The 135,223-nt window shown below is 50.0% G+C and overlaps 1 protein-coding gene and 1 pseudogene across 6 annotated transcripts; both read left to right on the top strand.

Moving 5' to 3' along the window:
- Positions 1 to 22,014: 22,014 nt before the first annotated feature.
- ARRB1 (arrestin beta 1) lies at positions 22,015 to 119,130 on the top strand. Of its 5 annotated transcripts, none has more exons than XM_003910425.5 (16): positions 22,015 to 22,362; positions 88,467 to 88,497; positions 91,111 to 91,171; positions 94,962 to 95,006; positions 95,785 to 95,981; positions 97,223 to 97,282; positions 98,101 to 98,168; positions 100,486 to 100,621; positions 101,785 to 101,869; positions 102,321 to 102,393; positions 104,997 to 105,134; positions 106,219 to 106,302; positions 107,481 to 107,504; positions 110,097 to 110,167; positions 111,642 to 111,693; positions 113,070 to 119,130. In XM_003910425.5, the coding sequence occupies exons 1-16, from the start codon at positions 22,343 to 22,345 to the stop codon at positions 113,179 to 113,181; spliced, it is 1,257 nt and encodes a 418-aa protein (XP_003910474.1). In that variant the 5' UTR covers positions 22,015 to 22,342; the 3' UTR covers positions 113,182 to 119,130. The 5 variants fall into 5 exon arrangements, with proteins under 5 accessions (XP_003910474.1, XP_021782017.1, XP_009185207.1 ...); XM_021926325.2 differs by lacking the exon at positions 113,070 to 119,130 and adding an exon at positions 111,842 to 112,550; XM_009186944.4 differs by lacking the exon at positions 22,015 to 22,362 and adding an exon at positions 67,870 to 69,785.
- Positions 115,253 to 119,130, top strand: LOC101000681 (annotated as a pseudogene). Its single transcript, XR_162494.5, has one exon. The product of XR_162494.5 is annotated as an uncharacterized LOC101000681 (transcript).
- Positions 119,131 to 135,223: the final 16,093 nt, after the last annotated feature.

Raw genomic sequence — 135,223 nt, forward strand, 5'->3', positions numbered from 1 at the left:
GGCTAATTTTTTGTATTTTTAGTAGAGACAGGGTTTCACTATGGTCTCGATCTCCTGACCTCGTGATCCGCCCGCCTCAGCCTCCCAAAGTGCTGGGATTACAGGCGTGAGCCACCGCGCCCGGCCTCACCCACTTTCTTCTAATGTGAGCATCTTACATTGATGGGAGCCGAAAGCCTGAGGGTTGTGACCAACTCAGCATTCCACTGGAGTCTATATGATCAAACAGCAAACTGTTTATCATGAATACAGAATGTGGGCAAACTCACATGCACACCTGCCACCAGAAGGTATGCTGAAGGCAGTCACTCCCTGGTGCCATGCTCCTTGAGGTTATCTATGGGGACATCTGGAGCCTACTGTTCAAAGAATGCAGTCATGTAGGCTGTGCACTAAGTCAAGCAGCTGACCAACAAGCACCCCCTTCTCCTTTTCTCCTTTACTTAATAAATACGAACAGCTCTAGAAGCTCAGGGCCCTTGTTCACCAGAAGCAAGGAGCCCCTAACCCCTTCTTCCAAATACACTCTTTGGTGTATTTTTGTTTTTTTGTTTTTTTTTTGAGATGGAGTCTCGCTCTGTCGCCCAGGCTGGAGTGCAGTAGCCGGATCACAGCTCACTGCAAGCTCCGCCACCCGGGTTTACTTCATTCTCCTGCCTCAGCCTCCGGAGTAGCTGGGACTACAGACGCCTGCCACCTCGCCCGGCTAGTTTTTTGTATTTTTTTTAGTAGAGACGGGGTTTCACCATGTTAGCCAGGATGGTCTCGATCTCCTGACCTCGTGATCCGCCCTTCTCGGCCTCCCAAAGTGCTGGGATTACAGGCTTGAGCCACCGCGCCCGGCCCGTGGTCTTTGTTTTTATTCCTGCGTTCATCCTCCTTTGTTCAGTCCACCAGGGTCCGTGGAGTTACATTACTGTGGTCCATCAAAACTAAGAAGTTAACATTCATATATTACTATTAATGAAACTCCAGATTTTCACCAGTTTTCCTGCTAATGTCCTTTTCTGTTCCAGGACCCACTCCAGTATTTCCCACCGTATTTAGTCCTCATGTCTCCTTCGTCTCCTCTGTGACAATTTCTCAGTCTTTCCTTGTTTTTAAAATCACTTTCACAGTTTTAAGAGGGCTGGTCAGGTATTCTGCAGAATATTCCTCAATTTAGAATTTTTCTCATGATTAGGCTGGAGTTAGGTATTTTGGGGGAGAATATCACAACGGTGGAGTGTCTGACTCATCACATGATATCAGCAGGTGACGTAACCTTGATCACTTGATTAAAGCAGTGTTTGCCAGATTTCTCCACTTTAAAGTTACTATTTTTTTCCTATCCATACTCTGTTCTTTGGAAGTGAGTCACTAAGTCCAGCACACATTCAAGGCAGGAGGGCCAATTCAACTCCATCTGAAGGGGAGAGTATATCTATATATTATTTGGTATTCTTCTGTAAGGAAGATCTGTCCTTTCCTACCATGTATTTATTTATTCAACCATTTATTTAGATCACTACGGACTCATGTTTATTTATTTTATACTTTGGGTTACAATCCAATATGACATTATTTATTTTGTTGCTCATACTGTTCCGGTTTTGGCTGTTGAGAGCTCTTTCAGGTTCTTTTTTTGGTACTTCCTTATTTTCTGTCACTAGCCTCTAGACTTTTTATTTTTTTATTTTATTTTATTTATTTATTTATTTATTTGTTGGGGGCCAGTCTCCTATCGCCCAGGCCTAGGAGTGCAGTGGCGGATCTCAGCTCACTGCAAGCTCCATGCCTCCCAGGTTTCGCCATTCTCCTGCACCTCAGCCTCGAGGTAGCTGGGACTACAGAGGCGCCCACCACACCTCGCCCGGCTAGTTTTTTTTGCTGCTTTTTTAGTAGAGACAGGGTTTCACTGTAGCCAGGATGGTCTCGATCTCCTGACCTAAGTGATCCGCCCGTCTCGGCCTCAAAGTGCTGGGATTGCAGGCTTGAGTTTTGCGCCCGGCCTAGACAATTGTATTTTTTTTTTTTTTTTTGGGGCCAGGTCTAGAGTCATGGCCAAGGCTGGAGTGCAGTGGCGGATCTTGGCCTCACTGGCTCGCCTCCCAGCAGTTTTATGTCATTCTCCGCCTCAGCCTCCCGGGTAGCTGGGACCTCTGAGGCGCCCGCCCTCGCCTGGCTAGTTTTTTGTATTTTTTACCCAGTAGGGGTTTCACCGTGTTAGCCAGGATAGTCTTGATCTCTGGCCTTGTGATCCGCCATCTCGGCCTCCCCAAAGTGCTGGGATTACAGGCTTGAGCCACCGGGCCCGGCCTAATTGTATTTTTAATCTGGACAATCATGTTTTTTATTTCCCAGGACTCTTTCATGTTGTCTAATTGATCCCTTTATTAGCAGTTCTTTCTTGTTTAATGAGTCCAATATAATCTCAAATTAGAATTTGTTTCTAATTATAATATTGAAAATGCTATTTATTGGATTTCAATGAGCAGAATAACTCTCTAGATAAAGCATGGAAGACTTAATTATAGTTACAGAATATATGTAAATATTATAACTCTTGGCAATATAAGAGTGTAACTATCAGTGTCAGAAGGCTGAAGTAGAGGAGGAGAGATCAAACACTGCACAGATGCTAACTTTCTCATTTTACAAGTATAAATCAAGAGATACTATCTTGGCTAGGAACGCTGGCTAAAGCCTTAATCCCAGTACTTTGGGAGGTCAAGGCGGGAGGATCAGTTGAGCCCAGGAGTTTGAGACCAGCCTGGGCAATATGCTGAGACCTCATCACCATTACAAAAAAAAAAAAAAAAGACTAATACTATCTAAAGTTCATAGGAATGGAAATAAAGATTTTAAGCAATTATCAATCAATGGAAGAATAAACTAACACTAAAACACAACGTAGAAAGGATTGGGAGATGAGCATAAAGTAAATGAACAAAGGTCTTTCTTCACGAGAAGAGTCAATAAATGTTAATTCAAGAGGATAAATCAAGAAATTGAGGTATAGGCATATCAATCGGATTTGTGGTATAAACTACCATAGCTAAAAGCAGAAAAGGTAAAAATGAAGTTTTTTAAGAGGGCAGCGTGGGATGAGGTGGGGTGGGGCTTTGACTTCTCCCTTACTAACATTCTGTATTGAAACTTTTTAAAAATGTAATGCTTTTATACAAATAATTAAAATGTATATAAATATTGACTGCAGAAACATGCTGGTACTTGATAGAACATGCAGGGTGGGCAGGGATATGATGGGGCTGGATGGGGCAAGAAAGGCATTTCCCTGCTTAGGAGAGGTGCAAAATGTGCAGGAAGGAGAGGTTGGAGCTGTAGAAAACAGTCCACCTTGGATTCAGGGGGTCCCAGAGGGCAGGGCCCTTTCCTCTGCTCCTAAGCACGCTCGTCATCCAACAATTTACCTAGCGCGCTTCCTAAGCTTTAGACCCTGTTTTGGAGGTGAGGACATGGAGCACTTTGCTCTGGACATTTCAACCAATCATTACAAAAAGACTGCTGACCCTAGGGTTGGCAGTCCCCACCGTGGGAAAGGTATAGTCCATCCCTTTCTGATCAAAGAGACTGGAGGATTCCCAGGAGGTGTGGTGTAATCCCTGGTTTCCTTGGGACCGTCCTAGTTTAAAAACTCATAGTCCTATGGCCCAGGAAACCCCCGCATCTGGGAAACCTGTGCAATTGGTCACCCTTCTAAGGGGGCAATTCCAGCCCAGCCTCTCATTCTTCCTCCATCTTGGATCTGCTGGAGGAGAACCTCTAGAGCCCCTAGCATGATCTGCTTTCTGAATTTTGGAGGGTCCACAGTAGTCAAGGGGTTGGGGACAATGCAGATCAGGAAGCCAGTAGTGCTGATTTTCTGGATGGTTAAAGGAAAGGAAAGAGAGGACTCCAGCAAAGGGAACTAGGAGAAGTGGGAATACAGTAAGGTAGGGTGATCTCTCATCCTCCAGAATTAGCATGTCTAAAAGCATACAGTTTGGGCTGGGTGCAGTGGCTGATGTCTGTAATCCCAGCACTTTGGAGGCCAAAGTGGGTGGATCACTTGAGGTCAGGAGTTTGAGACCAGCCTGACCAACATGGTGAAACCCCTGTCTCTACTAAAAATCCAAAAATTAGCTGGGGGTGGTAGCGGGTGCCTATAATCCCAGCTACTTGGGAGATTGAGGCAGGAGAATTGCTTGAATGTGGAAGGCAGAGGTTGCAGTGAGTCAAGATTGCACCACTGCACATCAGCCTGGGGCAGAGTGAGACTCATTCTCAAAAATAAATAGAGGACCAGATTGTTATGCCCATCCCATTTCTTAAAATGCATTTATTCAATGAATATTTATTGAGCACCTACTGTGTACTAGGCTCTGATCAGTCAGTTACAATACACTCACTAAGTAATCAGCTCTGTTCTAGGCTCTGGGGGTGCAGCTGAAAGCCAGGCAAATACAGACACAGATATAAATCTTACAATCCAAAAGGGGATGCTGACAATTGATCACATTCTTTTTTTTTTTTTTTTTTTTTTGAGACAGAGTCTCGCTCTGTTGCCCAGGTTGGAGTGCAATGGCGTGATATTGGCTCACTGCAACCTCCGCCTCCGGGATTCAAGTGATTGTCCTGCCTCAGCCTCCCATGTAGCTGGGATTACAGGTGCCCACCACTACACCTGGCTAATTATTTTTGTATTTTTAGTAGAGACGGGGTTTCACCATGTTAGTCAGGCTGGTCTTGAACTCCTGACCTCAGGTGATCCACCCGCCTCTGCCTCCCAAAGTGCTGAGATTACAGGCTTGAGCCACCGCGCCCAACCGACAATTGACCATATTCTTATGGGGCTATTTCCATCCCATTAACCTATTTGCCTATCCTTAGACTAGTACTATTCAGTCTTTTTTTGTGTGTGTGTGACAGAGTCGTGTTCTGTCACCCAGGCTGTAGTGCATTAGTGCAATCTTGGCTCACTGCAACCTCCACCTCCTGGGTTCAAATGATTCTCATACCTCAGCCTCCCAAGTAGCTGGGATTACAGGCACATGCCACCACGCCCAGCTAATTTTTGTATTTTTAGTAGAGATAGGATTACACCATATTGGCCAGGCTGGTCTCGAACTCCTGGTCTCAAGTGATCTGCTTGCTTTGGCCTCCCAAAGTGCTGAGATTATAGGTGTGAGCCACTGTGCCCAGCCCCATTCAGTCTTCACAATGGTAGCTTCAGAATAAATTTTAAAATCAGGTAGTATGATCCTCCAACTTTGTCTGCCCCTCACCACCAAGATTACTTTTGTTATTTCCATATAAATGTCTACAACAAAGGCTTATTGTATTGGATTTATAGAACAATTTTGGGAAAATAACAGCTTAATAATGTTTTATGATTTTCAGTGTACAGATAGAGGTCTTGCATGTCTTTAGTTAAATTTATTCTTTTTTTTTTTTTTTTGATACAGAGTCTCACTCTCTTGCCCAAGCTAGAGTGCAGTGGTGCAATCTTGGTTCACTGCAATCTTCACTTCCTAGGTTCAAGGGATTCTCCTGACTCAGCCACCTGAGTAGCTGGGACTACAGGCATGCGCCACCACACCCGGCTAATTTTTGTTTTTTGTTTTTAGTAAAACAAAAGAGACACGGTTGCAACATGTTTGCCAGGCTGGTCTTGAACTCCTGACCTCAGATGATCCAGCTGCCTTGGCCTCCCAAACTGCTGGGATTACAGGTGTGAGCCACTGTGCCCGGTAAAATTTATTCTTACGTACTTTGTGTTTTTTGATGCTATTATAAATAGAAATTTAAATCTCAATTTCTTTTTTTCCTTTTAGAAACACAATAGATTTTCATATATTGTTTATTAATTCTAGCAGTTCTACATGTTCCTTAATATTTTCTATGTAAGTATTCATGTAATCTGCAAATATAGACAGTTCTACTTTTTTCTTCTCAATCTTTGTGCCTTTTATTTCATATATATTTAATTTAATTAATTACATTTTTAAAAAATATGGAGTCTCACTCATTGCCCAGGCTGGGGTGCAGTGGTGCAATCTTGGCTCACTGCAACTTCCACCTCCTGGGTTCAGGTGATTCTCCTGCTTCAACTTCCCAAGTGGCTGGGATTATAGGCATGTACTACCATGCCTGGGTAATTTTTGTATTTTTAGTAGAGACAGGGTTTCACCATGTTGGCCAGGCTGGTCTCGAACTCCTGACCTCACCTGATCTGCCCACCTCGGCCTCCCAAAGTGCTGGGATTACAGGTGTGAGCCACCTTACCTGGCCAAAATGTTCTTACTAAGAGAGGGATATTGAAATTTCCAACACAATTGTGAGCTGAGATCGCGCCATTACACTCCAGCCTGGGCAATAAGAGTGAAACTCTGTCTCAAAAAAAAAAAAAAGAAAAAAAGAAAATTGCATTAAGTACATATGGACTAAACATTCTAATTAAAAGAACAGAAAAGCAAGGCTCAACTTTATACTGCCTTCAAAAAATGTACTTTAGGCAGGGCGTGGTGGCTCACACCTGTAACCCCAGCACTTTGGGAGGCCCAGCTTGCAGTGAGCCGAGATTGCGCCACTGCACTCTAGCCTGGGCGACAGAGCAAGACTCCGTCTCAAAAAAAAGAAAACAACAAAAAACAAAGAAAAAAGACTCCACAATAAAATATTATTTTGATGTTCACCAGTCAATTAAAAGTAGAGCAAAAATATTTGTTCATGTATTTGTCCATATACTCGCTGTTTCTAGTGTTCTTTCATACCCTTCTAAAGATTTATCTTTTGGGGGACAGGCATGGTGACTCATGCCTGTAATCCCAGCGCTTTGGGAGGCTAATGCAGGAGGATCACTTGAGCCCAGGAGTTTGAGACCAGCCTGGGCAACATAATGAGACCCCTGTCTCCACACACATACAACATTAGCCGGGCACTGTGGCACATTTTGGACTCAAGCAATCCTCCTTCATTGGCCTCCCAAATTGCTGAGATGACTGGGAGTGAGCCACTGCACCCAGCAACATTTCTTATTCTGCAGGTCTGCTGGCAATTAATGCTCTATGCTTTCATTTATCTGAAAAGATCTTTATTTCACTGGACGGACAGGTTTTTGTTTATTTTTCAGCACTTTAAAGATGGTATTCCATTGTTTTCTGACTCCATGGTTTCTGATGAGAAGTCAGGCTTCATTTGCATTCTCTGTATGTAATCTGTTTGCAATTATGTCTTTTTCTATGGCTACTTTCAAGACTTTCTTTCTTGCCAGGTGCAGTGGCTCACGCCTGTAATCCCAGCACTTTGGGAGGCCGAGGTGGGCAGATCACCTGAGGTCAGGAGTTCGAGACCAGCCTGACCAACATGGAGAAACCCCGTCTGTACTAAAAATACAAAATTAGCCGAGCGTGGTGTTGCATGCCTGTAATCCCAGCTATTCGGGAGGCTGAGGCAGGAGAATCGCTTGAACCTGGGAGGCAGAGGTTGTGGTGAGTTGAGATTGCACCATTGCACTCCAGCCTGGGCAACAACAGCAAAACTCCATTTCAAAAAAAAAAAAAAAAAAAGACTTTCTCTTTCTTTTTTGTTTTTAACAGTTTGATTATCATGTGTTTAGGTATTGTTTTTGTTTCACGTGTCCGTGTGAAGAGACCACCAAACAGGCTTTGTGTGAGCAACGGGGCTATTTATTTCACCTGGGTGCAGGCGGGCTGAGTCCGAAAAAGGAGTCAGCAAAAGTGGTGGGATTATCATGAGTTCTTATAGGTTTTGGGATAGGCGGTGGAGTTAAGAGTAATGTTTTGGGGGCAGGGGATTGATCTCACAAAGTACATTCTCCAGGATGGGGAGAATTACAAAGAAACTTCTTGGCCGGGCGCGGTGGCTCAAGCCTGTAATCCCAGCACTTTGGGAGGCTGAGACGGGCGGATCACGAGGTCAGGAGATCGAGACCATCCTGGCTAACACGGTGAAACCCCGTCTCTATTAAGAAATACAAAAAACTAGCCGGGCGAGGTGGCGGGCACCTGTAGTCCCAGCTACTCGGGAGGCTGAGGCCGGAGAATGGCGTGAACCCGGGAGGCAGAGCTTGCAGTGAGCTGAGATCCGGCCACTGCACTCCAGCCTGGGCGACAGAGCGAGACTCCGTCTCAAAAAAAAAAAAAAAACACAATGATGGAATGTCATCAGTTAAGCTATTTTCACTTCTGTGGATCTTCAGTTGCTTCAGGCCATCTGGATGTATACGTGCAGGTCACTGGGGATATGATGGCTTAGCTTGGGCTCAGAGGCCTGACAGTTTTCTTCATATTTATCATACTTGGATTTTGCTAAACTTTTTGGATTTCTAATGAGGTTTTTCATCAAATATATGAAATTCAAATGCTTTTTCTGTCCCATTCTCTCTTCGTTTTCTGGGACTGAAATTACATGATTTAAGTTCCACAAGTCAGTAAGACAATCTTTTCTCTCTCTCTTTTTTTTTAAGACGGAGTCTGGCTCTGTCACCCAGGCTGGAGTGTAGTGGCACAATCTCGGCTCACTGCAATCTCTGCCTCCCGGGTTCAAGCAATTCTCCTGCCTCAGTCTCCTGAGTAGCAGGGACTACAGATGCCCGCCACCACACCCAGCTAATTTTTTTTGTATTTTTAGTAGACAGGGTTTCACCGTGTTAGTCAGAATGGTCTGGATATCCTGACCTCATGATCCGCCTGTCTCAGCCTCTCAAAGTGCTGGGATTACAGGCATGAGCCACCGCACCCAGCCTCTTTTCTCTCTCTTTATCCTTCAAATTGGATAATTTAGATCTATCTTCAAGGTCATTCACTCTTTCTTCTTCTGCCACCAAGCTGATAGTAAGCCCAATTAGTGAATCTTTCATTTCAAATATTGTATTTTGAATTATAAATGTTCTATCTGGTTCTTTTTAAATATGTATTTTTTGACTGGGCATGGTGGCTCATGACTGCAATCCCAGCACTTTGGGAAGCTGAGGTGGGCAGATCACTTGAGGTCAGGAGTTCAAGACCAGCCTCGTCAACATGGTGAAACCCCATCTCTAGTAAAAATACAAAAAATTAGCCAGGCATGATGGCACACACCTACTCAAGGAGGCTGAGGCAGGAGAATTGCTTGAACCTGGGAGGCAGAGGTTGCAGTGAGCCGAGATCATGCCATAGCACTCCAGCCTGGACGACAGAGTGAGGTTCTGTGTTTCTCTCTCTCTCTTTATATATATACATAAAATATATATAATATATAATATATGTATTCCATTTCTGTGCTGAAGTTTACCATCTGTTCACTAATTATGAATGTATTTTCCTTTAAGCCCTTGAACACATTTATAATAGCTGGATTCTTGTCTGATTGTTCCAACATCTGGATTATTTTGGAATCTGTTTCTATTGACTACACTTATGCTTGACTGTGGGTTACACTTTGTTCTTTTGTTTGTTTTTCACATATCTACTATTTTTTATTGTCATAATGAATGCTATAAATAATATGCTATGGCGACTCTGGATTTTGTCATCTTCCTGTGGAGACTGTGGACTTTTATTCTCTCAGGCAGTTAATTTACTGACTGATTATCTGGAAGTTGATGGAAGCTTGATTTCATACTTTGTTAGGGCAGTTTCATTTCAATTTTTTTTTTGAGACAGAGTCTCAATCTGTCACCCAGGCTGGAGTGCAGTGGTGCAATCTCGACTCACTGCAATCTCTGGCTCCTGGGTTCACTCCATTCTCCTGCCTCAGCCTCCCGGGTAACTGGGACTACAGGCGCCTGCCACAACATGGGCCCGGCTAATTTTTTCTGTTTTTGGTAGAGACGGGGTTTCACTATGTTAGCCAGGATGGTCTCGATCTCCCGACCTCGTGATCCACCCGCCTCGGCCTCCCAAAGTGCTGGAATTACAGGCATGAGCCACTGCACCAGGCCTCAATTTTTATTCATTTTTTATTACTAACAGTTTAGAAAAGTTTCTTTCAGCTTCCAAATCTGTTATTGATTTTGTCATATACAATTTTAAGGTTGTCAAATTTGGAACAAATCTTTAATAAGTTTCACATATGAGTGGTAAGAACATTTCAAGTTTGTTTGTTTATTGTATATGCTGACTACTCTTTTTTTTTTTTTTTTTTTTGAGACGGAGTCTCGCTCTGTCACCCAGGCTGGAGTGCAGTGGCCAGATCTCAGCTCACTGCAAGCTCCGCCTCCCGGGTTCACGCCATTCTCCTGCCTCAGCCTCCTGAGTAGCTGGGACTACAGGCGCCCGCCACCCCGCCCGGCATAGTTTGTATCTCTTAGTAGAGACGGGGTTTCACCGTGTTAGCCACGATGGTCTCGATCTCCTGACCTCGTGATCCGCCCATCTCGGCCTCTCAAAGTGCTGGGATTACAGGCTTAAGCCACTGTGCCCGGCCATGACTACTCTTAAATACTCTTTTATTCTTTAACTGGTTTGTAATCAGGACTGCACTGTAGTGTCCTATCATGAATTTTACATTATTTTAATCAATGTTGGTATTTTATGTAAAATCAGGAAACATCAAAATTTTTTCAATATCTTAGTTGTATTACTCTTATTCATTAATTGAGTTGTCAAGCAATCTAAGAGACTGTTCACCTCTGCTATTTGAAGTATGACTCTTCCTCTCAATTACTCCTTTTGGGATGATCTGAAAAAAATTGTCACAATTCATTCTTTGGGCCAGACATGGTGGCTCACACTTGTAATCCCAGCACTTTGGGAGGCCAGTGAGGGCAGATAACGAGGTCAAGAGATCAAGCCCATCCTGGCCAACATGGTGAAACTTCATCTCTACCAAAAGTACAGAACTCAGCTGGGCATGGTGACGTGTGTCTGTAATCCCAGCTATGTGGGAGGCTGAGGCAGGAGAATTGCCTGAACCCAGCAAGCAGAGGTTGCAGTGAGTCGAGATCACACCCCTGAACTCCAGCTTGGCGACAGGGCAAGACTTTGTTTCAAAAAAAAAATAAAACAAAAACAAACAAACAAAAAACGCAATTCACTGCTTGATGTCTACATAATTTCTATTGATTAACTGTTTATTTTTTTGCCGAGATGGGGTCTTGCTATCTTGCCCAGGCTAGTCTTGAACTCCAGGGCTCAACTAATCTTCCCACTTTGGCCTCCCAAAGTGTTGGGATTATAGGTGTGAGCCATTGTGCTCAGCCTCTACTGATATTTGTCACTTATTTTTAAAAAATATGACTTTACTGAGGCATAGTTTACATATGAGGCATGTCACATACATGATCCATAATTTCAAGTGTACAATTCAATAATTCTTTTTAGTAGATTTACCAAGTTTTAGAATATTTTCTTCACTCTCTAAGATGACTCATGACCATTAACTGTTAATCCCCATTTTTTCCCTCCTCACCCCTGCCCTAGGAAGCTGTTAACCTACTTTCTATCTCCCTATATTTGCCCTTTTTACACATTTCATGTAAATTGGATCATACAACATATATTTTGTTTCTATCCTTTTCCGGACCATCCATGTCATAGCATGTATCAGTATTCCATTTCTTTTTACTGCTGAGTTCCTGTTTATTCCATTGTATGGGCACAAAGGTTGAGCATCTCTTATCCAAATTATTTGACACCAGAAGTGTTTTGGATTTTGATTTTTTTGGATTTTGGATTGTTTGTATTATACTTATTGGCTGAACATCCTAAACACAAAAATCTGAAATCCAAAAGGCTCCAATGGGCATTCTTTTTGAACTGCATGTCAGTGCTTAAAAAGTTTTGGACTTCGGAGCATTTTGGGTTTTGGATTTTTGGATTTGGGATGGTCGACCTGTACTATGTTTTGTCCCGGCATTTTGTTCATCCACGATGATGGACATTTATGTTGTTTCCAATTGTTGGCTATTGGGTCTATTTTGTTTTGCCAATGAATCTTGGGCCAGACTTGAGAAACAGCCTTTATTGTTAAGGTATGACACTTCTGAGGTTTCAGTGGAAAGCCTGGTTTGTTTGTTTGTTTGTTTGTTTCCAGATGAAGTCTCACTCTTGTCCCCCATACTGGAGCGCAATGGGGTAATCTCGGCTCACTGCAACCTCCACCTCCTGGGTTCAAGCAATTCTCCTGCCTCAGCCTCCTGAGCAGCTGGGATTACAGGCGCCGGCCACCGCACCTGGCTAATTTTTGTGTTTTTAGTAGAGACGGGGTATCACCATGTTGGCCAGGCTGGTCTTGAACTCCTGACCTCAGGTGATCCGCCCGCCTCTGCCTCCCAAAGTGCTGGTGAAAGGAGCTGGGCACATTCCTCAGCCCCGGGCTCAAAACTCCCTGAGCCTAGCACAGACACATCCCATCCTCCCATCCCACCACCATATATCTCTCAAACTCCCTGGGCCCAGGAGCCAAAAGAATTTCTTTGTTCCCCTGCAACTTTCGGGCTATAAAAAGCAAATGCTCGCATTGTTCAGGGCCCTCTTGTATACTGTGTAAAGGAGGGACCAAGTTCGAACTTGTAGTAAAGATCCTTGCTGCTTGGCTTTGACTCTGGACTCTGGTGGTCTTCTTTGGGGAACAAACAGTCTGGGCATAACACTGGGATTACAGGCGTGAGCCACTGCCTGGCCTAAGCCTGGGGTGTTTACCAAATCCCTATAAGTTGGACTCAAACTTCTAATTCTATCCCCTTGTGATGGAAAACACCTGAAATCTCTGCTCAATTCTTTTGGCTTTCTATCTACTGCTTTCCACTGGGCTCCTTGGAGTCAACTCTGCTTATATGTTTTTTTTTTTTCTTTTGAGATGGAGTTTCGCTCTTGTTGCCTAGGCTGGGGTGCAATGGCATGATCTCGGCTCACCGCAACCTCTGCCTCCCAGGTTCAAGCGATTCTCCTGACTCAGCCTTCTGAGTACATTAAAGGGATTACGGGCATGAGCCACTACGCCTGGCTAACTTTGTATTTTTAGTAGAGACAGGGTTTCTCCCTATTGGTCAGGCTGGTCTGGAACTCCTGACCTCAGGTGATCCGCCTCGGCCTCCCAAAGTGCTGGGATTACAGGTGTGAGCTCACTGTGCCTGGCTGTGCTTATATGTTAAAGGGTCAGGCCAGACCTTTGGAAAGAAGAGGGGCATGGAGTGGGTAAGCCCCCAAATCTGTATATAGACTTACTTGGGGGCTTACCCCCTTTGTGCCCCTCTTCTTTCCAGGATTTCCCCTTCCATTTCTAGTCATTTTAGCAGCCCCTAATTCTACCCTTTAATATCTCAAGCAGCTTCCTGCTTCCTAGAGATTTCTGCCTGAGTCCTAGCTTCCATACACTGCTCAGACTGGGGAGTACCATCAGGAAGAAAGTATAGAAAAGGAGATTTCCCCAGTGTGGTTCCCATCTAGCTAAGGGAGGAGACCACCCCTCATATCGTCTTATGCCCAATTTCTGCCTCCAAAGAAAGAAGAAGTATAAACTAAAATGCAGAAATGAAATCCACAGGCAGACAGCCCGGCGCCACACCCTGGGCCTGATAGTTAAAGATCGACCCCTGACCTAATGGGTTCTGTTATCTATAGATTACAGACATTGTACAGAAATGCACTGTGAAAATCCCTATCTTGTTTTGTTCCGATCTAATTACCTGTGCTTGCAGCCCCCAGTCACATACTCCCTGCTTGCTCAATCAATCACGACCCTCTCATATGCACCCCTTTAGAGTTGTGAGCCCTTAAAAGGAACAGGAATTGCTCACCTGAGGAGCTGGGCTCTTGAGACAGAAGTCTTGCCAATGCCCCTGGCCGAATAAAGCCCTTCCTTCTTTAACTCGTGTCTGAGGAGTTTTGTCTGTGGCTTATCCTGCTACATAACAAGGGTGAATCCCCTCCAATTTCGGACTGTTTTTGTTTGCTCTGCAGTGATTTCAAATCCTTGTTTTTGTTTTTTATTTTTTTATTTTATTTTATTTTATTTTTATTTTTTGAGACTGAGTCTCGCTCTGTCGCCCAGGCTGCAGTGTAGTGGCCGGATCTCAGCTCACTGCAAGCTCCGCCTCCCGGGTTCACGCCATTCTCATGCCTCAGCCTCCCGAGTAGCTGGGACTACAGGCGCCCGCCACCTCGCCCGGCTAGTTTTTTGTAGTTTTTAGTAGAGACAGGGTTTCACCGTGTTAGCCAGGATGGTCTCGATCTCCTGACCTCGTGATCCGCCCGTCTCGGCCTCCCAAAGTGCTGGGATTATAGGCTTGAGCCACCGTGCCCGGCCTGTTTTTGTTGTTATTGGTTTTTTTTTTTTTGAGACGAAGTCTCACTTTGTCGCCCAGGCTGGAGTGCAGTGGCACCATCTCGGCTCACTGCAAGCTCCGCCTCCTGGGTTCACGCCATTCTCCTGCCTCAGCCTCCGAGTAGCTGGGACTACAGACGCGCACCACCACGCCCGGCTAATTTTTTGTGTTTTTAGTAGAGACGGGGTTTCACCGTGTTAGCCAGGATGGTCTCGATCTCCCGACCTCGTGATCCGCCCGCCTCGGCCTTCCAAAGTGCTGGGATTACAGGCGTGAGCCACCGCGCCCGGCCTGTTTTTGTTTTTTAATTCAAATACAGGGTTTCACTCTGTCACTCCGGCTGGAGTGCGGTGACACAATCTCAGCTCACTGCAGCCTCAAACTCCTTGGCTCAAGCCATCCTCCTGCCTCAGCCTCCCAAGTAGCTGGGACTATAGGTGCATGTTGCCACGCCTGGCTAATTAAAAACAAAACAAATTTTTTTTGGAGATGGAGTCTCACTCAGCCACCCAGGCTGCAGTGCAGTGGCATGATCTCAGGTCACTGCAACCACTGTCTCCTGGGTTCAAGCGATTCTCCTGTCTCAGCCTCCCGAGTAGCTGGGATTACAAGCACCCACCATCATGCCTGGCTAATTTTTATATTTTAGTAGAGACTGGGTTTCACCGTGTTGGCCCAGCTGGTCTTGAACTCCTGACCTCAATTGATCCAACCACCTTGGCCTTCCAAAGTGCTAGGATTACAGGCTTGAGCCACCGTACCCGGCAAAAAAAAAAAAAAATTTTTTTTCAGAGACAGGGTCTTGCTATGTCACCCAGGCTGGTCTTGAGCTCTTGGGCTCAAGTGATCCTCTTGCCTTGGCCTCCCAAAGTGCTGGGATTACAGACTTGAGCCACCATGCCCAGCCAAATCCTTGTTTTTATCTTTTGTCCAACATTTATATTGTTATCTGGAGGAGGGTGGAGGATAATACTCTACCATTAACAGAGTCAGAATCATTTTCTCCCTGTTTTAGAAAGCCAGGCATCCCGGCAAAGGCCTCTCTGTTAGCAAGGACATCTATCCCTTCATGTTGCCTCCCATTCTGAGCTATTCCTATAACTCACCCAGTTGCATTTCACAGTGAAGTGGATACTTGAATTTTTTTGGCTGCTCACCCTCTAAACTCTTTTCTTTTTTTGAGACAGAGTTTTGCTCTGTCACCCAGGCTACAGTGCAATGGCATTATCTTGGCTCACTGCAACCTCCGCCTCCCGAGTTCAAGCAATTCTCCTGTCTCAGGCTCCCGAGTAGCTGGGATTACAGGCATGCGCCACCACCCCCAGCTAATTTTGTATTTTTGGTAGTGACGGGGTTTCACCATGTTGGTCAGGCTGGTCTCAAACTCCTGATCTCAGGTGATCCACCCGCCTTGGCCTCCCAAAGTGCTGGGATTACAGGCATGAGCCACTGCACCCAGCCAACTCTTTTCTTATGTTTGGGGAATTCTCTATTTCATGAGTCTTACAGTAAGTCAAAGCCCACCTCCCAGAATGGAAATCTCAAATGCCATCTACACAGTTTCTTAGCATCCTTGAAGCAAGGTTGGGAGCACATAACCTAGACTTAGTCAATCAAATGCATGGGGGACTTTGACTCAAAGATGCAGAGCCAACAAAGAGTCCATCGTGATGACAGAGGCAGCAGTGACCATACCTAGTTTCTGGGGGCAGCAATAGGGCTGGGTTTGGTGCTGGAGATCATGGGGATGTGAACTGTGGTGTCCACTGTTCAGCAGTGGCAGCTACCTGAATATATGGCCAATAATTTTTTTGTATGTTTAAGTCTGTCAGAATTGGTTTTTGTTGATTACAAATGAGAATTTTGACGCCGGGCACGGTGGCTCACACCTGTAATCGCAGCACTTTGGGAGGCCGAGGCAGGCAGATCACGAGGTCAGGAGATTGAGACCATCCTGGCTAACACGTCTCTACTAAAAATACCAAAAATTAGCTGGCGTGGTGGCGGGTGCCTGTAGTCCCCGTGTAGCTGAATGAGCGGCAGACAAAACTCCTCAGACACCGAGTTAAAGAAGGAAGGGGTTTATTCGGCTGGGGGCATTGGCAAGACTTCTGTCTCAAGAGCCGAGCTCCCTGAGTGAACAATTCCTGTCCCTTTTAAGGGCTCACAACTCTAAGGGGGTGCGTGTGAGAGGGTCGTGATTGAGCAAGCAGCGGGTACGTGACTGGGGGCTGCATGCACTGGTAATTAGATCGGAACAAAACAAGATAGGGATTTTCACAGTGCATTCCTATACAATGTCTGTAATCTATAGATAACAGAACCAACTAGGTCAGGGGTCGATCTTTAACTACCAGTCCCAGAGTGCGGCGCCGGGCTGTCTGCCTGTGGATTTCATTTCTGCATTTTAGTTTTTACTTCTTCTTTCTTTGGAGGCAGAAATTGGGCATAAGATGATATGAGGGGTAGTCTCCTCCCTTACCAGCCACTCTGGAGGCTGAGGCAGGAGAATGGCGTGAACTTGGGAAGTGGAGCTTGCAGTGAGCCCAGATCGCAACACTGCACTCCAGCCCAGGTGACAGAGCGAGGCTCCATCTCAAAAAAAAAAAGAAAAAAAAGAGAGAACTTTGAAATGTCCACCTAGTGATAAATACAACAATCCCACCTTAGGAAAATGGGGACTGGAGATCTTGTTAGACAAACCTAAAACAGGCCCTGAGCCACACTGGGGAGCTGCCTTGTCTGAACCTGCTTCCTCAGGATACAGCCCCATCTTCCTTTCCAGTCCCTCCCCACTACTCTGCTTTCGCCGCAGATCCATCTGAATTTCCCCAAGCATTGTGCCCTTTCCTTCCTTCCTGGCTTTGCAGCTGTTGTGTGTCTTCTTCCTGGAATGCAGTTATCATTCCTCCCTCTGAATTGCTGACACCATGTCCTAATTGGTCTTCCTCTCTGCATCCCTTCTGGTGCATGTCCAATCCATTCTTCACACATCAGCCATAGCATCTTCTCCAAATGCATGTCTGAGCATGTGACCTCTCTGCTCAGCCTCTTCATTGATACTTGGATGAAGAACAAATTCCTTACATGACCCTCCGGGCCCAGCATGGTCTCGTTCCTGGTTACCCCTCCAACTTTACTGGGGGACACTTAGGAGGTAGTCTGGGACTAGGTAGCTATGGATTGAGGTGGACAAGGAAGGAGTCAAAGATCACACTCAGATTTCCGGTTGGGCAGAGGTAGGGAAGCTCCTTATTAGTTTCTCAATTTCTAACATCTTAAAAGGAGCACATCAGTCAGCCTCAAGTCCTTTTTTTTTGAGATGGAGTCTCACTCCATCGCCTCAGCTGGAGTGCAGTGGCATGATCTCGGCTCACTGCAACCTCCATCTCCCAGGTTCAAGCGATTCTCCTGCCTCAGCCTCCTCAGTACTTGGGACTACAGGTGTGTGCCACCACGCCTGGCTAATTTTTGTATTTTTAGTAGAGACAGGGTGTTGCCCAGGCTGGTCTGGAACTCCTGATCTCAGGTGATCTACCCACCTCAGCTTCCCAAATTGCTGGGATTACAGGCATGAGCCACCACACCCAGCTCAAGTCCTTTGTTGAACAAGGAGCTGAAAACTCATCCACCCGCTACACTTACACTTCAGTCTGACTTTAGTCTGACACTCAGCTATCTGACCAGCTATGCAGCAGCTTTGGGTTTGAGTCCTTGCTCTACCTTTCATTTGCTATGCCCTTGGTTTAGGCAATTTCCCTTGTAAAGTTTTGTGTTCTCATCTACAAAGCAGACAAATACTTCCTTTCTCTCTATCTCTCCTTTGCTGCTGCTTCTTTTTTTTTTTTTTTTTTTTTTTTTTAAAGAGACAGGGGTCTCTCTTTGTTGCACAGGCTGGAGTGCAGTGGTACAATCATAGCTCATGGCAGCCTCAAACTCTTGGTCTAAAGGGATCCTCCTTCCTAAGTCTCCCGAGTAGTTAAGACTACAGGCACACACCACCAAACCCAGCTAGTTTTTTTTATTATTATTATTTTTATTTTCTGTAGAGGTCTCACTATATTGCCCAGGCTGGTCTCAAACTCCTGGGCTCCAGCAATCCTCCTGCCTCAGCCTCCCAAAGTGCTGGGATTACAGGCATGAGTCACCACATCCAGAACCCCCCTTTCTCATTTTTTGATAAGAAATTATTGTGAGTGGTAAATTTCAAGCATGCGACTAGCCCTAGTTGGAATACAGTTGGAGATGACCATCTCCTATGAGCCTCAGCTGAGAAGCCATTTGCCTTTGAGCAAAAAATCACTCTGTTGCTTAGGTGGAGGATGTGAGACAAATGGGTTGACGGGAAGAATGGAGCCCACCAGTCCTCTTGATCATGACTTCCTTTGGAGAATTACATGGAGAGTTGGAACAGACAGACCCTGACCCAAACCTCTGAGTCATCCTGGATCCTCCATTATTCACAGCCAGTCCCTCAGTATGTGCTGGCGGCTCCCCTTCCAAATATATCCTGAACCTGGCCAGGCGCGGTGGCTCACGCCTGTAATCCCAGCACTCTGGGAGGCTGAGGCGGGTGGATTACCTGAGGTGAAACCCCATCTCCACTAAAAATACAAAATTAGCCGGGCAGGGTGGCATGCGCCTGTAGTCCCAGCTACCTTAGGAAGCTGAGTCACTAGAATCGCTTGAACCTGGGAGGAGGAGTTTGCAGTGAGCCAAGATCGTGCCACCGCACTCCAGCCTGGGCAACAGAGTGAGATTCTGTCTCCAAAAAAAAAAAAAAAAAAAAAAAAAATCTGCTTCCCAAATATATCCTGAACCCCTTTACTTCCTTCATTTCTGTGGCCACCTGTCTTGCCCAAAACCCCACCCTGACAACTGCAATAATGGGGTGCCTTGCCTCTGCTCTTGTCTGGTACCAAGTCACCTCTATCCAACAGCTAGAGTGACCTTTAAAAATGTAAAGCAGATACTGCTACTCAGCTGCTTAAACCTCCCACTGGCTCCCCAAATTCCTCATCCTCAACTACAAGTCCTATGTGACCCCAACCCTGCTGCCTCACCTGTACCACCTCTTGCCTGTTCACCAACACCAGGAGCACTGTCCTTGCTTCTGCGCCTCTGCAGTTGCTGCTCCTTCTGCTTGGGCAGCTCCTTCCCTGACTGTCCCCTCTCATTGCTGATTCTTTTCTGCAGGTCTCAGCCCAAAGCCCACCTCCTTGGAGGGCCTTTTTCTAAGTCTACTTGTCCCTATCATCCTGTTTCATTACTGTTTTATTTTCTTCATAACACTTATTACTGGCTGAGATTATATTGTAGATATACAAAGAGTTCTCCTCAACATTATCACTTTTACATTTCAATAAATTTTTTTTTTTTTTTTTTTTTTGAGATGGAGTCTGGCTCTGTCAACCAGGCTGTAGTGCAGTGGCGTGATCTCCGCTCACTGCATTCTCTGCTTCCCAAGTTCAAGTGATTCTCCTGCCTCAGTCTCCCAGGTTGCCAGGACTACAGGCGCCCGTCACCACGCCTGGCTAATTTTTTTTGTTGTTGTTGTATTTTTAGGAGAGACGGGGTTTCACCATGTTGGCCAGGCTGGTCTTGAACTCCTGACCTCAAGTGATCTGCCCGCCTTGGCCTCCCAAAATGCTAGGATTATAGGCGTGAGCCACCATGCCCGGCCATTTTATTAATACATAAATATATTTTTCATAGAGCCTGGCAGGTAAAGCAAAATTGTCCTCTTGACTTTAAATATGCAGTATTTGGACTCCTGCATGTTGACTCCACAGTCTACCAGTCTGTTCAGTGTCCCTAAATGTTGGAGCCCTGCTTTGCAAGCTGTGGGGAGAGGTTACCTGAAATCACCTGATGCATCTTTCTGGACTGTTTCTTTTACTCAGAAGTAATTAAAAACATTATTTTTACAGTAAAACAAATACAAAAACAAATACAGTAAAATAAATACACGAAGAATTTGCGTGAGTTTTAAAATTTAGGGCCAGGTGTGGTGGCTCATGCCTGTAATCCCAGCACTTTGGGAGGCCGAGGTGGGTGGACCACCTAAGGTCAGGAGTTCGAGACCAGCCTGGCCAACATGGTGAAACCCCCATCTCTACAAAAATACAAAAATTAGCTGGGCATGATGGCAGTGGCTGTAATTCCAGCTACTGGGGAGGCTGAGGTGGCAGAATTGCTTGAACCCAGGAGGCAGAGGTTGCAGTGAGCTAAGATCATTCCATTGCACTCCAGCCTGGGTGGCAGAGTGAGACTGCGTCTCCAAAAAAAAAAAAAAAAAAAAAACACACATTTAGATGTTTTGGGCATCAGCATGGAGAGATCCATTGGAGATCATATGGTTTGGTCAAACCTGTTTTATAGGTGGGGAAACTGATGTGGAGAGTGGCAGGACCTGGCCTCACCATCCTGGTTAGGGATCTCCTGTCATCAAAAAGATTCTAGTCTGCTCCTTTCCAGATCTCTGAGCCCTGCAGAAACAACAGGTGGCTTCCTCTTCTTCCCCTGTGGAGGGTGAAGCCCAGAGGCCAAGACTGGGAGGAGGGTTCTGGGCCTTCATCCATATTCTCTAGCTCCTAACATTGCCCAGAGGTGGGCCACCCTGCCTACCCATCAGCCTCCCCTTGCCCCTCTGCCAAATCTGGACATAATTATAGTAATGATACTGCATATAAACAGTATAGGTAACTGCTTCTGAGCATGATTACAGGAGATGTTTACACACTCACAACAGCATCAGAGTAAATGATAGCTTCCTCCCTTAATACTCAGACCTTTCAGGGATAGTTAGCCAAATCTCAGCAGTGAGGGTGTGGGAAAGACCTTACAATTTCCCACTACCTGCAAAGCAGGAAGGCACCTCAGACAAAGCAGGGTCCCAGCCAAGATTTCACAGGACATCAAGAAGCCTGCAGAGAAGTGGGCTAACATCTACTGGGCACCTACTGTATGCAGGCACTTGGGGAGGCCAGCAAACACAAGCAAGATCTTTCAACCTATTAATTCTGCAGGCCGATATTAGTGTATCCTCACTTTACAGGTCCGGACATGGGTTCTCAGAAGCTTGGTGTACAGGGTCACCCGCAGCAGGCCATGGAGCTAGGCATGGGCACTTTCCACGGTGCTACCCGGTCACATCAGCGGGCCAGCTCTGCCCTCTTCCTTTATCGCCTCTTCTCACTTCTCGCAGCTTCCCTTTCCTGGGCGGCTTCCTGCAGCCCTTGCTGGTCGCGGGTCTCCGCTCAGTTCCCCAGTGTCAAGGCCGTCTACTGCCCCCTCCACCCCTTCTTCCTGTCTCTGTTGGGTGACTGGGTGTTATCTCTCCAGTAGAAAGGGGTGGGGTGGGGTGGAATGGGGAAGGGTGGAGCACAGGGCGAAGGCCTTGCCAGGCATCCCGGGGTCTCCAGCTAGGCGAGCGGCCGCAGAGAGCGCGGCCTCGGGGTCGCCAGACCCTCGACTTCCGACCACACGCACACACAAAGGCTGCCCCGGCATGCGCGGGAGAGCGCGCTCGCACCCACGGCCGTGCGCACACACGCACAACTGCACAAAGACGTGCACACTCCTCCATCCACACCAATACACTCCCTAATAGGGCCCGCACACAGCCGTGCGCCCTCACGTACACCACACCACCACCACCATACACACACACACACACACACACTCATACGGACTCGCACGCGGGTGGACCCCTCCCCCACCACAAACGCCGACCTTGGGGCCTTGACGCGTCCTGCCGCGCTGCCCTGGCTCGCTGGGCGGCGCGCGCACACGCAGACGCGCGCGCGCACACACACACACACACACACACACGCACACACACACACCCCGCGCGGTTCCACGCCCCTGACCGCGGCCCGGGCGCTGCGCTGCTCGGCGCGGCGGGAGGCGGGCGGGGACCGGGGGCGGGGGCGGGGGCGGGGGCGGGGGCGGCGGCGGCGGCGGCGGCCGGGAGAGCGGAGAAGGCGGAGCAGGGAGCCGGGAGCGGGCTGGCCCGCGCTCCTCCTGCTGGCCGGGGATTTTCCAGCCTGGGTGCCGACGCCGCGGACCTCCCTGAGGCCGTCGCGGACCATGGGCGACAAAGGGACCCGGTGAGTGCAGGGCGGTCGCCCGGCGTGGGGCGTGTGGGGGCGACCTCGGCGAGGGCACGGGCGGGGGCTCCGATTGCGTCCTGGTTCTGTGTTCGGGGCCATCCCGGGATCTAGTACCAGCCCTCCTCCACCCGAGGTCTCCTGTGTGGTCTCCCCGGCAGGGCCGTGGGCGAGGGGGACCCAAAGGGCGAGGGTCGGGCCGCCCCATGTGGGCCGCGGCTCCTGGCCCGGACACTCTCACAGCTTGCTGATACCCAGCATTGGCCGGCAGCCGCAGAAACGCGCGGGGGCAGGTTGACACACAGTACACGCACGGGCACACTAACCCGTGGCACAGGCATGCTGGCGCACACACTGGCAGCCACTGGCACACGCTCATCACACACAGTGGCACGCCGTCATACACGCCTCGGTCAACACATTCTTGCTTACAGCCTTGTTGGCATGAACAGCTCACACTCCAACACACACCAATTCTAACACACCCTAGTGCTAGCACACACGTGTGGGCATACACTGATACGCAAACTGTCACCTGCACTCGCTGTAGCAAACACTCTTGCTGGTACACACATCACCCTCACTGGCACACACACTTGTGCTGGCATGTCTCACCAACACAGTGGAGCGCAAGGCCACACCAACACTGACCCCCACAGACACAATCAGACTAATGCTTGCAAAGACTGGCACCCCGCAGGCACGAGCTGCTAGCCGGAGGCCCGCTGACACACACGTTCCAGGCCCCACATGGCCAGAAGTGGAAACACACATCACACAGGGTAGAACGCTCCCCACTGCCCCCAGCCTGGGGAAAACAGATCCCTTCCCATCCGAATAGATCGCATCCATCTACTCTGTTCCCTTTCCCTCTGACCTCCTGAGGAGTGGCTGGCCAGGGGCTGTTTTGAACCTAGGGCTGGGAGAACCCCTCCCGTTCTAGAACCTGGCCTGAAATACTCAGAAAGAAACGGTCTATGCCTCTGAAAGGGGAAAGTGGGACAGAAGGAGGAGGGGGCTGGAGCAGGACAGCCCCTGGGGGCAGCCCTTCAGACAGGACCAGCCCTTCAGACAGGACCAGCCCTGGTCAAGGGCTCAGCATTGCCACCCTATTTTCCCCGTTGCCCTCCCCACCCAAGTGGGCACAGCAGCCTCTTCCTGGGCTCCCCCTCTTTCTCATTGTTTTCTGTCTTTCTCCTCTCCTATTCTTGTGCCTGACTTCTGCCTCCTCCCTTTCCTCCCCTCCCCTCTCCTCGGTTCCATTTATTATTAAGCTCTTGCTGTATACTAGGCATAGTGTGGGTGATCAAAGATGCGCAAGGCCCACTCCTCTGAAGGAGCTAACAGACTAGAGAGACACACCCCAGTGGGCACCACCTTTCAGGGCCACTGACAAAGCCATTTCTCACGTACTGCCATCTGAGACTCTCTCTCAACAGTGTGAGAAAGGGCTTCCAGAGATTATTTCCATTTTCTAGAGGAGGAAACTGAGGCTCAGAGGCAACTTAGGCTCTTAATGTTTAGAAACTACTTTCCAGCCATCCTCCTGACAGCTCTTCCAGGAGGTTAATTTTCCTCTTCCTGTTTTCTAGCAGAGGAACCAGAGAGCTGGAGAGGTCATGTGATTTGCCTAAGGTCAAAAGAGGCCAGAGGCAGGGCAGAGGCTGGAGTCCACTTGGTCATGTCTCTGTGGATGGCCCTAGGGCACTACCAGGCCCCACATGGGCCAGGGAGGGGTGCCCTGCTCTGTGCTGGAGGCCCAGGCTTTGGGGGAGACAGCAGAAGATCATGCTGTGTCTGCATGCATCTTGATGGCTAGTCCCCATTGCAGCTGGCTGGCCAGCACTGTGACCTAGGCCTCTGTCCTCAGTAGGAAGGTATGTGACTCCCTCCCCAGCCACATCCATCTTGACCCATGAGGTCAGGCTTTTCTTCCTGCAGGGTATAGCAGGGAGTTGGAGCCATTCTCCACTCCTCCTGTCCTTCCTAGGCTGCCTTGTGATTGGGGTAACTCAGCCTCTCTTGGGTCTCTCTGTACCTCTCTGTGACTTGGGGGATAAGTGTCATTGCTGTCCTGCTGACATGATTGTCAGGAAGATGTGGACACCATGGGCTTCCAGGCACCTGTTGGAGACCCTGTCTCTGAGGCCAAGATATTTTCCATGAATCCCCCTGCCCTGCCTTGAACTCACTGCTGGACCTTTGGGACATTGGGCAATTGCCTTTACTTTTCCGGACCTTAGTTTCCCATCTGTAAACTGGAGCTATCAATACTTAACATTTTAAGGCTTCCCTTGTACTTACTGACTTCACTGGGCAGGGGAAGAGGCACTGCCTGAAGCCTGGAGCCAAGGCCCAGCTAAATCCACCTGATAGTGGCCCTGACCTCCCACTCAGACTCTCCTGCAGCCCCATGAGGGCTTTCTGTCCCTTTCCAGACAGTTTGCTAAGTAATTTGGAAAAGAAGGGCAAAATCGGTAATGGGCTGTACCTTGTCTTTTTCCGTAAGCCATGAGATTCTACTTTATCTATGACTTAGAGGAGGAATCTGAAGATATCGAAAACTGAACATCAGGAATCATTGCATCCATCCCTCCATCTGGAATTGCACCCCCATATGAAAGTGACAATGAAAATTTATCAGAAACTGTCACTGCCTTCTAGGAATTCCCAGGGTCAAGGGGGAAAGTGGTGTTAAATACCTGGACAGGGCTGTGCGTGGTGGCTCACGCCTGCAATCCTAGCACTTTGGAAGGCTGAGATGGGCAGGTTGCTTGAGCTCAGGAGTTTGAGACCAGCCCGGGTAACATGGTGAAATACCATCTCTACAAAAAATACAAAAATTAGCTGAGTGTGGTGGCACATGCCTATAGTCCTAACTACTCAGGAGGCTGAAGTGGGAGGATCACTTGAGCCTTGGAGGTCAAGACTGTAGTGAGCCATGATCATGCCACTGCACTCCAGCCTGGGTGAGAGTGAGACCCGGTCTGAAAAGATAAAAACAAAATACCTGAACAGGACTAATCACAGGGCAGGAGTATGATGGTTGCTGTAAGATGCTCTGGGAACAATCATATATTCATTCAACAAATGTTGATGAGTGCCTTCTGAGTGCCCAGGGCCTGGGGATTCAGAGAGGAAGGAGTCTACTCTGTCCTCCAGGGATTTAGAGCAGAGCAGGTGGTCATAATGCAGGATGATGTGTGTTGTGGGAGGCTTAAGGAGAAGTCCCCAACCCAGGCCCAGGCAGGGAGCATGGCACAGGAAGCTCTCCTGGAAAGGAGGTGGCATTGGAACTGCTGAGCTTCATCTGGAAGGATGAGGAGGCCAAGGGGGCGGGATTGGGAATGATATTCCTGGCCGAGGGTGCAGAATTTGCAATGGCTTGGAGGCAGGAAGCAAGGCGTGCAGCCTGGGGCCTGGGCTGGGGATGACACTGAGCCTTAAGAGGTAAACACAGGCCGGTCACCAGCAGCCTGGGAATGTCAGGCTAAGGAGAGAGCATTTTCTCCTGAAGTGGATGGTGAATCAGAGAAGAGTGTGAGGCAGTTGAGGGCTGAAAGCAGATGTTTTCATTTCAGAGAGATGTCTTTGGCAGCGCCAAGGAGGGTGGATGGGAAGAGCAGGCCTAGAAGCAGGGAGACCAGTCAGGAGGTTGGGGAGAAACCTGAGAACTAAGGCTGCGAGCTCTGAACTTATGCTGCAGAGAGGATAGAGCTGAGAAACATGAATGTGAATGGGAGGTGGAGTCCATCAACCTTGCTGGTCCATGGAACCTTTGCCAGGTATCTGGTGTGTTAGAATTATACGCATAATCTCAATGAATTCAACTGTAATCTAGTAACGTAGTGATTGTTGTCCCCATTTTGCAGATGAGGAAACAGACTAGGAGAGATTAAGTATTTGTTCACTGCCATTCAGCCAGCAAGCGTAAGAATCCAGGCCTGGCCGGGCGCGGTGGCTCAAGCCTATAATCCCAGCACTTTGGGAGGCCGAGACGGGCGGATCACGAGGTCAGGAGATCGAGACCATCCTGGTTAACACGGTGAAACCCCGTCTCTACTAAAAAAATACAAAAAACTAGCCGGGCGAGGTGGCGGGCGCTTGTAGTCCCAGCTACTCGGGAGGCTGAGGCAGGAGAATGGCGTAAACCCGAGAGGAGTAGCTTGCAGTGAGCTGAGATCCGGCCACTGCACTCCAGCCTGGGTGACAGAGCAAGACTCCGTCTCAAAAAAAAAAAAAAAAAAAAAGAATCCAGGCCTATTGGCCCACAAAGCCCTCTCTGCTACTCGATGCTTTTGCCCAAGAGAGGGGGCCTTGTCTGGCTCACAGTTGGCCTCCCCAGCAGCTCCCAGCCTCAAGTTGTGCATCCTTTCTGGGCCTTGCTGTTTCCACTAACTCAACAGACAACATGAAGGATCAGATTTAGAAAACAGGAGGGACTTCCTGAGAGGCAATGGTAGGGAATGGAATTTCCTTTCCTGCAGATGAACTCTTTTTTCAGAGAAAGGAGGATGATGGGGACATGTAATCACCAGCTCTCTGTGAACTTTGGCTGTCATTTCTCTTGGTGGTTAAGCCCTGTGTGACCCATCTTGGCTGGAACATGGGGAAGTCCTGTGGCTTTGGCCACGGCTGCTTGTGGGCCCATCGAGTGGTAGCATCGAGCCTGGCCCGTTATCTCTGATCCCTGATTCCAGGCCGGCCTCTGGGCTTCAGACTTCTCCACTGCTCTCTTCCTTCCAAGTTTGGGCCTCCTTGCCTGAGGCTGACGCCTCCCGTTGGCATAGGTCCAGAGGTCCTGAGTTGTGGGCTTGCCACTTCCAGGGCTTCTGACACTTTGAGGTGGTGGCAGTAGAACAGCAGGCTGGGAGTCAGCATACCCCAAGTGAGGTCCTGGCCTCCACCCAGCCGTCCTCCGCTGCTGCCAGAGTGCTCGTGCCTACCATCTGGCTGAGGCCTGCAGGGCTGGGAGCAGCTTGGTGAGGGAGCCAGGGCAGTCTGTTATAGGCTGGATGTAGTGGGGCTTCTGCGTTAAGGGGTCTGGATCCTGGGGTAAGGATCAAGATGTGAGGCAGGGCTTTGGAAATGTGGATGAATGACGTCGCATAGGGAGGAGGTATAGAGTATGAAGAGAGGATGATTAGGGACAGCCAGGGCCTTGGAGAGCACCAGTGCCTGGGCGTGGAGAGAAGAGGGAGGAAACTGACGGAAGGCCATCTTCTTGGAGCCAAAGAAGCAGGGACAGACCCACAGAGGATGAGCTGGAGCAAGACCCCTCAGATTCAGCCAGAAGACAGTAGCTGGTGGCATGGGTTTTGGTGGAGTGGTGAGGGCAAAGCTAGGCTACAGCGGGCAGAGAGGAGTGGGAGAGGACCCTGCTTTTCTTATGCTTGGAGCAAGGCTTGAGCCTCTTGGAGGAAGGGCATGAGGCCCAGGGCTGGGAGCAAGCGGGCAGTGAAGACTGTGGGTATGGGAACCTAGGGGTTTTATCTCATCCACCCCCTCCTTCTGCCTTATGTCCAGAGGCAGAAGACCACTGCCCTGTGCTGTCCTTTCAGGCTTAGGCTGAGGGGTTGTGAAGTGTGAGCTGGTCCTGGGGAAGACATGCAATGTGCTGGCTCCAGAAAGGTGGGGCGTCTGACTGAGGTGGGGGACTTGGAAGAAGGCTTCTTCGAGGAGGTGACCCCGGAGCTGGGTGCTAGAATATGAGAAAGAGTTAGGCGGGAGTAAAGTGTTCTAGACAGAAAGAAGAGCCTAGGCCAAGGTGCAGATACTGGGTGCAGGTGTGGGAGTGTGAGGGGTGAGGCTGTGGAGGAAGGAGCAACCTTGGCCAGTAGGCCTTGGGTGGGTGGTTTCAAGGTACTTTCTTATTCATTCATACTTCAGGCTGAGTGAGCTCCCCATTTGGTGAGCAGCTTGTGGTTCAGGGCTATTTCTGTTCTCAGTTGATACTTCCTCACCCACACTGGGTCTGCTTCCCCAGGAGATGCCTGGCAGAGGTTTGCTGAACTGGACTGAACATTTTTTTCCCTTCTTGCCTCTGCTGTCGGCCCAGGGACTTCCTAAGTGCTGAAATTAGGCCTTTCCCATTAGTGAATCCTAAGACTGAAAGAAATACTTCCCACATTAGGCAAGTTCTCAAAAGAGAGGGGTGGGGTCCTGACCCCTGCATCAGCCTGGGAAGTCCTGAGGGACAGGAATATACCACCCCTATTAGCATGGGGCGCCTGAGCTGGAGGCCTGGGAGCTCCCTCATCTGATTGGCTTTTGCAGGTGGGAGCCATGTCTCCCTCCTCAGACTAGAGGCTTCTGAAGGAAGGATATCTCCCCCATCACACTGGGGGCTCCTGAGGTTGGGGCCTTGTCTCCTATGTGAGTCCTGGGATTAGAACAGGTATCATCTCAGATGGTCCCTGGGTGCTCTGCGTTCTTCCCTCCCATGTGGACAGGATGGGTCCTGTCCCAGGGGTGGCTTGAGTCCCAGTAGGGGGTTGGAGAACAGAGGGGGTTGGCAGGACAGGGTGGCTGCTTTTGAGAGGGTAACAAAGGACTCTGTTGTCCCAGCCCCCTCCCGCCTTCCCTAAGGGGCCCTGGCAGGGTCATCTCTCCGGAGACGCACCTCCTCCTTCCTGGGACTGGCCCCATCTTTAGTCCCACTTCAGAAGAACTGCTTGTTCCTTCCCAGGAGACCTGGTGCCAGATGAGGCCCCTGGGAGTTGGACCAGACAGGTCCCCAGAATTCTGTGTGACTAAGGTCACCGCAGGAACTGAACAGCTTTTCCTCTACCTGGGGCTGGGCAACACCTGGCTGAGGCCACAGTTGAGCTTCTGCCTCCCTGCACCTGGAGAGGGATCTGCTGGTGTAAAAGGCCTTTAGCACTGGGAGCACTGTGACTGATGTTGAGTCAGCAGGAGGCAGGATGCAATGTCTGAACCATTCAGTGGTTCAGCAGCCCATGTATGGGCCTGGATGAGGCAGGAGGTCCCTTTCATGCTGGCCCTGGACCTGTAGCCCACAACCAGCTCACTTGGTCCTTGTGCAGCCGTACCCTTCCCTCAGCCTTGCAGGGAGGCTTGTTGAACTGGACTGAACTCTTTCTTCCCTTCTTCCCCCATCACACTGGGGGCTCCTGAGGTTGGGGTTTTGTCTCCCACATGAGCCCTGGAACTAGAACAGGTATCATCTCAGATGGTTCCTGGGCACCTTGTCTTCTGCCTTCCCGTGTGCAGGATGGGTCCATCCCAGGGGTGGTTTGAGTCCTAGTAGGGGGTTGGAGAACAGAGGGTTGGACAGAGGGCGAGCAAACCTCTGCCAGGTTTGTTCCCTCTTCACCCTTGCCCCTGCCTTGTGCAATGGGCATGGACAAGTTTTGGCATAGGGCCAGGGGAGGGGTGGGGAGTAGACTGCTGGGGCTCACCGCCTCAGAAGGGTCCCAGAGATATGCTCTACTGCGTACTTATTGCTGTGTGACCTTGGGCATGACATGCACCCTCTCTGGGTCCTAGTGTCCCTATGAAGTCAAATCACGTGAGAGGCCCTTCTGCTAGCAGGTCCAGGAGTGACCTTTCTTCTGGGCAGCCAAAGTGGAAGATTGAGCAGCTCAGGCCTCTGCTACAGGCCAGTGGTACTGAGACCACCAGGGAGTGTGTCCTGGGTGGGAGATGGGTGTTGGGTGCTGAGGGCCAGGAAGGAATTGGCTATTGCTCCAAAGGGTGGTGCTGTCTCCCATGGTATCAGGAACAGCAGTCGTGATCACCTCCAGGGACATACAGCATCTGTAGCAGGTATGTGGCTCATGCCTGTAATCCCAGCACTTTGGGAGGCTGAGGTGGGTGGATCACTTGAGGTCAGGAGTTTGAGACCAGCCTGGCCAACATGGTGAAACCCCATCTCTTTTGAAAATACAAAAGTTAGCCAGGCATGGTAACATGCACCTGTAGTCCCACCTACTCAGGAGCCTGAGGCAGAAGAATCGCTTGAACCCAGGAGGTGGAGGTTGCAGTGAGCCAAAATAGCACCACTGCACTCCAGCCTGGGTGACAGGACAAGACTGTCTCAAAAATTAATAAATAAAATAAAATATGGCAAATAAAAATAAAAATAAAAATAAACAAAGCATCTTTAGTAATCCTTTGCCCAGGTGTTTGCTCCTCGTGAACGCCCTTCCCTCTCTTTTAAGACTCAGGTCAGGCCGGGCGCGGTGGCTCATGCCTGTAATCCCAGCACTTTGGGAGGCTGAGACTGGTGGATTGCAAGGTCAGGAGATCGAGACCATCCTGGCTAACACGGTGAAACCCCGTCTCTACTAAAAATACAAAAACTTAGCCGGGCGTGGTGGCGGGCGCCTGTAGTCCCAGTTACTCAGGAGGCTGAGGCAGGAGAATGGCGTGAACCCGAGAGGCGGAGCTTGCAGTGAGTAGAGATCTCACCACTGCACTCCAGCCTGAGCGACAGAGCGAGACTGTCTCAAAACAAAACAAAAAAACACACACACACACACAAAACACTCAGGGCAGGAGCACTTCCTCCAGGAAGCCTTCTCTGCTGCTCTGGGGCCTCCTCTGGGCACCTGCAGCCCTCTCGGTGATCTGATTAGCATGGATTATTAGCAGATTAGCATAGGGGTTAGGCTCTTGGAAGAACCAGATTTCCTGGTTTCCAGTCCCAGCTCTGACACTTACCAGCTGGGTGGCTTCTCTGATTACTTAACCCTTTCTCTGCTGTGGCTCCCTTATCTGTAAAATAGGGTAGTATGTTGTCATGAGGACTGAGTTAAAATTAAGTAAAATAAAGCAAAGAAAGTCCCTGTGCAAGGTCAGTGTTTCCGGCTGTTATCGCTTGTGTGACCTCTCACCGGGCCTGCCTCCCTCACCCAGCTGTGAGCTCCCCTAGGGAAGGACCCTGTTTGATTCATTTTTTTGAGGCTCCCAAGGCCTCATTACAAGCCTGTATTATTGTTGGCTTTCAGTACCTGATTGCTGACTTGACCACATACAACAGCTTTCCCATCCTTAAAGGCCTGGATCACGTACATTCACCTCTTCCTCTGGGAAACCCTCACTGGATTCCCAGCGCTTTGTGACCTTCTTGTAATCTCTCTCTGTCAGCACTCATCCCTCCCTCCCTGCATAGATCCTGGGTATTTGCACACTCATGATGTCATCTTGTGAGGTCAAGAACTTTTCAAGAGCACCTGGCCTGGATCTGCTTGTCCCCAGCACCTGCGCAGACCTGGCATGCCGCTGAACTCCATAAATATTTGTTCAGCCAAGGCATCTCACTGGGAGGAGATATTCTAGTGGGTGGGCAGTGTGGTTGGTGAGGACCATAGGACATCATTGCTGATTTCAAAAATATCTCAAAGTAGCCCAGAGCCATAGGAATTAGATTATTCTTTGCGACCTAAGGGCAGAGGTCACTGGATGTCCAGCTTTACCTTGCTGGAAGACTGTATTTTCTGACAATCAGCGCTCTCTGGGAAGGGGCTTGGCGGCTCATTCCCACCTCTGGGCCTTTGTTCCTGCTGTGCCTCTCTGTCTACTTGTTCCAATCCTACTTCTTAAATAGGTGCCCCGGTCATGAAGCCATTCTCTCCCGGCCTCTGGAGCGTGCGCTCAATTCTTCATCCTCATCGTCAGTCATGTACGGAGCCTTTCCCGGGTGTGGGCAGTGGCATGGGAGAAAAGGGAGTCCCTCCTTAGGATGGACATCTGGGTCTGGCTGCAATCCCTCCAGTGTGGTTTGACCTGGCCTGAGGAGGGGACCATGGTTTCCGATGACCCACCGGTGATCAAAGAGCTCTTTATTCAGCTGGACAGCCTCCCTTGGCTGGCAGAGCACAGAGCTCCCCATCGACTCCCCACTGGGCAAGTACTCAGAACCCACCTAATTACTGGGGACAGAATTCTGGGCACTGCATCCAGCAGGCTGCGGTCATAATCAGCTAATTAAACCACCCAAGCATTGCTCCTTGGCCCAGAGCAGAGGGAATGGGGGTGGAGTGGTGAGGCTGGGAGGAGATGTAACAGGGGAGGCTCAGAGATGGGCCTGCAGAGCAGGGCTGGGAGGGGGAAGCAGGAAGTGCAGAGGGAGGATGTGAAGCAGGGAGAGAGGCAGGCAGATGCCCAAAGGTGCCATCTGAGGAGAGCACCCAAGTGGGGTGAATGGAGGGCAGGAGCTCTGACCTGGGAGACAGGGATCCCACTTCTTCACTGTCCCTGTGCTGCCATAGGCAAGCTGCTTTTCCTCATTGGGCTTCAGTTTCTCTATGTGTCAAGCAGGAAGTAGGAGAGGCTTTGGCCTAGAGGCTCCCTAGGACCCTTTCCTTCTCTCGTTGGGAGAGGGCATGAGCGGCAGCGTGATTCTGGCAGGATAGCTTGGCCTCTGGCAGCCCTGCTTTCTGGAAGTGGCAGACAGTGTAGGAGTCTGTTCCAGCCTGAGACTGGGTCAGAAGGGAAGACAGTTGGGAGCAGCAGTCTGCCCACCTGGCTCCCCAAGCACGTCCCGCCCTTGGTCCTGCCTTCGGGACTGTCCTGTGGTTCCCAAACTGGTCCTCAGCGAGGGACTCTTTAAGGCCGAGGTCTCCCTCCCCAGGGCTGGGCAGTGTCATTTCCATTTGTGTAGGAATTGCCCAAGTAGCACCCTCAGAGTGTGTGGAGGAGGGGCTCTTGGAGCTAGAGCCAGGAGGTTTGGAGGTTGCAATTCAGAGTTAGACTCTGCTTGTACTGCTCACTTGCTAGCTCCATGACCTTCAGCTTGGGTCTTAAACTCTCTGGCCTCAGTTTTCTCCTTTGGGAAATAGGTATAATAATATTAATGGGGTTGCTGTGGGCAGAGAGGGTCAGGGCTTCATAAAAAGCCATTGTCGGCCAGGCATGGTGGCTGACGCCTGTAATCCCAGCACTTTGGGAGGCTGAGGTGGGAAGATGACCTGAGGTCAGGAGTTCGAGACCAGCCTGGCCAACATTGTGAAACCTCATCTCTACTAAAAATACAAAAATTGGCCGGGCGCGGTGGCTCAAGCCTGTAATCCCAGCACTTTGGGAGGCCGAGACGGGCGGATCACAAGGTCAGGAGATCGAGACCATCCTGGTTAACACGGTGAAACCCCGTCTCTACTAAAAAAAAAATACAAAAAACTAGCCGGGCGAGGTGGCAGGCGCCTGTAGTCCCAGCTACTCGGGAGGCTGAGCCAGGAGAATGGCGTAAACCCGGAAGGCGGAGCTTGCAGTGAGCTGAGATCTGGCCACTGCACTCCAGCCTGGGCGACAGAGCTAGACTCCGTCTCAAAAAAAAAAAAAAAAAAAAAAAAATTAGCCAGGTGTGGTGGTGCACACCTGTAATCCCAGCTACCAGGGAGGCTGAAGTGGGAGGATTGCTTGGACCAGGGAGGTGGAGGTTGCAGTGAGCTGAGATCTTACTACTGTACTCCAGCCTGGGTGACAGAGTGAGACTCTGTCTCAAAAAAAAGAAAAAGCCATTGTCATTCAAGACTGAGAGTGGATCTCAGCTCCTTCCCTCTCCCATGTCCCCTCCCTCCTCTTTCATCCCTCTTTTCCATGGTCCAGGGCTGTGCACACAGCTGTGTGCGGCGGGTGGGGGCTGTGCCGGCCAGCTGAGAAGCTCTGAGGAAGGCAAGAAGGGAAGTGAGATTGCCCAGGGTCAGCAACAGCAGTGTGGTGCTGGGCCTGGGGCCCCTCCCCTCTGGCCCTCACCCATGGCAGATTCTCTAGGAGGAAGTGGGGAGAGATTGGGGAGCAGGAAGCTGGGGGCAGTTGTGGAGGGAAGTCCCTCGGCATCCTGGCCCCATGCTCCTCTTTCTTAACCCTCACCCCTGTGCACAGCCCCGAGCCTGGCTTTCTGCCAAAGGAGCCAGCAGGCCACTGTTTCACACACTCAGAAAGCAACAGCTTTCCTGGTTCCCAGCCCCGAGTAGGAGGTGCCTGCTTGGAGCTCAGGCACTTGGAAAGCAGTGCCTACTACAGGGTCTGCCAGGTCTGGAGGAGGCAGCAAAAGAGAAGAAAGACCCCCAGCCCCCACAGCCTCTCCTCACAGTGCTGAGCTGAGACATGCCAGGGACTCTGACTCCAAGGCAGCTGGTTACATAACTAAGCATGCCTCCCTGCTCCTTTCCTCCCTGTCTCCCTAGAGGGGCCTTGGAGGAGGTGCTGCATTGCCCAGAATTCCTGAGCCCAGAAGGTCATGGGGAGCATCCCTCTGCCTTGGATAGTGGTAGTGCCGCCCACACCGTGTAGGATGGTGAGCCGTGTAGGATGGTGAGCCGTGTAGGATGGTGAGCCGTGTATGCTTCCTCAGTGCAGGCCTCTGGGGTTGGCTCTGAGCATTGTCCCCTCCAACTCTCTTGGGAGCAGAGCTGCAAAGGGAAGAAGCCTCATTAGAGGAAACAGGCCTTGTCCTGAGATAATTTGCCTGAAAACTGCCCCCAGAGGAAACTGGCCTCTCTGCAGCCAGAGGAACAAATAGCTAGCATTTTACACTTTGTCCCATTCTATTCCACAAACATTTCTCCTTCCACTCAAGGAATGTCCCGAAGCGGCCAGGCCTGTCCCAGTGGTGTGTCTCTCTCCAAGCGGGAAGGGGATTTATGGAGCAGCTCTGCTCTGCCTCCCGCCTGACGCTGCCCTTTCTCCGAAGTTGAGGGCCTGGCCTTCCCAGGTTCTGGGTGGCAAGGAACCTTATGATGTGGAACGCTATCTCCCTGGGCCTTGGGCTAGAAGTTTTCAGGGTTAGCTTATATCGTTTCTGTTAGGCCATCGCTGTCCTCCCAAGGGGATTCCAAGGAACAAAGCTTTCTCTCTGTGCCACACCCCAGGCCCTGTGCTGGGCACCTGAAATATAAAGAGGACCCAGACAAGTCTCTGCCCTCATGCTGCTCAGATGTATTGGGAGAGAGGAAATAGATGATCACAACAGCTGCCAGAAGAGGGGTAGTGGGCATCTGTTTTTAGCAGGGACAAAACAGAGCCAGAGGTTAAGGATCAGAGGCAGCTCACCAGAAGTAGGGGCCGTGAGCAGGTTGGAAAGTGTGTTTGTGTGAGCCAGAAGTAATACTCTTCTGGCAGTATCTCTGTGACATGGGTTTTCATCCAGGTCTGACTTTCTTCAGCAGACTTGAGAAACCTACTATGTGCCTGCATAGTGTCAGGCACTGGTTTCACCTGCTGTCAGTAAGGAGTGTCTTGGGAATGCAGACTGCTTAAGAACAAAAAACACTAGGGTGAAAAGTGAAAGTTCTGCCACATGGCATCACAGTGAGTTTTTCGGCCTGGACAAAGAAAATGGGGTGGGTATATCAGGAGACACTGGGCTCAGCAAACCTACCGTTGGAAACCAGGGTCTACTGTGCTGAGGGTATGGAGAGCAAAGCTTGCCTCCAGCCAGGAGACACTGCAGAGGTCTGATGGCATTCCCAGAGGAGCCCATGGACACTAGACAGTTGGGAAACTGTGTCTTAGGAGAAACAGCTCCAGGCTGTGGGACTGGCAGCCAGGGGCCATGTGTGCTGGTCTCTACAAATTGGAGGGCTATCTTTAGGCACACTGAGGCCATATGGAGTGGTGGAGAGAGGCAGCTGGCTGGGGTTCTCACCTCCCCTCTACCAGTAATTGCATGTCTGTAGGCAAGTTTTCCAGCCTCTGGAGATAGCCTGTTCACCCTTTCTCAGTTACAGCTGTGCTAATGAAAGCACCCAGCACATTAGCAGGGCTCTTCACTGGTTGATGTTATGATGGGTCTCTATTGCCCCAGGGTACTGGGAGAAACCTAGAGACATTTTAAAACTCAATAAGGAGATTTTTTTTTTTTGCAACAGATTTTTTTGACATTCTAAAAATGACAAAGATGATTACACATCATAATCAAGCGGCTAATATGCGTGGTCGTTTCTCCCTGCGCTGACTGTTCTATAGCAGCAATTCAGTGTAGCAGCGATTCACTATGCATACTTGAAACAATCCAGCCACCTCTGATGTTCACCATTTGCAGAGTAAACTTTGTAGTAGGAAGAACTTTCAAAGAACCATGACCCGGCCTCACACTGAGCCCTGACCCAGCGTTCAGAAAGAGCTGGGTTGCTCCGGCCTCAACTTCCATTTGAGTGTAGAGCTGGATGGGGGTGTGTCGAGCTCCCTGGAAAAGAGAAACCCATTCCTTCCTGTGGGCAACCCGAGTTCAGGGGATCCAAACTGAATGGTGATAGAGACATATCTCCCAAAGTACTATTGTCCTCATTCTACCGCCACTGGCCCAGGTCAAGCCCCACTCCTGGCCTGGATCATTACAGTTGTCTTCTAGTTACTCTCTTTCTGCTCAGTCCCAACCCTCCAAGCCATCCTGTTATTCTGAAATTCACATGTGCCCATATCCTTCCCAGCCTAAAGCCTGATCCACTGCTCCCCATCTCCTATGGGAAAGTCCCCATTCTCTAGGAGGCCCTTCAGGATCTGTCCGTAATGTCCCTTCCACACTCCTTTCCCAGCTGTCCCCACCACACTGCTAACAACCTGGCTGCATTGACTTTTTTGGATCTTGCTTAACAGTCTTTGCACTTTTCACACCTCTGTGCCTTTGCTCAAGCCTGTCTCTTTAGCTGGAATGCCCTTCCTCCTCTGGTGAAATCTTCCTTAAAGACATTTTAGGCTGGGTGCTGTGGCTCACACCTGTAATCCCAGTACTTTGGGAGGCTGAGACAGGCGGATCACTTGAGCACCATTGCACTCCAGCCTGGGCAACGAACAAATCTCAGTCTCAAAAAAAAAAAAAAAAAAAAAGAAAAAATAGACATTTCAATGAAGTTCATTGAACAACTGCACAGGGTACCTGCTTGCTGTAGACATGAAGCCCTCCCTTGACTCTGCTCCCTGCCCAAGTAGAGTGAATGGCCTCTTTCAGGCTCCCTTAGCACTGTGCAGGCTTCCTGGATGGCACTTTGTATTGTAGTTGACTGCTAACAAGTCAGTTCCCTCTCTGCTCAAGGGCAAATGTGTATTTCTTGTCTCTTGGACTCCCAGCTCCTGACTGGGGCCTGGCACAGTGTGAGGCCAGAGTCGGTTGGGGAGTGAGTCAGGGAAGATTCCCTGGAGGAAGTGAGCCCCAAGCTGCTGACTTAAAGAAGAAGCACCCTTTCCCTCTTCTTACTTCCTTCCTGGTCCTGGTGCTGAAGGAAAACAGTTGAAACTTTTTTTTTCCTTTCCTTTTTTTCCTTTGAGATAGGATCTTGCTGTGTCACCCAGACTGGAGTGCAGTGGCACGATCATAGCTCACTGGGGCCTCGAAGATTTTTTGTGGAGACAAGGTCTCACTGTGTTGCCCAGGCTGGTCTCAAACCCCTGGGCTCCAGAGATCCTTCTGCCTCAGCCTCCCGTAGTGTTGGGTTTATAGGTGTGAGCCACCATGCCTGGTCTGAAACTGGCTTTGAAAAGGGAAATGTATAGCTTTTGAATTGGTGGATGAAATCTCCTAGCCTGGAGATAATTAAATAAGGCTTACATCTCCCTCTCTCCCTTCACACATTTCCTGAATACCTAGAACATGCCAGACACTGGAGCTACAAAAATGAATTAAATAAAACGTGTCTATCTTTTTCTATCTCCATAATGTTCATGCTGGAAACTGCCCTTTCCTTTTTCTGTTTCATTGGACCAAGTTCAAATCTTAGCATGTCACTTGTAGCTCTGACTCTGGGCACATCACGCCACCTTTCTGAGCCCTAGTTTTTGTATGCATACCACGGAGATGATAATATTCCCCTCACAGGGTGGTGATGGATCATGTGTGTGAGGGACTGAACAGGTGACTTTGACAGTGGTTTCTCATTGAGTGGCAGCCACTCTCTGACTGGAAGTTTCTTAAGGGCAGTGACCATGTCCAGTAGATAAATGTGTCTTAGTGCCCAGCCTAGGACCAGGCATGCAGTACATGAGGGTCATCAGCCATCCCAATTTTCCTGGGACAGTCTCAGTCCTGCTGTAGCAGGACGAGTGGCAGACAAAACTCCTCAGACACCGAGTTAAAGAAAGAAGGGGTTTATTCGGCCGGGGGCATTGGCAAGACTTCTGTCTCAAGAGCCGAGCTCCCTGAGTGAACAATTCCTGTCCCTTTTAAGGGCTCACAACTCTAAGGGGGTGCGTGTGAGAGGGTCGTGATTGAGCAAGCAGCGGGTATGTGGCTGGGGGCTGCATGCACCGGTAATTAGATCGGAACAAAACAAGATAGGGATTTTCACAGTGCATTTCTGTACAATGTCTGTAATCTATAGATAACAGAACCCATTAGGTCAGGGGTCGATCTTTAACTACCAGACCCAGGGTGCGTCGCCGGGCTGTCTGCCTGTGGATTTCATTTCTGCCTTTTAGTTTTTACTTTTTCTTTCTTTGGAGGCAGAAATTGGGCATAAGATGATACGAGGGGTGGTCTCCTCCCTTACTGCATCTCAGGAAACCCTTCAGCTCACTCCTGGGCAAATCAGTACTGTGGGTCACCCTACAGTATCTTCTCATAAAGATTCGTAGAGTAGGTATATCCACTAAGCAAGCGTTAGTGAAGTACAGGGGTGGGACTTGAACAGGGCAGGACAAGCACTGGGTGGCTGCCTTGGGCGCTGAGAGGAGTCAGCAGAAGGGTCTGGAAGGCCTAGCACGTGTACAGTGGTAGGTAGGGATGGGGCCATCTGCAGCTTGGCAGGGTGTGGGGAGGACATCAGGTCCTGAGTCTGTAAGGTGATTGCTTTCAAACAGGTTTCAGGCTCCCAAGGGCCATGTGCTCTTCCTCAGACACATCCAGAGAGGGTGTGGTTGATTCTCACTTTTTTGATTTCTATTAATATATTGAGCCCTCAGCTGCTCTTCCACCTTGGTAGCTGGAGGCCTCTCCTTCGTCAGCCCACTGAGTCTCGGCATGCCTGCCCACTGCCTTCTGAGCTGTCCATGCCAGACTGAGATGAGACAGGGCAGAGGCATGGGCTGCCAGATGGGAGAGCAGGGCTGCAGGCTCGTTCTCAGGCCCACCAGCCCCAGAAACTGAGTGAGCCTTGGTTTCTCACACGGTGTCTGTGAGTTGTCACGTGTGGAAAGCCCCTTGGCGTCTTTAGTATGCAATAGGTACACAGCAAGTCTCGTGTTTTGTCCCTGTCTATAAAAGGGGGACAATAAAGCTTGCCCTGCACACCTCCAGGACTGTTGTGTGGGCCAAACGGGATGTGGATGTGCGATTTAGGAACATTTGGTAAACTGTATCATATCCTACAAATGTTTGAGGATGGGGTTCTTAATAGGGCAGCCCTTGTCAGCCCAGGATTCCAGCCCAGGCATGGAAGGCTTCTCTTGGGGATATGCCCCAGGATCACAAAGAAATCTGGCGGTGCTGCCCTTGTGAGCAGCAGACCCCTGCAGGCAGGACCTAGACTCAGCTGAGCTCTGCTTCTTCTTCTTCTTCTTCTTTTTTTTTTTTTGAGACAGGGACAGGGCCTGGCTCTGTTGCCCAGCCTGGAGTGCAGTAGTGCAATCATAGCTCACTATAGCCTTGACTTCCTGGGTTCAAACAATCCTTCCTCCTCAGCCTCTCGAGTAGCTGGGACCACAGGTGTGCGCCACCGTACCAGGCTAATTTTTAAATTTTTTGTACAGATGTGGTTTTGCTACATTGCCCAGGCTGATCTTGAACTCCTGGGCTCAAGCAATCCTCCTGCCTTAGCCTCCCAAAGTGCTGGGTTACAGGTGTGAGCTACCACGCCTGGCCAAGATCTGCTTCTTCTGAAACCATGGCAAGAGAAAGACAGACAGACTTGGACCTACTGCAGGGGAGGGTTAAGTAGCAGCGGGACTCCAAACAAGAAGAAGGAATGTCTTCCGGAGCCTCATCTGTCTGTTGGGCTGGAGGCAGGGCCTTTGTGAAGGCGGGTGGTGCTCAGATCGCCTCTGGGCCCTTCCTCCAGCCCCGAGGCGGATTCACCATGAGGCTGATGCAGCTTCAGCTTCCGGCCCTTCACGCTCTAGAGCCCTTTCCAAGGCCTAGCAATATGTCCACGTGCTCAGGGGTTTTGTGAAATTTGCAAAAGGAAGATATTTTTGTACTCTTAAAAAAAAAAAAAACCTTTCAAGCTATATAAGCTTTAGGCCCACAAGCCCAGCTCTGCTCTGCTGTGGCAAGTTTTCCTTTGGGCTGGGATGTTGGTGCCATATCTGCTGCATGTCCTCAGGGGGCTCTCATCCCCCTGAGGCAGAGATCTGTCATTGGTTAGAGTCCTCCATGCAGAAGCAACACCTGAAAGGCATCCAGGGGAACCAGTTCTGGGGCAGGCTGAGCCTGCAGCTTTACTTACCATGTAAATTAGAGACTGGAAAGGCTTCTCTGGCTTTAATCTTCCTCTTCTGCAAAATGGAGATAAGACCTTCCTGGAAAGGTTAAAATAATGAACCATGGGTAAAACTGCCTGGTCTAATCTCAGGCTTGTCCTGGGAGCTCAGGAAATGCTGATGAAAGCTGGATGGAAATGGCTATCACTTTGGCCCTCCCAAAGTGCTGGGATTACAAGCATGAGCCACCGCGCCCGGCCCGGGATGGGGCCTTCTGTGGGAGTGGGGCAGAGTAGAAGTCTGAACAGGCCTTTCCTGCTCCTGGGACTGGGTCAGGAGTCTGGCTGTTCTGGTGCCTGAGAGGAGCTACCAGGGCAGGCCGAGCTGACCTTTCCTGCTCAGAAAGGAAGCCAGGCTGGCAGGGTGCGGTGCATCCCTCTGCAGAGTCAGGGAAGGGGAGTTTGTTGGCAGCAATATCTTGCCTCCTGTGCTTCCCTAAGACAGGAGGCTGTGGGGAGGGCTCTGAAGAAAAAACATGGTGTCCGGCCGGGTTTCAGATCCCACCCCTACTGCTTGTTACACCTGTGAGCTGCAGACGGTTACATAATCTTTCTGAACCTTGGTTTTAAAAACCATTTCTTTAAAATGGGGGTAATAAAATCCTCTCCTCACCCCCATAGGGTTGTGGTAAGGCTTAAATGAGATAATGCGGGGCTTAACACAGTGCCTGGTACACAGTAGGTGCTCAGTACATACTGATTGTCACTCTCCTGCCCCAGGACCCTCATCAACTTCTGTTTTATACTTCCCCATTTGTCTGTGCCCTGAGTTGGGTGTGGGCTGTCTGGTGGCAAGGACTGAATTTTGTTCACCAATCGTTCCATTCCCCAGCCCTGGCACAATGCCTTCAAGACACCCTGAATTGGTTGGCAAGAAGCTGCACTGGGCCCAAAGAAAACAGTGTTAAGTTTTAGCTGGAAACTTGCTTACAACACACTACTGTGAGCTGCTGCCAGAGCACTTACTGTATGGCTTCTGCCCTGCAGAGCTTGAATGGCCACCCACAACTGTGGCTCTGCCCTTCTAGACAAGCAGCTTTGTTCTTTTCTTCAGAGCACTTAGCGCCTGCTGTAATCAATTTGGTGAGCTTTGTTGAGTCCAACTCTGTAAAATATTTGAGGAGATTTATTCTGAGCCAAATTTGAGTGACCATTGTCATGCGCGTCCGTGTGAAGAGACCACCAGACAGGCTTTGTGTGAACAATAAAGCTTTTTAATCACCTGGGTGCAGGCAGGCTGAGTCTGAAAAGGGAGTCAGCTGAAGGTAGATAAGGGTGGGGCCGTTTTATAGGATTTGGGTAAGTAAAGGAAAATTATAGTCAAAGGGGGGTTGTTCTCTGGCAGGCAGGAGTAGGGGTCCCAAGGTGCTCAGTGGGGGAGGTTTTTGAGCCAGGATGAGCCAGGAAAAGGAATTTCACAAGGTAATGTCATCGCTTAAGGCAAGACTGGCCATTTTCACTTCTTTTGTGGTGGAATGTCATCAGTTAAGGCGGGGTAAGGCATTTTCACCTCTTTTGTGATTCTTCAGTTACTTCAGGCCATCTGGGCGTATACGTGCGAGTCACAGGGGATGCAATGACCTGGCTTGGGCTCAGAGGCCTGACAACCATGGCCTGTGACACAGCCCTCAGGAGGTCCTGAGAACATGTGCCCAACCAAGGTGGTCGGGGTACAACTTGGTTTTATATATTTTAGGAGGCATGAGACATTGATCAAATACATTTAAGGAATACATTGGTTTGGTTCAGAAAGGTGGGACAACTCAAAGCAGGGGGCGGGGTTGGGGGGAGCTTCCAGGCTATAGGAAAATTTTTTTTTTTTTTTTGAGACGGAGTCTCACTCTGTCGCCCAGGCCAGAGTGCAGTGGCACGATCTCAGCTTACTGCAAGCTCTGCCTCCCGGGTTCAAGTGATTCTCCTGCCTCAGCCTCCTGAGTAGCAGGGACTACAGGCATGCACCACCACACCTAGACAATTTGTGTATTTTTAGTAGAGATGGGGTTTCACCATATTGACCAGGCTGGTCTCGAACTCCTGACCTCATGATCCACCTGCCTCGGCCTCCCTAAGTGCTGGGATTACAGGCGTGAGCCACCGCACCCGGCCAGCTATAGGTAAACTTAAACATTTTCTGGTTGACAGGTGGTTGAGTTTGTCTAAAGACTTGGGATCCATAGAAAGGAAATGTTCAGGTTAAGATAAAAGATTGTGGAGATCAAAGTTCTTTTGAAGTCTTATGGTGGCTGCCCTTAGAGACAATAGATGACAAATGTTTCCTATTCAGACCTTTAAAAGGTGCTAGATTTTGGCCGGGCGCGATGGCTCAAGCCTGTAATCCCAGCACTTTGGGAGGCCGAGGCGGGTGGATCACGAGGTCAGGAGATCGAGACCATCCTGGCTAACATGGTGAAACCCCGTCTCTACTAAAAATACAAAAAACTAGCCGGGCGTGGTGGTGGGCGCCTGTAGTCCCAGCTACTCGGAGGCTGAGGCAGGAGAATGGCGTGAACCTGGGAGGCGGAGCTTGCAGTGAGCCGAGATCGCGCCACTGCACTCCAGCCTGGGTGACACAGCGCGAGACTCCGTCTCAAAATAAATAAATAAATAATAAATAAATAAATAAATAAATAAATAAAAGGTGCTAGATTTTTAGTCAATCTCATCAGGATTGGGAGGGCCTGGAAGAAAAAGATCTAGCTATGTTTACAGATGCAGATTTTCCACCACTAAGGATGGCTTTGCAGGGCCATTTCAAGATATGGCAGAGAAACATGTTTTGGGGAAAAATATTCTGAAATTCTTCCTTCTCGTAATTGTCACACTTGTCTGTGTGAAGAGACCACCAAACAGGCTTTGTGTGAGCAATAAAGTGATTTAATCACCTGGGTGCCGGTGGACTAAGTCTGAAAAAGGAGTCAGCAAAGGGAGAGAGATAGGGGTGGGGCAGTTTTATGGCATTTGGGTAGATAGTGGAAAATTACAGTTAAAGGGGTTTGTTCTCTTGCAGGCAGGGGCGGGGGTCACAAGTGGGAAGCTCCAGAGACTTATTGTCCAGGAGAAGGAATGTCACAAGGTAATGTCATCTATTAAGGCAGGAACTGGCCATTTTCACTTCACTTGTGGTTCTTCAGTTGCCTCAGGCCATCTGGATGTATACCTGCGGGCTTGAGCTCAGAAGCCTGACAGTAATGTTATGCCACAGTCAAACTGGAAAGTAAGTCACGACATGTAGGGGTACATAAAACCCATCTGATGAGGTTCACTCGAGTCCGTGTGAAGAGACCACCAAACAGGCTTTCTGTGAGCAGCAAGGCTGTTTATTTCACCTGGGTGCAGGCGGGCTGAGTCCGAAAAGAGAGTCAGCGAAGGGAGAGGGGTGGGGCCATTTTATAAGATTTGGGTAGGTAAAGGAAAATTACAGTCAAAAGGGGGGTTGTTCTCCGACGGGCAGGGGTGGGGGTCACAAGGTGTTCAGTGGGGGAGCTTTTGAGCCAGGATGAGACAGGAGAAGGAATTTCACAAGGTAATATCATCAATTAAGTCAGGAACAGGCCATTTTCACTTCTTCTGTCATTCTTCAGTTACTTCAGGCCATCTGAATGTATACGTGCAGGTCACAGGGGATATGATGGCTTAGCTTGTGCTCAGAGGCCTGACAATGAGAATTCTTGGTTTGTAGATGACTCCCCAGGCCCCTTGGATAGGAATTTGGGCAAGATAAAAAAAAAATCAGACAAGTTCAGGCACCGAGGGTCACCCCTGTAATCTCAGCACTTTGGGAGGCCGAGGTGGACGGATCACTTGAGGTCAAGAGTTCAAAAGCAGCCTGGCCAACATGGTGAAACTGTGTCTCTACTAAAAATACAAAAAAATTAGCCAGGCGTGGTGGCGGGCGCCTGTAATCCCAGCTACTCGGGAGGCTGAGGCAGGAGAATTGCTTGAACCTGGGAGGTGGAGGTTGTAGTAAGCCGGGATCATGCCACTGGGCAACAGAGTGAGACTCCGCCTCGAAAATAAAAATCAGATTTTAGTCCTCAACGTCTGAAATCTGCCTCTTCCCGCTGGAATGCAAGTGCTACAGGAGCTGTGTCACCAGGTGCCAGTGCCTGGCACGGGGGACACGGGATAATTTTGTTGAATGAATGGCTGTCTTTCTTTTTTTTCTCTGAAGTCCAGCTGGGTTCAACTTCCAGCCCAGCTGCTTTCTAGTTGGGGAAAGTTCCCTGCCACTTTCATTCAGCTTCAGTTTCTTCATCTTTAGAATGGGAAAATAGCTGTGCCATATAAAGCAAGTGCTGAGCCGGGCCTGGAACAAGGTAATGATGCCAGCTGCTATTTTTCAAATGATTTCCAAGGGTCCTTTCAGTTCTGACCTTCAGTGATCTCTCTGCCTCCAGCTTGGAGGAGACTGGGGAGAACATTCCATTCCTAGCAGACCCTTTCTCTTGGCCTCACAATGGATTTGAAGCTCTGTGCAAACTGTTTATATTTCTTCGGCAGAGTTTATTACCCGGCTGAGCCTTCTGCAATTAATTACAAGCAAAGCAAATAACTTGTCCCTAGGAGGCTGGGCTTGGCATAAACATTTACATATAGCCAGGGGCCAGCCCAGGGCCTGAGCTCTTTCCTGAAGCCTTTGGAACAGAGAGAGATTAGAGGATTAGGGTGGTGTGGGGTGTGACGGGGTGTGGTGGGGAAAAACAGCTTTCCTTCAACAGCTTTTCCTGGACTCCTCCTTAGCCCTGGAGATGCTATGCTTAAGCTTTCTTTCAATCTTCCTAATTACCCAAGTAGGCTCCCTGTTTGCAGTTGAGGAATTGAAAGCTCAGCTAAGTTCAGCAATTTGTCCAAGACCATACAGCTTTCAGGAAAAGCAGGATCTGAAGGTTCACATGGCAGCTGTGTAGGTAAACAGACTAGAAGAGAGAGGCTAGAAGTTGGGAAATGAGTGACAGATTGTTTGTTCGTTCATTTATTCATCCAGTGCAAATTTGTCAGGCCTCTGTCGTGTGAGAGGGAGTCTGAGAGGCAGTAGTGCCTTTTTTTTTTTTTTTTTTTTTAATTTAAGATACAGGGTCTCAGTCTGTCTTACTGCAGCCTTGAACTCCTGGGGTCAAGTGATCCTCCTGCATCAGCTTTTCAAGTAGCTAAGAATTGTAGCACAGGCATGTGCTACCATGCCTGGGTACTTTTAAAAATTTTTTGTAGAGATAGGGTCTTACTATGTTGTCGAGGCTGGTCTCAAACTCCTGGGCTCAAGCTATCCTCCCACCTTGATCTCCCAAAGCACTGGGGTTACAGGCATGCACCACAGTGCCCAGCCAGTAGTGATTATTGTGACTGTTCGTCCTTACATGGAATGTCAGAAACCCTCTGAGGATGGTCCCATTAACAGGCTAATTTGTGGCAGAAGGCGGTTTCGTGAAAGGCCAGGAAGGCAGTGGTCTGCATAGTGGTCGTAGCTGCACCATCTTACACAAAGAGACAGCCTGAGTGGATGTAGTCTTTAACAGGAGGGGCTCTGCAAGGACAACCCACTCCTCCCACTCTAGAATCTGGAATTCTAGATCCTTGAACCCTGCTTTTAGGCAGAGATGGCTCAGAGAAGGTTTGGCTCAAGGTTACACAGCAGCAGGGTGCAGTGGCTCACACCTGTAATTCCAGCAGTTTCGGAGGCCGAGGCGGGATGATCACTTGAGCCTAGGAGTTCCAGGCCAGCCTGGGCAACATGGTCAGACCCCATCTCTATAAAAAATACAAAAAAAATTAGCTGGACGTGGTGGTGCGTGCCTGTAGTCCTTAGCTACTCAGGGGGCTGAGGTGGGAGGATCAGTTGAACCCAGGAGGCTGAGGCTGCAGTGAGCCAGTAAGCCGTAATTGTGTCACTGAATGTCAGCCTGGGTGACAGAGCAAGACCTTGTTTAAAAAAATAATAATAAATAAAAAAATAAAAAAATAAAAAAAGAGAGAAAAGGTTACACAGCAGGAAGGGATGGATGGTTAGGAGTCCCAGCGAAGTGCTGTTTCTAGTGCGTTGACATTTGATAGGTGCAGTGACCGATTTGCATGGGAAACCCTTACTGGCTGCCCCACTCTCTTCAGTGCTCTGAGTTCTGTTTTCTGATGGCCCTCTCAGCCCAGCCATTCCCATTCCACTCAATGGTTTTGCCATGCAGATCTCTGGAGCCATCTGCTGGGGGCCATTTTCCTCTATGCATTGAGGAAAACTGGGATCCAGGAAGGACAGGAGCAGGGCACTCCTGTCTGTATTCATCCTGGATGTGGTATGCCTGGCCCCTGGCCCTGGATCCTGGAACTTCTTGGCTGGACAGGAGCCCATCCCAGAGGGTAAGACGGCAGCCTCCAGGCCTCTGCAGTTTCAGACTATAGTAGAGTCTGGGACTTAGCCTGAGCTGTCCACACCAGGTGGCCAGCAGCTGGCACAGAGCCCAGCATGTGGTAACAGATGCCCAGGGAAGGTGTGACACTTGGGATGGGTGAATGGCTGGTGAGAGACAAGGATGTAAGAAGGGCACTTTCGTTTGGGTGGCAGGGTCTTCAGTTCAAGTCACCATCTGTATCACAAATGAACCTCCATGTTGTCTTCCGGGGAATGGGGATGAACGACTGTCCTCACTCACAGGGTTTTAGCAGGGAGGAACAGGCAGCATCTGACTATTCACAATAGCCAAAAAGTGGGAACAGACAGCCTAAATGCCCATCTGCAGATGAGTGGATAAACAAATGGTGGTGTATCCATGCCGTAGAACGTTCTTCACCCGTGAGAAGAAATGAAATACTGATCCATGCTATAAAGTGGACGAACCTTGCAAACCTTACGTGAAATGAAAAAAGCCAGACACAAGAGGTCACCTATAGTATGAGTCAACTTGTATGAAATATCCAGAATAGAGAAATCCATAGAGACAGAAAGCAGACACTGGCAGTTGCCAGGGGTTGGAGAGTGGGAAGACTGGGGAGAGACTACATGGTGAGTAAAGGGTTTTACTTTGGAGTGATGGACATGCATTGGATCTAGATAGAAGTGGCGGTTTTGCACAATGTTGTGAATGTACTGAATGCCACTGAATTGTTCACTTTATGTATTTATTTTATTTTTATTTATTTGTAGAGACAGGGTCTTGCTGCGTTGCCTAGGGTGCTGTCAAACTCCTGAGCTCAGCCGGGTACGGTGGCTCACGCCTGTAATCACAGCACTTTGGGAGGCCGAGGCAGGCAGATCACCTGAGCTCAGGAGTTCGAGAACAGCCTGACCAACATGGCGAAACCCTGTCTCTACTAAAAGTACAAAATTTAGCCGTGCGTGGTAGTGGGCGCCTGTAATCCCAGCTACTCAGGAGGCTGAGGCAGGAGAATCGCTTGAACCCGGGAGGCAGAGGTTGCAGTGAGCCAAGATCATGCCACTGCACTCCAGCCTGGGTGACAGAGCGAGACTCCATCTCAAAAAACAAACAAACAAACAAACAAACTCCTGAACTCAAGTGATCCTCCTGTCTTGGCCTCCTAAAGTACTGGGATTACAGGCATGAACCACTGCACTCAGCCAGTTGTTCACTTTAAAGAGGTAAATTTTATGTTATGTGAATTTCACCTCAATGAATTAGTTTTTCTGCTGGTGGATGTGGTTGGCACCTGTACTCCCAGGTGTACTCCCAGCACTTTGGAGGCTGAGACAGGAGGATTACTTGAGTCCAGGAATTGGAGATGATCCTCGGCAACCTAGTGAGACCCTGTTTCAAAAAATACATGTTATAAAATTATTTTCTTTTTTTTTTTTTTTTTTTTTGAGACAGAGTCTCACTCTGCTCCGGAATAGCTGGGACTACAGGCGCCCGCCACCTCGCCCGGCTAGTTTTTTGTATTTTTCAGTAGAGACGGGGTTTCACCGTGTTAGCCAGGATGGTCTCGATCTCCGACCTCGTGATCCGCCCGTCTCGGCCTCCCAAAGTGCTGGGATTACAGGCTTGAGCCACCGCGCCCGGCCCTATAAAATTATTTTCAAAGATAACAAGAGTCTGGGCGTGGTGGCTCACACCTGTAATCCCAGCATTTTGTGAGGTCGAAGTGTGCAGATCACTTGAGCCCAGGCGTTTGAGACAAGCCTGGGCAACATAGCAAAACCCTGTCTCTACTAAAAATACAAAAATTAGGCATGGGTGTGGTGGGGCGTGTCTGTAGTCCCAGCTACTCGAGAGGCTGAGGTAGGAGACTGAAGCTGTAGTGAGCCATGATTGCAGCCCTGCACTCCAGCCTGGGCTGGAGTGACACCCTGTCTCAAAAAAAAAAAAAAAAAAAACCTATCTATCTATCTAATTTAAAAAAGGCAGTGTGTGTTAGGAGGGGATGAGGTTGTGATGAGACATGGGCGTTAGGGTGAGACTGCAGGAGACGGTGTGTGGGAGAGAGGCTGTGGCAGGTAAGGGTGCCGAGTGGGAGGCAGAGTGGTTAAGATTAAGACCAAGGTTGACTGCCAGACTTCAAAGCTGTGTGGCCTTGGGCAGGTTGTTTAACCTGTCTCTGTTTCAGTTTCCCTGTCTATAAAAGAGGAATAACACAATTTTTGTTATGAGAATCTTAATCTTTTATTGTGGGAACCTTAATATTCCATTAGGCTTAAATGAGTTAATATTTGTAAAGTGCTTGGCACAAAGTAAGTACTACGTGTTAGCTGCTGTTATTATCACTCATTCACATTTTTATTTATTTGTTCATTTACTGCACACCCACGCTGCACCAGGCCCTGGGCTGCTTTCTGGGGATGCAGCTGCAAGCATGACTCAGTGCCTCTCTCAGGAGCTTTCGCACATCCTCTGGCAGCACCCTCCTCCTCCCAGCCTGGAGTCTTGGCTGTTAATGAAAATTCTTCATCACCTCCTGCTTCTCCAGAGCTGCCTGAGCAGGCACCGCCTCCCCTGGGACCCTGCAGAGCTCCTGCAGGGCATTAGAAAACGCCCTAGGCTTGGGAGCTGGTGCCCTAGGCTTGAGGGAACCTTAGGAAAGACCCTAGGCCTTAGTTTTCCCTACCTATCATGGGAGAGGTCAGGCTGGCTGAGCTCTGAGATTCTTCTGTTTTCTAACCTCCAGGCTTCTGAGTCAAGCTGGCCTGAGTTGGGCCTGGAGCTTTTGCTTTGAGCATTGGCAGGGTGAGACCAGAGAGGGCGTGAGGTCCAGAAGGGATCTCAGAGGTCCCTTTACGCACAAGGTTAGTGAGGTCCAGAGAGAGGCTGGGACATGCCTGGGGGTGCCTGGAAGGTAATGGACAAGCCTGGTTTGGGGAGGGGCTTCGGTGGCCTCAGCCCCTACTTGTTGTTAGCATGAGCCGCAGGGTTCACTAGTCTATATTTTGGATGGGCTTGAAGTGTCACGCCTGTTGAGATTTATTTTATAAAAAGTAAACTGGGCCGGGCGCAGTGGCTCACGCCTGTAATCCCAATACTTTGGGAGGCCGAGGCAGGTGGATCACTTGAGGTCAGGAGTTTGAGACCAGCCTGGCCAACATAGTGAAACTCCTGTCTACTAAAAATACAAAAATTAGCTGGATGTGGTGGTACATGCCTGTAATCCTAGCTACTCAGGAGGCTGAGGTGTGCAAATCGCTTGAACCCAGGAGGTGGAGGTTCAGTGAGCTGAGATTGCACCACTGCACTCTAGCCTGGGTGACGGAGTGAGAGAGTCTGTCTTAAAAAAAAAGGGTAAACTGCCTTTTTTGGGCTAGCATTCTGGGCAGCCGGAGTGGGGGCTGGGGTGAGGGCCAGGAGATTCCTGCCCCACCCCTCTGGTAGCCATTCAGGCTCAGTCTGACCTCAGCTCTCCTGGACAAAAACAATCTGATTCTACTGCCTCCCCATGTTGGCCTCCCCATGTTGTCACCTCCCCCACTGCCAGCCTCAGTTGTCATCCCTGCACCATGTAGTCCCCCCTCCACCCCTGACAACCAGCATACGTTCCCTGCCATTTCCTTCCACAGGGTTTTCTTCAGGTCTCTACCCTAAGGCCCTCCCGCCCAGCCCTGCCTGAGTCTCTGACACCTGCATCCCTCCCTGCCTCACCTCACATGCCAGTCAACAACCCTGGGTCCCCATGTGCTGGCTTCCCTCCCAGAAGTTTCTCCCAGGGACAGGGGTGGGGGTGGTGAGAGAGGCAGAAACATCTAGAAAGGGCCTTGCTCTCTTCTCCTTTTAAAAACAGCTACACTTTGAGTGTAGACATAGCAGTTAGAACCTTCCAGGACTTCTCTGTGGTCTCAGGAGGGGACCAAACAGGCAAAGTCACAGCAGAAGGGGAAGGGGCCGGAGGAGGCAGGTGGAGTCGGAGTCAGGCGCACAGACTGTCTGGGTTCTCGGAAGACCCAGGTATGTTTCCATTCTTGCTGCCCACTATTCCACACCCACACCCACACCCACACGCACACTCCCCAGGCCTTCAGGGCTCGGCAATGGTGATCAGGGAGGACTTCTTTGGGTAGGATGTTCATTTATTCAGCCCTTCATTCATTCATTCACAGCTCTCGCTAGTGCCTCCTTGGTGGTAGGCCCTGTTCTGAACCCTGAGGACATGGAGAGGGGCCGGACCTCATCCCCACCTGAGGCTGATGAGGGCGGCTGCTGTGGACTCAGAGGAGCTCAGCTCGGGCCGATAAAGACCACTCATTCACTCACCAGTAAGTGCTCATCCAGCCTGCTGTGTGCTAGGCGCTGTCCCAGCAGTAAAGGAAGCGGGCAAGAATCCCTGCCCTCATGGAGCAACTGGTGCTGGTGCTGTGTTCCCCTAGACCTCAGGCGAGGGCGCGGGCACACAGCCTGAGTTCTGAGGGCTTAAAAGAACTACCAGTTATCTTTCAGTAATCATTTAAACAACAACAAAACCCTCCACATTAGACAAGGAGAAGAGAGCGATCATCCAGAATTTCATCATTTAGAAACAACATTTCTAACACTTTTTGGTGTTTGTGCTTCTTGCTCTGTGTGTGTGTGCGTGCGCGCGCATGTGTTTGTGTATTCAAGCACAATTGTGATTAAACTGTATGTAAAATTTTGAATACTGTTTTTTTTTCTTCAGTATCTCCTATGCTATTAACTCATAGTATCTCAATTTGTTAATGATTGTCCCTCATGTGGGTGCCCTACAGTTTAACCAGCCGCTTCTTTGGTATTTACATTATTTCCAGGTGTTTGGTATTGTAAATAGTGCTGAAATGATTAGCTTTGGAGCTATTCCGTCACTTCCTGAAGGCAGAGCCTGGACCCTGGGGGGCTCAGAGGTCCCAGGCTTGGCTCTCAGCCCCTCCCGTCTTCCCTGCACACCTTTCCGCTTCCTTCCTGCTCAGCTGCTTCCCTTCTGCTCATGGGGGGGAGAAGGTTTCCTCTCCAGGTACACTTATTTTTTTCTTTTTTTTTTCAGACAGAGTCTTGCTCTTGTTGCCCAGGCTGGAGTGCAATGGTGCGATCTGGGCTCACTGTAATCTTCGTCTCCTGGGTTCAAGTGATTCTTGTGCCTCAGCCTCCCAAGTAGCTGGGACTACAGGTGTGCACCACCATGCCTGGCTAATTTTTGTATTTTTAATAGAGATGAGGATTTTACCATGTTGGTCAGGTTGGTCTCCAACTCCTGACCTCAGGTGAGCCGCCCGCCTCTGCCTCCCAAAGTGCTGGGATTACAGGCATGAGCCACCACGCCCGGCCCCTCTAGGTACATTTCAATGTGGGTTGCTCCATTTATCTTTTGCTACATAACAAATAACACGAACACTTAGAGGCTCAAAACAACAACATTCATTTTGTTATTGACTGTGATTTCCATGGGTCAGGAGTTTGGGAAGAACTCCGCTGGGCAATTCTGGCTTAGGGTCTCTCAGATGGCTGCAGGTGGCACAAGGTGGGCTGGAGCAGCTGGGTGCTTGGAGCAAGACCTGTTGATTTTATCTCTGAATCTGTCCAGTTTTCTCTTTCTCTCTCATTGCTACCTCCCTATTCTGGACCACCCTCATTTCTGACCCAGATGAATAATACTAGCTAAACACACAGCACTTCCTGTGGTCCAGGTATTGTTCCAAGTTCTTTACATGTGTAAAGTTGCTCATTTAATCCTCACAACAACCCAGAGAAGTAGATACTGTTGTAATCTCCATTTTACAGAAGGGAAAACTGAGACCCTGAGAGGTTTCCCATCTAATGAATGGCAGATCTAGGATTTGAACCCAGAGCAGTCTAGTTGAATCTGCCTCCTAACTGGTCTCTTTGCTTCCACTCTGGTCTCTCTACCCTTCCATTTGCCTCCCAGCAGCCCAAGTGAACATACTAAAGCATGACTGCGTTGTGTCAATCATCTGCTGAAACCCCACCAATGTCTTGTCACGGTGACAGAGTAAGATCCACACCTCTGATCCGGCCTTCTGGTGATCAGGCCCTGCCCCCATGTCCCTGCTGGCCTTGTAGCTTCAGTGATTCCCCTCTCATCCCCTAGAACCTTCCCATGGTAGGTGTGTTTTTTTGTTTTGTTTTGCTTTGTTTTTTGAGATTGAGTCTTGCTCTGTTGCCCAGGCTGGAGTGCAGTGGCGTGATCTCGGCTCACTGCAACCTCTGCCTCCTGGGTACAAGTGATTCTCCTGCCTCAGAATCCCAAATAGCTGGGATTACCGGCATGTGCCACCATGCCTGGCTAATTTTTGTATTTTTAGTAGAGACGGGGTTTTGCCATGTTGGCCAGACTGGTCTTGAACTCCTGACCTCAGGTGATCCATCTACCTCAGCCTCCCAAAGTGCTGGGATTACAGGCGTCCGGCCGGTAGGTTTAGTTTTGTTTCATCTCAATTCAGCACGCCAGCCCTTGTACCTTTTGGAGTTAGTACTGCTGCTTCTTCAACTCCTAGCCCAGATATCACTTTCTTGGGGAAGCCTTCGCTGACTCCTCAGACTGGTGTGCCCCCTCCTGGGCTCTTGGAGCCCTCCACTTTACAGCATTTATTGTGAGAGTCACTGTGTACTTGTTTGTATGATGCCTATCTTGCAGGGCTGCTGTGTTACCTGCTTGTAGGAATGCTCTGTGTTCTGTTTGTGCTGTGATCTGTGTCCTGGTAACAAAAGGAGTTGTGTAATGCAAAGCCCTGCAGTTTCCCTGGTCAGAAGGGAAGCTTTTTGTAGACAGGGTCCATTGCCCAAATCTGCCCTATTCACCATATGTCTGATGGCCAACAGCATCTGACACACAATAGGTGCTCAATAAATTCTGTTGAATATTCATAAGAAGAGCTAACATGTATTACTAGGTGCCAGACACTACACTCACTTAATCCTCAGAACAACCCGATGGAGTGGGCGCTGCTGTTGTCCCATTTTACAGATGAAGAAACAAGTTGAATGAGGGGAAGTCACTTGACTGATGCCCTCTAGCTGGTTCCAACCAAGGCGACCGGTTCACTAGGATAAAAAAGTGAATGAAAGAAGAACCCCTAAACTCCAGCAGCTTCAAGTAACTCAGATGAGGGCTGTAGGGAAAACACAGACTAAAGTCATCCCAATAAAGCCTCTCTCAAATGATGGTGAGGATGTGTGGAAGGAAGGTGGTTTCCTCCAGCAGGGAGAGAAGGAGGAGAGAAAAGGCCCCTGGAGAGGAGATGGGTTACCTTGGTGGTCACTCTCCCCTTGGGCTCCGAGCCTGGCTTCCTACTTTCCTGACCACAGCTTCTGCCTCCCAGGCTCACTCTGCCATAATAGAGGCCTGAGGAAAGAGGTTGCGGGGGGTGGTGGGGCGGGCAGGGGTGGGGTGGGATTCTCTTCCACGTTCTGAGGTCATACCAGAGGCCTTTGTTCTTACCTACCTGGAGGCCTAAACTTTACCTTGTGCCTCTCCTGAAAAGAAGGAGGGCAGGAAAGCAGGTGTGCAGGAGAGGGAAAACAGAACCAGAGAAGTCAAAGGATTTGTCCAAGACACAGAGCCAGGTCCCTGGGAGCCTCTTAGCTCCCATTAGTGAGTGTATGTGTGTTGGGGGTAGAGGGGCAAAGATTATGTCTCCCTGTTCCTCAGCTCCCATGGCCCCTCCTGTCTCCTCATCCCAGCCTCCTGTCCCACCAGAGGAAAAGGCCCCCATGAAGGCTTTGCAAATGGAACTGAAATGTGTCCCAGCGCCCAATGGTCTGGGAGGCCAGGGTCGTCTCTGTGCCGGCACTTCCTCTTCTGGGTTCCTTGGGTTTCCTAGCTGATTCTGGGCTTTGCAGAGGCTAGGATGAGTTTTACTCTACAATGTTTTTGAGTTTGTGCAGTGCTGGAGCCAGCCCAGCTGAGGTCAGGTCTGAGGGCTTTGGGAAGAGTCGGGTACTTGAGTGGGGTCTCGAAGGAGGAATCGGAGTTACCAGATGGAGCCCATATCCTCTTCCTCCGGGAGCGTTCAGCCCTTGCGGGTACAGAGCTGGGCAGGCCCTGATGACTGATCCCTCCCCATCTCTGGTGGGGCTACCCAGCCCCTGAAGCTTTCAGAGGCTCCAGTCTCAGGGCCACCATTCCAGCCGCCCGCCCTCGGAGGCCTCAGCTTTTTCCCGCTTCCTTCCTCACAGGTCTCAGTCTGCTGGGGATTCTGTTTTGGTTGGAAGGAGGAGGCGGAGGAGTTTGCATGTCTGGCTCTTTCCTCCTTTCTTATTCCTCCTCCTTTCCTCCCGCTTGCCGATCAAGATGTTTCCTTCGCCAGCCTGGCTCCACTCCAGCCCCCTCCCCACCTTGGGCAGGCAGCAGCCATCCTCTCTTGCCTGGGGCTTCTGTGGGCTGTGACTTCCCAGGGTGTGCCCTTAATGCCCCGTTCACCAGTAGAGGGTCTGCAGGCAAATCCTTCAGGATGGTGGTGCCTCTCACCCTCTTCTCTTCCTCCTCTGTTGAAGCCCAAATCTCCTGGGAGAGGAGGCTACAGGCCCTCTCCCGGGCTACCTCCTGCTCTGCAAGGGACTTTGGGCTCTTCCCTGTCCCCCTTGGGGCCTTGGTCTCCTGGGGAGTTCACAGCCAACTGGGCCTCTTGGCATAGAGGTACATAGTTTAGTATGTACTTGTACTTGTTTAGTAGGAGTTTTGTGCTGCTTTGCCAAGCATCTTTACTCCAGGCCTGGAGGCACTGAGAGGAGCTACCCTCCACCTACCATACCACCTAGGCAGTGGCCTGGAATGTAGAATTTGAGTACTTCTAATTTTTCAAACCCCCAGGGGTCCCCCTGAGGACCCTCACGGTCCCTTTCCCTGTCTGCTCCTCCTGGCTTACAGAGCTTCACAGGGATGAAACCAACGTACATCCTGGACTGACAGAGCGCAACCTTGGCCTTGTAGCCTTAGCACCTTGCACTGTGCCTGGGGCAGGGCAGATGTTTATTAAATTTTTGTGGAGTGAATGGCTGGAGGAGCAGCTAGGGAATCGCAGGGTGACCTGATGGAGCAGTGAGGGCCGACAAGGTGCTGAGGGAACACTTCTCAGAGCCCAACCGCATTTTGAAGGATGAGTGAGTTGGACAGAGAGGCAGGGTGGGAAGGGCATTCCAGGCAGGAGCAGCCTGTGCAAAGTCTGAAACAGTGTGGTCAAATCTGGCACTTAGGACATGTGTGAGGAACCTCTCATCTGGGCATGGGCACGCTGGCCTGCTGGAGTGACACCAGCGACTGGCCCCCTCACCTGGTCCCAGGTCTCTGTGCTGTGGGCCTGGGCTTGGAGAGCAGGCAGGTAGTGGAAGGGGAGGATCCTGGGGGCTTGCCAGGGCTCCCCAGGGCTTGAGGCTGTGCTAATCCTTCCCTCCTGAGGCTTGGGCTCTGCTCCCCTGGGCAAGCAGGTTATGGGGTTTGAACCTGTTGGAGCCAGCTGTGGTTCAAGCAGGTTCTAGCTGCATAACACAAATAGAACCAGGTTCAGTTCTGGTCTCCATAATTTCCTGGCTGGGACCTAGGGTAAATTATTGACTTCTGTGTGCTACAGTTGTTTCTATAATAAAGATAATAGAACCTACCTGGCAAGATTGTTATGAAAATCAAACAAGGTAACTTGTGCAAAGTTTTCCTTTTTCCTCCTTTCCTTCTGCCCCTCCTCCCATATGCTCCTCTCCTTCTTAGTAGGGCTGGGCATTTGAACTGAGGGCCTGACTGCTGTTTGAAGGATCCTGGACATCCTCAGCCCTGATAGCCCAGTTCTCAGTGTCTGTGGGCCACAGCATCAGCATCCCCTTTAGAAATGCAACATTTATGCCGGGTGCAGTGCTCACTTCTGTAATCGCAGTGCCAGTGCTTTGGGAGGTTGAGGCGGGAGGATCTTTTTTTTTTTTTTTTTTTTTTGAGACAGAGTCTCACTCTGTTGCCCAGGCTAGAGTGCAGTGGTGTGATTTCAGCTCACTGCCACCTCTGCCTCCCAGGTTCAAGCAATTCTCCTGCCTCAGCCTCCTGAATAGCTGGGATTAAAGGTGCATGCCACCACACTCTGCTAATTTTTGTATTTTTAGTAGAGATGGGGTTTCATCATGTTGGCCAGGCTGGTCTTGAACTTCTGACCTCAGATGACCTGCCCACCTCGGCCTCCCAAAGTTCTGGGATTATAGACATGAGCCACCGTGCCCAGCCATGGGGAGATCTCTTGAGCCAGGAGTTCAGGACTAGCCTGGGCAACATAGTGAGACCTTGTCTCCACAAATAATAATAAAAAAAGTAGCCAGGCATGTGTCTGTAGTCCCAGCTACTCAGGAGGCTGAGGCTGAAGGACTGTTTGAGTCCAGGAGTTCGAGGCTGCAGTAAGCTATGATTGTGCTGTACTCCAGCCGAGGTAACAGAGTGAGACCTAATCTCTCTTTCTCAATCTCTCAAAAAACAAAAAAACAAAACAAAAAAACACACACTAGTGAGACACGCATATTTCCAGGCCTACATCACATCCACTGAATCAGAACTCTAGGACTGGGCCCCAGCAACCTGTTTTTTTTTTTTTTTTTTGAGATGGAGTCTCGCTCTGTTGCCCAGGCTGGAGTGCAGTGGCCAGATCTTAGCTCACTGCAAGCTCCGCCTCCCAGGTTTGGCCATTCTCCTGCCTCAGCCTCCCGAGTAGCTGGGACTACAGGCGCCCGCCACCTCGCCCGGCTAGTTTTTTGTATTTTTTAGTAGAGACGGGGTTTCACCGTGTTAGCCAGGATGGTCTCGATCTCCTGACCTCGTGATCCGCCCGTCTCGGCCTCCCAAAGTGCTGGGATTACAGGCTTGAGCCACCGCGCCCGGCCTAGCAACCTGTTTTTAAACAAGTCCTTCTGGTGATTGTGACCCCAGCTCAAGCGTGAGGCCCACTGCCTTAGGGGACCTCAGCATCTCGGTGGGTGGAGCCTGGCTTTGACTTCGAGTCGCAACTTGACTTTGTCTTGACATCTGAGCACATTTTCAGTCTGCACTGGGCCCACAAATTATGTAGCTAGTCCTGGGCGCTGATTCCTGCCATGACCCAGCCTAGAGGGTAACCTCCAGGAAGTCACTTGCCCTTTCAGAGTCTCGCTGTCCTCATCTGTACAGCAGGGTGATAATTCTCACTCTGCTGGGGCACTGATGGGGGTTAAGTGTGATGCCTAGGCACAGCTCTTAGTACAGGGCCTGGCACATGCGAGTGTGGAGTGACTCTGAGGCTGGGTGCCAGTGCGGTGCACACCTCTGGGGATACCATGGCAGCAAAACAGACATGTCCTTGGCTTAATGGGGCTTATGGTCTGGAGCAGCAGGTAGATAGACAGCAAGAGATGCACACTGTGAGATGTGCTTCCAAGGGAAAAGTGCAGGCACAGGAGATTGTCTGATGGAGGGATCTGACCTAGTTGCAGCTCACTAAAGGCTTTGGAAGTGCCAAAGGAGCAAAACTCAGAGAAGGAGTGGCTGTGAACTGGGTATGGGGGTGGGGATGCCGTCGGGGGTTGTGAGGAGGCAGCAGCACTGCCATGTGTTATTTTCACATAAATTAATAACCAGTCTCTGGGATAGGCTGATGGGAGGGGAGAGGAGCTGGAGGGAGGAGATGGGCCATTTGGGCTAAGGGTGGGTGAGAGGCTGCCTTGGGGGCCTCATCTTCCTGGTCTGGGTTCCTTTCCTTCAAAAAGGCCCTAGACTGTAGCCATTTAGAATGGAAGTGGGGCCCTCACCCAGAGGCCACCTGACACAGTGGAGGAGAATGACTTTGCCAGCTGGTGCCACAAGTTAAGTTGTTTTACCTCTGGAAGCCGTAGCTTCATGTAAGCAAAATGGGATTATTATTATTATTATTTTAAGACGGAGTCTTACTCTGTTGCCCAGGGCGGCGGCACGATTTCGGCTCACTGCAACCTCCACCTACTGGGTTCAAACGATTCTTCTGCCTCAGTCTCCCAAGTAGCTGAGACTACAGGCGTGCGCCACCACACCTGCTAATTTTCGTATTCTTAGTAGAGATGGGGTTTCACCATATTGGCTAGGCTGGTCTCAAACTCCTGACCTCATGATCTGTCCACCTCAGCCTCCCAAAGTGCTGGGATTAGGGGCGTGAGCCACCGTGCCTGTCCTGTTATTATTTTTTTAAATTAAAATAAACAATTTTTAAGAGATAAGTCTCACTGTCTTGCCTAGGCTGGTCTTGACCTTCTGTCCTTAAATTATTCTCCTGCCTGTGTCTTCTGAGTTGCTGGGATTACAGGCACAAGCCATCGTGCCCAGCAAAATGGGACTAGACTACTGCTTAGCCCCTGTCGTTGTGCTGTTGTGGGGTTTAAGCAAGATGTTTCATGGCAGGTTCCCATGGCACCCACCCGCTGGAAGTGCTCAGTGAATAGTCCATTCCTCTTTCCCCTCTGTTGGTTTGCAAGTGGGGAGCTCAGTTTTGGATTAGGAGTTCCTTTAGCCCAGGCTCACTTCCCTGGGGAAGTGCTGGCCCCTTCCTTTAATTGTAAGGAAAATGAGGCCGATCACCCCTTTTCTGTAGAAGACCAGAGGAGATAAGGACATAGCCAGCAATTTTTTTTTTTTTTTTTTTGACAGAGTCTTGCTCTGTCGCCCAGGCTGGAGTGCAATGGCACGATCTCGGCTCACTGCAACCTCTGTCTCCTGGATTCAAGCAATTTTCTCGCCTCAGCCTCCTGAGTAGCTGGGATTACAGGCACCTGCCATCATGCCTGGCTTAATTTTGTATTTTTGTAGAGACGGGGTTTCACCATGTCGGCCAGGCTGTTCTTGAACGCCTGATCTCAGGTAATCTGCCTGCCTCGGCCTCCCGAAGTGCTGGGATTACAGGCGTCAGCCACTGCACCCCACCTGTAACCAGCTTTGAGGCCCAGAAGCAGTGGCTCCAGAGACAGCTGAGTGCCACCTGTCCAGGTGTCCTCCCTGTTGGGGTCCCACCTGGGGGGTTAATTAAACCCACCCAGCTATATCATAGAGTGGGGGTGGGGTGGGTGTATTTTCCTCTAGTTTGGTCTTGAGGTCTCTCTCTGAGAATGGCTATAAATTCTAGCCCTGCTTGACGGAGTTCCAGGGCAGGTGGTCGTGGGGGTCCACAGTGTGCCTTTCATGATGAGATGCTTCTTTATCCTGGTGGATGGTCTGATGCCGTGACCAGGTGTCTCTCTCACAGGAAACTGACTTATAGTGGAAGGTGCCCTGTGGCTCTTTTCTGACCTGTGTCCAGTTTATTCCTACCAAGAAAACCACTCTCTAGGAGAGTGTGTGGTCAGGTGAGACACGGAGGAGGCAGCACAGCAAAACCCCGGAAATAACAGAAGCAGAGTATTACTCACAGAGGGGAGGGCAGCGGGGAGCTGCCTGGGACACCGTGCTTAGCCAGCGAGTTGGAGCAAGAGGGAGATGGGAGGACCTGTGGGCTGGAGGCTTTGTTGGGGTGCAGGATGTTACCCACGCAGGTTTCTGTGGGTAAATATAATTGGTGGGATTAGAGCAAGCAGGCATGAGGCGTGGTGACTGAGGGGGGTCACTGTGGCAAATCCATGCAGCTCATGTGGGTGTGTGTGTGGGGTCAATGGGCGAGTTAGGTGGCATCTGTCTAGCTGTCGCATGGCGAGGTGGTGACCAGGAGGAGGTTGCATAAGGCAGATACCTGGATGGATTACAGTGAAGAACCGGGAGGAGGCCGAGCACTGGAAGCTGTGTCAAGGGTGACTGAGCCCCACTTCTGGTACGAGAAAGTCTGACATATTCAGAATGGGAGCCCAAGCAACATGAAATTGTTAAAATTCACTACAGCGGGTGATCTCCCCCATCCGGGGGGGGTGGTGGTGGTGGAAGCAGCACTAACTGGGACCCAGGTGTCCCGAGTGCAGGCCCTGTTCTCTCAATGGTTCTCTCATCTACCACGGGCCTCGCTGTTCACCGGGCACCGAACCAGGTGCTCCACATGTATCAGTGAAGAAAGGCACTGTTGGCCGGGCGCTGTGGCTCACGCCTGTAATCCCAGCACTTTGGGAGGCCGAGGTGGGTGGATCACCTGAGGTCAGGAGTTTGAGACCAGCCTGGGCAACATGGCAAAACCCTGTCTCTATAAAAAATACAAAAACGAGCTGGGTGTGGTGGTGTGGTGCCTGCCTGTAGTCCCAGATACTTGGGAGGCTGAGGTGGGAGGATCACCTGAGCCTGGGGAGGTCAAGTCTGCAGTGAACTGTGATGGTGCCACTTCACTCCAGGCTGGGCAACAAAGTTTTTTTTTTTTTCAAAAAACAAACAAAAAGGTGCTGTTGTTAGAGATGAAAGTTAGAGGTTCAGTTACCCAACTGGTGAATGGCAGACCCCAAAGCCTTAACCATTGCTCTGACCTAACTCCCAGAGTGATACTGTGGGGCCCGCAGCAAGTCCCTGCTCTTCTGTGGGCCTCCTGTTGCCATGCGTGCTCTTAGGGGGACATCTTGTGTTCCCAAGCCCCCTCAGCTCCAGTGTCCTGGGGTCTGCATTTCTGGGGGGTGGGGGTGCATCCCTGGGAGCTGTACTACCATGCCCTGCTGCATCCAGTCTGCTGTTACCTTTACTAAGAAGATGACCAGCTGACTTGGGCCCTCTCAGCTCCAGCCTCCCAGGCCCCTTGCCATTGAGGGCTGACCTGTGGTCCCATCCCTTCCTTACCCACAATGGGGAGCAGAGGTGGCCAGGACCCATGGTTTCTCCACCCTGTGTTAGTGGGGCCCCAGGCTGGTGGGGCTGGAGTCCTGTGGGAGAGACCCTGAAGTAAGAAGGAAGTTGGTGGCTCCGGGGAACTGACCAAGGTCAGTGTGGCTAGAGGGTGTGTGGGGGCAGGGAGCATGGTGAGAGGGAGGCTGGAGGCTGGACAGAGGCTAGATTGTGAAGAGCTCTTGGGAGCCATTAAGAGTTTTTAGGCAGAGGAGGCACGTGATCAGGTTTGCATCTAGAATGATTAAGAAAATGCCTGCAACTGTTAAGGCAGTGTTAGGCACATAGGAAGCACTCAATAGCCATCAGGCCTGGCTGTGATGCTTTTTCTGTTGCTCATTATGAATACCCAGACTCCACTGCTTACTAACTGGGAGAACTTGGGCCAGTCACTAACCCGGGGGACCTGCTTTGCTTACCAGTAATGCAGAAGGATAAGAAGTTTCCTCACAGGGGTTTTATCAGGATCCAAGTAGCTAAGTAGGGGATTTCATCTCATCTCAGTTAATCTGGCAAACACTCAGCCAGCCAATCCCAGCTGCACAGCCAGGGCCCTTCCTGTGTGTCACATGCCTCCCTGCCTCTCAGTCAGGACATGGCAGGACTTAGTCACGGGATCTGGAAGGGCCCAGCTGTAATAAGGCACAAAGCTTAACCTTCTCCAGTTCTCTCTTGTCTTCAGCCTTAGCCTACAGCGGCAGACCGCTGCCTCCTCCTCAGACTCTCCCCCTAGCCTGAAGCCCTGGCTGAGGGGCCCCCAACCTTAAGAGCTCATAGAGATTCCTGCAGGACCTGAGGGAGTTATTATTATAATTGTTATTATTTTTTGAGATGGAGTCACACTCTGTCGTGCAGGCTGGAGTGAAGTGGCGCAATCTCAGCTCACTGCAACCTCCACCTGCCAGGTTTAAGCAATTCTCCTGCCTCAGCCTCCCAAGTACCTGGGATTATAGGCATAAGCCACAATGCCTGTAATTTTTGTATTTTTAGTAGAAACAGGATTTCACCATGTTGGCCAGGTTGGTCTCGAACTCCTGACCTCAAGTGATCTGCCAGCCTTGGCCTCCCAAAGAGCTGGGATTACAGGTGTGAGCCACCATGCCTGGCCTGAGGGAGTTACGAGCCTTCTGCGAGCCTCAGTTTCCTGGTACGCAGAATGGGAATGAGAATGCCTGTCGTATTAGTCTCCTATTACTCCTGTTACAAATTATCATATATTTAGTGGCTTAAAACAACACAAATGTATTCTTTTACAGTTCTGGAGGTCCAAAGTCCTGAAATGGGTTGTCAGGGCTGTGTCCTCTGGAAACTCTAGCGGGGATCCGTTCCCTTGCCTCTGCTAGCTTCCAGAAGCTGTCTGCATGCCTTGGCTCCCAGCCCCATCCTCTAGCTTTGAAGCCAGCAGTGTAGATTTTCGTCTGTCTTTCAATGCTTCCATCATCCCATCACCTTTACTCTCTCTGACCCTCCTGCCTCCCTCTTGTCAGGACCCTTGTGATGACATTGGGCCCACCCAGGTCATGCAGGATAATCTCTCCATCTCAAGGCCCTGAACAAAATTGCATCTGCAGAATCTCTTCTACCACATGACCTAACACAGCCACAGCTCTGGCGATTAGGATGTGGGCATCTTGGGGGGCTGTTACTCAGCCTACCACACACACCTTGCAGAGCAGTTGTGAGGATGACATGAAACAAGACAACTGAAAGGCTCCCAGTGCCTGGGACAGGCCGTCAGTCCCCTTTCTCCTCTCCCGGGGCCTGTGTCTCCCCATCTGTAAGACGAGGTCCCTGGCAGTCCACACAGTCTGAGCCCACGTCCTTCCAGCATGCAATACACACAGGCAGACTGTCCCTTCGGCGGCCAGGAGTTCCTAGGAAGTGGCAGACTTGAGCCCTGTCCCCAACGCCTCTTCTCCCACTCCCTCCCAAGGGCAGGCCTATTCTCAGTTCCCGTTGGTGCATTTCCCATCTTTCCCAGGGACAGCTGCTGGGAAAGGCTGAGCTCACCACTCCCTGGGGAGGGTGAGGGTGGAGGAAGGAGAAGGGAGAGGCCAGCAGCAGCCACTGCAAGAGATGGAGAGGAGAGGCTACGGAATGAGACTTGCAGTGGGAGAGGCTGAGGTGATCGGCACTCAGAGAAGGGGAAGAGGCTGGGCAGGGCCTCTCATCTAGAATGGTCAGCTTTTCCTCAGCCCCTTGGCCCAGGCCCTGCTGCTTGGTTCCTCTGCCGGCCACCCCCTCTCAGCCAGCCCCTTCTGACAGGCCCTGGTGGCTGCAGGAGTGTGTGTATGTATGTTGGGGATGAGAGGAGTGTGTCACAGGCCAGCAGGGGCCGAAGTGGGGCTCTGCCGCCGGACGGAAAGCCAGGAATCCCCCACTTCAGTGAGAAGAGGACCATTTCAGCCAGAGTCCACCTCTCACTTCCCTCTACTCAGAAATTAGTCACCGTTTGCCCTGGGGCTCATCATCTGCCTTCACTGGACCTCACTTTTTTTGTTTGCCTGTGTGTGGCGGGGTGGAGGGCCGTGGGAGAGGCAGTTAACACCATTATGGGATTTGAGAGGGTGAAATGAGGTTGTGATTTTGAACTGATTTTGAAATGTGCAGTCTGCTATATAAGGATGTGCATTCCATGCATAGCCTGTTCCTTTAATGTTCTCTTCTGCAGTTTGACAGTCTGACAAACTCTTCATTGTGCTTCAAGTCCAGCTCAGATGTCACCTGCTCTCTGTAACTTTGTCAACAGCCCCCTGCCCATTCCAGAGAGAATGGAGCTGCTCACTCCTCGGAATTGCTGTGGCCTCTTTTTTTTTTTTTTTTTTTTTTTGAGACGGAGTCTCGCTCTGTCACCCAGGCTGGAGTGTGGCGGCTGGATCTCAGCTCACTGCAAGCTCCGCCTCCCGGGTTCACGCCATTCTCCTGCCTCAGCCTCCCGAGTAGCTGGGACTACAGGCGCCCGCCACCTCGCCCGGCTAGTTTTTTTTTTTTTGTATTTTTTAGTAGAGACGGGGTTTCGCAGTGTTAGCCAGGATGGTCTCGATCTCCTGACCTCGTGATCCACCCGTCTCGGCCTCCCAAAGTGCTGGGATTACAGGCTTGAGCCACCGTGCCCGGCCGATGTGGCCTCTTAATTTTTTTAATTTTAATTTTTTCTTGAGACAGAGTTTCGCTCTCGTTGCCCAGGCTGGAGTGCAATGGCACCATCTCAGCTCACTGCAACCTCTGCCTACCAGGTTCAAGTGATTCTCCTGCCTCAGCCTCCCAAGTAGCTGGGACTACAGGCATGTGCCACCATGCCCAGCTAATTTTGTATTTTTAGTAGAGACAGGGTTTCACCATGTTGGTCAGGCTGGTCTCGAACACCTGACCTCAGATGATCTGCCCGCCTCGACCTTTCAAAGTGCTGGGATTACAGGCATGAGCCACAGTGCCTGGCCCTGTGGCCTCTTTATAACCCTCTCATGGGGTGCCTTTGGTGGGCAGGGTATTGGTTTGGACATCTGTCTACCCCACCCTGTGTGGGCAGTACATTTGTAACAGACCCCTCTGCTCCTTAAGGTCACTGTGGTTGTGATGGGACAGAGGCAGTGTGGCAAAGGCAGTTGGGGAGCCGGCCTCCTGGGGTCTGGCCTGTACAAAGTTGCCACATGTCAGTCCAGCCCTTAGAATTGCGCAGACTGCATGACTGACTCAATCAGATTCACACGAACCTGAGCTAAATTAAGCAGGGGACCAAATCATTCGGGTCCATCGCTCTCTGTGGCATGAATGTCTATGCCCACTGCCTCCTGCTGATAATCAGACAGCATAGGGGCCGCGTTGCTCATGAGGTTTCCTGATGAGGGTGAAATCTGAGCCAAGGGACGGTGCTGAAGGAAAGGCCATCTAGGTCTTAAGGAAGCACATTCCATAAGCTCATCCACCACACTCCAAACCCCCTGCGAAGGCTGTGTCCCACTGCCTGGTGCCGGTTTGATACACAGAGAGTATCAAATAAATGTTGGAAGCAATGTAGCGTGGTGATCAGAGGCTCCTCCACTTCCTGCAGGTGTTCTTATATGCGATTCCTTACACCTTTTCCCCCTGCTAGACTTTAAGCCCCACAGAGGCAGGGCCCTGGATGGCCTTGTTCTCCTCAGTGTTCCCAGTGCCTCTCAGTGCACTCACCTACCTATGTTGAACCCAGGTTACATGCCAGGCATATACAGACATCAGCCTTTCATCCCCCTCAACACCTTGAAGCAGGCTGTGTTGCCCTGTTATCCAGGTGAGGACAGGGAAGGTAAGATGCCGTGTCCAAACACAGCCATTAAATACCAGGAGAGAGAGCAAGACCCTGTTCCCAATTGCTCCCCACATCCATTTCCATTTGTGCAGTTCTCCCTGAGGTTTGGGATCAGATGGCCTGAACTTCTAGGTTGCAGCAGGCAGAGCTGGCTCTGGGGAGGTCATTCCAGATAGATTGGTGGCTAAGAAGAGGGCCAGCACCGTTCCTTCTGTGGGCTTCTGACCACCCATCCTGAAGCCATAAAAGGGAACTGGTTTGAGGAGCAGGTGGAAGGTTTGGGGGTTGCATATTACCAAGTCCCAGTGTGTGTCTGGGGAAAGGTCTGGAGATGCTCTAGAATGCTCCTCCCCTGCTCCCTGCCTCACTGAGGCACAGCTGCTCTTGGTTGGCTTTGCTGTGCCCACCTTATCTGCAAGCCTGTGTGTTCCTGGAAGTAATGCAAATGCATTTATTTAAAATGCTCCATAATTCAGCCTTGTCCTAATATCAGGCCTTTGTCTCTGCTCAGCACTCTGGTCTCCCCAGGACTCCTCATGTACCCATTATCTCCTGTCAGCTATCTAGGCTCCTGTGAGGTAACGTGACCCCCTGTGAGAGCCCGTAAGCCAGCTGAAGCCAAGATGGACAAGGACCTGCCCAAGGCCACCAGTGGGTCTGCTTGCTGTGGTGGGGGTTTGTATTTGCACCATTCACAGAGCTCCAACTCTGTGCCAGGGCCTCATTTCCCTCCAGACGGCTGTGCAGCAGGGTGATGAGGCTATAGGCCTGCCTGACCCTAAGCTTGTGCCCTTAACTCCTTTATGATGCACCTTCTCTGTGCCAAGCACAGGCCTTGCCCTGGAGGAGTTCCCATCCTGGGGGGCAAGTTCTCAAATGAATGATGCCCACTAAGGCAGGGGCGTGTCCTCAGAGAGGCCTGGCAAAGCTCCCTGAGGGATCAGGGCTTAAGCCCTCTCCTCCAGGGGTCCCTGCAATGTGGGGTCAGGCCCACCAGGCAGGCTGCCTGAGCACTTTGATGCTGGCTGCGCCCATTTGTGGGCCTCTGGCCTCCCCAGGCCACCTTCTAAGAGCACAGGGAGCTGTGTGGGCAGGAAAAGGAGCAGAGGCTTTGGGGCCACCAGGCGGGCATTGCCTCCCCTGAACTGGGTAACTTATCTCTTCCCCATCCCTAGCTTCCAGTTTCCAATTCTGTAAAAAGAGGATACTGGCTTTTTCTCCGTGAGTTATCCTTGAGATTAAACATAAATATATAAAGTACCTAGCACATGACAAATTAATAAATGATATGTCTTAAAGTAATCACTGGGCACGATGGCATGTACCTGTAGTTGCAGCTACTCAGGACGCTGAGGTGGGAGACTCACTTCCACCCAGGAGATGAAGACAATATAGTGAGACCCTTCCTCCAAAAAAAATGTTATTGTAGGACTATTTTTTTTTTTTTTTTGAGATGGAGTCTCACTCTTTCGCCAAGGCTAGAGTGCAATGGTGTGATCTTGGCTCACTGCAACCTCCGTCTCCCGGGTTAAAGCAGTTCTCCTGCCTCAGCCTCCCAAATAGCTGGCATTATAGGTGTGTGCCACCACACCCAGCTGATTTTTTTATTTTTAGTAGAGACGGGGTTTCACCATATTGGCCAGGCTGGTCTTGAATTCCTGACCTCAAGTGATCCACCTGCCTCGGCCTCCCACAGTGCTGGGATTACAGGCATGAGCTACTGTGCCTGGCCAAATTTTTTAATAAGAAAATATACCCAGATTGTTACCAAAATCCAATCAGATTGCTTTTCAGTGAACAGGCATTCTGCAACTATTTACTTAGTGCTGTCTCTGGGCTCACTTGGGCCTTGGTCATAGGACCTGGTTTCAAATGCTGGCTCAGCGACTCCCTGGCTCTACTCAGTGGCCTGAGCTCCTGGGCCTTGGTTTCTGCCTCTTGTTCATGGTCCCTGGGGCCTCTGGTGAGACTGAGCTCATAAAGTGTCGGCAAAGTACTTTGTGGATCGATGCTAACTAATAGCGGTTCCCTGGAGCTGCTGTGAGTAGGAAAGACGACTGCGGAGGTTGCTTGGACCAGGCTCAGGGCCGGCACCCAGGGAGGGCTAGTGTTGTCCTCACAGTGGGACTAAGGAAGGGCCTGCTATCCCCTGTCCCTGATGCTTTATTCCACTTTAGCCAGGAGTGGGTGCTGATAAAGTTTGATGATGGGGATGGTGCTATCCGTGGCCATGGGGTAAGAGGCTTGCCTAGTTAGTGGCAGAGGCAGGTGTGGATACTCATCTGGGTCACATCCAGCCAGAGCTGGGGCCATGGTCTGTCCTGGGATCCTCTTGTCAGGGATCCCCTTCTTGCCCCCTTGCTGTCTCTCCAGAGGGTGCTGGCCTCTGTCCAGACACACAGCTGTCATAAATATGGCATGGTGGCTTCAGTTCAATGGAGAGCATAAATGGGGAATTGGAGTGGGACCCTGGGCAGGGGAGGGTGTGAGCAAGGGCTCCAGAGGGAAGCCCTTCCCCGTGTGTTAGACTGAGCTGAAGTCTGTCCTGGGAACTTCTGGAGAGAGGGAGCAGATGGGGATCATGCCCTCTGGGAGCTCCTAGTGTGATGGAGGAGGCATGGCCCTGACCTCCAGGACACTCCTGTCTGATGGGGCAACGTGGCTTCTGTTTCCTGGGACTGCCTGTGTAACAGAGGGGACACAGTCCTCTTGTCCTCTAGGAGCCGTGTGTCTGAGGAATGAGGCATGGTCTCCATCCTGCAGGAGCCTCCAATCTGATGGGGGAGCTGCGGTCACTTCCCTCGGAGAGATTCCCTATTTGAGAGAGGAGCCCTGACCTCTGTCCTCAGGAAGGACCCCTGTCTGATGGAGGCTTACTCAAGAAACCCCATTTATGGCCTTCACCTTTGACCCCTTCACCTTTAACCCCTTCCCCTACCTGATTCATGGGGAGGCCAGGTCCCACAGGCAGCAGCTACGCATGGAGCTGGGCAGTTATGAACTTGGCTGCTGTGGGGCAGGGAGGAAGGGAAGACAGGAGACTCCTTACAGGAGACTGTAAGGAGGCCCCCTGCTTTAAGTGAGGGTGACATAGAAGCCTTCCTGGTGAAGGTGTCTGTCTGGGATCCTCTGATGGACAGGAGATGCCTGGCTGTGATAAGTACCCATTGTGGATAAGGGGTAAGGGCTCCCCCAGGCTGGAAGGGAAACTTGATGGGTCACTCTGGTGAGCCCCTGTCTTCATGCAGGCTGGACTGCTGGAATGGAAAGTGGTCTAGGGAGACCCTCAGCATCTTTGGGGAGACCCTCACCCACTGCCCATCTGTGTACAGGCAGAGTGCTGCCAGCCCGGGGACATCCGCCCTCCATGGCCTGAGAAGCCCGGAGGAGGAGAGGAAACAGGACGCATATCAGGAACGCCTTTTCCTTTTCTTTGTAACTAACCCCTCGCTTGGGGCTGGTGAGAGCTGAGCCTGCGGGGCTGGCCCTGGCCTGGTTGCTGCTGCCTGCGGCCCCCAGCTCAGGCTCCCTCCACCTCACAGTCCACGGCTTTGGTGCTGCTCCTGGGCTGGCCTCTTCACTCCACTGAATCTCTGGGCTCTCATCTGTAAAATGGGGTAAGACTTTCTATCTGCCTTACCAGGAAGTTTGCTTTTCCTCTCTTTCTGGGATTTACATGATTTCTTCCTCTCTCCATGAGATGTGCATTGAATGCTTCCTGTGCACCAGCCTCTGGCATAGGTGGGGATGGAGAACACGGGGAGGAACAGTGTGAGGCAGAGAGGGGGAAAGGCTGTTTAGGACTTGTCTAAGGAGTTGGGGGACATCAAGTAGAGATGTCTGAAGGCTGATGGGTGTGGGGTCAGAGAGGGTCTGGCTGGAGACGAGGTTTGGACTTACTAGCATCTGGTGGCAGCTGAAGTGGTCAGATGGGTGGAGTTGCCCAGGGAACTCCTTGTTATGGGATCTGGGAAGAGGCCAAGGTCAGACTCAGCTCTGGAGTCTCCTGAGAGCTGGGTACAGAGCAGGGATGGGGAGCCATGTGGCCAGGGCCTCCAGCAGGACTGAAATGGGATCAGTGCGTTTGGTGCTTCCTGTGGGAGTTGAGACTTTTGCCTTTGCAGTGTGATGTCGGGGTGTGTGGGGAAGGGTGGATCACAGAGGATGAGGAGGGAGTAAAGGTGAAGGTGCTCAGACATCAAGGAATTTGATCAGTCAGGTTGTCATTCTTTTGCTTGTTTTTCTCATTATTCAAACTATTCCCCTGCTGACTGAAGGGCTGCTATGGGGTGCATGTGTAGTCGGTTATATGCTGTGTATATGTTGTATATGTGGGGGTTTGTAGACAAGATGTGTATGGGGAGTGTGATGCATGTGTGTGTTTAGTATTTGTGTGTGTCTTTCTGTGCATGGTGTGTAGAGTGTGTGCACATGACCACATTCAGATCCTTGATCCATACAGCAGGCTGGTGCTGAGTCGTCTGCCTGGGCTGGAAACTGGGAAGGGTTCATCAAGCTTGTGAATTTCTCTTCTCTACTTAGGGTTACACCCAATAGTGTGCTGGTAACAACTGGCCCTCCAGAAAAAAAGGAGGGTGGGGGATTTTAGCATCTGCCAATTTCTGTGATGTAAATTCTCTGACTTCAGATTTCACTCTTACCAACGTGAAGTCATTGAATGTGCAGTTGGGAAGAGATGAACAGTAGACACCATTGTATAGCATTTCCATCATACAGGTGTAGTAGGCATAAATACCCTTGAGGGTATGATAGTGACAACAGTAAAATAATTAGTAAGTAATCAGTTTTGAAAATGCATTCCTGGGCCAGTCATGGTTTCTCATGCCTGTAATTCCAGCACTCTGGGAGGCCGAAGCGGGAGGATCACTTGAAGTCAGGAGTTCAAGACTAGCCTGGCCAACATGGTGAAACTCCATCTCTACCAAAAAAAAAAAAAAAATACAAAAATTGGCTGGGTGTGGTGGCGCACACCTATAATCCCAGCTACTTGGGAGGCTGAGGCATGAGAATTGCATGAGCCCAGGAGGTGGGAGTTGCAGTGAGCCGAGATCACATCACTGCATTCCACATTCTAGCCTGGGCAACAGAGCAAGACTCTGTCTCAAAAAAAAAAAAAAAAAAAAAAAGAAAAGAAAAGAAAAGAAAATGCATTCCCTTTGCTTTTAATAGAGTTTGTTTAATTGTAACTTCACATTAGGATTTCTATTATTCTTTTTTTTAAACTTTTTTTTTCTCTTTTTTTAAAGACAGGTCTCACTATGTTGCCCAGCCTGGTCTCAAACTCCTGGGCTCAAGCGATCCTCCCACCTCAGCCTCCCAGAGTGTTGGGATTGCAGGCATGAGCCACTGCTCCAAGCAGGGTTTCTCAGCATCAGCACCATAACATTTTGGGCTGGAGATCCTTTGCTAGGGGGTTGGGGACACTGACATGGGCATTATACAGGCGGCATCCCTGGCCTCTACCTGCTAGGTGTTAGTAGCACCTCTTCCACAAATCATGGCAGCCCACAATGTCTCCAGACATTGCCAGGTGTCCCCTGGGGTGCAAATTCATCCCCCGGCTGAGAACCAATGGTACTGGCTGTGTTTAACAACCAGCTCACGAAATTCTTAAAAATGTGACACTTGCCTCTTATGAGCCTGTACAAGCCAGCTCAGCACACCATGGGCACCGCATCCAGATAAATATAAGGCAGTTTTTCCCCCCAAAATTATTTCCCTGGAAAAAGCTGCCACCTTAGACCTTAGATTTCGGTCTGTACAGAGTCCCCGACCATGGAGAACCCTGTTGGCTTACTGACTGATCCACAGAACAGTGGACACAGAGTCAGAGATATACTGCTATAGTGGATCTGTTATGACATTTTATGAAATGTGAGACTAGGAAGAAATTAGTGATGTTTTTGAATTAATATCTTAACATATGTTATTCTATATCCTTAAAAGTTTGCATGTTGAAATTGGCAAAACAAACAAACCAAACAAAAACCCCCTTTAAATAAAATCTTTCTGCTGGGAAAATAATGGCCTGTCTTGTGTCAGGAGCGCCCTATAGCTAATGAGTTCCTGCCGAGGCTGCACATCCATGGTGCTCATCCAGGTGGTGAGGCTGCCACTTCTTGGCCCAGGTCCTATTTTTTCCCAGCTTCAAGCTCAGGGCTTGGCTCTTGTTTGTTCATTCAAAATCTTTATTAAGCACCTACTATGTGCCAAGGAACATAAGTGACTGAAGTCACAGTTTCTGCTCCCTGGGGCTTGCCATCATTTCAGTTCCGTGGCGTCCACTCAGGAGCAGCTGTGTGCAGGCCCTGTTTGGATGCTCAGGGGCCAGCAGGAGAGGGAGGGAAAGATGCACATGTGTGCTGGGTGCCTGGTGTGTGCCTGGAACGGAGCTGGGCACATCACACATGCACCTCCTCCCACCCTCCCACTGTGCTTTTGAGGGAGGGCTTGCTCGTTAGTGGAGTGTCTGCCTCCCGCTGCCCTGTAGGTGCTCTGGGGAACAACACCGACTGGGGCCTGCACCTCCTACAGGTAAAAACAGCCCCAGGTCCAGAGATTTGAAAAATAAAGGGAAGAAAAGAAAGGAGGGAAATAAGAAAGACGAATGGAAGGAAGCAAAGGAGGGAACAAGGGCAGAGGAGTCAGGGCAAGAGCACTTTAAGCCAAGGCAGTCAAGGAAGGCTTCTTGGGTGTGGTGACGGTGGGACTGTGTGAAGGATGGGAAGGGCTGCAACTGGTAGAACTGATGCAAAGGATAGTACAGGAAGAGGGAAGAGCAGGGCACGTACACAGAAATTTCTGGAATGTGGATGTCTACACTGGGAAAAAGTGGGGGCACAGTGACTCACACCTGTAATCCCAGCACTTTGGGAGGCCGAGGTGGGCAGATCACTTGAGGTCAGGAGTTTGAAACCAGCCTGGCCAATATGCTGAAACCCTGTCTTTACTAAAAATACAATAATTAGCTGGGCATGGTGGCGCGCACCTGTCGTCCCAGCTACTCTGGAGGCTGAGGCAGGAGAATTGCTTTAACCCAGGAGGCGGAGGTTGCAGTGAGCCAAGATCATGCCACTCCAGTCCAGCCTGAGTGACAGAGAGACACTCCATCTCCAAATAATAATAATAATAATGTAATAATAATCTGGGGAAAAACATCATAAAGTGTTTTCTACCCACGACTGTAGGGAGACAGACAACTTAAACCTTTCCCTGTCCCAGTAGGAGTAACACGACCGTCTCCTCCCAGCAGCAAGGCTTTCCCACCTGAGGGACATTTGGGGGAGAACTCTCCCTGAGCAGGGGGTGGGGACGGGACACTGGCCAGGATAATGATGATGATAATTGTAGTATCATAGCATCAACAATGTTAGCTTCTCTGTGTTGAGTCACTACTGGGGACCAGGTTTTTACACATATCCCCAGCCTATGGGGTGGGTATTATCCCCATTCTCCAGGCGAAGGAAGCTGAGCCTTTGAGAGGATAGGAAACGGGCCTGAGGTCACACTGGGCTCAAGCAGGGACTCAGGCAGGGACTGTCTGCTTCAGCCTCTGGGCTCTTTTGACTGCCAACAACCTTCTCTTTCTGAATCTCAGCCCCAGGAAGGCTGGGCAGCGCTCAGGCACAGTCTGTGGGCTCTTTGGTACCCAGCTGCCAGCCCACCTGGGGAAATTTTGATCAGCCCTTGATTTTCAGATCTCCAGTTTCATGGGTTAGCAGAAAATAAGCCAAGCTCTTTTAAGAAACTCTCCCCTCTGTCCATGGCCCCCTCTTTCCTCACTCTGCACCACCTGAGAGTTTTCACAAACATGCTTCATGGCCAAAAAAGTGAACCCATGAATGCAGCAGGAGGCTTGGGGAATTGCTGTCTGCCTAGAAGTCTATGGGAAGTCTGCAGCCCAGGAGACTGACTTGGCCAGAACCCCTCACCCCCCAGCTACCATCCCTGACCCCTCTGGCCTGCCAGGCACTGTCCTGTGCCCTGGGAGCCATGGCAGATTTCAGCAGGGATGTGACAGGAGACGGGAACCACAGAAGCCAGCGGTCCCCATCCCAGTCTGACTCTGGGCACACTAGTGAGTCTCCCTGAGCCTGAGCTTCCTGGCCTGGTGTGAGGCTCTTCTCTCACTTTGATTTCTCCATCTGGGAAATGAAGCAGGTGGGACTGTGCTCCCTCAGGCTCCGGAAATCTCTGAAATGGGGTGACATTTCTTGCCTTCCTGCCTGCTTCCCCCTCCCGGGCTGTCCTGAAAAGCAGGTGCACTGATGGCGGGTAAACAGGCAGACCACGCTCTAACACAGGGAGGGCTGGGAAATTCTCGCAGGGCAGACAAGCTGGTACACAAATAACTCTGCTACCAGGGAGAATGTGATAAAGGCCTAGGAACCTCTCTGCAGCCGCTGCCACCTGCTCCCCACACCTCCCTGCTCCCTGATGGCTGCTCTCACACCCAGGAAAGTGGGTCAGAATGTAGGGCGGTTGAGTCTGAGTGAATGCCCCCTTGCGTCTCCCCACCCTACCCAGCTGAGCCATGGCTGCTATCGGGCAGGGATGGGGGAACATTATGGAATTGAGGGCCTCTCTGGATCCAAAATATAGCCCTGGCCCATCAGTCTCTCTTCCCTCAAATGCCCATCGCTCCCCATTGCCTTCTGGATAAGGTCCAAGTTCCTTGGCCCAGCACTCAAGGCCCTTCACGGCCCTACCCTCCTAGTCAAGGGCCCGCACATACAAGTTCTCCGTGATTTTCTGTGGAGCGAACGGACCATTCTCCAGCCCAGCCTCTTCCCCTGGGGCTCCTCCCAGGCACTTGGGGTACACTCCAGCCACGCCAGAGGCTCGCTGTCTCCTGAGCACCCGGTGGACTCAGTTGCCCTCTCCAGGCCTCTGCCTGCAGTGTGGTCACCCCTTCTGCACCTCGTGTGTCCTTCAAGATTTTCCTCATTGCTACCTCTTCCCTTGAAGGCTTTTTTGTTTTTGTTTTTTGAGATGGAGTCTTGCTCTGTTGCCAGACTGGAGTGCAGTGGCGCGATCTTGGCTCACTGCACCCTCCTCCTCCTGGGTTCAAGCGATTCTCCTGCCTCAGCCTCCAGAGTTGCTGGGACTACAGGTGCCCACCACCACGCCCAGCTAAGTTTTGTGTTTTTAGTAGAGATGGGGTTTCGCCATGTCGACCAGGATGATCTCAATCTCTCTTGACCTCGTGATCCGCCCACCTCGGCCTCCCAAAGTGCTGGGACTAAAGGCGTGAGCCACAGCGGTCAGCCCTGAAGGCTTTCTTGACTCTCCAGATAGAACCACATAATCCCACCTCTCAGGCAGTATTGTGAGTGATTAAAAGTGTGGTCTCTGGAGCTGGAGTACCTGGGCTCTGATATCTAGATCTGTTGTTTACTCGCTGTGTGACCCTAGGCAAATTACTTAACCTCTCTGTGCCTCAGTTTTCTTATCTGTGAAGTGGGATAATAGTAATACTTGTTATAGAGTTGTTGGAGAAATAAGTGAGTCGATATTTGTAACCAGCTTAGAGCAGTAACTGGACTTGGTTTCTCTCCTGGATAAGCTTTCCTTTTGTTGTTGTTGTTTGAGACAGAGTCTCACTGTGTTGCCCAGGCTGGAGTGCAGTGGCGCAATCTCAGCTCACTGCAACCTCGCCTCCTGGGTTCAAGCGATTCTCCTGCCTCAGCCTCCTGAGTAGCTGGGATTACAGGCACGTGCCACCACATCCGGCTAATTTTTGTATTTTTAGCAGAGACAGGGTTTCACCATGTTGGCCAGGCTGGTCTTGAACTCCTGATCTCGTGATCTGCCCGCCTCAGCCTCCCAAAGTTCTTGGATTACAGGCGTGAGCCACCGTGCCCGGCCTCTCTTGGATAAGTTTTCTAATGTTGACTGAAGGGTGAGTAAATATCTGAAGGTCTTCTGACATTCCCTGCATTTGTAGCATTTTTTTTCTAATATTAATTTTCTAATACAAAGAAAGGAATTGTTACCGGTGCTTACATAATTCACTAGTACTGAATCCACATTCATGGATGATCTTTCCAGTGTGAGTTTTCTGATGCTGAGTAAGATATGTCTTGTCTAAATGATTTCCCATAGGTGGTCCATTCATGAGGTTTCTCTCCTATGTGTTTTCTGATACTAGCTTTGTGATTCTGGACAAGTTAGGTAGGGTTTCTGAGTCTGGGCTTCTTCTCTGAAAAATTGGAGTATTTAGAAGGAATATAATAATGTATGTGAAGTGCTTAGCACAGCGCCTTGCTCATAGGGAAAGCTCAGTGTACAGTGGCCATTTTTCTTAGTGGGTTTCTCTAACTAGGCTATGCTGTGGTCTTTTGTCAGCAGGGACCACCCGTTGTTTATGTTAGTGCCCCTAGAGCATTGCACTGGCAGTGGCTGTGTGATGGCTCAGTGGTGAGTGAATGATGAATGGGATAGCCACTGGTCAGAACTGGGCAGAGGCCTGTTTGGGATGTATCAGCTGTCTTCTTGGCTTAGCCTGACAGTGGCTGTGGACTCTGTTCCTATGAAGCATTTTCTTTCTTTTTTTTTCTTTTTTAGAGACAGGGTCTTGCTCTGTTGCCCAGGCAGGAGTGCAGTGGCGTGATCATAGCTCACTATAACCTTAAACTCCTGGGCTCAAGCGATCTTCCCTCCTCAGCCTCCCGATAGCCGGGACAACAGGCATGTGCCACCATGCCTGGCTAATTTTTAATTTTTTGTGGAGATGGGGTTTCACTATGTTGCCTAGGCTGGTCTTGAACTCATGGTCTCAAGCATTCCTCCTGCCCAGCCTCCCAAAGAGTTGGAATTACAGGCACGAGCCACCATGCCTGGCTCCTATAAAGCATTTTCTAAGCCCAATGCCCATGGCTCCTGACAGCCAAATGGAAGTATAGATAGAAGAAGAAATCCCTGGAGTCTGCTCACTCAGAGACAAGGATCATCACCATCATCTTTTTATATTTATTTATTTATTTGTTTATTTATTTACTTATTTTTTGAGCTGGAGTCTTGTTTTGTCACCCAGGCTGGAGTGCAGTGGCGCGATCTTGGCTCACTGCAACCTCTGCCTCCTGAGTTCAAGCGATTCTCCTCCCTCAGCCTCCCAAGTAGCTGGAATTATAGGTATGCACCACTACACCTGGCTAATTTTTGTAATTTTAGTAGAGACGGGGTTTTACCATGTTGGCCAGGCTGGTCTTGAACTCCTGATCTCAAGTGGTCTGCCTGCCTCGACGTCCCAAAGTGCTGAGATTACAGGTGTGAGCCACTGCGCCCGTCCTACCACCATCTTTTTAAACTTCATCCATTCTCATACTTGAATAATTCTCTTACGGCTTTCATTTAACCATATTCATCCTATATTTATTTATTGAGCACCTACTATATCCTAGGTACCATGCTATGCCCCAGAAATACAGTGAAATAACACAAATAATATACCTCTACTTTCATTGTTGCTATAAAAGTGAAGCTGAGGGTATTATCAGACCATTACAAAGTGTGGGAAGTGCTATGAATGGGGACACACTGGATATGGAGCTGAGGGGCCCCTAACCCAGACTTAGGGGGTAGTCAGGGAAGGCCTCCTGGTAAAAGGATAGCTGAGTATATGATACATTAGGCCTGGGAAGGGATCTCAGGAATCACAGAAACGTGGATCCTGGATTGTAACATCACAGAACCGTAGACTGTTACATCAAAGCATTCAGAGTTTAGGGTCCAGATTTTCCCTACTTCACTTACTTTTTTTTTTTTTTTTTTTAAATTTCTTTCTTTCTTTTTTTTTCTTTTGAGACGGAGTCTCGCTCTGTCGCCCAGGCTGGAGTGCAGTGGCCGGATCTCAGCTCACTGCAAGCTCCGCCTCCCGGGTTTACACCATTCTCCTGCCTCAGCCTCCCGAGTAGCTGGGATTATAGGCGCCCGCCACCTCGCCCGGCTAGTTTTTTGTATTTTTTTAAGTAGAGACGGGGTTTCACCGTGTTAGCCAGGATGGTCTCGATCTTCTGACCTTGTGATCCGCCCGTCTCGGCCTCCCAAAGTGTTGGGATTACAGGCTTGAGCCACTGCGCCTGGCCATTTTTTTTGATTTCTAGATTCTCCTTTCTCCTTGACTTGAGACATATCTTGTTAGGGAAACCCAAGCATCTTTATAAAGTACTTTATGCTTGTTGTATAACAGAAAAATTATAGATATAAAGAATTGTGTGGGTGGGCGGAGTCTTCTTCAACTCCTGTGAGTATTTAGGCACATTTCCCTTTTTTTCATTCTGTCTTTTTTTAGTTTTTTTTTTTTTTTAATTGAGATGTAATATACCATAATATTCACACTTTTAGGGTAAAATTCAGTGGTTTTCGTATATATTCACAAGTTTGTATAACCATCACCACTATCCAATTCCAGAACATTTTCATCACCTCCCAAAGAAACTCTGTACCAATTAGCAGTCACTCCCCATTTCCCACTCCATCAACCCTTGGCAACCGCTAATTTACCTTCTCTCTAGCAATTTGCCTACTCTGAACATTTCATGCAAGTGGAATCCTATAATATGCAGCCTTCTGTGTCTGGCTTAATTTACTTAACAATGTTTTCAAGGTTCATTATGTTGTGGCATGAATCAGTACTTCATCCCATTTTATGACTATATAATATTCCATTGTATGTATAGACTGAATTTTAAAAAGATACATGTATTCGTTGATAGATTATTTTTCCCCACTCTTTTTGGCTATTTTGAATAATGCTGCTACAAACATTTATGCACAAGTTTTTGTGTGTGGACAGTTTCAGTTCCTTTGGGTGTATACCCAGGAGGGGACTTACTGGGTCATATGTTAACTCTCGGTTTAACTTTTTTTTTTTTTTTTTGAGACGGAGTCTCGCTCTGTCACCCAGGCTGGAGTGCAGTGGCCGGATCTCAGCTCACTGCAAGCTCTGCCTCCCGGGTTCACGCCATTCTCCTGCCTCAGCCTCCCGAGTAGCTGGGACTACAGGCGCCCGCCACCTCGCCCGGCTAGTTTTTTGTATTTTTTAGTAGAGACGGGGTTTCACCAGGTTCGCCAGGATGGTCTCGATCTCCTGACCTTGTGATCCGCCCGTCTCGGCCTCCCAAAGTGCTGGGATTACAGGCTTGAGCCACCGCGCCCGGCCTCGGTTTAACTTTTAAATGAACTGCCAAACTGTTTTTCAAAGTGATGGCCCCACTTTCCAATCCCACCAGTGATGTATGAAGGTTCCAGTTTCTCCACATTCCTGTCCACACTTACTATCCTTCCTTTTGAGTATAGCCATCTTAATGGGTGTGAAGTGTATCATTGCAGTTTTGACTGATGACTGATGATGCTGGACATCTTTTCATGTGCTTATTGGCCACGTGAATATCTTCTTTGGAGAAATGCCTATTCAAACAAATCCATTGCCCATTTAAAAATGGGTGATTCGCCTGTTTGTTGTTGAGTTGCAATCGTTCTTAATATATCCTTTAAGTTCTAGGGTACAGGGCACCTGCAGGTTTGTTACATATGTATACATGTGCCATGTTTGTTTGCTGCACCCATTAACTCATCATTTACATTAGGTATTTTTCCTAATGCTATCCTTCCCCCCGCCCTCCACTCCCCGATATTCTCTTTCTTGACAGTGACTTTTGAAGCACAAAAGTTTTAAAATTTTGTCTACTTTTTCTTCAGTTGATTGTGCTTTTGGTGTCATATCTAAGAAATCATTGCCTAACCCAAGGTCATGAAGACTTTACTTAATGTTTTCTGCTAAGAGTTTTATTTTTTTATTTTTATTTTTTTTTTGAGACGGAGTCTTGCTCTGTGCCCCAGTCTGGAGTGCAGTGGCACGATCTCAGCTCACTGCAAGCTCCGCCCCGCCGGGTTCACGCCATTCTCCTGCCTCAGCCTCCCAAGTAGCTGGGACTACAGGCGCCCGCCACCTCGCCCGGCTAATTTTCTTGTATTTTTAGTAGAGACGGGGTTTCACCGTGTTAGCCAGGATGGTCTCGATCTCCTGACCTCGTGATCCGCCCGTCTCGGCCTCCCAAAGTGCTGGGATTACAGGCTTGAGCCACCGCGCTCGGCCTTCTGCTAAGAGTTTTATAGCTGCAGCTTTTACATTTAGGTCTCTGGTCCATTTACTTTTTTTTTTTTTTTTTTTTTTTTTGAGACAAAGTCTTGCTCTCTTACCCAGGCTGGAGTGCAGTAGCACGATCTCGGCTCACTGCAACCTCCGCCTCCTGGGTTCAAGCGGTTCTCCTGCCTCAGCCTCCCAAGTAGCTGGGATTACAGGCACCCGCCACCACACCTGGCTAATTTTTGTATTTTTAGTAAAGACAGGGTTTCACCATGTTGACCAGGCTGGTCTCGAACTCCTGACCTCAGGTGATCTGCCCGCCTTAGCCTCCCAAAAGTGCTGGGATTACAGGTGTGAGACACAGCGCCCGGCCCCATTTGAGTTAATTTTTGTACATGATGTGAGATCGGGATCTAACTTTGTTTTTTTGTGTGTGACTATCCAGTTGTCCTAGCACCATTTGTTGAAAACAATGTTCTTTCCCCATTGACTTGCCTTGGCTCCTTTGTAAAAAAATCAATTGACCATAAATATATGGGTTCATTTCTAGACTCTCAATTATATCCCATTGATCTACATGTCTTTTTTTTTTTTTTTTTAAGATGGAGTCTCGCTCTGTCACCCAGGCTGGAGTACAGTGGCGCCATCTCGGCTCACTGCAAGCTCCACCTCCTGGGTTCACGCCATTCTCCTGCCTCAGCCTCCCGAGTAGCTGGGACTACAGGCGCCCGCCACCATGCCCGGCTAATTTTTTGTATTTTAGTAGAGACGGGGTTTCACCGTGTTAGCTAGGATGGTCTCGATCTCCTGCCTTTGTGATCCACCCGCCTTGGCCTCCCAAAGTGCTGGGATTACAGGCGTGAGCCACCGCGCCCGGCCCTATATGTCTGTTTTTATGCCAGCACAATATAGTCTTGATTACTGTAGCTTTGTAGTAAGTTTTGAAAGTGGGAAGTGCGAGTCTTCTAACTTGATTCTATTATTATTATTATTTTTAAGATAGTTTGGCTATTCTGGCTCCCTGGCATTTCCTTATGAATTTTAGGATCAGCTTGTCAATTTCTGCAAAAAAGCTAGCTGGGATTTGATAAAGATTATATTGAATCAGTTAGGGGAGCGTAGGCATCTTAACAACATTAAGTCTTCTCATTTTTTTGTTTTGGGTATTTATTGAGTGTAAAGTTGAGCTCATGCCAAACGTACTGTTCTGATTCCTGACTTACTCTGCTTACTATTCTATGATAGGCATTTCCTTGTGTTATGAAAGATGGAAACCTAATTTCAGTGCTGTATAATATTCCATTGTTGGCTGGGCACAGTGGCTCATGCCTGTAATCCCAGTACTCTGGGAGGCCGAGGCAGGTGGATTGTCTGAGCTTAGAAGTTTGAGACCACCCTGGACAATATGGTGAAACCCTCTCTCTACTAAAATACAAAAAATTAGCTGGGCATGGTGGCACACGCCAGTAATCCCAGCTACTTGGGAGGCTGAGGCAGGAGAATCGCTTGAGCCCGGGAGGTGGAGGTTGCAGCAAGCCGCGATGGCGCCACTGTATTCCAGCCTGGGTGACAGAGTGAGACCCATCTCAAAAAATAAAGGAAAAAAATATTCCTTGTTTAGCTGTATCATGTAGAATTATAAACTCTTGTTTTGGTGTAATCAGTGTTGGAAGGTGCTTCGTTTGGGTCCTTTGTCGTGTACCCCTCTCCCTGACAGGCACAAAGGGACACTGGGAGGACTGATGGCTCACCGAAGAGCAGTGAAATATTAGTGTCAAAGTTGGTCCACAGGTACCCTGTGCTGCAGGTGGGGAATGGGGCTCACTGGAGAAGCTGACATTCTGGTTCATGGAGAGTTGACTTACCCATCTTCCTGGCAGCATCACCTTGATGGAATGGAATCAGAAGACAGCATCCAGCAGTCTGCACGGACACTGATAGGGCATGTTTGGTTTAGGCATGTTTTTCTAGAACAGTGGATCTGAAACATTTTTAAATTTGCATCGTGAAATTCGTTTTACGTTGTAATTCAGTACACACACATTCACCTGAAACAAACATTTTGCTAAATAATACTCTTATTTATTTATTTATTTATTTATTTATTTTTGAGACAGAGCCTTACTCTGTCGCCCAGGCTGGAGTGCAGTGGCGCGATCTCAGCTTACTGCAACCTCTGCCTCCCAGGTTCAAGTGATTCTCATGCCTCAGCCTCCTGAGTAGCTGGGATTACAGGCATGTGCCACCACACCTGGCTAATTTTTTGTATTGTTAGTAGAGACAAGGTTTCACTATGTTCACCAGGCTGGTCTCGAACTCCTGGCCTCAAGTGATCTGCCCGCCTCGGCCTCCCAAAGTGTTGGGATTATAGGCTTGAGCCACTGTGCCCAGCCAATACTCACTTTTTGTATCAGCCAGGAGAAGCCAGCCTGCAGCAGTAAGAACCCCCAAATCTTAGTGGCTCAAGAGCTTTCATTCTCCTTTATGCTACACATCTGTCATGTAGTGGGGCAGCCCTGGGATTTAGGTTGATGGAGGCTTTCTCATGCAGATCATTGCTGGTTTCAGTGGCAAAGGAAAGACAGCATGGCAGGCAAAAGAATGCTCTTCCCAAAGAGGTCTACGTCATAATCCTTGGAACCTGTGAATATGATATGTCACATGGCAGAGGGTAATGAAGGTTGCAGATGGAATTAAAGTTGCTAATTAACCGACCTTAAAATAGGGAGATTGTTCTGGATTATCCAGATGGGTTCAACGTAATCCCAGGGGTCTTTATAAATGGAAGAGAGAGGCAGAAGAGAAGGTCAGAGTGAGGCAATGTGATAAGAACTCGACCTGCTCTTGCTGGCTTTGAAGATAGAGGCAGGGGCCATGAGCCAAGGAATGTGGGCAGCCCCTAGAAGCTGGGAAGGTCAGGGAAACAGATTTATCCCTTGAGCCTCCAGAAATGAATGCAGCCCTGCGGGTACCTTGAATTTAGTCCAGTGAGGCCCATTTAGTGTTTCTGAACTACCAAACTATAATATGTTGTGTGTGTGTGTTTGTGTGTGGGTTTTTTTTTTTTTTTGAGACAGGGTTTCATTCTGTCGCCCAGGCTCAAGTGCAATGGCACAATCTTGACTCACTGCAGCCTCCGCCTCCTAGGTTCAAGTGATCCTCCCATCTCAGCCTTTGAGTAGCTGGTACTATAGGCACACGCCACTACACCTGGCTAATTTTTTTATTTTTGTAGAGACGGAGTTTCACCATGTTGCCCACACTGGTCTTGAACTCCTGAACTCAAGTGATCCTCCCACCTCGGCCTCCCAAAGTGCTGGGATTACAGGCGTGAGCCACCACACCTGACCTGTTTGTGTTGGTTTAGGCCACTAAGTGTGTGGTAATTTGTTACAGCAGCCATAGAAAACGAATACAGAGGGCATGGGGAATGAAGCACCAGCACTTAAATCTGCCTGGCACTGACATCTGGCACTTCTACTCATATTTCATTGGCCAGAGCAAGCCACATGGACATGCCTAACTTCATAGTACCACAGAAATCTGATATTCACATACCCCCAGGCTTAGAGGGAAACTGAATTTTGGTGAATATAATAATGTCTATTATACCTTGCTACCTGCAGTGCATGCTTATATTTTCTATTCCGTTCCATTTCATTAAAAAAAAAAAATCTCTTAAGTTGGTTATTTATTTATTTATTTATTTTTGAGACGGAGTCTTGCTCTGTTGCCTAGGCTGGAGTGCAGTGGCACCATCTGAGCTCACTGCAACCTCTGCCTCCCTGGTTCAAGCAATTCTTCTGCCTCAGCCTCCCGAGTAGCTGGGACTACAGACGCATGACACCATGCCTGGCTAATTTTTGTATTTTTAGTAGAGACGGAGTGTCACTATGTTGATCAGGCTGGTCTTGAACTCCTGACCTCAAGTGATCCTCCCACCTCCACCTCCCAAAGTGCTGGGATTACAGGCATGAGCCACCATGCCCAGCCATGAGTTGGTTTTATTATCAACTAGTATGTTGTGATCCCCTGTTTGGAAAACATTACAGACCCTCTTCTGCCCAGGCCTCCTGGACCATATGACACACCTAGATATAGCTGATTGGCCCAGGTGTGGAACACATGACCAATGCTGACCAATCAAATTCCTCTCCTGGGAATTTGGAAGTGGGCCATTCAACCAGTTAGCGGTGGGAAGCTGAGTGAGAAGCAGAGTGGAAACAGTGTCAGAGTGGGAGTCACATCCAAGCCAAAAGGATGGAGGAGGAGAAAAGCCTTGAGTAAGTAGAGACAGCTGGTCCACAGAGGCAATGGGGCAGCCGCCCAGGAAGCAGTGCAACTGGGAGAACATGCAGCCCCAGGAGGAGAGGTGCAGAGAGAGTGAGACTGCCTGAGATTCAGATGGCTTCCCAGGTCCTGCGCCAGCCACCATGCATCCTGCCTGCATCCCTTGAGAGTTTTGCCTTCTTATAACATGCCCTCCGCTTTTCTTGAGCTACCCTGGGTGGTGGGGTCGGGTGTGGTGGGGGCTGGTTGTGTTCCTCGTCTCCACTGAGGCTTAATCAGCTGGAACACTGCCCGTATGTCTCTTATAGGCACCCAGCTCTGTGAATCAGGCCGTGGGGCATAGATGGGGCTGGGGGTGAGACAGACCCTGCCTCTGGCATCCTGGAAATTTAGCTTTGACCAGTCTTGGACGTGTGTGCATGCTCTTCAAAGTTGACAGACAGAGCCATCTGTGTGACACTGCATAGGTGGAGGTCCCAGGAAATGAAAAATCCTCACAGGGGCCTCTTTTCTGATAGTGTTAGGGTCAGGAAGTCAGAGGAGTTTTATCACAGAGGGCTTGACAGTGTCACGGAGTGGAAAGTACATGGGCTCTGGAGACAGGCAGACCATGCTTCACCTTGGTGAGCCTCAATTTCATCTCTGAAATGAGATTGTAAGGATCAGCAGTATTCTAGGAAAAATAACTAAAGTCACGTCTAGAGCATGGCATGCTCTTGGGGAATGTGGTGGCTGCTGCTGTCATTTGGGGAAGCCATCAGAGTCCTGCTTCCTGAAGGAGGTGGTCCTGGTGCTGACGAGGTTAGCAGCAGGTCATTCCCCACTGCTGGCCACACTTCCTACCGTGGTCACACTCACTCTGCCCCTTGCCCCTCTCCTCTCCTCATTTCCCCTCTTTATTGTTATTCCCAGTGTTGTTGAAAACACCCGGTTTAGGAAAACAGCCAGGTTGGATATGAAGCACCCAGCTTCTGGGGGCAGGCAGACAGAATTGGGTCTGAATCCTGACTGAGCCCCTGGCTTGCTGTGTGTTCTTGCAGAAATTACTGCATCTCTGTGAGCCTTGAGCTAATTACCTGTAAAATGAGGATGATAATCCCCATTTCACAGAGCTATTATGAGAAATAATTAGCCACTCAACAAAGTTCTGTCTTCCCTCCCTCCCTTCGTGAAGTTGCCCCTTCCGGCCTGACCAGGGTGTCTCGCTCCTTCCAACAGTCCCTGGAATGGTTTTCCCTGACTCAGTTGTTAGTGGCCTCAGGCACTGTGGCCTCTCTTTCCCTCAGACCATGGACTCCCAGGGCTTCTGGAAGCAGGTGGAGTCCCTTGTGGCTGGTGCCACTTCCTGGTCTTCTCTGCAGGTCCAGCCCCACCTTGGGAGCTGCTGCTTCAAACCGTGTGATCTGTATATTTCCTCACTTTAGCAATTATCACACTCCAGCTGACTGTGGCATCTTCACACTCTGAACACTAATAAATATTTATGAGAAGGAAGCTGGATGTGGTGACTCACGCCTGTAATCCCAGCATTTTGGGAGGCTGGAAGTGGGCGGATCACTTGAGGTCAGGAGTTTGGGACCAGCCTGACCAACATGGTGAAACCCCGTCTCTATTAAAAACACAAAAATTAGCCTGGCCTGGTGGTGCACGCCTGTAATCCTAGCTACAAGGGAGGCTGAGGCACGAGAATCACTTGAACCAGGGGGATGGAGGTTGCAGTGAGCTGAGATCACACCACTGCACTCTAGCCTGGGCAACAGAGCGAGACTCTGTCTCAAAAAAATAAGAATGAATAAATAAATAAATACATATTTATGAGGAGGAGAAAAGCCCAGTCTCCCAGGGGAGGTGGGGCGGGATGTGCCAGGCTTCTTAGCAAGCCATGCTCACACCCATCAGTGGTTCCTGCCAGCCCAGAAGTGAGAGGTGGGAGTGGGCAGGGCCAGGGCTATGAAGGCAGCGCAGAGCCACCACCCACTCGCCATCTCTTCCGGAAGGAGGCAGGAGTGGCTGTCCCTGTGCCTTGGCAGACCTCACTGTCCTGCCCACCCTGGTGCCTGCTGGTCCCTGTGCTCCTGGGGGAGGACTGGGTGGCAGGAAGCCCTCTCAGCCTCATGTGTGCCTACCCTACCCCTGTCCATGGCTGTTTTAGCCTCTCTTATTTCATCTTTTATTTTCACCCGTCCAGGGTCTGTGTCCCTATCCTCCTCTCTCTTCCCCAACCCCCTGTCTTATCTCGGGGTCTCTGTCTCTATCTTTCAATTTTCTTCTCTCCCTCCCAACAATTACTTTGAGAGATCCTGGAGCTAGCTGTTGGTGGCTAGGGAAGGGGGTCTTAGGCTCCAAGACCCAGCTTGTGGGAGAGGGCAGGAGGAGATATGGAAGGCAAGTGAGTTCCACTTTTTGGGAGTCATGGACTACATCTCGACCTGATTCCTTGTCCAGCACTGCTGGGTGACCATGGCTTATTCTCTGCCTTTCCTGGGCTTCAGTTTCTGTTAAGTAAGGTGGTTGATTCCTTCACTCATTCATTCCTTCACCTGTTCAACTGTTTATTGAGTGTTTGCTACCTGCCATTCATCATTTTTTGTTTGTTTGTTTTTGTTTTGAGACTGAATCTTATTCTGTTGCCCAGGCTGGAGTGCAGTGGCACGATCTTGGCTCACTGCAACCTCTGTCTTCTGGGTTCAAGCAATTCTCCTACCTCAGCCTCCCAAGTAGCTGGGATTACAGGTGCCCGCCACCACGTCAGCTTATTTTTGCATTTTTAATAGAGACGGGGTTTCACCACGTTAGTCAGGCTGGTCTTGAACTCCTGACTTCCTCAGCCTCCCAAAATGCTGGGATTACAGGCATGAGCCACTGTGCCTAGACCCATCATTTTTTAAACAATGATTGCAGTGCCATTCTGGGTGCTTGGGATAGATGCATCTGTGGATAAGAGAAACAAAGATCCTTGCCCTCATGGAGTGACATGTTAGCAGAGCAGACACATAATAAACAAGTAAAATATGTATACGTTCGAAAGTGTTAAGTGTTGGCTGGGCGCGGTGGCTCACACCTGTAATCTCAGCACTTTGGGAAGTCAAGGTGGGCAGATTGCTTGAGTCCAGGAGTTCAAGACCAGCCTAAGCAATATGGTGAAATCCCATCTCTACCAAAAAACAAAACAAAACAAGAGAACAAAAAATAAAAATTAGCCCGGGGTGGTGGCGTGTGCCTGTGGTCCCAGTGACTTGAGAGGCTGAGCAGGGAAGATCATTTGAGCCTGGAAGGCAGAGGTTGAAGCAGTGAGCAGAAATCACACCACTGCACTCCAGCCTGGGTAACAGAGTGAAACCCTGTCTCAAAACAGAAAGTGATGAGTGCTATGGAAAAAGAAGAAGTGGAGCAAGAGAGGGACTTCAGGCCCGGGGACACAGTGGGGTTGAGCATGCAGATGTCTCAGGGAGAGCCTCTGAACTGTCCCTGAGGTGGGAATCGCCCTGGTGTGCTCGAGGACCAGCCAGGGGCAGATGTGGCTGGAGATGGGTGAGGGAGAGTAGTAGGAGGTGACACCAGGAGGTGAGAGTAGATCACACAGACCTTACAACATGCCAGGCTTTTCCTCGCTTGAGCTTAGAAAATTTTCACTTGGAGACTCCCGCAGCCTGCCCTGCAAAGACCTGACTGCAAGGGGGCTGTTGCGTAGCCCAGGAGAGCTCTAATGGCTATCGTGGAGGCTTACCAGTGGAGATGGTAAGAGCAGATTACATGGGCACTGTTCGGATCTCAAGCTTGCATGGTGCCTGTCAGTCACTCCAGCCCTGGTCCCCGGTCCTGCCTCAAGGTGGCCCACAGGAACTTGCTCCTGGGCAGGATTTGTGAACCCTGGCCTGACTTCTCTTTCTCTCCACAGAGTGTTCAAGAAGGCCAGTCCGAATGGAAAGGTGAGTCTGTAACAGCTGCGCCCAGCAACACCCTGACCTCACACTCTGGTCATTTTCTGTTGGGAAGCAGAGGAAATGGCATGTCCCCTGAAGTGCACACCTCTGTGGGAGGGGGCAGGTGCTGCTCCCCGTCTTAGGGGTGACACAGCTCTGTCTTTTGGAGCTGTCAGTTGAAGGGGGAAGGACACACTCAGGAAACTTTCTGAGTGGGGAAGCACAGCTCCCTGAGCTCTGGTGTGGAGAGAGATGGCCTGTCATAGAGAGACTTCAGTAACTGTGTGACAGTGGAGGACAAGCCAATCAGTAAGCGCCGAGGGCCCTGGGGGAGTGAGTCCCCTGCTGTGAGAGGACCCTTAGCCAGGGCAGCTCCCAGGGTCTGGCTCTCTTGCTTTCTCCCTGCAGGCCCAGACGCCATCCTGCTTCCCCCTCAGTTCAGCAGGTAGACATTGACACCATTCCACACCAGGTCTGGGCTGAGCCGGCGGGGACAGGGGCAGGGTGTACTGAGATGAATGAGGCACAGCCTGTGCCTCTCACAGCCAGATGGCAGAGGCAGACACCGAAATCCATCATTTCAGCATGAAGTGGCAGGTGGGAGATATGGGGCCATCGGGGCTACAGGACCCAGCCTGGTGGGCAGTGGCAGCTTCTAGGAGGGATGCATTTCCAGCAAGGCAAGGTGAAAACGGCATTGTAGGCAGGACACAAAAGCATAGGGACTGTGGGAATCTTAAGCAGCTGAGTTCAGAGTGCCAAGAGGGAGGCTGAGGCTGAGAGGCTGCAGGGCTGGTCACGGGAACCCTGTGGCTTGGCTTACGAGCTGGCCTGGGTTGGCAAATAGCACCACATGTGCTTCCACATCTCTCTTCTGTGCCCACAGCAGATAACATTAGTCGCCATCGCCCTTTCCTGCTGCACCAGGGTTTCATCTTAGATTTCTTCTTAGCCCAGAGTCCCAGACAGCTCCCTGCCCCCTCTCCCCGCTGGTAGATTTGAGTTGGCACTTGGAATGAAACCCATTTGTCGTCCTTATTTTTGGACACTGAGGAACCATTAATGGGTTTCAGGCGGCAGTAGCATGGTTAGATTTGAATTTTAGGGCCGGGCATGGTGGCTCACACCTATAATCCCAGCACTTTGAGAGGCCAAGGTGGGTGGATCACTTGAGGTCAGGAGTTTGAAACCCTGTCTCTACTAAAAATACAAAAATTAGCCAGGCGTGGTGGTGCATGCCTGTAGTTCCACCTATTTGGGAGACTGAGGTGTGAGGATCACTTGAACCCAGGAGGCAGAGGTTGCGGTGAGCTGAGATTGCACCACTGCACTCCAGCCTGGGCGACAGAGCGAGACTCCATCTCAAAAAAAAAAAAAAAAGATTTGCATTTTAGGATGTCTAGTCTAGCTAAAGAGGAGAGCAGGCTCTCAGCGAGTGAGCAGCAAGGAGCTGGTGTGGTAGTCTAGGCAGGAGTGGCTGTGGGGATGGAAAGGGATGGACCTGAGAAATAATGATGGCGATTGAGTCACGAGGATTGAAGGGTTGTTGAGCAACAGACACATCAGGGTGACACTCTGGATCTGGTTTAGCCGCTGGAATTCTGTCTCGGAGTTTTTCCCTCCTGGCTGGCTACTGAGTGGGGCATGAGTCCCCGACCCCTCAGTGCTTCAGAAGGCAAGCCGTCACACACAGAACTGCTAACTGTGTGAGGCGGTGCATTTGTTCATTAGCTGGAGGTCACCTTTCCACAATGTATATCTATTTTAAAACATTGTGTTGTGCATGATAAATAACATATACTTTTAAGTCAATTTAAAAAATTAATTAGGCTGGGCGCGGTGGCTCACGCCTGTAATCCTAGCACCTTGGGAGGCCGAGGCAGGCTGATCACCTGAGGTTAGGAGTTTGAGACCAGCCTGACGAACATAGTGAAACCCCGTCTCTACTAAAAATGCAAAAATTAGCCGCACGTGGTGGTGCACGCCTATAATCCCAGCTACTCAGGAGGCTGAGGCAGGAGAATCACCTGAACCCGGGAGGCTGAGGTTGCAGTGATCTGAGATCACGCCATTGCACTCTAGGCCAGACAACAAGAGCAAAATTCCATCTCGATAAAAAAAAAATTAATTAAGAGAAAGAAAACGAGTCCTCGTATCAGTGGATCCCTGCCTGGCTACATGGGAGGAGGAGCAACTGAAGAACACAGTGCGGCCCGCGTTCAGAGCCTCTGAGGGCTCCGTGCTCCTGCCTGCCTGGGGGCTCTCACCCTCTGAGATGCCCGCACTCCCATTCACCTGGCTTCTCTGCCGCTGCTGCTCCACCGGCAGTGGTGCTTGGCATGAAGATCTCTCCGGGCCTCAGTGTCCTCATCTGTAAAACAGGAACAATAATGACTTCTTCACAGGGTTTTGAGAGGAAGAGGTGCTTTTAAGATTTTACAAGGGTTTGCGAATCTTGGTATTAGGGATGGGGTGAAGGCCCAAGTCCAGTTAGGATTTTGATAAGAGTTAGGGATGGGTCTGGAGTTTCAGAGGCTGCTCTCAGGGTTTCCTCCAGGGCAGGGTCCTGTGTCCTCCGGGCCTGCGGCTGCTAACGCCCCCTCTGCCTCTCCTCCCCAGCTCACCGTCTACCTGGGAAAGCGGGACTTTGTGGACCACATCGACCTCGTGGACCCTGTGGGTGAGTCCCTGGAGGGCGAGAGGAGGGCTGGGGGAACATGGGGCTGGCCAAGCCTCCCAGAAATAGCTCTCAGCTCTCCAGAGGGGCTTGGTGCCAAGAACGGGGGTGGATGGCTTCCTGCTTCAGACAGCAAGCATTTACTGAGCAGCTACTTTCCCACTCAAGTGAGGACTGCAAGAAGAGACTGTGGGAAGGACTGAGGTGAGAATCAGGGAAGGCGTCCTGATGACGGTAAGAAGGGTGAGGGTGATGACGACAGACACCACCACTTACTATAAGGTGTGTCATGTAGCAGACAGTGGGGGTGGCTATGATGACTATCCCTGCTTTACAGACAAGGAGAATGAGGCACAGAGTGGCTCAGTGACTTACTCCAGGTCACAGAGCGAGTAGATAGAGGAACCCAGTTCAAACCTGGCAGAGTCTGCAAAACTCTTTGTTCTGCTTCCGTGTGATGGCAAAGGGTGGGAGAGAGAGGGAGAGTCCTTCTTAGAACTTGTGAAATGGGAGCTGTCCTCACGTACATGGCAGTCCTGCTAGAAGCTGGGCTGTGGCCGAAGGCATCTTCCAGGTTCTTATTCAAATTCAGGGTTTTGCAATCTCTGCATGCTTGACATTTTGGACTGGATAATTCTTTGTTGGTGTGGCCTGTCCTGTGTGTTATAGGCTGGATAGCCACATCCCTGGCCTCTACTCATTCAATACCCAGAGTACCTCATCCTCCAGTTAGGACAACTAAAAATGTCTTTAGGCCGAGTGCGGTGGCTCATGCCTGTAATCCCAGCATTTTGGGAGGCTGAGGCAGGAGGATCACTTGATGTCAGGAGTTCGAGACCATCCTGGCTAACATGGTGAAACCCTGTCTCTACTAAAAATACAAAAATTAGCTGGGCGTGACGGTGGGCACCTGTAATTCTCCCACCCCAGCTACTCGGGAGGCTGGGATGGGAGAATCGTTTGAACCCGGGAGATGAAGGTTGTAGTGAGCTGAGATTGTGCCACTGCACTCCAGCCTGGGAGACAGAGTGAGACTCCATTTCGGGGGGGGGGGGAAAAAAAAGTCTTTATTCGTTGCCAAAGTGTCTCATCTGGGGGCAGAATCACCCTGATTAAGCATGACTGCTCTCATTGGAAGAGCCTTGGTCTCATGGTCTCTTCTCATGCCTGTTTGTGAGAGGGAAGCCTAGAATTACTCGTATTTTATAAATGGACACAGTGAGGTCCAAAGAGGTTCAATGATCTTTGAAAGATGAGCAAGCCAGCTGGGCATGGTGGCTCACGCCTATAATCCCAGCACTTTGGAAGGCAGATCACCCGAGGTCAGGAGTTTGAGACCAGCCTGGCCCACAGGGTGAAATCCCATCTCTACTAAAAAATACAAAAAAAAAAGCAAAAAAAAAGCAGAGCATGGTGGTGCACAACTGTAGTCCCTGCTACTGGGGTGGCTGAGGCGTGAGAATCCTTTGAACCCGGGAGGCAGAGTTGCAGTGAGCAGAGATCATGCCACCGCACTCCAGCCTGGGTGACAGAGCAAGACTCTGTCTTTTTTTTTTTTTTTGAGAGGCAGTCTGGCTCTGTAAACCCAGGCTGGAGTGCAGTGGTGGCGATCTCAGCTCACTGCAAGCTCATACTCCCGGGTTCACATGTTCTCCTGCCTCAGCCTCGAGTAGCTGGGACTACAGAAGCATGCCGCTAGTTTTTGTATTTTTAGTAGAGGCGGGGTTTCCCGTGTTAGCCAGGATGGTCTCGATCTCCTGACCTCGTGATCCAGCCGCCTCGGCCTCCCAAAGATGCTGGGATTACAGGCGTGAGCCACCGCGCCCGGCAACTCTGTCTTAAAAAAAAAGACGAGCAAATCAAAGTGAGGCCTAGTGTGGCCCCTCCCATCAGTGTCCCTGCGGGCTGTCCTGGGGCCAGGGCAGGAGTGATTTGTGTGGTCCCTGAGCCAAGGGAGCGAGCCCAGCTATGGACTTCAGCTCACCAGGAGGAAGACCTGGGGACACTGGGCTCCAGGGGCCAGGGGACAGTCAGCAGAGCCCTTCATGGCCTGGAGCAAACACCCCCACTTCTCCCCTCCAACCCTGCCTAGGATGCTGTTTGGTGTCTTCTGAAGCTCAGTGTCCCTCTGCCATTGGCATCTTCTCCCTGAGCTGGCCCCTCAGAGGCTGGGAGCAGGCATCCCGGTGCTCACCTGTGGCTGCTTCATGTTGTCATTTCTGGTGGCCCTCTGAGGCCAGTGTTATCCGTACCCATTGGCCTACTAAGGACAGCAGCAGAGGCAGCCCAGAGACTGGGAGAGGAGAGGGGTAGGAATCTAGCCCCCAACACACGCAGGCACCCTGAGAGCTGTTCAGCAGGTGTTCACAGAGCACCCCCTCTGTATCAGGCCCCTTGTGAGCCCTGGGATCCCCAAACACTCTGGGGCACTGTGCAGAGCTGCTCAGGGACTTACTGTGACCCTTCTCCCATAGTGACCCTGCCATTTGGCTTGATCTGATCATACCCTCCCTATGCTTACCGGTTCCCCACCAAACCTGCACACAAGTCCGAGCCCACTGGCCTCACCAACGGGACATTGATGATCCATCCTGGCCCTCCTCTTCCACTGGCAATGGAATGACAATGGGTTAGAGGGTAGGGGGAGAGAGAGGAAAGAAAGGTTTGGCCAGAGATAGACAGGGGATGTCAGCCAAGGGGGTGACCCTGAACCAGTGTTTCTGGCCTCCTGAGGTGCTGAGCAGAGATGTCCTTTGTGTTCAGCTGGACTCTGCTCCCGAGGGCCAGGGCACTGAGGCACCTTCCACAACCTGCAGAGTGCTCTCGAGTGTTCGGCACTGTCTAAGTGCTGTATGCATGTGCACATTCATGCGTATACCCATTCAGTCCTCACGGGAGACCCATGAGGGAGGCACTGCAGATCACAACCCCTGATTCACATGTGGCAAGCCCAAGAAGCTCTGAAAACCTAGCATTGCTTCCAAGTTTAATGCAGAATTCATTCATTGGCAAACCTGACCCCAACTGATGTGAGGCTATATTTAGCCTCTTGGTGAGAATATTTGTGTTTTCCTATGGAGGTATCAATGGCTTTAGTAATAGGGTGCAGATCTTGCAGAGGTCATTACAGAATATATGGAATGTGTACCATTTTGCCTATTTTATTTTGAGACAGAGTCTCGCTGTGTTGCCCAGGCTGGAGTGCAGTGGCATGAGCTCAGCTCACTGCAGCCTCCGCCTCCCAGGTTCAAGTGATTCTCTTGCTTCAGTCTCCCAAGTAGCTGGGACTACAGGTGTCCACCACCATGCCCGGCTAATTTTTGTGTTTATAGTAGAGATGAGGTTTCACCATATTGGCCAGGCTGGTCTTGAACTCTTGGCCTCAAGTGATCCACCCGCCTCAGCCTCCCAAAGTGTTGGGATTATAGGCATAAGCCCCCATGCCCGGCCCATTTTGCCTCTCTATGCTTCACAATTTCTAAATTCCAAAGTATACCTGGTTCTAAGAGTTTTGGACCTGTGTTACTATTCTTACGAACAGATGAAGAAACAGAAATGTTAACTAACCTGCTTAAAGTCACCAGCTGGGTCTGTTAGGCTGGCCTGGGATGAGGGAAAGGTAGAGCATGGTGGAGGTGGGCAGTGCCACCCTCTAGGTGCCGGCCTTTCCATTTTTCTCAGGATGATTTTAGATGGACATATGGTTGAATCTGGGCTTGGGCTGGTGTTTGGGGGCGCAGAGGTTTGGGAGGCCAGGTTGGGAGAGGCTGCTCACTCTCTGTCCTTTCCCCAGATGGTGTGGTCCTGGTGGATCCTGAGTATCTCAAAGAGAGGAGAGGTAGGCTGTGGCCCCCATCCCCAGCCTGTCAAGGGCCTCTTCTTCCCCCTGGACCTCTAGCATAGGATCTCCCTGTCCGTCCCCACTGGTTCCCCTGAAAGCCTCAACAAATACCCCCACAGATGCCCTTGCCTCCTCCAGCCTGGGACGGCCCTGCCCCAAGCCTACTTTGGGAGAAGGTTTCCCTATGCCCTGAGCACTTTCACATCAATATGTCATGACTATGGCAAGGCTGGGGATGCCAGCAGGGCAGGATTAGGGTCTTCTTTAACAGAACAGAACGATGATACCGGGGCAGTATCAATGTGCACCAATGTGCAGGAAGACAATGTGCACCAATGTGCACCAATGGGCGACTGAGCTGTGACAAGATCCTTGCCTTCCAGATACCACCCAGCACTTGCCCTGCCCCTACAACTCCCTGCTCCTTCCCCAGTCCTATCCCCACCCCAGGCCTGCCAGACTACTCCAGCCCCCGCCAAGCCTGTCAGACCATTTCCATACCCCTCCATACATGCCCTGGGGAGAGGTGGGAGGGGGAAGAAGGACAGGGCTTGCTCAGCAGGCAGCCCCCTCCTCCTCCCAGGGGCCAGGCCATGGCATCCTTCCAGGTACTCAATACCAGCCCCTCCTGGTGGAGACAGTACAGCCATCCCCAAAGAGCTTGGGACAGGCCTGGGGCCTCCAGCGGGGCCTGTCCCAGGGCTGCTGTTGGCACTCTGGGGGACTCACCTGCTGTTCTCCCAGGCCCCTTCTCAGTGCTCCCTGCTCCCCACAGTCTATGTGACACTGACCTGCGCCTTCCGCTATGGCCGGGAGGACCTGGATGTCCTGGGCCTGACCTTTCGCAAGGACTTGTTTGTGGCCAACGTGCAGTCCTTCCCACCAGCCCCCGAGGACAAGAAGCCCCTGACGCGGCTGCAGGAGCGCCTCATCAAGAAGTTGGGCGAGCACGCCTACCCTTTCACCTTTGAGGTCAGGAACTGCCACCCCTGGAGCCCCATTCCAGAAATACCACCTCTAGGAAGCCCTCTGGGGTGGGCATAAGGGGTCGGTGTGGGTCAGCTGCTCCCTGCCACCCAGTTTCCCAGTGTATGCTGGGACCTGGGGCACTGACACCTATGTTACCTGGTAAGTGTCTCTTCTCTAGCCCCTGCTGGGGTTTGTCACCTGTACCTTTGGGCCACTCAGACCGAGGCCAGGTCATTGGTGGGAGAAAGGGGGCGCCAAGGGGCTTCAGAGAAAGCAGGAGCCCTTTGTGGCCTGTGAGTCACTGCAAGGTGTCTCCCGCTCAGATCAGCTCCCCACTTGCCTGGTTTAACCCACCTCGCAAGAGAGGGATGGCAAGTAGGTGATCTGTCTGCTCCACCACCTTTCAAATCAGAGACTAAGATGCTGGATTTCAAAATCTCAAGTTTCTTAGGCTCTCTGATTCTGAGATTCAGTGTGGTCCCTCCCTTTCTGGGAGACTTAGAGAGTGGAGAGGGTTATGGAGTCACCTTTTCCACATAGACATGTTAGCTCCCTATGGCTGCTGAAACAAATTGCCACAAACTTGGCAGCAATTAAAACAACACAGATGTATGAGCCTACAGCTCTGGAGGTCAGAAGTCCCAAAACAGGTCTCAGTGTGCTACAATGGAGGCATGGCAGGGCTGGCTCCTCTGGAGGCCCTCAGGGAGCGTCCACCTTTTCCAGTTTCGCTTTCCTTGGATCCTGGTGCCTTCCTCCATCGTCAAAGCCAGCAGTGGCTGTTGAGCCTTTTGCACATCCCATCACTCTGGCTCGTACATTTCTGCCTCCTGCTTCCACTTCTAAGGACTCTTATAATGATATCAGGCCCACCAAAATCATCCAGGATACTGTCCCCATCTCAAGGCCTTAATTGGATCTGCAAAGTCACTTTTGTCGTTAAGGTCCCAGGTTTGGGGGATCAGGGTGTGGACATCTTTGGGGGACCATTATTCTGCCAACTACAGTAGACATCATAGAAAGATCTATTTAAACCATTGCTGCGAGAACTGGGCTAGGCCAAACTCTTTAGATAAAGAAAACTCAGACACTTGCGGGGCATGGGTTGGCATGGTTTGATGGGGTAGACATGGCCTGTCCCCTGGGGCCCTTGGTCTGATAGGTGTATGGGCGTGTCTGGGCTGCAAGACATGAGACAGGACAGTGGTGGATGTGATAGATGGCTCGTTCTGTCTTCTTGACAGATCCCTCCAAACCTTCCATGCTCTGTGACACTGCAGCCGGGGCCCGAAGACACAGGGAAGGTAGGTTACCCCAAGGGGACCATCTCTCTGGCTCCAGGACTCTTAGGTCCCCAGGTCCCTGGCTTTCTCCCTGGGAGGTGCTGGACACACAGAACCACTCTCCCTGTTGAACAGTGTTAGGCTAAGCTGGTCCCACCTTGGACAACCAGTCTCTCTTTAGACAGGGCAGCAGGTATGGGGTCAGCCTCACTCTCCCATTCAGTGATGGGTCCAGAGGCCCTCCTGAGTGGCGTTGGTTGCAACAGGACCAAAGTGTTCTGAGGACCTACACCTGGCCTCACGTAACCCCTGGCAACCTTGAATCAAGGTGTGATCATCCCCATGTCACAGATGGGGAAACTGAGGCTTGGAGAGAAGTGACACCACTAGCTGCAGACCTTTGAGCCCAGCTTCCTCATCTGCAAGATGGAGATGACAGCACGTGCCTCCTTGTCTTATTAGAGGGATACCGGAGAAGCCACCCAGGGCCAGGTCTGCACACAGTAGTAGTAGTAGGTGCCCCCAGTCCGCTCAGGTACCTGTTGCTATTTCTGGGCAGCTGCCTGGATGAGGATGGCCACCCAGACTGAGGCAGGAGTCCAAAGAGCAGAGCCCTGTTTGGATGATTTGGGATGTCCCATGTCAGATGGAGGAGGCAGCACAGCACTGGGGCTGAGCACAGGGGCGTTCCCCTGCTTCTTCCAGACCGAGGAGGGCTGGGCTGTGGGAGCTTGGTGTTCCTGTCCAGTGTCCTCGCTTGTAAAATGAGAGGTAGGCTGGCTGTGTACTGGGGACCCTGCTTCTCCAAGGCCCTGTGGTCAGTGACCCCTTCCCCACAGGCTTGCGGTGTGGACTATGAAGTCAAAGCCTTCTGTGCGGAGAATTTGGAGGAGAAGATCCACAAGCGGTGAGTAGGATGCCAGGGTGTGGGCTGCCTGCTGGGTGAGGGAGGGAGACAGGATGGGCAAAGTCCAAGAGGAGATAAGTAACAATACCTGGAAGTGTGTGAGGAAGGGCGCACATTCCAGCCTTGGAAGGGCACTCTGGAAGCTGGGAGGTCACGGAGGGCTTCCTGGGGGAGGTGGCTTTGACTGCCTAGGTTCAGGCTGCCGCATCTTCTCCTTTGCACCGTTGTGGAAGCTTCCTCCCTCATCTCCCTTCCTCTCATTTCATCCCCTCCAGACTGCATGTCTTTTTAATTTGTTTTGGAAAAATCCTAAATTCAGATTGTGTTAAACCGTAAGCAGGCTGTTTCCTGACCCATCCCCATTTTCCAGTTTTCCTCCTGGGAGGAGTTCAGCAGGGGTTGAGTGTGTGTCAATGGCAGCTTCTAAGTGAGGAGGAAGTGGAGATAGTGAACCCATCCAGGGCAGAGTGACAGGGAGCTCGGCCCACATCCGAGAGAGGGGAAGCATTCTCCGGAGAAGCACAGCCCGGGCAGACAGAGAGCCCAGGCTGGCAGCCAGAAACAGCTGGCCCGGATGTCTCAGGCCTGCCCCTCCTGGGTCAGGCTGTGCTCTGCCTGCCTCCTGGAAGAGCTGGTGGGCTCTCAACGCTGATGTTCCTGCATCCAGAGGCACTGTTCCCAGAGGAGGTTGGCTGAGGGCACAGCAGCCTTTTTAGGGCATGGGCTGAGTTTGCCACCTGGTGGCTATAGGGTGTATTGCATACATTTGCATCTGCAGCCCTGCCTGTGTGTGGGGAGATGGGACTTTTCTCCCTTGCTTCTCTGTCTCCCTTTTCCTCTTAAGACCTGAGACAAGGGAAAAGGAAGGGTGCTGTGGGATGTGGGAGGAGGCTTAGCAAGCACAAGAAAGAGGAGGTGACATTGAGAGCCACCCCTCTCACCCTACCACCAATGGGACATTTAAAATCCACACCAAGGAGTTACTAATAATAATGATATAGAAGCTATCATTTATCAAGGGCTGATTAGGTGCCAGGCACCATTCACAGTGCTGGGCTGTACGAACTAATTTAATCCTCACAGCAGCTCTAAGAATTAGGTCCTGGCTAGGCGCGGTGGCTCACGCCTGTAATCCCAGAGCTTTAGGAGGCCGAGGCGGGCAGATCACTTGAGGCCAGGAGTTCCAGACCAGCCTGGCCAACATGATGAAACCCCATCTCTACTGAAAATACAAAAATTAGGCAGGTGTGGTGGCACATGCCTGTAATCCCAGTTGCTTGGAGGCAGGAGAATTGCTTGAACCTGGGAGGCAGAGGTTGTAGTGAGCTGAGATCGTGCCACTGCACTCCAGCCCGGGCAACAGAGTGAGACTCCACCTCAAAATAAATAAATAAATAAAAATTTAAAAAGCAAAAAAAGAGATAGGTCCTTCTATCATCACCCTTTACAGATGAGGGAATGGAGGCAGAGAGGTTAATGTACCCAAGGCCACATAGTTAGCAAGAGGAGAGCTGGGAGTTTGACCCTGGCTCCCCCGTTCCAGGCAATGGAAGCAGCTTATCTGAGCAACAGAGATGTAGCATTCCCAGCATGCCTCAGAGAGGGCCTCACTGAGTCCCCCTCCCTCACCAGATCCTCATTTGCTCCCTGATCCCCTGTAACCTTCGTGGAGCCAGTCTCATCCATGGGCCTTCTCCCCTCCCTGGGCTTGTCCCCTTCACTGGCTTGCATCCCCCTGACTGAATCCACACCTCCTCCCTGAACCCCAATGCCTCCCCAAACCCCATTTCTTCTTGGGACCCCTGTCCCCTCTGCGTAGTTTTACATAATAGATATCTGGCATGTGTTTATTATATGGCACGCACAGTCATAGGTGCTGAGAGTACAGCTGTGAACACCTTAGACACAAATTTCTGTCCTTAAAGAGCTTACACAAATAGTGTCCTGTGTCACCAAAATAGATGACAGAGGGACACTATTTGTGTAAGGTGACATAGGGAGGTGGGAAGTGACATTGTTACCTATTTGGTGACGTAGGGAAGCAGGAGGTGAAAATGTAGTCCCTGTTTCAGCATCCTGCTGGGTACCAGGACCCAAATGAAGTGCGGCCACAGGGCACTTCTGGGATAGAACAGGGGAGGATGGAATGGAGCCAGATAGTGACAGACCCCTATGCTGATCTCTGCAGTTTGGCTGGATTCTAAGGCGTTGAAGAGCCATGCCAGTCTCTTGAGCAGGAGAATGATGTGAGGCTTGCAAGGAGAGGGGATGAAGGCAGGTGACCCTGGTCCTCTTTCACTCCGTCCATCCCCATTAGGAATTCTGTGCGTCTGGTCATCCGGAAGGTTCAGTATGCCCCAGAGAGGCCTGGCCCCCAGCCCACAGCCGAGACCACCAGGCAGTTCCTCATGTCGGACAAGCCCTTGCACCTAGAGGCCTCCCTGGATAAGGAGGTAGGAGGCTTGAACTGGGCAGGGGGTGGGGGCTGCTCCACTAGGGCCTGGGCCTCAGATCCCAGCTCTCTCCTGGCCTGCAGGGATGCCTCAGGTAGGAGCTTCTACCCCCAGCCCAAGGACCACAGGGCTCAGGGAATCTGAGACCTCTCCTGGGGGATTTGGAGAAGTCTCTTGGGCCTAAAGGAATGGCAGAGGGGGCGTGAACTTGAGGGATGTGATGGACTTCAGAAGGGAGGAGCAGACCCTCCCGAAGGTCCTGGACATCTCCCCCACACCTCCACCAGCTGCCTGCTTCAGGCCGAGTGCTGAAGGTCAACCAGCATTGCAGAGGGGGTACGGTGGGGGGCTGTGACCTCCCTGCCAAACCCTGAGCATCGGGGCGACAAGCCCTGCTGAAGGAAGGGCCTCCCCTCAAGCTCTGAATCAAACCCAGATGACTGATGCCTGCTGTGAGCTTGGGCTAGCCCCTCCTCAACGTGTGGGCACCCCCCCTCTCTCGGGGCATGGCTGAAGGGAAGTGCCTTGGGGCAAGATGCAGGTTGAGGCCTTTTTGTGGGGATTCAGAGCTGGCTCCCTCAGTGAGCTGGTCAGCCCCTCCTCACCTTTCCCTGCTTCTTCCAGATCCTTCCATGGACAGAATTTAGAGCTGGCAGGGACTTCAGATATCACCTAGTCCAACCCCTTCATTGCACAGAGGGAGACTCTGAGGCTTAACGTACCCACGGTCACACTGCTTTCATCATCGTCAGTGTTATTGTTGTTATTGTTGTCACGATTACTGGTGGCCAAGCCAGGGCTGGAGCCCAGGACTATCACCTTCCAATTCCATTATCTTTCAAGGGTCCCACCAGGGAACTGAAGGCTAATGTGCTTGGTGGCTTTCGTGCCACCTTAGCAGCAGTGGGAAGTGGCTGATGAACTTGGGGCAAATGTCACAATGCCTTGGGGGATTCAGAGAAATCTCTTGGGCCTAAAGGAGTGGCAGAGGGGGCATGAACCTGAGGGATGTGATGGACTTCAGAAGGGAGCAGCAGACCCTTCTGAAGGTCTGCCCAAGGTCTGGGGAACCCCAGAAGATCGCGTGGGGGCTTTTCTCCCTCCCCTTTCCCTAGAACCTTGCTGTCCTCCCAGCCAACCCCATCCCTTCTTATGCCCCCCAGATCTATTACCATGGAGAACCCATCAGTGTCAACGTCCACGTCACCAACAACACCAACAAGACGGTGAAGAAGATCAAGATCTCAGGTACCCCAGGCAGAGGGTCAGCTTAGGGGACAGCAAGAGGCAGTCTTCCCAAGGGCTGGGAGTGGCCGAAGGATCTCCCCTTGTTAACAGCCTTGTATAAAAAGTAGCCACTGAAGCCTGGGGCGTGCTCTGAGCCACAGGGCAAAGCTTTTGAGTCGGGTAAGGCAGGCTGCTTATTGGCCAGGTAATGAGCTTGCTCTTTAAGCCACCTCTTCAGTTTCTTGGGTTCTGGGCACAGCTGTCCTTGAGGGGAAGGCTTTGGTTATGGAAGGAAAGGGATGTGTTTGGGGCTACCCTTTGGATGGAAGACAGGGGTGGTCTCATGCAGAAGTCCCCACTGGTGGCCTCTGGCCATTGCCTGGGGCTGAATATCCCCAACCCGGGACGCCTGTGAGACTCCATGGGAGCTGCATTCCTGACTCACTCCACCTCGATTCCTCTCCCTCCTTAGTGCGCCAGTATGCAGACATCTGCCTTTTCAACACAGCTCAGTACAAGTGCCCTGTTGCCATGGAAGAGGCTGAGTAAGTGGGCACAAGTCTGGCCTTGGGCGTGTGGGATTCGGTGGGAAAAAGAGAAGCTCTAGGTGTCCCGTTACAGGTCCAGGTGGCTCTTCTCCACCTGGCAGAGGGCTGGGCCTCAGACTTCCTTGCCATTCAGAGTAGATGATCCCACAGAGCCTTTTAGAAACCATCCACCTGATTTATCTACAAGAAAATGCGTGCTACAGTCAAGGAAGAGACCCACTAAAACTAGAACGACAAAACAAGAGCTAATGAATGTAAGGGGATTGGGGTTGTGGAGAGAAGATAATTACGTTGTACAAGAAACCTAGGTTGAAGGGAAATACTTTGTTCTTGAACTTTCTGGTAACCAGGGCAAAGTGGGTAAGGCACTAGGTACACAGCTCTTGTTTGATAAAGGGGTAATCCAGCTCATTGGGTGAAAGAGGTTGTGTGGGGGAGTGTAGAGCATAATTACACACACACAATCCAGGTTTGAGGAGAACTACTATGGTTGAGCATGGACTGAACTTTGTCCCAAGCTTGTTGGCAGCTGAGGCAAGAGGAGAGATCTCAAGTGAAACATCTTTACTTGCCTAAAGGAAGTAAATGCTCCCATTCAAAGACACACACATTTTTTTTTTCCCCCTGGCCCTGCAAGTAATTTCTTGGGGCAATTACACCCGATATAATTTTACATGTATATGTGTATTTGTTTATATATAATTCCAATCAGTATTTCTTGCAACTTAAAACTTTTTTAAAATGTTACTACATGGCCTTTGAAATAGTTTTTAATGTCCTATAGGTGAACATGCTATGATTAGATCAAGCATTCTCTGGTTATTGGATATTTTTCATATCCACTGTTGATTTTTTCAAAAAAATCAGAGCTATGAGGCATAGATTCCTGATGGTAAAGTGAAATGATCTAGAACCAGAGTAACGTATAATCCCTAAAGAGTAGAAAATCGCAACTACTGCAGATGGTGCCAGCGTCTGCATAACGAATACCAGCAGGGATGGCTGGGGAGGCATTTGCATTCACAGACTTGTTTACTTCTCAGGAAGCACTGTGGGGCTGGGGTTGCTGCTGCCCCAGTGTGTGGAGGAGGAAGTGGCTCAGAGAGATGTGACTTGCAAGCTAGCAAGCAGCAAAGCTGGGGTTGGAACACAGGTCGTCCGACTCCAAGGCTTGTTCACTATCTGCTGCATGACAGCTCTCTCATTGGAAAGGGTGGGGGATAGAGCAAAAGCAAGTAAAAATTGGACAGTCAAAACGCCCTATATATGATGGATGTGATCAAGCAAGTAACGTTTTAATTGTTGAGCCTATATGATGGGTATATGGCTGCCCAAATAGCTTCATTTATGGTTTGTGTGTAGCTATAATTTTTCTTTTTAAAATTTGTTTAGAGACAGGGCTGGTGCTTATGCCTATAATCCCAGCGCTTTGGGAGGCTGAAGAAGGCGGATCACTTGAGGTCAGGAGTTTGAGACCATCCTGGCCAACATGGCGAAACCCCATCTCTACTAAAAATACAAAAATTAGTTGGGCATGGTGGTGTGCGCCTGTAATCCCAACTACTTGAGAGGCTGAAGTAGGAGAATTGCTTGAACCTGGGAGGTGGAGGTTCCAGTGAGCCAGGATCACACCACTGTACTGTAGCGTGGGCGACAGAGCAAGACTCTGTCTCAAAAAATAAAATTAAAATTAAATAAAATAAAAAAATAAAATAAAATTAAATAAAATGTTTAGAGACAGAGTTTCACTCTGTTGCTCAGGCTGGAGTGCAGTGGTATGATCATGGCTCACTACAGCTAGCCTCGAACTCCTGGGCTCAAGTGATCGTCCTGCCTCAGCCTCCCAAGTAGCTAGGACTACAGGTGTGTGCCACCATATCGGGCTAATATTTAAAATTTTTTGTAGAGATGGGGTCTTGCTATGTTGCCCAGGCTGGTCTCAAACTCCTGGCCTCAAGCAATCCTCCTGTCAGTCTCTCAAGTTGCTGGGATTACAGTAGGCATAAGCAACTGTGCCGGCTGTGGCTGTAATTTTTTATTATTATTATTTTTGATATGGAGTCTTGGCTCACTGCAAGCTTCGCCTCCCGGGTTCATGCCATTCTCCTGCCTCAGTCTCCCAAGTAGCTGGGACTACAGACGCCCGCCACCACACCTGGCTAATTTTTTGTATTTTTAGTAGAGATGGGATTTCGTCATGTTGGCCATGCTGGTCTCAAACTCCTGACCTCAGGTGATCCACCCACCTCAGCCTCCCAAAGTCCTGGGATTACAGGCGTGAGCCACCGTGCCCGGCCAGCTGTAATTTTTTAAATGAATATGCTTTTCAGCACTGTGCTGCTTGACTTGGACAATCTTTTAGAATATCCCAGATTCAGTCCTGTTTGTGCGTAGAATGTAGATAGATGTGCCTCTTTTGAGTGGCAGTGGTTCTCCTTACCTGAGCTGGGCTGGCCCAAGTGGTCCATGCATCTGGGGAACAGAGGTTGGGAGAGGGAGACTTGGAGCAGGCCCAGACTAGATATTCTGCTGGGCTGGAGATCAGGGGTGGGGTTGGCTCTGGGGAGGGCCATCTCCACAGCTGCTTCCCTTCTTCCCAGTGACACTGTGGCACCCAGCTCGACGTTCTGCAAGGTCTACACACTGACCCCCTTCCTAGCCAATAACCGAGAGAAGCGAGGCCTCGCCTTGGACGGGAAGCTCAAGCATGAAGACACGAACTTGGCCTCTAGCACCCTGTGAGGACCTGCCCTCCTAGTCCTGGGCTCCTAGTGCACCTTGCCTGATGGGGCCACACCCTCCTTGGTCCCCCCAGTTCAGAGACAAAGCTCAGGCTACCCTCTCCACAGCCTTGTCAGGGCCTGTCCTCAGGTGCTTGACTTGTCAGGGAAGCTGCCTCCTTGCTCCCATTCCTACCCAGGGGTGACTGAGAATAAGATGGACCACTAGGCCAGCTCGCTCAGGCAGTGCTGGGCTCTGCCACCATGCCTGGGGGAGGGCAACCTGGGAAGGCTTCCTGCAAGAGGTGGCAGCTTCTGACGTAATGCCTTCAGTCAGATGGGGTGTCCCTGAGGAGAGACCAGAGTGGTGAGCTGGGTTAGACCCAACATGGGGTGCCCCTCCAAGTCAGGGGTCCCAGGGCATCTGGTCACTCCTGCTGCACATGGATACCTCCAGGCTACTCTGCTCCAGCAGAGCCCTGGCTATGGGGATGCCATCTTGCCCTCTTGCGAGTGTGGTCCTTCAGTGGGGCTTTGGCCTGCGTCTAGAGCAGCCACCACTCCAGCACAGACTCTCTCAGCTCTCCTCAACAGCCCCTGCACAGCCTCCCACTTACCTGAAGCTTTTTGCCCTGTCTCCACACTGGCTCACACCCTATCCACCTTCAAGACCCAGCTGAGGCACCACTTCTGTGGAGAAGTCCTTCTCTGACGGCCCCCACCCCACCCAAGCTGCCTGGCCCTCTGTGAACTCTGTGTGTGGCCCTTTCTGCCCATGGGTTGCTGAGAGAAGCAGAATCCATCTGAGGGGAGGAGGAGCCCGGCCATCACTGTGGGCATGCTGACCTGGGCAGGGAGAGGGGCTCAACAGGGCTACACAGCGAGCGAGTCTCACAGCCAGACTTGGAACCGGGGCTCTGGGTCCCTGCTACCTAAGGGCACTGCTCACCTTCCTCACCTCCACTGCACTTTACTGGACATGGTAGCTGAGTGGCCAGCCAAATGGGGGATGGATGGCCACTGGCCCCCAGCACACCCACCCCTGAGGTGTCTCGCCCACCTGGCAAGGCCCCTGAACCGGCTCCCCTGTGTCACTTTGCAGGTTGAGGGAAGGCGCCAACCGTGAGATCCTGGGGATCATTGTTTCCTACAAAGTGAAAGTAAAGCTGGTGGTGTCTCGGGGCGGGTGAGTGCTCTAGCCAAGCCCAAGACCCTGGCGTGCAGAGGGGAGCGTTGCAGATGCTCACAGGCCCCTGCCCCATTCTGCCTGTTTGCAGCCATTTTAGCTGCATCCACCTTGGAGGAGGAACCTCCTGTCCCTTCTGTTCCTCTTTCTCCTCCCCTGCCCGCTTTTCCTCTCTTCCTTCCTTGGCCCTCAGCCCCTCTCTTACCCCCGGCCATCTCTTTCTCTCCTCCTTCTCCTCCTCTATCCTGGGTCTGGGCTCACACTGAGGATTGGCCATGCCCAGGGGACGGCGTCCTCAGAGTCTATGCTGTGGGGTGCCCAGGGGTGCAATCTCCTCATCACACTGTGGGCATGGCACCCACCCCCATGCATGCCCAAGCTACTTTTCCGAGGAAACAGCTAAAAGGGCTCAGAACCCAGAGCTGGATTGCGGATTTACTAGCTAGTCAGCTTTGCCTTTTTACAGATGGTGAAACAGAGGCCCAAACAGTGCCCCAAACATTGCCTGAAATCTCCTCCCCTAACTCAGGTCATGGGCTGGGGTCATAGCGGTGGACCAGACTTACCTGCCCTGGAGCATAGTTTGGTGGAAGCTTGGGGAGAAGAAGAAAAAACAACGTTTCTTTTTTGTAACTTAATTCATAAATTTCTATGAAAAGATTGAAAAGCTAAATCCCATTAGACATTGGGTCTCCTTGATTATTAGAAGAATGCCTCTTGGCAGTGGCAGTGTGTAATCCTGACCTTATATAATAAAACATCTCAAAATTACAAATCCCAAATCCTGTGTCTGGTGACCTTTCAGGATCTGCAGTCCCTCAAACATTCTTGGCAACTCCGGAGTCCTTCCCTCTGCCTTTAGATAGCCCAGCCTCCCTTGGGGCAGGCAGCACTGGGGTTAATTTTTACACTGCCTTTACAGATGAAGATCCTGGGGCTCAGGGGGTTTGCTGAGCTGGGTCTGGATCCCAGTCCCTTGGGGCAGGGCTAATGCCATTTCAGTGTATCCCTGAAAGAGCAGTCAGGGCTGTGCAGGGGGGTGGATGGGAGTGTGTCCCATGGGTCTTCTCTGTCCGGGGGACAGCAGAAGTGGTGAATGAATGTGCTTTTTGTTTTCTTCCTCTCTCCTCTCTGAACTCTCTCCCAACCACTTCTCCTGCCTCCTCTGACCCACCCAGCCTGTTGGGAGATCTTGCATCCAGGTAAATTCCTCCCTTCCACCGTTCACCCACCTTCCTAGAGGGCCTGGAGCCCATTGGGTTGACTGACCAGAATCACAGGGCACTGGGTTGGAAGGAATCTTAGTGGTCATTTCAGATTGCCAGGTTCAGGTGTGAGCTGGAAGACACAATTTCTCTTTAACAAACCTTACCTTGCTCTTCCATCCCACCCGAGTGACAGGGACCTTTACAGAGAGCAAAGCCTGATTACATTGATACAGGGAGTGGCCCCCAAGAGAGCAGTTTGAATTACTGATCACCTGAATTATAGGAGCTTTTGGAGAAATGCAGACTTCATGACTTTCAAACTTCTACACTAGTGAGGATGAACTGCTGGCCGAGTGTTGCTAAGGAGAGGTCCTTAGGAGATCCTATTTTGTAAACAAGGTCTCCTTGCAGCCAGCTAGATGCACTTATATTCCAAAAATGCATGTACCCCAAACACAGCAGTTTGGCCTCCTCCTGTCACAAGATGGCAGTGTGGCTCATCCTAAGAAATCTTAGACTAATTTGACAGGTGAAATTCGTTCAATTCAATTCAGTTCCATATAATTCAGCAAAGATTTCCTCACCCCGGGCTTGTGTCCAGGCTAGTGCTGAGTGCCAGAGTCCCAGAGAGGAATCAGATGTGGCCCCTGACCTTATCATTCCTGGCCCAGTAGAAGGTTAAGATCCAGATTCTTCCACTAAACTGTTGGCAAACCCAGTCTTCCACTAGCTCCATTCTGAAGCAATCCCCAAAGCAAAAGGAAAAAAAAAAAAAAGAGAAGAAAAAAAGGCCAAATAGCTCTGACAGCCTTGTAAAACCCCCAGGTTCCCACTGAGGGGAAGTAATGATTCTGGCAGGCATAAGCTTCACATTTTTATTTGATTTTTAAATTCTTTTTGAGACAGAGTCTCGCTCTGTCGGCCAGGCTGGAGTGCAGTGGCGCCATCTTGGCTCACTGCAACCTCTGCCTCCCAGGTTCAAGCAGTTCTCTCCCTCAGCCTCCCAAGTAGCTGGAATTACAGGCACCTGCCACCAACCCCGGCTAATTTTTGTATTTTTATTAGAGACAGTATTTCACCATCTTGGCCAGGCTGGTCTTGAATTCCTGACTTCATGATCCACTCGCCTCAGCCTCCCAAAGTGCTGGGATTACAGGCGTGAGCCACCGTGCCCGGCCTAATTTTTGTATTTTTAGTAGAGATGGGTGGTGGGGGCAGTGTCTCACCATGTTGCCCAGGCTGGTCTTGAACTCCTGAGCTCAAGGGATCCGCCCGCTTTGGCCTCCCAAAGTGCTGGGATTACAGGCTTGAGCCACTGTGCCTGGTCAAGCTTCACAGTTTAACTCAGCCCTTTAGCTGCCTCATCTCCCAGAAGTTCCAGTGGTTCTAGAAGACAGGCTATCTAGAACCTGTTGTTATCCCCATTTCCACGTGGAGCTCAGCGAGACTCAAAGCTAGAAAGTGCTGCACCAGCGAGTGGTGAGGCTGGTGGAACAGACCTTTCTAATTGCATGGCTTGTGCCTCTGACCACTCCATTCCCTGTCCCTTCCTCTTTCCCAACTGGGCTCTGGACAAAAAGATCAGTAAGATGTGGCTTGTGCCTGTAGGCACTCGCAGTTGGGGGGTCTCCTAGGGTGATGCCACCTCAAGCCGAGAGGAGCCTTCAGGGTTGCTTTTGTTGGTCTCAATTCTGCTACTGTCACACAGTGATCAAGGGTGTGGCTGTGGAGCCAGAATCTGCTATCACTTATCATTAATAGCTGTGTGACCTTGGGCAAGATATTTTAATCTCCTCATGTCTCAATGTCCCAGTCTGTACATTGGGGATAATAATAGGGTTGTTGCGAGGATTAAATGAGTTACTCTATGGAAGGGGCTTACAGTAATCCTTGGCACAGGGTCAGTACCATGTGAATACTTGCTCTTATTCTGTCCATCAGGGCCAAGTACAGAGAAAGCCCCATCAGAAGCACTGGCTGGTGGCTGGGTCTTCCCGACTGCTTTCTCCTGCATCCCCACAGCGTGGACAGCCTTGGGCCCTGGGGCCATCCTAAACCTGACTAAACTGACCTCCACAGTGCTTCATCCAGATTGCAGGGGTGCTAGGGTCACCTGAGCACTTTTACAAGAGTGCCCTGGAGGTGTTGGGAGATGGGATGGTGTGAGGGTGGGAGGAGTTCCAACCTGGAAGTTGGGAAGGGCAGTGTCAGGGGAGGTGAGGGTGGCTGTGGCGATTTGAGGTGGGCAGGGTCCCAGGGCACCTCTGGAGCCCCGCAGTGACCATGGTGCATGCTGCCCTGGGCAATCCTTTCCCACCCCTGGGCCTCCTCCCAGCCCATGGGAACCCAGGGAGCCTTCTCAGGAAAGGGGAGGCTTCCATTTCTTTTTGGAGCCAGAGGAAGTGTCCTCATCCAGCTCCCAGGCAGACGGAGGCTCTGAGTGGCAGAACTGGGGCTGGAGGGCATCTTTTGGATCTACCTCCTCTGATGGCAAAACCCTTCGCAGTCCTCCCTGACAGGGCGTTGACATCGAGTCTCACAGCCTGCGAGTCTGCTCAAGGCTCACTGGGTCTGGGTCTCTTTCAGTGATGTGGCTGTGGAACTGCCTTTCACCCTAATGCACCCCAAGCCCAAAGAGGAACCCCTGCATCGGGAAGGTGAGCAGAATCTGTGGGTCTCTGGGGTAGGGATTCTCTAGCAGCTGCCATGTGACCCTGTAACCTACCCCCCCCCGCCCCCGGTTTGCCCTCAGCCCAGTCACCCTTTTCTCAGGTCCCCACATCTTTTGTGGGATCCAGAACTCGATTTGCTTCTGACCCAACCAGGACACAGTGAGGCGTGGCTCCTGTTCCCCATGGGAGAGGGAGACCAGGAGTGGAGGAGGGAACTCACTGACCATGCTTTGAGCCTCTATCTTGCACCCAGGCATGGGCTGGATCCCGTTTGGAAGTAGGGGAAGGGGCTGCTTGGATAAGATGACCGCTGGACACACTATTATCATGTTTTTCTCCTTTTTTTTTTTTTTTTTTTTTTTTTGGTTTTGAGATAGTCTCACTCTGTTGCCCAGGCTGGAGTGGATCTTAGCTCACTGCAACCTCCGCCTCCCAGGCTCAAGAGATTCTCCTGCTTCAGCCTCCCAAGTAGCTGAGATTACAGGCGGCTGCCACCACACCTGGCTGATTTTTGTATTTTTAGTAGAGACGGGGTTTTACCATGTTGGCCAGGAGGGTCTCAAACTCCTGACCTCAGGTGATCTGCCTGCCTCAACCTCCCAAAGTGCTGGGGGTACAGGCATGAGCCACCGTGCCCGGCCTGTCATGTTTTTCAAGTGATAGCAGATTGGTCATATTTCACTGAATCTGAGACTTTCAGTGAAGAGAGACAACATTATAGTAGATATGATTAGGGAAAATCTTCCATGGTTAAACTGTGCAGTGCCATCGACGGCAAGATACACTCCAAGTTCAGAGATGTTAAAATGTGAAGGAAAATATAAAAAAGATGGTCTGGTTGGGCACAGTGGCTCACTCCTGTAATCCCAGCACTTTGGGAGGCCGAGGCGGGTGGATCACGAGGTCAGGAGATCAAGACCATCCTGGCTAACACAGTGAAACCCCGTCTGTACTAAAAATACAAAAAAATTAGCCGGGCATGGTGGCAGGCGCCTGTAGTCCCAGCTACTTGAGAGGCTGAGGCAGGAGAATGGCGTGAACCTGAGAGGCAGAGCTTGCAGTGAGCCGAGATCGTGCCACTGCACTCCAGCCTGGGCGACAGAGCGAGACTCTGTCTCAAAAAAAAAAAGATTGTCTTAGAGTTGGTAAATGTCATACATGCTAGGAATTAACGTAAGTCATGTTGGAGACCTCCCAAAAGAAACAGAAGTTAGAGGATTTTCTGTTCTTCTGGGGCTGCAGTGGGGATTGGGGCCCTCCTGGTGCCCTCCTCCCTGCCTTTCAGATGCTTTGGGGTGTTTCAGTACCAGGAATGAGTCCTCCCCCCTCTCCATTCCCCTTTTTCTTTTGCACTCCTCATGTTAGTCTGGTTGTCCCAGGGTGGGGGCCTGTGCCTACTCGCCCCATGCTCATCCACTCACTAACCCCTGGACACTCTGCCCACCCGCCCTGTGTTTAGTTCCAGAGAACCAGACGCCAGTAGATACCAATCTCATAGAACTTGACACAAAGTAAGCCGAACCCTGCCTGCAGCATCGGGGACGGGGTGGGCTGTGGGTGGGCGGGGCGGAGGGGTCATTTGCATATATGCTTATTAACCCCTGAGGAGCCGCTGGTCTAACCCCGTCTGCTGAGAGCTGCCTCTGCTCGCCTCTTCAGCAACCCGCTTGCCTGCATGTGACTTGAAGGACCCTCCGTGCCTGTTCCTCTTCCTCCTGCCTTGGTGGGGTCTGTCTTCCTCCCTCGTCCTTGCACGTCCGTCCGTCAGTCTGTTCGTCCATCCACAGCGCCTGCTCGGCTCACACAGGGCTGGTCCATGGCCCTGGGCTCGGCTCTCCTGTCCTGCCCACGCCAACCAGTGGAATCAGGCTGTGGGGTGGGCAGGGGACTGGGGATCTTGTTGCTTCTGACTCCTGAGGACCAACCGATGTGGATTTCCCTGCGGTCAAAGGCCATCGAGTCACCGGACAGTGGCCAGAGGGGGAGGACCTGGGCCGACTGCGAGAGCCACCTCCAGGGCCAACTGGTTTTCTTGCTGCAGCTCCAAAGCCAATCTTCCCTTGTCCCCCAGGAGAAATCTGGGGTGTGGGAGTCTCAAGTCACCCCATGAGGATGCCGCATGCACTGGCTGAACCCTGTTGGGCAGGGGACCTGGATGGACCCCTGCATGGTCCTAAGTGGACATGTTTCATGGTAGAAGGGAACTCGCTGTTCTTAAAGGCAGTCCTTAGTCCTGAAACCCCACTTAAGCCTCCCCTTTCCTCACGAACAGGTCCTCTACTCCCCTATTTAGATTCACATCCTCCTACCCCAGCCTTCTCCTGTGTGGGATCCCCCATGGTAGAATCTGAGCTGACACTTCCTGGGAGAAAGGTTCTCCATGGTCTTCTCTTCCATTAAGCCAAACTACTCCTTCCTGTCCAGACACGGGAATGCTTCATAAGGGTAGTTTTCTGGGTGGTGGGGTGGGGTTTACCAGTCTTATTCTTGGGGGATTCAGAACATGCTGTGAAACAACTACTGGTGGCCTGGCCTCTTAAGTCCTTCCTTGGGCTACAGAGCCACACTGCTCCCCCCACCTCCTAAAGAACCGGGTTACTTTTCTAGCCCTTAGGCACAAGAGTCAAATTCATGCCCCTCTCTGCCCCTTTCATGACTGGCCTGAGTCCTGATGTGACTGTCCTTACTGCCACAGGTGGCATCCACATGTGCCTGCCAGACAGGCCTTTCTGCTTATGGTCAGCCGCCGAGGCCAGAGACCTCAGAAAGGGTGGTTCTCTCCCCGGCCCCAGAGCCACACTCTGAGTCACCTCTGGCCGGGCCTCTGGATAAGCCTACTCTCCCTGCCCCTGCAAACATGCCACATTTTCCTTGTCTCTCCCACTAGTGATGACGACATTGTATTTGAGGACTTTGCCCGCCAGAGACTGAAAGGCATGAAGGATGACAAGGAGGAAGAGGAGGACGGTACCGGCTCTCCACAGCTCAACAACAGATAGATGGGCCGGCCCTGCCTCCACGTGGCTCCGGCTCCACTCTCGTGCGCTCGGATGCTTATTCGTCTTCTTCCCGTTCTGGTTTATTTTCCCCTTTGTTCTTCCAGTTTCTACCAGGGGGGCCTATGGCCTTCCAGATCACGGTGATGAACCTCTGACCTCAGGATTGGCCCCACATCACCATGCCAACAGGACCACAGCACACCGGCTCCACCCCATCTCTGCCATTGCCTCTCCACTCCCCTCCTTTTCATTCTGTCTCCCAGAAAAGCTGCCAGGGTTCTGGCCTTGGAATTGGACTTGAGATGGGGAGCAGACAGGGGAGGATGGGGCATGCAGGACACGGTGTGGTGGGCATGAGGGCTTGGAGGGGTGGGGATGAGGGCTCAAGACACGAGAGAAGATGTCCACGGTTCCAGGTGGTTAACAAAGTTCTGGCAGCTAAAAGATGACCGCATTGAAGGCCACCTCCTTCTGGCTGGGAGGGGCAGACCTGTGGACAGATTCTCAATGCCTTTTTGAAGTTCTGACCCACCAAAGACCTTCTGCCTTCACCCTCCTCCCCACCCGATGTCCCTCTGTGTCTGATAGTGACGTTGGTGAAAGTTTGTAGACCACAGGAGTAGAGAAAAGCAACTGGAGTGACTTTCTTACCAGCAGTTACCTAGACTGAGGCAAGCTGTGTGGACTCAACAAAGTATATTTCAGTACTGTCAGGATGTGACATCTTAGCTATCTTGTATTTCAAGTGCATAGGCCTGTCTAGAGATATGCAGAGAGAAAAGCAGAGGGAGGGAGGGAGGGGGTCTTCAGCAAGCACCAGCCCGCAGCAGAGTTAGCTGAAGCTCTTGATGAGGGTTCCCGAAGTGGGCCGCTGGGAGATGGAGGCAGGGGGGGGCCTTATGTCCCTTCCTTGTGGACTTCACATGGTCATGTAGGAAGTGAGGATGGGGGTCTAGCAGGGGCTGAGGCCACTAGTATCCTCCTGCTTCCCCCTGCCATTCTCCAGGGCTGGACTGAACCTGCAGACTGGGAGAGTGTGCCTGAGGCCACCATGCTGCAAAGGGGGTCCTATCCCAGAAGGTGGCAGCATCCATGGAGATATCCTCACCCAAAGGGAAGGAGGCTGCTGGGTAGCAAATAAGCCCTTTCTTTTCTTGGGGAGTTGATGACCTCCAGTAGCTCCCAGTGTCATGGGTACCCAGTACGCATTGGCTGGTGTTGGCGTGATTGAGACCTAGGGCAATTCCTGGGGCAAGAAGCCAGATGGGAGATGAGGTAGAAAGTGTTAGGAGTTATCCTCTTTGCCTGGCCTTTGAGAATAACTTACTGTGTGACTTTGGGCAAGTTCCTTCCCCACTCTACGCCTCAGTTTCTCACTTGGGAAAGCAAGGAGTTTGACCAGATGATCACAATGGGCCTTCCTAGCTCTGGCCACCAAGAATTTGGCAATATTTGCACTCCTGGTCTGGTGGGTGGATCCAGAGCTGCTGCCTGGTCTCTCTGTCTCCAGAGTGGATTTATTGGACCTCAGAGGTGGCAGGGCCCTATGGAGCACCAACTCCCCTCAACTCCACCCCCTGCCCAGGACTGGGAAGGGATTGATGTCAGGCTGTGGCCATAGCTAGCCTGAGTTGCCCAAGGAGGAGCAGAGCATGTCTTTGCTGAGGCTTGGCTGAGGGGCTTGTGATAGGGCCTGCAGTACCTCACTGCCCCCTGTGGATGCAGACACCCTGAGGTTTACCCAAACAAATATATTGATTAGCAGGACAAGGGCTCTCTCCTCAGTTTCTGCTCCCTTCCATCTCTGTCCCATACTTGTCTGAAAAGGGAGACAAAAAAATCTTATGCAAGTGGCATCTCAGTCCTTTCCAGTCCAGCACCTCCTGGGCAGGCAGTGCGACTTATTTCCCACGGTGAAATCACCTGTTTCACAAGCCTGGCAGTGCGACTTCTGAGGCTCATGACCACTCAACCTAAGGGACCCCTCCCCAGACCAGAACCAAGTTAGCTAGGGGCAGTCGTACTCCCCGGTCTCCCAGGCATCCAGCCCCTCCTAGAGCTTGCTGGGCAGGCTGCACCTCATCTGGGCAGGCACAGAGCTGATGAAATGCTGGAGCAGTGCATGGCAAACATACCCCCCCCCCCCCCCCCAGCGTCTTCTGAAACATTTGGGGCTGACACAAGACCCTTTAGTGTTCGGAATGACCTCTTTCCTGAAAACCTCTTCCCCTATCCCTAACGCATGCATGGAAAAGGTTTGTCAGGCTGGTTTCCCGAGCCTCCGCCTGAACATCACACTCACCCTTTTGGGTTTTAGCCCAGTGTTGTTTAGCAAATTTCTCCAGCTGCAGGGAAGGATCAGAGTATTATCTTTTTTTTTGTTTTTCTCCTTGAGCCAGGACTGTACAAGGCAATGGCCAAACGTAGTTGAATTCAGCCTACCATCCTTTGCTGATGACTCAGCTCTATGCCAAGTACGGGAGACACAGAGATGGGTCAGTCCCAGCCCCCATCCTCAGGAAGCCCATAGTCAGGGGAACGTTGTAGGGGGAGGTAATAGAGGGCAATTGCCTTCAGGGCTCCTGGTGGCTGCTGGTCCCTATTGTACCTTGATGTGAGTTAGAAGACGGTGCCCTTTCCAGGTGATTCAGACCCACACTAGAATGCGTAGCTTTGTGAGTGACACACAGGTTGGATTTTGGCACCCCTTTCCCCTTGGCCAGGTGCCCTGCTGCACAGCCATGTGCTGCAGCCTCGAGGGACACAGACCAAAGTGTTTCCTTCAGCTTCTTCCTGGAGAGGAAGCACCAGGTCATGTTTCCAAGCTTCTGGTCAACTCCAGGCACCACCTCCCAGCCCCCAAACATGGCCAAGTGAGTGCTTCTCTGCAGGGCCCCTTTCCCTTTTGGAGTCAGTCTGTCCAGGTGAGACCTTGAAGTGCAACTAGAGGTGGCGGAGCCTCACTAGGCCGCAGGCACCAGCCCACAGTACTGGCGGTTACTGTACCAAGCATTTGGGGCCTGCGCTGGCCAAGCCGTCCGTCACCGGGACTTTGTAGTGCACCCTGTGGGTGGCGTGTGGACACCAGTCTTGACAGGAAGGAAGAGCATGGCCTGGTGAAAACCCACTGAGCAGAGGGTCAGCTGGCCCTCCTCAGCATTCCACCCGGGGGAAGAGTTCAGTCCCCACGAAAATAAGGACTGAGTTATTTGGCTGCACCTCAGCGTCAAAGCTCAGCCCTGCTAGAGTGGGTTCACCTGGCTGCTGGTTTTGTGGGAGAGTTCCTGACAAGCTGGTTCCTACGTGGTGCAGTAAAAGGAATTCTGTCCTGGAAGTCCCCAATGCCACCTCTCAGTCCTGGCTGTCACCAATCACCTGGGGGACTTGGGCAAGCTACTCAACCTCTGGGACTCAGTTTCCCTAACTGTAAAATGGGATTATAATCCCTTCCCTTCCTGACGCAGGAATTGTTATGAGGCCCAGATGAGACGAAAGTCAGCAGGCAGGGCTCTAAGTTGAAAATGGCTGCATGGGTGTGGCCCTGCCACTGCAGGGATGGCCCAAGGTCACACAGGAAGTTTGCTGCAGGAGAAGCCCTCCCCACCAGTCTTCATCACTTGCCCTGCTTCTCACTTAGGTAGATGTCAACCAGAATGAGACACAGCTAATTTGGCTTTGATGACCTAGCTGAGCAGGAAATTTAGACATGATTCAGGAATATCATGCCCAAAAATAGTGGTCCCATCAACCAGGACACAGAGGGAAGACATGGATATTGTCAGTGAGTGGTGGAGGCGGACATCTCGGACCCTCATAGGTCTGGAGTCACATCTCCCATCTGTCAGAACCCCACAGAGGCCAAGGGGCCTTAGCTCTGACCCCAGGTTAAAGAGAGCCACCAGCCCCCAGGCTCAGGGAGCTGAAATCACCCATCTGCAGAAAATCTAAGGGAAAGGAGAAATAGAAATTGCCTGTTCCTTCCCTTGAAAGTGTAAGGCCTCTTGCAGGATCAGCTGGAGCTACCACAGCTTCTGTGATATTGGGAGGGTTTCAGGCCCAGGGAAAACCTAAGCCTTTTCCCCTGAGAGCTGAGCCACAGCGGATGCATTCCCCCAGTGGCGTCAGCAGTCCAGAGCGGCAGCTTCTCTCCTGCCAGTCACTGGGGACTGGTTGTTCTCCATCCATCCAGGAGGAAGGGTTTAGGTCCCAGTCTTACACTCTTAAAGGGTCTCATGGACATAGGCCTATGCCTGTTCTGATACGTATATTTTTTAAACTCAAAAGGACCAAAACAGACTCCTGGACCCTCATCTATATGGCCTTATGGCCTGCATTGGGCCTGGTGTGTCTTCCTGGCCCAGGCAGCTCCATCACTTCTGCCATCCCTTCTGGACTAAAGTTGCAGGATCCCCGCCTCTACCACTTCCCCAGAGGGTCACTGCACAGCGGCTTCAAAGAGAGGCCCTGTTGAAGGGGAAACATCCTCCCCGCATCACACTCCCAACTCGTCACCCAAAAGGGAAGTCAAAGCACAGGTCTGTGGGGCCCATGGTTTGTAGACACTGATACAGTGGTTTTCAAACCAGGTGCTGCGGAACCCCTGGTATTCCACAGAGCTTTGTCAGGGGATGCTAAGGTGGGAAGATGGGAGTGGAGGTAAAGGATAGGTTTCCAGCCCTCCTCCCATTTCCACCTCCACCAGAACAACTCTGCTTTTATTTGTCTTGCCTACTGAGATTTCATTTTCAAGCTTTCTTTGAAGAAAAACTTCAAACCACCATCTCCAGGTTTGATCTTAGACCAGCCAGCACAGGTTCTATTCTTGCTGCTCATGTTGGAATGGCTCCAGCATTCCAGTACAAAGTGTCTTTGTGTTGGAACCTGACACACACACACACACGTACATAGTTGATGTTTTTTCTAGCCAACCCACCCTGAAGCTCTGGCCAAGATTTGATTTGAACAGGGACCTGGTGCTCAGTGGGGATGGGTCTTGACCCTGATATTGGCCCATGAGGCATGGGGAGCTCTGCAGCAAGGAAAGAGGCTCAATCCCCCACCTAGGACTTGTGTCTGCACCCCTGTCTGGCACCCCACTTTCCTGGCCCAGGCCCAAGGGACAGCAGGAGAAGCAGTGTGATGGAGAGAGAGCCTAGGGTTAAATTCATCTTTACACAGAGCCAGATGGATGGAAATCTTGGCTCACATAAAAGACTCAGGGAGGATTTTATGACAAAATCCCTCCTTTGAGGGCAGGATTCCCCCAGGAATCCTGTACACTTTAGTGAGACATGGATCAGCCCGTGGTACAAAGTCCTGCCTGCCCTGCCCCCCACCCCCACCCCACAAGGAATTCTAGGTGAAAATGTGAAGCTCAGGGCACAGCAAGCGCGTGACATGGGTGTATTACATTAGGTCCGAGTGTGTCCTTAGTTTCCCTGTGTGTAAAATGAGGCTAGTGCCAGGCTCTTCCCACCTCACTGGGACAATTGCAAGGGTCATAGGAGAGTTGGGTATGATAGGTGGTCATATGAGGTGGTGGGTATAAGAAGTGGCCTCACAAACTCGGGGTGTGGTCCTGACCTGCATGGCAGATGAGGAGAGCACTTGGGAACGAGCATAGGAAGTGCCGTCTTCCCGGGCATCTCTGCTCCGTGTTAAGGTCTAGCCACAGACGCTGTGGGACCTGCCTCTTCCTATGGAATGGGGGCCTGCATGGATTGTGTCCTGGGGCAGGAGTGAGGGATGGCTGGGAAGAATCTGCAGCTCTGTGGCCCTTGTGTCGAGTGATTATTTTGTGACACTCTCATTCCTGGACCACCTGCCAGGTTTATCTGTTATACCTGTGGCATTCTTATGTCAGACAAATTATTATAGTTTATTCAACTCTAACAAATGAACAAAAGAATAATAAATAGGAAGCCATTAAAGGTCTTTTGTGGCAGAGGATGCTGGCTGCGCTTTCATTTTTGTCTCATAAGCCCATGGCAGGTCAAAGACCAAGAAATGCTGCCCTGCTGTCCTGGACTGGCAGATGGCTCTCATGACTGGGTGAGGAGCTCTCTTCCCTTGTCTGTGGCCCCAGCTCCAGCTTGGTCCTTGTACCAACTTGTGGAGACTGCCAAGAACTTTTCTCTGTCCCTCTTCTGTCACTTTTCAGCCTTATGGCCTTGGGAAGCTGGCAAACCTCTCATCCCTCTCAGATACCACAGGATTTCATGACCCATGGTTTGCTCTGGGGGTGAAGCCATCCTATCTTCTATCTTTGGCACCACACTGACCACATCAGCGGGAGTCCTCGCCCCAGCCACAGCCCTGGTTCTTGTTCACTTATCTCCTGCTCTGCTGGGTCTTCCTGAAGTCACTTCAGTTTTCTAAGACTTATCTGCCACCTGGTCTAACAGAACATATGGGAGGAGTAAGGATATCAGTGAGGAAGGGTTGATGTTCCAATAGATAATGTACTGTATTAACACGAAAGGAAGACGCCCATGCATATAAGATGACTTTCCTAGAAAATATATGAAATATATTTATATATTTCATACACACACACACACACACACACATATATTTCTGCCTCTTGGGTTTAAGAGATTCTCATGTCTCAGCCTCCCTAGTAACTGGGATTACAAGTGTGTGCCAACACGTCCATCTAATTTTTGTATTTTTTGTAGAGACAGGATTTTGCCATGTTGGCCAGGCTGGTCTTGAACTCCTGGTGAACAACATATTTTTTAACATTCCTGTAAAATACTATGCAATGTAGATCAGAGCATTGCCCTCCTAGTGGGCCAGAAGGGAGCCTGTTTCCTCTGATGTTCCCTTCCTGTCAAGAGTAGGGCAGTGGGAAGACACTGACACTTGAATCAGGAGACTTGAGCTACAGCTTTTGTTCAGCTGCCTTCCCATATGGACTGTGTCAGTCTGAGTCCAGATAAGCAGTCTATCCCTGTAGCAAGAATTTAATTGGGCCAGATGCAGTCACTCATGCCTGTAATCCCAGCACTTTGGGAGGCTAAGGCAGGAGAATCTCTTGAGGCCAGGAGTTCAAAACCAGCTAGGACAACATAGGGAGACCCCCCCATCTCTCAAAAAAAAAAAAAAAAAAAAAAAGAAAAGCCAAGAGTAGTAGTGCATGCCTGTAGTCCCAACTACTTGGGAGGCCAAGGCAGGAGGATCCCTTGAACCCAGAAGTTCAAGGCTGCAGTGAACTATGATCATACCACTGCACTCTAGCCTGGGTGGCAGAGCGAGAAATTGTCACTTAAAAAAAAAAAAAAAAAGCTAGGTGCAGTGATTCACTCTTTGGGAGGCTTGCTTGAGCCCAGGACCAGCCTGGACAACATAGTGAGACTTCATCTCAAATTTTTTAAAATTAAAAAAAAAAAAAGAAAGCAATTTAATTGGGGAAATGTTTATTAAATGTTGGATGAGATGAAAGTGCAAATGGGGTTTGAGACCACCCAAAGATGTGGCACAATAGGAGACCGTTACTACCCCTAGTGTGGAGGGACAAGGAGAGGAACTGAGGAACCACAGCAGCCTAGCAGGAACATGGAGGAAGAGAGTATCTATGAAAGCCAGAAGCACAGAGGAAACACTGCCCTTGCTGGGAATGCTGCCCAAAGCAGAAACTGTAGACATGCTCTGGCTTCTTCTCTTCTCCTGCCCTCCAAATTCAAGCCAGTGCCTCCCACTGGCAGAATCTAATTAAAAGCTTATTTTCAAGAAATTTGAAAATGTAGTTTGCGATGGTCAGGGCCTGACAATACAGAGCAAGAGAAGGTCAAGGAATTTGATCTGAGATCAAACAGGCAAATGGCAAGCTCTTCCTGAGTGTTCTCATCCAAAAAGTAGAAGTAGTAATGTCGGCTTGGTTACCACAATTTAGAAGGAATGCCTTGACCTCTGAACAGGATTCCAAACAAGAGAGAGATATTTGCTGTTTTCTTAATGCCACTATCACTGTCTTCACTGTGCTTTGGAGATTCATTTCTCCTAGCTTTTTTAAACTCCAGCAAATCAAAAGAAACTGAGCAGGAGGTTCAAATTCTGGCCAACATGGAGTAAATCCATCATAGCCTACCTCTCCTACTGAATACACCTGAAAACACTGGACAAAAATACAAAACACAATTAAATAACAACTCTGTGAAAGTTAGACAAAAGAAGGCAAATGATACAAGTGATTTAAAATTTAGAGAAGTCATCTCCATAGGATGATTTTCCCATTTTTTCTCTTTTCTGATGGTTTTTCACTAAGATTAGAACTACCACCCACAGAAAGTGAGACAGAGCTTAGAATCTGAACTTAAGTTGGTTCATTGCCTCCTGGAACAGCAATAACAACACAATCAACGTTCTATAGAGGATTATAGCAGGACCCAGAGTCTATACAATATAACATTCACAATGTCCAGGACACAATCCAAAATTACTCAACATACGAATATGGTAGTCTCCCCTTATCTACAGGGGATAAGCTCCAAGATCCCTACTGGACACCTGAAACTGCAGATAGTACCAAACATTTTACATATTATGTTTTGTTCTATACATACATACCTATTATAAAGCTTAATTTATACATTAGTTACAATAAGAGATTAACAACAATAGCTAGTAATAAAACAGAACAATTATAACAAATGCCAGCATCACTACTTTGCACTTTGGGGCCAATGTTAAGTAAAATAAGAGTTACTTGAACACAAACACTGTGATATTGCAACAGTTGATCTGATAACCAAGATGGTTACTAAGTGACTAATGGGTAGATAGCATACACAACTGAGATACACCAGACAAAGTGATGATTTACATCCCAGGCAGGAGAGAATGGGTCACTGTGATATTTAATCACACTATTCAGAATGGTTTGCAATTTAAAACTTATGAATTATTTCTGGAATTTTCCATTTAATATTTTCAACTGTTATTGAGTGCAAATAACTGAAACCAGAGAAAGCAAAACTAAAGATGGGGTGGTGGGGCGACAACCCATAAAAATGTGACCAATCCTCAAGGAAAGATACAATCAAGAGATGCCAACTCTAAGATGACTTAGATGTTAGAATTATAAAAGATTTTAAAGTGGCTGTTATAACTTGAAATGGATTGCAATAGTTGTTCTCAGCAGAGATATAGAAATTATTAAAAAAGAACCAAATGGAAATTTTAGAACTGAAAAATACAATATCTGAAATTAAAAATTGATTGGATAAGCTCATAGCAGAATGGGGGTGACAGAAGGAAGAGCCAGTGAACTTGAATATAGATCAATAGAAATTATTCTATCTGAAAAAACAGAGAAAATAGGTTGAAAACAATTAACAGTCTCAGGGACCTATGGAACAGTATCATAAGGCCTAAGATTCCATGTCACTGGACTCCCAGAAGAGAAGAGAGACTGGTGGAGAAAAAATAGTTGAGAAAATAATGGCCACTAACACCCCAAATTTGGTAAAAGACATAAATTTATAGATTCGTGAAACTGTGCACATCTCAAATAGGTTAAACTCAAAGAAAATCACACATAAACATATATAACCAAACTGCTGAAAACCAAAGACAAATTTAAAAATCCTGAAAGCAGCTAGAGAAAAGGACACATTCTTGTGTTTTCTTCCATACAAAGAATGACTATCTGAACGCAGATTTCTCAACAGAAGACATGGAGGCCAGAAGAAAGTAGTACAACATCTTTACAGCACTAAAATATTGTCAACCCAGAAATCTAGATCCAGTGAAAACATCCTTCAAGAAGGATGCAAAATAGATTATCAGATGAAGGAAAACCAAGAGAATCTGTCACCAGCAGACTTACTGGAAAAAAAAAAAAAAAAAAAGCTAAACAAAGTTATTTAGTTTAAAACAATGGCAGAGATAAACCCAGATCTGTAGAAATTAAGAACAACAGAAATGGTAATTATCTGGATAAATTTAAAAGGCTATATTTACCGTTTATCCTCTAATCTTCTTAAGTTCTTTAAAGTATTTATTATTGGTGCTTTTTGTTTGTTTGTTTTGTTTTTTGACAGGGTCTTGCTCGGTCACCCAGGCTGGACAGGCTGGAGTGTAGTGGTGTGATCATAGCTCACTTCCACCTCGAACTCCTGGGTTCAAGTGATCCTTCCACCTCAGCCTCTTGTGTAACTGGAACTACTGGCATGCACCACCACACTCCACCAATTTTCTTTATTTTTGTTGTAGAGATGGGGCCTTGCTATGTTGCCCAGCTGGTCTCGAACTCCTGAGCTCAAGCGATTCTCTTGTCTCAGCCTCTCAAAGTGCTGCAAATACAGGCATGAGCTACTGTGCCTGGCTTATTACTGTTGAAAAAAATTTTTATAACATTGTTTGATAGGTTTACCAATGTTGATAGATGAAATACATATAATAACTATAATGCAAAGGTCAGTGGAGGGAGATAAACCTATTTGTTTTTTGTTTTTGTTTTTCTTGAGATGAAGTCTAGCTCTTGTTCCCCAGGTTGGAGTGCAATGGCGCGATCTCGGCTCACTGCAACCTCTGCCTCCCGGGTTCAAGCGATTCTCCTGCCTCAGCCTCCTGAGTAGCTCGGATTACAGGTGCCTGCCACCATGACCGGCTAATTTTTGTATTTTTAGTAGAGATGGGGTTTCACCATGTTGGCCAGGCTGGTCTCAAACTCCTGACCTCAGGTGATCCGCCCGCCTTGGCCTCCAAAGTGCTGGCATTATAGGCATGAGCCACTGCGCCTGGCAAACCTATTTGTTTTTAAGACTTCTATATTACATTTGAAATGGTGAAATGGTACAGTGTTAACCCTACATAGATTGTGAAGGGTTATATATGTATATTGTGGTCCCTAGAGCAACAACTAAACTAGAGCTGAACATATAGATAAATTATAATAGCAAAAAATATTTTAATGACATACGAAAAATATCCAAGTATTCCAAAAGAAGACAGAAAAGTTGAAACAAAATAATAAATGTGGTAGACCTAAATACAACCATATCAATAACTACATTAAACGTAAATGACCTCTACATAACAATTAAAAGATAGAGATCGCCAGATTGGATTAAAAAACAAGATCCAATTACATGCTGTCCACAAACATACTTTAAATACAAAGAAACCTACTTTAAATATAAAGACATAGATAAACATGTCTTTATGAAAAGAATGAAAAAGATATACCATGCAAACAATGATAAAAAGAAAGCTGAAATGGCTATATTAATATCAAACAAAATAGACTTCAGAACAACAAATGTTACCAGGGATAAAAAGGGAAATATATAATAATGAAAGTGTCAATTTACCAAGAAAACATAACAACGCTAAATGTGTGTGCATCTGATCATGGTGTTTCCAGATACACAAAGCAAAATGTAATAGAACTGAAGGGAGAAATATACAGATCCACAACATTCCTCCCTCAGTAATTGATGGAATGAGAAGACAGAATATTAGTAAGAATATAGAAGACCTGAACAACAATATCAGTTTGACCTAATAGACACTACGGAATATTTCATCTCAAAAGAATTGAATATGCATTTTTTTTCATGTGTACATGGAACATTCCCCAAGAACTATTTTCTGGGGGAAAAAAAGCTTAACAAATTGTAAATAATTTATATATTTTTTATTTTAAAAATTTTAAATCTTTCTTTATTGTGACAGGGTCTCGCTGTGTTGCCCAGCCTGGTCTTGAGCTCCTGGGCTCAAGCAATCCTCCTGCCTCAGCCTTGTAAAGTGCTGGGATTACAGGTATGAGCCACCACAGCTGGCCAAATTTAAAAGAATTTAATAAGTACATTCTTTGGTCACAGCAGAATTAAACTAGAATAACAGAAAGTTATCTGGAAAATTTGCAAATATTTGAAACTTAAGCAATTTCTAAATGGGCCAAAGAGGAGATCACAAGGAAATTTATGAAATGAAATGAAAATAAAAACAAATATCTAAATTTTGAGGTTTCAGCTAAAGCAGTGCTTATCTCAAGATACAGAAAGGCACTTGACAAAATTCAACATCTGTTCATGATTTAAAAAAGCAAACAACTCTTAGAAAACTTCCTTAACCTGATAAAGGGCATCTACAAAAAACCTACATCTACTAACGTAGTTCATGGTGAGAGACTTAATACTTTTCCTCTAAAATCGGGAACAAGGCAAGGATGACTACTCTCACCACTCCTATACTAGAGGTCCTAGCCAGTGCAATAAGGCAAGAAAAAGGTAGAAAAGGCCTACTGATTATAAAGAAGAAATAAAATAAGGCCAGGCACAGAGGCTCAATAACTGTAATCTCAACAGTTTGGGAGGCCGAGGCAGGAGGATCATTCAGCCCAGGAGTTTGAGACCAACCTGGGCAAGATGGCAAGACCCCATCTCTACAAAAACTTAAAAAAATTAGTCAGGCACAGTGGTGCATGCCTGTAATTCCAGCTACTTGGGAGGCTGAGGTGGGAGGATCCCTCGAGCCCAGGAGTTAGAGGTGGCAGTGAGCTATGATTGCGCCACTGCATTCCAGCCTGGCAACAAAGAGAGACCCCCGTCTCTAAAAAAAGTAAACAAAAATGGTTTCTATTCACAGACATCTTGATTATCTACATTAAAAATCCTAAGGAATCTGCAAAAAAAGCTACTAGAAATAATAACTGAGTTTAGATAGGTTGCAGGAAACATGATTAACAGACAAAAATCCATTGTACTTCTGTGGAGTAACACGAAACAATTGAAATAGAAATTTAAAAGATGATGCCATTTATAACAGCAACCACAACTGAAATACTCATATATAAACCTAACAAAATATGTGAATGATCTCTATGCTGAAAAGTAAATAGTACTGAGGAAAGAAATCAAATAGGCCCAAATAAACTGAGAGCTATACCATGTTCACAGCTAAGAAGATTCAATATTGTTATGTAAATCTTCCTCAAACTGACTGTAGATTCAATGCAATACAAATCAAGATCTTTGTAGGATTTTCTTTTAAAGACATAGAGGAACTGATTCCAAATTTATATAGAAAGGTAAAAAATCTGGAATAGCCAAGCAATTTTTATAAAGAAGAACAAAGTTGAAGGACTCTACTATCTGGTCTGAAGACTTACTAGAAAGCTACAGTAATCAAGACAGTGTGGCAGTGGTGAAAGAACAGACACCTATATCAATGGAACAGAACTGGGAATTCAGAAATAGACCTGCACATAGATGGTCAATTGATTTTCAACAAAGGCACAAAGGCAATTCAATTGTTGTTTTCAACAAGTGATTTTGGCAAAGATGGAGAGGAACTAGACCTCTCATACACTGCTAGGGGACATGCAAAATGGTACAGACATTTTGGAAAACAATTTGGAAAGTTCTTGTAATAAATTTAAACATATTCACTATAATAGTCAGCAGTTCCACTCTTGAAAGAAAAAGTGGCTAGGTGCAGTGGCTCATGCCTACAATCCAAGCACTTTGGGAGGCCAAAGTGGGAGGATTGCTTGAGCCTAGGAGTTCAAGACCAGCCTAAGCCATAGGCGAGGCCCTGTCTCTACAAAAAAGGAAAAAATTGAACAGGCCTGGTGGTGTATGCCTGTGATCCCAGTTACTCAGGAGACTGAAGAAAGAGGATTGCTTGAGCCCAGGAGTTCGAGGCTGCAGGGAGCTGTGTGTACCACCGCACTCCAGCCTGGGCAACAGAGCGAAATCTTTTCTCAAAAAATAAAATAAAACAAAGAAAGAAATAAAAAGGGACATTCCTTCAAAAACCTGTACATGAATGCTTACAGTGGCTATATTCATAGTTGTCAAAAACTGGAAACAACCCAAATGCTCTTCAACTATTGAATGGATAAATGATTGTACAACCATATGATGGAATACAAACTATAATGATACCTACAACAATATGGAGGAGTTTCTACTGCATTATGCTAAGTGAAAGAAGTCAGATTTAAAAGGACAACATGTATGATTCTACTTATATGACATTGTGTCAAAGGCAAAACGATGGAGACAGAAAACAAAGCAGTAGTTGCCAATGGCTGGACTTGGGGGGAGGGCTGGTTATAAAGAGGCAACAGGAGGGATTTTGGGGGGTAACGGAACACTGTATATCTTGTCAAAACACATAGAATTGTATGCCAAAAAGAGTGGACGTTGTATAAATTTCAATAAAAAGAAATGGAGCAATTTACAGCTCACAACTGCAAACGATAATTACTGGGCATGTACCATTTGCTAGGGCTTGTGCTGGCCCTCAAGACACTAAGATTAAATAAGACAATCCTGGCTGGGCACAGTGGCTCACGCCTGTAATCCCAGCACTTTGGGAGGCAGAGGTGGGCGGATCACTTGAGGCCAGGAGTTTGAGACCAGCCTGGCCAACATGGTGAAATCCCGTCTCTACCAAAAATACAAAAATTAGCTGGGCATGGTGGCGGGCGCCTGTAATCCCAGCTACTCGGGAAGCTGAGTCATGAGAATCTCTTGAATCTGGGAGGTGGAGGCTCCACTGAGCAGAGATTGCGCCACTGCACTCCAGCCTGGGCAACAGAGCGAGACTGTCTCAGAAAAAAAAAAAAAAAAGACAATCCCTTCTGTCAAATTGCTCACAGATTAATTGGGGTATAAGGCATGATGCTAAAGGTTTGGAATTGCTGATGAGGGGTATTGCAGAGGGGGCCTGTTGTGTAGTCACAGCATGCCATGAGAGCACCAAGGAGAGGTCTCACGTTTAGCTAGAGTGGCCAAGATGAGAATTAGGCAACTTCCAAGAGGACAAAATGCTTGAACTGAGTTTTTGTTTTTTTGTTTTTTGTTTTTTGAGATGGAGTCTCACTCTGTGGCCCAGGATGGAGTGCAGTGGCACAATCTCTGCTCACTGCAACCTCCACCTCCCGGGTTCAAGCGATTCTCCTGCTGAGTAGCTGGGACTACAGGCACATGCCCAGATACTTTTTGTATTTTTAGTAGAGTCTGGGTTTCACCACTTTGGCCAGGCTGGTCTCGAACTCCTGACGTCAGATGATCCGCTCAGCTCGGCCTCCCAAAGTGCTGGGATTACAAGTGTGAGCCACCCCACCTGGTCTTGAACTGAGTTTTGAAGGGTAAAAAGGGAAGTAGGTAGGCAAGGAGGGGCTACGGACCTTCCAGGTAGAAGACACAGCACATAGGGAGTCTCAGGGTGAGACAAGCTGGGGCCTTCAGGCAACTGTAATGACATCGGAGTGAAAAGTGAAGGGAGCTGGAAAAGCTGGCAGGAGATTGGACTAGTGGGTGGGGGTCACAGATAATCAGTAAAAAAAAAAAAAAAAACCTTTTTATTATTATTATTTTTTGTAGAGATGAGGTCTTGCTATATTGCCTAGGCTGGTCTCCAACACCTGTCCTCTGATCCTTCTGCTTCAGCTTCCCAAAGTGTTGAGATTACAAGTGTGGACCACTCACTGCACCTGGCCTCAAAGAGCTTGGTTTTATCCAGAAGACAGTGGGACAGGTTTTTTTTTTTTTTTTTTTTTTTTTTTTTTTGAGACTGAGTCTCACACTGTCGCCCGGGCTGGAGTGCAGTGGCCGGATCTCAGCTCACTGCAAGCTCCGCCTCCCGGGTTTGCGCCATTCTCCTGCGTCAGCCTCCCGAGTAGCTGGGACTACAGGCGCCTGCCACCTCGCCCGGCTATTTTTTTGTATTTTTTTTAGTAGAGACGGGGTTTCACTGTGTTCGCCAGGATGGTCTCGATCTCCTGACCTCGTGATCTGCCCGTCTTGGCCTCCCAAAGTGCTGGGATTACAGGCTTGAGCCACCGCGCCCGGCCGGGACAGGTTTTAAGCAGCCTAGAGTAAGGAGAGGGATCAGATTCACGCATTTTCACTGCAGTGCGGGCTGCAGTGTGGGACCAGAGGGGGAAGCTGCAGGCTGGGGGAACAGGGAGGAAGCTGCTGCGACCAGGTGGGGAACGAGTCTAAGGACAGTGAGGGGAGGTGTAGGGGTAAAGTGGCCAGAACTTGCCTTCCACCTGATGTTTGAATATTTGGTCTCAGCACCTTTGCGCTTGCTGCTGCTTCCGCCTGGATTAACTTTTCCTAGATTCTCTGCATAGCTCATTTCTTCCCATTCTTCAGGGTAGGTCGCCCTCAGAGGGGTCTTCCATGACTTACCCCACTCAAAGGAGACCCCTCTGTCACTCACTATCACATTACCCTATTTCCCTCATAAGTATCGTGCTTGTTTATCCACTTGTTTACGGTCTAAGGAAGGCTCTGGAGCACAGCCTGAGTTCTCAGCCTAACTTGGCCTCTTATTAGGCGAGTGATCTTGAGCAAATTATTCATCTCTATGTGCCTTGGTTTCCTCCTTTGTGAAGTAGGAATAAGAATACCTGCTTCACAGAATTGTCATCAGGACAAGATGGATTAATATACATAAACTACCTAGAATAATCCCTGGCACGTAGTAAATTCTGTGTATGTTAGTTTTTTACTATTATTGTTTTATAAGGACAGAGGCCTTATTGGTTTTCTTTCTTTTCTTTTTCTTTTTTTAAATTTTTTGAGACAGGGTCTCACTTTGCCACCCAGGCTGGGGTGCAGTGGCGTGATCTTGGCTCACTGCAACCTCCACCTCCCAGGCTCATGCAATCCTCCCGCCTCAGCCTCCTAAGTAGGTGGGATTACAGGAGGGCACCCCTGCGCCCAGCTATTTTTTGCATTTTTTGTAGAGACGGGGTCTCGCCATGTTGCCCCAAGCTGGTCTCGAACTTCTGAGGTCAAGCAATCCGCCGGCCTCGACCTCCCGAAGTGCTGGGATTACAGGCCTGAGCCACCACATCCGGCTCTAGTTTTCTTTAAAATTGTATCCTCATCTTCTTCCTAGCACAGTGCTTGGCACACAGCAGGCACTTATATACTTGTGGGACGGATTGTTGACTGAACAAAGAAAGGCACTTTCCCATCTCCACCAGCAGACGGCGCACGTATGCCAAGAAAAGTTAAAGCTGACTCGGCTCCCACACGGATCGGCCAACAGATGTCGCTGCAGCTCCCTGGGTCAAGGAACCAAGATTAAGCCAGTGGCAGGGGGTGCCTAGACAGAGCCCTGGACAAAGATTCCAAATGCAGGGCCAGAAGCTGTAATTGTATTAAAAAGCCAAAGTTGGCCAGGCGCGGTGGCTCATGCCTGTAATCCCAGCACTTTATGAGGCTGAGGCGGGAGGATCGCTTGAGCCCAGCAGTACAAGGTTACAGTGAGCTATGATAACGCTACTGCATTCCCAGCCTGGGTGAGAGGGAGCCCTCATAAATAAATAAACAAATAAATAAGTGCCAAAATTAAGAGGCTAAGACTAAATTGTGTTCTGCATGATCACATATTCTAAAACTGCATTTTCTTTCTGCTCGCTCACTTTGTAGACAACGGAGTCAGCCATCCTGGGATCTTTTTTTTTTTTTTTTTGAGACCGAGTCTCGCTCTGTCGCCCAGGCTGGAGTGCAGTGGCACGATCTCGGCTCACTGCAAGCTCCGCCACCTCTCAGGTTCACACCATTCTCCTGCCTCAGCCTCCCGAGAAGCTGGGACTACAGGCGCCCGTCACCACACCCGGCTAATTTTTTTTGTATTTTTAGTAGAGATGGGGTTTCACAGTGTTTGCTAGGATGGTCTCGATCTCCTGACTTTGTGATCCACCTGCCTCGGCCTCCTAAAGTGCTGGGATTACAGGCGTGAGCCACCGCGCCCGGCCCATACTGGGATCTTATATAATTGAAACCCCAGTTTAATGAAGTGGAGGTTGTGGGAGTCAAAGGAAGCACCCATCCAACGTGCAGAGGGGGAGGCCACAGCATCCTGCGTGATGCCTCTTCCCCTGCGTTTTGTATTTCTGTGGGGGCAGGGGCTGGGAGAGCGTTCACAAATCTCTATGTACCTTGACTGGGGACCTAAAAGTGACTAGGTCTGGCCTCTGTCCTGTGGGAGCTTCTGTTCTAGTGCAGACAAGAGGCAAGAAAACCAGTCAGTACAAAGAAAGGTCTGAGTGGTACAGCAATAGGAGAAAGACAGTGGCGTCATAAAGATTGGGGGACTCCTGGGCTGCCTTGAGTGCTCCCTGTGTTGGGGAAGGCATCCTAGACAGAGGGTACCGTGTGAGCAAAGGCACAGGGCATGGAAGAGCTGGGCCCCATTACTAACATCCCCATCGTTTGGTGCAGCTGGAAAATAGGGTTCAAAGAAGGGGAGCGTATTAGTTATTTATTGCTGGTAGATTTGCTGGTCTAGTCTAACAGTCTAGTACTTTTTCTTTTCTCTCCAGGTCTTGTCAAAAGTCATCGAAGACCAGGGCCCAGCAGCTTGGTACAGTCTTATTCTTTTTTTTTTTTTAAAGACAGAGTTTTGCTCTGGTTGCTCAGGCTAGAGTGCAATGGCACAATCTCAGCTCACTGCAACCTCCCCTCCAGGGTTCTAGCGATTCTCTTGCCTCAGCCTCCCAAGTGGGCATGCGCCACCACGCCCGGCTAATTCTTTGTATTTTTAGTAGAGATGGGATTTCACCATTTGGTCAGGCTGGTCTCGAACTCCGGACCTCAGGTGATCCACCCACCTTGGCCTCCCAAAATGTTGGGATTACAGGTGTGAGCCACTGCTCCCAGCCAGTCCTAGTTTATTCTTGCTCCAATGTAATAACAGTGGCCCCTTTCACTCCTGAATTTGCCAGCTTGGATGATCCCCTAAGTTAGGGGCCTCCCTGGGACCCCTGTGCTTCCATGATCACAGTGTCCTGTGTGTGTGGTCACCATCTTGATCAAGAACAGAAGCAGGATCTGGTTCATCCAGGTGAGCCTCGTGCTCAGATGACAGAAGCTCGGGAGGAATGAGTTTAATGCCTGGGACCTCAGAGCCTGGAGGTCCATACAAGCCCCTTTCTGCTCTCAGGGACGATAGACATAACTCCCAGTAGGGCTGCTGCCTGCAAGATGCTGGCATGGGGCTCCTGAGGCCTGCCCAGAGCCGCTGACAGAGGCTGAAGAGTCCTCCCAACCCTCCACAGCTCACTTTCTTATTTTCATCTACAGGCTACCACAGGCTTGGGGCTGGCTCCTGGATGCACTGACAGGGTGGAGATAGCAAGTTAGGAGGTGGGGTGGCTCTGCCAGATGCTCAGACCCAGGGCAGAGCAGGGGCAGCCCTGGGGCATCCTGGGCTCGGGATCTGCCCCTGACAACCTGTGTGACCTGGACGGGCTCCTGCATACTTTTGGCCTCAGTTTCCCCACCTATCCAATGAAGGGTTAGTTGAGGGTCTGCATGGGCCTGGCCAGCTCCTGGCAAATCGCCCTGTGACAGTGCTGAGGGAAGCAGGTGGGGGTGGTGAGGCAGGGGTGAGGGGTGGAGGGGGCACTCAGAAGACGGCCAAGTGCATTATTAGCACAGGAATATTAACTGCCCCCGTCACTTCTCCTAGTCTGGGAAAGGCCATACCCATAAATTAGGGCTGAGAGTCTGCCAGGCAGCAGCTTAATGAAGAAGGAGATGGACTGCAGGGAGAGCAGGCAGTGCCTCCAGAGGTCACAAGTCCAGCCCCAGCCCGGACAGAGGGAATCTGGAGCCAGAAGCAGGCAGGGGTGTCCGAGGCCACAGTGTCAGGCTGGGCCAGGAAGGCAGGGGCTGGTTCTGCTGTGGTCACTGCTGAATTCCCAGACCCCGGCACATAGTAGGGTCTCAACCGGTATTTCTGGCTAAGGACCAGGTGACATGGCAAGTCAGGTGCCGAGTTCAGACTCAAACGCAGTCCTCCCAACTCTAGCTAGGTCCTCCCTGGTTCCCAGCCCAGGTGTGAGGGTGTGAGTAGGGGAGGGGGGCATGGAAGCAAAAGGCTTCTCAAGGAGATGTCTTTGAAAGGCAATTTCACAGTGTTCATGAGGTCACAGAACCTGGGAAGTCTGCCATGTTTCTCCAGGTGTGCAGCTGGCTTCACGTCTCCCACGTTTCTGACAGTCACACACACCTGTCCTCTCCTCTCCTGTTCTTTACCACGCTTGCTCTTTAAGGGGACATCCTAGAGGTAGATTTCTCCCTGTCATTTGGCTCCCGCAGGCAGGCCCCAGGCCTCTGGGCCTCTGCCCACCTCACACTCCAGCAGCACTCCCAGTGTGTGATCAGAGGAGGAGGCTGGCCGTTTAGTGGGGCCCTGGCACCTCTGAGAGAGAGTCTGGAGTGCATGGTGTCAGGGAGTCTGGGCAGGGTCAGTCGGCTGCCCCATCTCACTTTTTACTGCAAGGCTTCTCCAGGTTCCCCTCCCCTTCCCTTCTCTTGCTGCCCTCATCTGGCCATGGCTTTGGTTTGATTCCTCTCTGTGTCTCCAGTGCCCAGCATGAGGCCAGGCACAAAAAGGATGGGCAGTAGGAAGGAACAACCAGGCTTTACAAGCAGGAGGCACAGTGCAGCTCCCTGTCCCCCCATCACACCTCTCTACCTTCCTGACTTTTCCTCCAAGGGCAGACGTCCCTCTAGTGCTTCCCAGTGGAGAATGTGGTGAATGTATTAGATCCATTCTACCCCATACGTATCCTCCCACCTACCCCCCGCCATTGCTGGCCTTCAAGCCTCGGGCTAACAAGATCTTCCTGCCTCCAGACCTTTGCAGAAGTTGGTACTTCTGATCTTTTTCTGTTCAGCAAACTTCTACTCATCTGTCAAAACCCAGTTCAAGTGTGACTTCCTCTAAGAAGTCTGTCTAGGTGGGGTCAGGGCTCTTACTCTGACCTCTCATTATTTCCTGGGATTTCTTTTCTCCAGATCTTGATTAAATGTGATTCCTTCCCTGGATTGTTAGCCTCTCTAGGACTGGCAGAGTTGCATTCAGTAAAGGCTGAGTGAATGGCTGGGTTTGTAGAAGAGGTGAAGCTGGGGGCCCTGGACCTTGTTGATAGCCCCATAAGGCTATAGGCCACTGACAGACAGCAAGGAGCATGGCAGCCTAGAAAAGACATTTAATGGGGATCAGTGAAAGGTAGTAAGGTTAAACGCCAACTGGCACACAGTAGATGCTCAATTAGTTGATTTCTAATGACCATTGATTTGATACTTAGCAGTAACTCTCATATACATCTTTGGAACTGGGGAGATCTACAGATTTACAGATCACCTCCTCAGTTCCAAAGACATGCTCTCTGCTAATGCAGCTTAAGACTACAGTAAGTCCTGGCAAATAAAACATGCTATTAGCTATGGGATTGTTGTCAGCAAAAATCTTTGAGGCTTTTATGAGAGCTACTGCTAAACTAAGTATTAAATCAATAGTTATCACAAATCAACTAACAAGCTCTAACTTGCATTAGAGAGACCATCACTATATTGTCCTGGGGGACTGCCGGGCACCCTTTGAAGGTCACTGACAGATGTGTCAAGAGGACTTAATCCTTTCTCATGAGGAATGACTGGGAGAAGGCATAGGGAGTGTGCTGGGAAAAGACAAGGAGTCACATGCACAGTCTCTGACTTGTGAAGAGCTGTCCTGGGCTAAGGGGTGCTCCTGGCCCCATGGCAAAGCTGGGGCTGTCAGAGTCCCAGGCAGGCTCCTCAGACACTGAAAGGAAGGGAGGGAGTGAGCCTCCCATCACGAGATGATGCCTCCTGTTGAGACAGCTTAGGAGGCTTCCCACATTACCTCTGCAGTCCTTTTCAGTAGTTAGAAGGCACACATTCTAGAATTATGTGGCCCTAAAATTAGAAAATGCCAGAATTCTAGGCTTCTGCCCTATGGTTCTAGGGCTCTATGACCCTGAATGCAACACAATCCAGCCTGGGGACCTGGAGGCCCTCCTGTCCCAGAACTCACCGGTCCCCTGGCTTCACATATCTCAAGGAGTCGTTTCATCCACACCCCCCACACGCAGCCTCTCACATACCCAATATGCAGGTCTTACCGTCTGGCCAGGAGAGCATGACATGACACGGGATATAAGGGAGTATCAGATAATTCATTAGAGAGGATGATCCCAAAGCAGCAAACAATCCCTCTTCTTTCCTGTCTGAATTAACTCCTCATTCTCTAT

Source organism: Papio anubis, chromosome 12 (genome assembly GCF_008728515.1).
Source record: "Papio anubis isolate 15944 chromosome 12, Panubis1.0, whole genome shotgun sequence".
NCBI classification, from domain to species: Eukaryota; Metazoa; Chordata; class Mammalia; order Primates; family Cercopithecidae; genus Papio; species Papio anubis.

Coding starts and splice junctions, on each gene's coding strand:
- ARRB1 (XM_003910425.5), top strand. CDS start 22,343: ATGGGCGACAAAGGGACCCG. Junction 88,498..91,110: donor AGGCCAGTCCGAATGGAAAG/GTGAGTCTGTAA, acceptor TCTCCTCCCCAG/CTCACCGTCTACCTGGGAAA. Junction 110,168..111,641: donor GGAACCCCTGCATCGGGAAG/GTGAGCAGAATC, acceptor CCCTGTGTTTAG/TTCCAGAGAACCAGACGCCA.